We start from the raw sequence: 144,179 nt of genomic DNA, 5'->3' as shown, positions 1-144,179 counted from the left end.
CTTCAATGCATGAAAGTGAAAAGTGAAAGGGAAGTCGCCCAGTTGTGTCTGACTCTTAGCAACCCCATGGACTGCAGCCCACCAGGGTCCTCCATTCATGGGATTTTCCAGGCAAGAGTACTGGAGTGGGGTGCTATCGTCTTCTCTGAATATGCTGTCTAGGTTGGTCATAACTTTTCTTCCAAAGAGTAAGCGTCTTTTAATTTCATGGCTGCAGTCACCATCTGCAGTGATTTTGGAGCCCAGAAAAATAAAGTCTGACACTGTTTCCACTGTTTCCACATCTATTTGCCATGAAGTGATGGGACCAGATGCCATGATCTTAGTTTCCTGAATGTTGAGCTTTAAGCCAACATTTTCACTCTGCTCTTTCACTCTCATCAAGAGGCTCTTTAGTTCTTCTTCAATTTCTGCCATAAGAGTGGTGTTATCTGCATATCTGAGGTTATTGACATTTCTCCCAGCTATCTTGATTCCAGCTTGTGCTTCCTCCAGCCTAGCGTTTCTCATGATATACTCTGCATATAAGTTCAATTAGCAGGGTGACAATGTACAGCCTTAACATACTCCTTTTCCTATTTGAAACCAGTCTATTGTTCCATGTCCAATTCTAACTGTTGCTTCCTGACCTGCATACAGGTTTCTAAAGAGGCATGTCAGGTGGTCTGCTATTCCCATCTCTTTCAGAATTTTCCACAGTTTGTGGTGATCCACTCAAAGACTTTGGCATAGTCAATAAAGCAGAATTAGATGTATTTCTGGAACTCTCTTGCTTTTTTGATAATTCAATGGATGTTGGCAATTTGATCTCTGATTCTTCTGCCTTTTCTAAAACCAGCTTGAATACCTGGAAGTTCATGTTTCATGTACTGTTGAAGCCTGGCTTGGAGAATTTTGAGCATTACTTTACTAATGTGTGAGAGATGAGTGCAACTTTGTGGTAGTTTGAGCATTCTTTGGCATTGCTTTTCTTTGAGACTGGAATGAAAACTGACTTTTTCCAGTACTGTGGCCACTGATGAGTTTTCCAAATTTGCTAGCATATTGAGTGCAACACTTTCACAGCATCATCTTTTAGGATTTGAAATAGCTCAATTGGAATTCCATCACCTCCACTAGCTTTGCTCATAGTGATACTTCCTACACACACAATATTAGTGGGGGACTTTAACAACCTACTTTAATCAATGGACAGATCATCCAGACAATCAATAAGGAAACACAGGCCTTAAATGACACATTGGACCAGAAAGACTTAATTAACACTTATAGAGCATTCCATTCAAAAGCAGCAAAATACATTTTTTTTTAATAAAAGCACACATAAGATTCTCAAGAGTTTACCATATGCTTGACCACAAGGCAAATATCAGTAATTTAAGAAAATTAAAATCATATTATACATTTTTTCTGATCACAGTGTTATGAGATTAAAAATAAAAGAAAAAGAGTATAACATACATGAATGTGTGGAGACTAAGCACTATGCTGCTGAACAATCAATGGATCACCAAAGAAATCAAAGAGGAAATTTTAAAAAAATACCAAGGTAAAAATGAAAATGAAATCACAACAATCTGAAACCTATAGGATTCAACAAAAGCAGTTCTAAAAGGGAAGATTATAGTAATACAATCTTAACTCAGGAAACAACCTGACCCTAAAAGAAACAACCTAACCCCTGTAGTTGTTCAGTCACTCAGTCGAGTCTGGTCTTTGAAACCCCATGGACTGCAACACACCAGGCTTCCCTGTCCTTCACTATCTCCTGGAGCTTGTTCAAACTTGTGTCCATTGAGTCAGTGATTCCATCCAACTAACTCACCTTCAGTCATCCACTTCTCCTCCTGACTTCAGTCTTTCCCAGCTTCAGGGTCTTTTCTAATGAGTCAGCTCTTCACTTCACCTGGCCAAAGTTTTGGATCTTCAGCTTCAGCATCAGTCCTTCCAATGAATATTCAGGACTGATTTCATTTAGGATTGGCTGGTTTGATATCCTGGCAAGTCAAGGAACTCTCAAGAGCCTTCTCTAAAACCACAGCTCAAAAGCATCAGTTCTTTGGGGTTCAGAACTCTTTGTGCTCAAACTCTCACATCTATACATGACTACTGGAAAAAACATAGCTTTGACTATACAGACCTTTGGTGGCAAATTTATGTCTCTGCTTTTTAATACATTGTCTAGGTTTGTCATAGCTTTTCTTCCAAGGAGCAAGCATGTTTTAATTTCATGGCTGCAGTCACCATCTACAGTGATTTTGGACCCCAAGAAAATCAAGTCTGTCACTGTTTCCATTGTCTCCCAATCTATTTGACATGAAATGATGGGATCAGATGCCATGATCTTCATTTTTTGAATGTTGAGTTTTAAGCCAGCTTTTTCACTCTTCTCTTTCAATTTCATCAAGAGGCTCTTTAGTTCTTCTTCACTTTCTGCCATAAGGGTAGTGTCATCTGCATATCTTATGTTATTAATATTTGTCCCAGCAATTTTGATCCCAGCTTCTGCTTCATCCAGCAGGCATTTCGTATGATGTACTCTGCATTTAAGTTAAATACCAGGGTGACAATATATAGCCTTGTCATATTCCTTTCCCAATTTGGAACCAGTCTGTTGTTCCATGTTTGGTTCTAACTATTCCTTCTTGACCTGCACACAGGTTTCTCACAAGGCAGGTCAGGTGGTCTAGTATTCCCATTTCTTTAAGAATTTTCCACAGTTTGTTGTGATCCACATAGTCAAAGGCTTTAGCATAGTCAATGAAGGAGAAGTAGATTTTTTTTTTCTGGAACTCTCTTGTCTTTTCTATGATCCAACAGATGTTGGCAATTTGGTATCTAGTTCCTCTGCCTTTTCTAAATCCAGCTTGAACATCTGCAATATCTTGGTTCATGTACTATTGAAGCCTGGCTTGGAGAATTTTGAACAAAACTTTGCTAGCATGTGAAAAGAGTTCAATGTGCAGTACTTTGAGCATTCTTTGGCATTGCCTTTCTTTGGGATTGGAATGAAAACCGATCTTTTCCCGTTCTGTTGCCACTGCTGAGTTCTCCAAATTTGCTGGTATATTGAGTGCAGCACTTTAACAACATCATCCTTTAGGATTTGAAAAAACTCAGCTGGAATTCCATCACCTCCACTAGCTTTGTTTGTAGTGAAGGCCCATTGACTCACATTCCAGGTGTCTGGCTCTAGGTGAGTGATCACACCATCCTGGTTATCCAGGTTATTAAGATCTCCTTTATAGAGTCCTTCCATGTATTCTTGCCACCTCTTCTTAAATTCTTCTGCTTCCATTAGGTTCATACCATTTCTGTCCTTTATTGTGCCCATCTTTGCCTGAAATGTTCCCTTGGTATCTCGAATTTTCTTGAAAAGGTCTCTAGTGTTTCACATTCTATTATTTTCCTCTATTTCTTTGCATTGTTCACTTAGGAAGACTGTCTTATTTCTCCTTGGTATTCTTTGGAACTCTGCATTTAAATGAGTATATCTTTGCTTATCTCCTTTGCCTTTAGCTTCTCTTCTTTCCTCAGCTCTTTGTAAGGCCTCCTCAGACAACTATTTTGCCTTTTTGCATTTCGTTTTTTGGGGGATGGTTCTGATCACCACTTCCTGTACAGTATCATTAACCTCGTCTCTAGTTCTTCAGGCACTCTATCATATCTAATCCCTTGAATCTATTTGTCACTTCCACTGTATAATTGTAAAGGGTATGATTTAGGTCATACCTGAATGGTCTAGTGGTTTCCCCTACTTTCTTCAATTTAAGTCTGAATTTGGCAATAAGGAGTTCATGATCTAAGCTACAGTCAGCTCCTGGTCTTGTTTTTGTTGACTGTATAGAGCTGCTCCATCTTCGACCACAAATAATATAATCAGTCTTGTTTCAGTTTTGACCATCTGGTGATGTCCATGTGTAGAGTCTTCTTTTGTGTTGTTGGAAGAGAGTGATTGCTATGCTTAGTGCATTCTCTTGGCAAAACTCTGATAATCTTTGCCCAGCTTTATTTTGTCCTCTAAGACCAAATTTGCTTGTTACTCCAGGTATCTCTTGACTGTCTACTTTTACATTCTAGTCCTCTATGATAAAAAGGACATTTTTTTTTAATGTTAGTTCTAGAAGGTCATGTAGGTCTTCATATAACCATTCACGCCATCTCTTTGGCATTAGGGGTTGGGGCATAGATTTTGATTACTGTGATATTGAATGGTTTGCATTGGAAATGAACAGAAATCATTCTGTCATTTTTGAAGTTGCACCCAGGTACTGCATTTTTTACTCTTGTTGACTATGAGTCTATTCCATTTCTTCTAAGGGATTCTTGCATACAATAGCAGATATAATAGTCACATGTATTCAATTCACCCATTCCAGATCACTGGTTCCTTAAATGTGGATGCTCACTCTTGTCATCTCCTGTTTTAACACTTCCAATTTACCTTGACTTCACATTCAAGTTTGTGCTTAGTCCTCAGTCCTGTCTGAATCTTGCAACCCCATAGACTGTAGCCTGCAAGGCTCCTTTGTTCACGGGATTTTCCATGCAAAAATACTGGAACGGGTTGCCATTTCCTTCTCCAGGGGATCTTCCTGGACTAGAAATTGAACCCAGGTATCCTGCATTGCATTGCAGGCAGACTCTTTACCGACTGAGCTATGGGGGAAGCCCTAACTTCCAGATTCCTATGCAATATTGTTCATGATTCCTATGTAATATTATTTTTTATAGCATTGGACTTAACTTTCTCCATCAGACACATCCACTACTGGGAATTGTTTCCTCTTTGGCTTCTTCATTCCTTCAGGAGCTATTTTCCTGCTCTTTTCCAGTAACATATTGGACACCTACTTGACCTGGGGAGTTCATCTTTCAGTGTCATATCTTTTTGTCTTTTCATACTGTTCATGAGGTTCTCAAGGCTAGAATGCTGAAGTGGTTTGCCATTCCCTTCTCCAGTGGGCCACATTTTGTCAGAACTCTCCATGACCCATCTGTCTTGGGTGGCCCTAAGCAGCATGGCTCATAGTTTCACTGAGTTACACAAGATTGTGATCCATGTGATCAGTTTGGTTTGTTTTCTGTGATTGTGGTTTTCATTCTGTCTGCCCTATGATGGATGAGGATAAGAGACTTGTGGAAGCTTCCTGGTGAGAGGGACTGGCTATGGGTAAAACGGTCTTGCTCTGGTGGGCAGGGCCATGCTCGGTAAATTTTTAATCCAATTTTTTAAGGTTAGGTTTAACCTAACCTTACCCTAAACAAACCAGAGAAAGAATAAATAAAATCTAATGTTAGTAGTAGGAAGAAATAATAAAGATCAAAGAAGAAATAAATAAAATAGAAACAAAAAAACAATAGCAAAGATCAATAAAAATAATAGTGGTTCTTAAAACTTTAGCCAAACTTATAAATAAAAGAAGAGAGAAGAATCAAGTCAGTAAAGTTAAAAAAGAAATAAGAGAAGCTACCATGGACACCATAGAAATAGAAAAGATCATAAGAAGCTACTACAAGTAACTATGGGCTTCCCTGGTGGTTTAGATATTTTTTTGCTTTCTTTTTTAATTTTTATTTTTTATCGGACATGACTGAGTGACTGATCTGATCTGATCTGATAATTAATTTATTTTAATTGGAAGCTAATTATTTTACAATATTGTAGTGGTTTTTGCCATACATTGATATGAATCAGCCGTTGGTGTACATGTGTTCCCCATCCAGGATCCTAGGAAGACTTGCTTAGCAACTGGGACCCTGCTCACAGTCTGGTGAAGGATGCCATCTGTGGGGCCAAGATTGTCCCTTGCCTTCTGGCTCTGGTTGTCACAGGCCTGCCTCTCTGCCTCCAGTGGGAGGATGGGCTGGTCCACAGCTGGCTAGCTCACCTTTGGTATTCACTCAATCCTTTGTCCTGTGAGCAGACCAGGCTGTGCCTTAGTTAGAGCTTTTCATGGGAAAGTTCTCTCTCTCTCTCCTCTTTCTGGTTATCCCACAGTTTGTGTTTCTATCTCACATTAGCTCCTTCAGATTGTCCACAGGGCACTCAGGCTCAGTCCTTACTCTAAGCATGCAACCCGTGCCTCCCTTTCAGCCCCTACTCACTTGTGACAGACGCAAGTGTCTGGGCTACTTCTCTGCTGGGAGTTTTGGTTAGGTGTGTACTCTGTGGGTTTTTTTTTTTTTTTCCCCTTCCGGTTATGTTGCCCTCTGAGATTCCAAAGCTCCCACATACCTGCTGGTGAGAGGGTTTCCTGCTGTTTGGAAACTTCTCCTCCTTCACTACTCCCTCCCCAGGACAAGTCTCCATCCCTAACTCTTTTGTCTCTCTTTTTTTCTTTCATCTTTTGTCCTACTTCCTTTTGAAGAGAATGGGCTGCCTTTCTTGGTGCCTGGTATCCTCTGCCAGTGGTTCAGAAGTTGTTTTGTGGAAGTTGCTCAGCATTCAAAAAATGGAAACTGTAATCAGAAATCTTCCAACAAACAAAAGCCCAGGACCAGAAGGTTTCACAGATGAATTCTACCAAAAATTTAGAGAAGAGTTAACACCTATCCTACTCAAACTCTTCCCGAAAATTGCAGAAGAAGGTAAACTGCCAAACTCACTCTATGAGGCCAGCATCACCCTAATACCAAAACCAGACAAAGATGCCACAAAAAAATAAAACTACAGGTCGATATCACTGATGAACATAGATGCAAAAATCCTCAACAAGATTCTAGCAAACAGAATCCAACAACATATTAAAAGGATCATACATAATGACCAAGTGGGCTTTTTCCCAGGGATGCAAGGATTTTTCAATATTTTCAAATCAATGTGATACACCACATTAACAAATTGAAAGATAAAAACCATATGATTATCTCAATAGATACAGAGAAAGCCTTTAACAAAATTCAATATCCATTTATGATAAAAAAAAAAAACCCTCCAGAAAGCAGGAATAGAGGGAACATACCTCAACCTAATAAAAGTAATATATGATTAACCCACAGCAAACATTATCCTCGATGGTGAAAAATTGAAAGCATTTCCCCTAAAGTCAGGAACAAGACAAGATGCCCACTCTCACCACTACTATTCAACATAGTTCTGGAAGTTTTAGCCACAGCAATCTGAGAAGAAAAAGAAACAAAAGGAATCCAGACTGTAAAAGAAGAAGTAAAACTTTCACTGTTTGCAGATGACACGATCCTCTACATAGAAAACTCTAAAGAATCCACCAGAAAATTACTAGAGCTAATCAATGAATATAGTAAAATTGCAGGATATAAAGTTAACACACAGAAATCCTTTGCATTCCTATACACTAACAATGAGAAAAAAGAAAGAGAAATTAAGGGAACAATCCCATTCACCATTGCAATGAAAAGAGTAAAATATTTAGGACTCAGTTCAGTTCAGTTAAATTCAGTCGCTCAGTCATGTCCAACTCTTTGCAACCCCATGAATCGCAGCATGCCAGGCCTCCCTGTCCATCACCAACTCCCACAGTTTACTCAAACTCACGTCCATTAAGTCGGTGATGCCATCCAGCCATCTCATTCTCTGTCGTCCCCTTCTCCTCCTGCCCCCAATCCCTCCCAGCATCAGAGTCTTTTCCAATGAGTCAACTCTTCGCATGAGGTGGCCAAAGCACTGGAGTTTCAGCATCAGCATAATTCCTTCCAAAGAACACCCAGGACTGATCTCCTTCAGAATGGACTGGTTGGATCTCCTTGCAGTCCAAGGGACTCTCAAGAGTCTTCTCCAACACCACACTTCAAAAGCATCAATTCTTCTGCACTCAGCTTTCTTCACAGTCCAATTCTCACATCCATACATGACCACTGGAAAAACCATAGCCTTGACTAGATGGACCTTTGTTGGCAAAGTAATATCTCTGCTTTTGAATATGCTATCTCGGTTGATCATAACTTTCCTTCCAAGGAGTAAGCGTCTTTTAATTTCATGGCTGCAGTCACCATCTACAGTTATTTTGGAGCCCCCCAAAATAAAGTCTGACACAGTTTCCACTGTTTCCCCATCTATTTCCCATGAAGTGATGGGACCAGATGCCATGATCTTCGTTTTCTGAATGTTGAGCTTTATGCCAAACATTTCACTCTCCTCTTTCACTTTCATCAAGAGGTTTTTTAGTTCCTCTTCACTTTCTGCCATAAGGGTGGTGTCATCTGCATATCTGAGGTTATTGTTTCTCCTGGCAATCTTGATTCCAGCTTGTGCTTCTTCCAGCCCAGCGTTTCCCATGATGTACTCTGCATATACGTTAAATAAGCATGGTGACAGTATACAGCCTTGACATACTCTTTTTCCTATTTGGAACCAGTCTGTTGTTCCATGGCCAGTTCTAACTGTTGCTTCCTGACCTGCATATGGAGAAGGAAATGGCAACCCACTCCAGTTTTCTTACTTGGAGAATTCCAAGGACCGGGGAGCCTGATGGGCTGCCGTCTATGGGGTTGCACAGAGTCGGACACAACTAAAGTGATGCAGCAGCAGCAAAGAAACAAAAGACCTATGTATATAAAACTATAAAACACTGATGAAAGAAATCAAAGAGAACACAAAAAAATGGAGAAATAGACCATGTTCATGGATCGGAAGAATCAATATAGTGATAATGAGTATACTACACAAAGCAATCTATAGATTCAATGCAATCCCTATCAAGCTACCAATGGTATTTTTCACAGAACTAGAACAAATTATTTCAGAATTTGTATGGAAATACAAAAAACCTTGAATAGCCAAAGCAATCTTGAGAAAGAAGAATGGAACTGGAGGAATCAACCTGCCTAACTTCAGGCTCTACTACAAAGCAACAGTCATCAAGACAGTATGGTACTGGCACAAAGCCATAAACATAGATGAATGGAAGAAAATAGAAAGCCCAGAGATAAATCCATGCACCTATGGACACCTTATCTTTGACAAAGGTGGCAAGAATATACAATGGAGAAAAGAAAAGACAATCTCTTTAAGAAGTGGTGCTTGGAAAACTGGTCAAACACTTGTAAAAGAATGAAACTTGAACACTTTCTAACACCATACACAAAAATAAACTCCAAATGGATTAAAGATCTAAATGTAAGACCAGAAACTATAAAACTCCTAGAGGAAAACATAGGCAAAACACTCTCTAACATAAATCATAGCAGGATCCTCTATGACCCATCTCCCAGAGTAATAGAAATAAAAGCAAAAATAAAAAAATGGGACCTAATTGAACTTAAAAGTTTTTGCACAACAAAGGAAACTCTATGCAAGGTGAAAAGACAGCCTTCAGAATTGGAGAAACTAATAGCAAATGAAGCAACTGACAAAGAATTAATATCAAAAATATATAAGCAACTCCTGCAGCTCAATTCCAGAAAAATAAATGACCCAATCAAAATATGCGCCAAAGAACTAAACAGATATATATCCAAAGAAGACATACAGATGGTAATAAACACATAAAAAGATGTTCAACATCACTCATTATCAGAGAAATGCAAATCAAACCCACCATGAGGTGCCATGCCATGCTGGTCAGAATGGCTGCTATCAAAAAGTTTACAAACAATAAATGCTGGAGAGGGTACAGGAAAAAAAAAAAAAACCTCTTACACTGTTGGTTGGGAATGCAAAGTAGTACAGCCACATCCAGAACACTCAAAGAGATTCACAGAGTTATATAGAGAAAAGAAGAGGGAGGAAGGAGACATATGTGACCAGGAGGAGAAAAAGGAGAGTTAAACGGGGAGAGAGCAACCTCACCCATAATCAAATCCTTAAGTGCTCTTTTTATCTAGGCTCGCTTGTTCAGTTGTGCTGTGGGGAGGGAGGGACACTGCAAACAAATACCACTGGCATGTGTGGGGAATGTTCACTGTGGATGGACCACACTGGGTTTGCTGCAGCCCAAGGTGGTGTGCACTTTCCAGGTCCACACTGCTGAGGTTTCAGGGTGCTCTGCAAGAGCACCAGAGAACGTCAGAGAAAAAAATAACGTCAGAGAAAAAAATAACGTCAGAGAAAAATAATAGACAAGGGTTCATCCAAAATTCCTCATACCTACACTGAAACCAAGCTCCATGCAAGAGCCAACAAGATCGAGTGCAAGATACACCACGCTATTTCTCCAGCAAAAGAGGAACACAACTCTGAACATTAAAAGACGGGCTGCCCAAAGCCATGCCAAACCTATAGACACCCCAAAACTCACTACTGGACACTTCATTGCACTCCATAGAGAAGAGACTCAGCCTCACCCACCAAAACACAGATAGATGCAAGCTCCCACAACCAGGAAACCTTGACAAGCCACTGGTCCAACCCCATCCACAATTAAAAGGAACCATGAACTTCCAGCCTGCAAAAAGGGCACCCCAAACACAGCAATCTAAACAAAATGAAAGGAGAGACAAATATTCAGCAGGTGAAGGAACATGATAAAAACCCACTAATCGAAACAAAAGAGGAGGAGATAGGGAGTCTACCTGGAAAGGAATTCACAATAATGATAGTAAAGATGATTCAAAATTTTTAAAACAAAATGGAGTTACAGATAAATAGACTAGAGACAAGGATTGAGAAGATGCAAGAAATGTTTAACAAGGACCTATAAGAAATAAAGAAGAACAAATCAATAATGAATAATGTAATAGCTGAGATGAGAAGCACTCTGGAGGAAACCAACAATATAATAACTGAGGCAGAAGGGAGGATAAGTGAGGTGGAAGATAGAATAGTGGAAATAAATGAAGCAGAGAGGGAAAAAAAATAAGAAGGTTCAAAAAAAAAAATGAGGAAAACATCAGAGATCTCTGAGACAATGTTAAATGCCACAACATTCGAATCATAGGTGTCCCAGAGGAAGAAGACAAAAAGAAAGGGCATGAGAAAATACTTGAGGGGATAATAGTCCTAAACTTCCCTAAAATGAGGAAGGGAAATAGCTATCCAAGTCCAAGAATCCCAGAGAGTTGCAAACAGGATAAACTCAAGGTAAAACACCCCAAGTCACATGTTAATCAAAATAACAAAAATTAAATGCAAAGAGCAAATATTAAAAGTACCAAGGGAAAAGCAACAAATAACACACTAAGAGATCGGCATATGGATAACAGCTGATCTTTAGTAGAATCACTTCAGACAAGGAGGGAATGTCAGGACATTGTTAAAGTGATGAAAGAGAAAAAACTACAACCAAGAAAACTCTACTCAACAAGAATCTCATTCAGATATGAAGAAGAAATCAAAAATATTACAGAGAAGTAAAAACTGAGAGAATTCAGCACCACCAAACAAGCTCTTCAACAAATGCTTAAAGATCTTTTCTAGACAAGAAACACAGAAAAGGTTTATAAAAATTAACCCAAACCAACAAAGTAAATGGTAATGAGATCATACTTATTAATAATTACCTCAAATTTAAATGGGTAAAATGGTCCAACCAAAAGACAAAGACTGGCCAAATAGATGCAAAAATAAGACGCTTATATATGCTGTCTACAAGAGACCCACTTCAAACCTAGGGACACATACAGACTGAAAGTGAAGGCCAGGAAATAGATATTTCATGAAAATGAAGACCAAAAGAAAGAAGGAGTAGCAATACTCATGTCAGATAAAATAAACTTTGAAATAAAGACTTTGAAAAGAAACAAGGAAGGATACTACATAATGATCCAAGGATCAATCCAAGAAGAAGATATAACAATTTATATATATATATATATATATATATATATATATATATATATGACTGAAGTGACTTAGCAACTAGGCAACAACAATATGTAAGACAAAGGCAAATGTTTCTGCTGCTGCTAAGTCGCTTCAGTCATGTCCAACTCTGTGCGATCCCATAGATGGCAGCCTACCAGGCTCCCCCGTCCCTGGGATTCTCAAGGCAAGATCAGTGGAGTGAGTTGCCATTTCCTTCTCCAATGCATGAAAGTGAAAAGTGAAAGTGAAGTTGCCCAGTCGTGTCCGACTCTTAGCCACCCCATGGACTGCAACCTACCAGGCTCCTCCGTCCATGGGATGTTCCAGGCAAGAGTACTGGAGTGGGTTGCCATTGCCAAATGCTAACAAGTATGAAAGGGGAAGTAAGCAGTAACACAGTAACAGTGGGGGGACTTTAATACTCCACTCATACCTATGGAAAGATCAACCAAACAGAAAATAAGCAAGAAAACGCAAGCTTTAAGTGATACAGTGGACCAGTTAGTATTCACTGATATCTATAGGGTATTCAGTTCAGTTCAGTTCAGTCTCTCAGTGGTGTCCAACTCTTTTCGACCCCATGAATTGCAGCACGCCAGGCCTCCCTGTGCATCACCAACTCCCGGAGCTCACTCAAAACCACGTACATCGAGTCGGTAATGCCATCCAGCCATCTCATCCTCTGTTGTCCCCTTCTCCTCCTGCCCCCAATCCCACCCAGCATCAGAGTTTTTCCAATGAGTCAACTCTTCGCATGAGGTGGCCAAAGTACTGGAGTTTCAGCTTTAGCATCACTCCTTCCAAAGAACACCAAGGACTGATCTTTAGAATGGAGTGGTTGGGTCTCCTTGCAGCCCAAGGGACTCTCAAGAGTCTTCTCCAACACCACAGTTTAAAAGCATCAATTCTTCGGCACTCAGCTTTCTTCACAGTCCAACTCTCACATCCATACATGACCACTGGAGAAACCATAGCCTTGACTAGACGGACCTCTGCTGGCAAAGTAATATCTCTGCTTTTCAATATGCTATCTAGGTTGGTCATAACTTTCCTTCCAAGGAGTAAGCGTTTTTTAATTTCATGGCTGCAGTCACCATCCGTAGTGATTTTGGAGCCCCCCAAAAAATAAAGTCTGACACTGTTTCCACTGTTTCCCCATCTAGTTCCCATGAAGTGATGGGGCCAGATGCCATGATCTTAGTTTTCTGAATGTTGAGCTTTAAGCCAACTTTTTCACTCTCCTCTTTCACCTTCATCAAGAGGCTTTTTAGTTCCTCTTCACTTTCTGCCATAAGGGTACTGTCATCTGCATATCTGAGGATACTGATATTTCTCCTGGCAATCTTGATTCCAGCCTGTGCTTCTTCCAGCCCAGCGTTTCTCATGATGTACTCTGCATAGAAGTTAAATAAGCAGGGTGACAATATACAGCCTTGACGTACTCCTTTTCCTATTTGGAACCAGTCTGTTGTTCCATGTCCAGTTCTAACTGTTGCTTCCTGACCTGCATACAGGTTTCTCAAGAGGCAGGTCAGGTGGTCTAGTATTCCCATCTCTTTCAGAATTTCCCACAGGTTATTGTGATCCACACAGTCAAAGGCTTTGGCATAGTCAATAAAGCAGACATAGATGTTTTTCTGGAACTCTCTTGCTTTTTTGATGATCCAGCGGATGTTGGCAATTTGATCTCTGGTTCCTCTGCCTTCTCTAAAACCTTCTTGAACATCAGGAAGTTCATGGTTCATGTATTGCTGAAGCATGGCTTGGAGAATTTTGAGCAGTACTTTACTAGCGTGTGAGATGAGTGCAACTGTGCGGTAGTTTGTGCATTCTTTGGCACTGCCTTTCTTTGGGATTGGAATGAAAACTGACGTTTTCCAGTCCTGTGGCCACTGCTGAGTTTTCCAAATTTGCTGGCATATTGAGTGTAGCATTTCACAGCATCATCTTTCAGGATTTGAAATAGCTCAACTGGAATTCCATCACCTCCACTAGCTTTGTTCGTAGTGATGCTTTCTAATCCCCACTTGACTTCCCACTCCAGGATGTCTGGCTCTAGGTGAGTGATCACACCATCGTGATTATCTTAGTCATGAAGATCTTTCTTGTGCACTTCTTCTGTGTATTCTTGCCACTTCTTCTTAATATCTTCTACTTCTTTTAGGTCCATAGAATTTCTGTCCTTTTTTGAGCCCATCTTTGCATGAAATGTTCCCTTGGTATCTCTAATTTTCTTGAAGAGATCTCTAGTCTTTCCCATTCTGTTGTTTCCTATATTTCTTTGCATTGATTTCTGAGGAAGGCTTTCTTATCTCTTCTTGCTATTCTTTGGAACTCTGCATTCAGATGCTTATGTCTTTCCTTTTCTCCTTTGCTTTTCACTTCTCTTCTTTTCACAGCTGTTTGTAAGGCCTCCCCAAACAGCCATTTTGCTTTTTTGCATTTCTTTTCCATGGTGATGGTCTTGACCCCTGTCTCCTGTACAATTTCATGAACCTCCGTCCATAGTTCATCAGGCAGTCTATCTATAAGATTTTGTCCCTTAAATCTATTTCTCACTTCCACTGTATAATCATAAGGGATTTGATTTAGGTCATACCTGAATGGTCTAGTGGTTTTCCCTACTTTCTTCAATTTACGTCTGAATTTGGCAATACGAAATTCATGACCTGAGCCACAGTCAGCTCTCAGTCTTGGTTTTGCTGACTCTATAGAGCTTCTCCATCTTTGGCTGCAAAGAATATAATCAATCTGATTTTGGTGTTGAGCATCTGGTGATGTCCATGTGTAGAGTCTTCTCTTGTGTTGTTGGAAGAGGGTGTTTGCTATGACCAGTGTGTTCTCTTGGCAAAACTCTATTAGCCTTTGCCCTGCTTCATTTGATGTTCCAAGGCCAAATTTGCCTGTTACTCCAGGTGTTTCATGACTTCCTACGTTTGCATTCCAGTCCCCTACAATGAAAAGGACATCTTTTTTGGGTGTTAGTTCTAAAAGGTCTTGGAGGTCTTCATAGAACCATTCAACTTCATCTTCTTCAGTATTACTGGTTGGGGCATAGACTTGGATTACTGTGATATTGAATGGTTTGCCTTGGAAACGAACAGAGATCATCTGCCATTTCTGAGATTGCATCCAAGTACTGCATTTTCGACTTTTTTGTTGACCATGATGGCTACTCCATTTCTTCTAAGGGATTCCTGCCCACATTAGTAGATATAATGGTTATCTGAGTTAAATTCACCCATTACAGTCCATTTGAGTTCGCTGATTCCTAGAATGTCAATGTTCACCCTTGCCATCCCCTGTTTGATCACTTCCAATTTGCGCTCATTCATGGACCTAACATTCCAGGTTCCTATGCAATATTGCTCTTTACAGCATTGGACCTTGCTTCTCTCATCAGTCACATCCACAACTGGGTATTGTTTTTCCTTTGGCTCCATCCCCTCATTCTTTCTGGAGTTATTTCTCCATTGATCTCCAGTAGCATATTGGGCACCTACTGACCTGGGGAGTTCCTCTTTCAGTATACTATCATTTTGCCTTTTCATACTGTTCATGGGGTTCTCAAGGCAAAAATACTGAAGTGGTTTGCCATTCCCTTCTCCAGTGGACCATGTTCTGTCAGACCTCTCCACCATGACCCACCCGTCTTGAGTGGCATCACATGGCATGGCTTAGTTTCATTGAGTTAGATCAGACTGTGGTCTGTGTGATTAGATTGACTAGTTTTCTGTGATTATGGTTTCAGTGTGTCTGCCCTCTGATGCCCTCTCACAACACTTACCATCTTACTTGGGTTTCTCTTACCTTGGATATGGTGTTTTTCTTCATGGCTGCTCCAGCAAAGTGCAGCCACTGCTCCTTACCTTGGACAATGGGTATCTCCTCACTGCTGCCCCTCCTGACCTTGAACGTGGAGTGGCTCCTCTTGGCCCACCTGCGTCCCTGCAGCCACTGCTCCTTGGACGTGGGGTTGCTCCTCTGCACCACCGCCACTGACCTCAGGCGTTGGGTAGCTCCTCTCGGCTGCCGCCCCTGACCTCAGACGTAGGGTAGGTAGCTCCTCTTGGCCATGCTTCTGTGAGGTTCATCACAGCCGGCATTATTACACCCCCAAAAAATGGATTTCAGCTTTTTCTCAAGTGCACACAGAACATTCTTCAGGATAGATTACATCCTGAGCCATAAATCTAGCCCTGGTGAATTTTTAAAAATTGAAATCATTTCAGGCATCTTTTCTGATCACAATGCAGTAAGATTAGATGTCAACTAATTGACATTCAGGAAAAAAAATTTTTGTAAAACATATGGAGGTTAAACAGCACACTTCTGAATAGCCAATAGATCATGGAAGAAATCAAAAAGGAAACAAAAATATGCATAGAAACAAATGAAAATGAAAACACAATAACCCAAACCCTGTGTATGAGACAGCAAAAGAGACACTGATGTATAGAACAGTCTTATGGACTCTGTGGGAGAGGGAGAGGGTGGGAAGATTTGGGAGAATGGCATTGAAACATGTATAATATCATGTATGAAACGAGTTGCCAGTCCAGGTTCGATGCACGATACTGGATGCTTGGGGCTAGTGCACTGGGACGACCCAGAGGGATGGTATGGGGAGGGAAGAGGGAGGAGGGTTCAGGATGGGGAACACATGTATACCTGTGGTGGATTCATTTTGATATTTGGCAAAACTAATACAATTTGTAAAGTTTAAAAATAAAATAAAATTTAAAAAAAAGAAAAAAAAAAGCAGTGCTAAGAGGGAGGTTCATAGCAATTCAAGCCTACCTCAAGAAACAAGAGAAACATCAAATAAACAGCCTAACTTTACACCTAAAGCAACTAGATAAAGAAGAACAGAAGAACCCAATAGTTAGTAGAAGGAAGTAAATCATAAAAAATAGAGCCTAAATAAGTGAGAAAGAAATGAAGGAAACTATAGAAAGAATCATCAAAACTAAAAGCTGAATCTTTGAGAAGATAAATAAAGTAGACAAATCGGTAGCCAGCCTCAAGAAAAAAATGGGAGAAGAAACAAATCAATAAAATTAGAAATGAAAATGGAGAAATAACAACAGACAACACAGAAACACAAAAGATCATAAGAGACTACTATGAGCAATCATATGCCAATAAAATGAACAACTTGGAAGAAATAGACAAATTCTTAGAAAAGTATAACCATCCAAAACTGAACCAAGAAGAAAAGGAAAATCTTAACAGATCCCTAAGAAGCATAGAAATCGAAACTAATCAAAAATCTTCCAAAAAAAAAAAAAGCCCAGAACCAGATGTTTTCACAGGTGAATTCATTCAAAAATTTAGAGAAGGGCTAACACCCAGCTGCTGCTTCTGCTGCTGCTAAGTCGCTTCAATCGTGTCCGACTCTGTGTGACCCCATAGATGGCAGCCCACCAGGCTCCCCTGTCCCTGGGATTCTCCAGGCAAGAACACTGGAGTGGGTTGCCATTTCCTTCTCCAATGCATAAAACTGAAAAGTGAAAGGGAAGTCGCTCAGTCATGTCCGACTCTTAGTGACCCCATGGACTGCAGCCCACCAGGCTCCTCCATCCATGGAACACCCAGCTAATCTACTCAAAATCTTCCAGAAAATTGCAGAGGAAGTTAAACCCTCAAACTCATTCTATGAGGCCAACATTACCCTCATTCTAAAACCAGACAAAGATGCCACAAAAAAAGAAAACAACAGGCCAATATCACTGATGGACATAGATGCAAAAATCCTAGACAAAATTCTAGCAAACAGAATGCAACAACATATTTAAAAGGTCATACATCATGACCAAGTGGACTCAATCCCAGGGATGCAAGGATTATTCAATATTTGAAAATCAATTAATATTAACAAACTGAAAGATAAAAACCATATGATTATCTCAATAGATGCAGAGAAAGCCTTTAACAAAATTCAACATCCATTTATTATATAAACCCTACAGAAAGCAGGCATAGAAAGAACATACCTCAACATAATAAAAGCCATATATTACAAGTCCACAGCAAACATTATCCTCAATGGTGAAAAATTGAAAGCATTTCCTCTAAAATCAGGAATAAGACAAGTGTGCCCACTCTCACCACTACTATTCAACATAGTTTTGGAAGTTTTAGCCACAGCAATCAGAGAGAGAAAAAAAAAGAAAGAAATGAAAGGAATCCAGATTGGAAAAGACAAAATAAAGCTCACACCATTTGCAAATGACATGATCCTCTACGTAGAATACCAGAAAGATACCAGTAAAAAATTTCTAGAGCTAATCAAGGAATATAGTAAAATTTCAGGATATAAAATTAACACACAGAAATCCCTTGCATTCCTATACATTAACAATGAAAAAACAAAAAGAGAAATTAAGGAAACAATGCTATTCACCATTGCAAGATAAAGAATAAAATACTTAGGAATAAATTTGCCTAAATAAACAAAAGACTTATTAAAGAAAACTATAAAACACTGATGAAAGAAATTAAAGATGACTCAAATAGATGGAGAAATATATTATGTTCATGGATCGGAAGAATCAATATAGTGAAGATGAGTATACTACACAAAGCAATCTATAGATTCAATGCAATCCCTATTAAGCTACCAATGGTATTTTTCACAGAGCTAGAAAAAATAATTTCACAGTTTGTATGGAAATACAAAAAACCTCGAACAGCCAAAGCAATCTTGAGAGAGAAGAATGGAACTGGAGGAATCAACCTGCCTGACTTCAGACTATACTACAAAGCCACAGTCATCAAGATAGTATGGTACTGGCACAAAGACAGAAATATAGATAAATGGAACAAAACAGAAAGCCCAGAAATTAATCCACGCACCTATGGACACCTTATCTTTGACAAAGGAGGCAAGAATATGCCATGGAGAAAAGACAATCTCTTTAACAAGTGGTGCTGGGGAAACTGGTCAACCACTTGCAAAAGAATGAAACTTGAACACTTTCTAACACCATACACAAAAGTAAACTTAAAATAGATTAAATATCTAAATGTAAGACCAGAAACTACAAAACTCCTAGAGGAAAACATAGGCAGAACACTCTCTGACATAAATCACAGCAACATCCTCTATGACCCACCTCCCAGAGTAATGGAAATAAAAGCAAAAATAAACAAATGGGACCTAATTAAATGTAAAAGCTTTTGCACAACAAAGAAACCATAAGCAAAGAGAAAAGGCAGACTTCAGAATGGGAGAAAATAATTGCAAATGAACAACTGACAAAGAACTAATCTCCAAAATAAACAAGCAACACATTCAGCCCAATACCAGAAAAATGGGGCAAAGAACTAAACAGACATTTCTCCAGAGACCTACAGATGGCTAACAAACACATGAAGTGATGCTCAACATCCTTCATTATCAGAGAAATGCAAATCAAAACCACAGTGAGGTATCATTTCATGCCAGTCAGAATTGCTGCTGTCAAAAAGTCTACAAACAGTAAATGCTGGAGAGGGTGTGGAGAAAATGTAACCCTCTTACACTGTTGGTGGGAATGCAAAGTAGTACAGCCATTATGGATAGCAGTGTGGAGATTACTTAAAAAACTGGAAATAGGACTCCCATATGACCCAGCAATCCCACTTCTGGACATACACACCAAGGAAACCAGAATTGAAAAAGACACATGTACCCCAATGTTCATTGAAACACTGTTTACAGTGCTGGGTCATGAAAGCAACATAGATGTCCATCAGCAGATAAATGGTAAGAAAGTTGTGGTAATATATACATAGTGCATATATACATAGTACATAGTATATATACTCATCTATAAAAAATAATGCATTGAATAAGTTCTAATGAGGTGGATGAAACTGGAACCTAATATACAGAATGAAGTAACTCAGAAAGAGAAACATTAATACAGTATATTAACACATATATATGGAATTTAGAAAGATAGTAATGCTGACCCTATATGCAAGGCAGCAAAAGAGACACAGATGTAATTAACAGACTTTTGGACTCTGTGGGAGAAGGCGAGGCTGGGACGATTTGAGAGAATAACATTAAAGCATGTGTATTACCATATGAAAAATAGCTGACCAGTGCAAAGTTTGATGCATGAAGCATGGCACTCAAAGCTAGTACTCTGGGACAACCCAGAAGGATGGAGTGGAAAAGGAGGTGGGAGGGTGTTTCAGGATTAGGGGACACATTTGCACCCATGTCTGATTCATGTCAATGTATAGCAAAAACCACAATGATATTGTAAAGTTATTAGCTTCCAGTTAAAATAAATAAATTAATTTTAATGGGAAAAAAGGAATTGAAAAACATATACACAGAATATCAGTTGGCTTTGAAAAAACTGTCAACACCTAACATATAAATAACTGAAATTCTCAGAAAGTATGATAGGATAAATAGAAAATAGAAAGAGAATATAAAATACTATTTAAAGAAATAATGGCCACATTTTCCACAAATGTAGTAGTGTTAGATGCTCAGTTGTTTCTGACTCTTTGAAACCCCATGGACTGTGGCCCCCTAGCCACTTCAGTCCATGGAATTCTCCAGGCAAGGATACTAGAGTGGGTAACTGCTTCTTTCTCCACAGGATCTTCCCAACCCAGGGCATGAACCTGGGTTTCTCACATTGCAGGAAGATTCTTTGCCTTTTATGTCACCAGGGAAGCCTCAAATTTAATAAGAACTACATAAATCCACAGATTCAAAAATCCAATAAATCTCAAACACAAAAATCATGGATAAAATAACAATTAAAAGCTACATTATGATTCATTGGTCAAAAGCAGTGATAAAGAGAAAATATTAATAGCAGTCAAAGAGAGAAAAGAAATTGTTATGTACAGAGGACTAAAGGTAAACCTTACAGTGGATTTCTAGATAGAAACAATGCAAACCAGAAGACAATGGAGCAACATCTTTAAAGGATTCAAAAAAAAATTGTACACCTAGATTTCAATACTCCTCAAAAATATCTTCCAAATGAAATGTGAAGTAAAGACTTTCAGATATTCAAAAGTCAAAGAATCCCTCAACAATAGACTTCACTACAAGAAACATTAAGGAAGTTTTTCAGTCAGAAGATAAACAGTGCCAAAGGGAAATCCAGATCTCCTAAAAGGAATGAAGGGCCCAGAAATGGTCAATGCATGTATGCATTGTGTTTGTGCAGATTCAATAATGTTTGACTCTGGGACCACATGAACTGTGGCCCAGCAGGCTCCTCTGTCCATGGAATTTTTCAGGAAACAATACTGGAGTGAGTTGTCATTGCCCACTCCAGGGGTTCTTCCCAGCTCAGGGATTGAACCCGAATCTCCTGCACTGTAGGCCAATTCTTTACCACTAGTGCCACCTGGGAAGCCCAATACATGTATAAATACAAGTAATATGATTTCTATGTCAAAAAACAAACAACAAAGAGTCTTCTCCAACACTACAGTTCAAAAGCATCAATTCTTCAGTGCTCAGCTTTCTTTATGGGCCAACAATAAACCATAGTTTTGACTAGACAAACCTTTGTTGGTAAAGTAATGTCTCTGTTTTTTAATATACTGTCTAGGTTAGTCATAGGTTTTTTTTCCCAAGGAGCAAGTGTCTTTTAATTTCATGGCTGCAGTCACCATCTACAGTGATTTTGGAGCCCAAGAAAATAAAGTCCGTCACTGTTTCCCCATCTATTTGCCATGAAATGATGGAACAGGACGCTATGATCGTCACTTTCTGAATATTGAGCTTTAAGCCAATGTTTTCACTCTCCTCTTTCACTTTCATCAAGAGGCTTTGTAGTTCCTCTTCACTTTCTGGCATAAGGGTGGTGTCATCTGCATATCTGAGGTTATTGATATTTCTCCTGGCAATCTTGATTCCAGCTTGTGCTTCATCCATCCCAGCGTTTCTCATGAGGTACTCTGCATATAAGTGAAATAATCAAGCTGACAATATACAGCCTTGGCATACTCCTTTCCTAATTTGGAACCAGCCCATTGTTCCATGTCTGGTTCTAACTGTTGCTTCTTGAACTGCATACAGATTTCATAGGAGGCAGGTAAGGTGGTCTGGTATTCCCATCTCTTGAAGAATTTTCCACAGTTTGTTGTGATCCACACAGTCAAATGCTTAAGCATAGTTGATTAAGCAAAAGTAGATGTTTTTCTGGAATTCTCTTGCTTTTTACCCCTACCATAGTATGGCCTCAGGCCAAACTACAGGGAGGAAACAGCCCCACTCATCAGCAGAAAGTTGGATTAAAGATTTAATGAGCATGGCCACACCCATCAGAGCAAGACCCAGATTCCCCCACAGCAAGTTCCTCCCATCAGGAAGCTTCCACAGGCCTCTTATTCTTATCCATCAGAGGGCAAACAGAATGGAAACCATAATTATAGAAAACTAACCAAACTGACCACTTGAATCACAGCCTTGTCTAACTCAGTGAAACTATGAGCCATGCCATGTAGGGCCACCCAAAACAGAGGGTCATGATGGAGAGTTTTGACAAAATGTGTCCACTGGAGAAAGGAATGGCAAACCACTTCAACATTTTTGCCTCGAGCACCCCATGAACAGTATGTAATTTGTTACATTTACCTCATTGTTTTTTAATATTATTTCCTTAAATTTTGCCATTTTAAAGACAATATGTCTTGGTGTTAATCCTGTTTGGGAGCCTTTGTGTTTCTTAGATGATCTGGGTGTCTGTTTCCTTTCCCAAGTTAAGAAAGTTTTCAGCTATTATAGCTTCAAATATGTTCTCTGTACATTTCTCTCACTTTTCTCCTTCGGAGACACTTTTGAGATGAATGTTAATATGCCTTATGTTTTCCCAGTGGTCTATTGAACAGTTCTCATGTCTTTCCTTTTTTTTTTTTCTATTCAGCTTCAGTGATTTCCACTACTTTGTCTTCCAGTTTGGTTATCTGTTCCTCTGTATCATCTAATCTACATACCTTTTATTTCAACTATTCAGTTATATACCTTCAACTCTGGTTATTTTCTGACTCTTTACTAAAAAGTTCAATTTCTCACTCTTTATTAAATCTTCTCCAAAGGTCTTTGAACATCTTTACAACCATTACTTTGAACTGTTTTTTGGTTAGATTGCTTATCTCTACTTAAATTAATTCTCCTAGGGTTTTATCTTCTTCCTTTATTTTTAATATATTTCCCTATCATCTCATTTTTTCCCAATTTACTGGTTTTATTTTTATGTATTTTGTAGGTTGGTTATGTTTTCTTACCTTAGACAAGTTTTTTTTTTTTTAAATATAAGCCCAAACTTCTTATTATTAGATTCAACAGACAAAATGACATTTCAGTAAATAATAATAAACATAGCATAGGAAAAAGAAAAAAAGAAAAAAATTACAAAAATTACAGGGCTAATGACATGTTACTCATAAGGCATAATGTCTACCTAAAGTGTTTTAGGTTTTGATTTGGTAAAACTCATAGTAGAGAAACCATTCTTGCAGAGGCTATGTCAATAGGAAAGGAAGATTAGCTTTTTAAAGCAGTTTTCACAAGCTCAGGATATTTATTTAAACCTTTTATCCAAAGTGAAGCAAGTCATCCTATTATTTTCAAACTACTCTTCCATCTTTTATCAGTCACTGATTTCAACAATTCTCTAGTATATAATTTGCCTCTTGAAGAAAGAAATGATTTCTGAGTTTTATACACTGTTGGGTTACAGTTGATCACAAGCGTGAAAGTGTTAATATATTGTGATGTAGACCTAGTATATATTCCTGGCATGCAGCTTGTGCCACACATGACCCTGTCCATTAAGTTTGATGGTACCCTAACTAGTCTATGACTTGTCCAACGAGAAAAGTCCACTGACTACAAGCTTGGATGTCAGGGCAGTGTCAAGGTGCTAGAAAAGTTTCTAACTGCTTACTTCCATTTCTGTACATATCTCATAGGAAAGTAGCAAACCACTGGCCAATAGTCTTCAAGTATTATTCTTGAATAATATACGTTCTTCAAGTATTATTCTATCTCTCTGTTGTACGATTTATTTTTTCTCTTCTTCTGTGCCTATCCAAATCCTCCTTGGTAAACCAGTCTCTCAGAATCTCATTTTTGTGACTTCCTACTATGTTCATTTGTTCTATACATAGACAAGTGGTTTTTTGTAGGAGACTGCCTATGCATCCCAGTAGCATACCCCCCAGTCCCCCTGCCCTAGTCACCAGAACTATGTTCTTTAGGAGTGTCCCCTATTTGGTCTTCATGAGTCCTTCTGTTGTAGTGAGTAGACTACTGTGAGTAGTCTGGTGGGCATGGCTACTCTGGTTGGTTGCTAAGCCTCACCTTATATAAAGGCTGCTTATCACTTGTGTGGGGGGAAGGGTGTCACAAGGCCACTGGATGCAGAGCCCTAGAGGCTCTTGAAGCTAATGCTGGTCCACTGATGGTTGATCCAATTTCTGGACTGGGGCATTTGTGGGGATAGGGGTCCATGATCTAGTGCCAGCCTGTCACAACTGGCTGCAGGATGTGGGGTGTCCCAAAGCTGGTGTAAGTTCCCTGGTGGGGCTGGATCTCAGAGTGATTGGCTGAGGGCCCCATGGTATGCCAGAGTTTGTGTTGGCCTGCAATAAATAAGGACCAGGGCCCATGGATGGCTTGGGGGTGGTGCCCACCTAATGGTGAGTGGGCTGTGTCCTGAGGCTACCGCTGGCTCTATGGTGAATGGAGCCAGGTCATGAGGTTTCTGGAGTCCAGGAGGGACTTTGCAGGGTCCAGAAGTCCCAGAACTGATGTAAATTCATTGATGGGTGGAGCTGAATCCCAGGGGATCTTGAAGCTGGTGCCCACCCAGTGGTGCATGAGGCCAGATCCTAGGACTAATGCTAGCTCCTTGGTAGGCAGAGCTGGGTCCAAGGATCTCCAACTCTTGTGGCCTGAGTGTCCCAGGGCTACTGCTGGTGCACTGGTATGCACAGCTTTGTTCTGACCCTTATGGTGGATAAGGCTGTGGCCCAGGGATGTTGTGAATACAGATGGTACAAAGGCATCAGGCCTCTTAGTGGGTGGAACTGCATCTCCACTCAGTGCTTGGTCTGAGGCATACCGATACTGGTGAGGAAAGGCTGATGGGTGAAGTCAGGCCCTGGCACTAAGATAAATGGAGGATTCTAAAATACTGCCTGCCAGCACAAGAATACACATGTGGTAGAACAAGCTCTCAAAAATTACTGCCAGCAGTGTCTATGTTCCCAGCATGAGCTCCAGTTATATCCTGTTCCCAGGAGGCTCTCCAAGATCACTAAGTGGGTCTGACTGAGGCTTCTTTCAAGTCACTGCTTCTTCTCTGAGTCCTGGATTGTGTGACATTCTATATGCACTCTTTAAGAATGGAGTCTCTCTTTTCCACAGCCCTCTCACTATCCCCAAAGTAAGTTTCATTGACCTTCAAAACATATGAGAGATTCATCTTTTTAGTGCAAGACACCTGGACTAGAGAGCCCAATGAGGGACTCAGACCGCTCGTTCCCTAGGGAGAAACTGAGACTGTAATTATCCTCCTAATTGTGAGTTGCCAACTCTGAGGTATGTGTCTTGACTTTGTCACATCTCAGTCCCTCTTACCCATCTCATTATGATTCCTTCTTTATATTTTTAGTTGTAAAAGACCTTTCCTGCTCATCTTTATGTTTTTCTGGTCAATAGTTTCTCTGTAAACAATTGTAGTTTGGGGATAACCATGTGAGGAGGTGAGCTCAGGGTTTCCCTACTTCACAATCTTGGCCACTCTCCCCCCATTCTTCTTTAAAAAGTCATTTTATTGTGATAAATTGTGTATAGTATAAAATATAATATAAATTTTACCATTGTGACCATTGCTAAATATTCGAATCAAGTACATTCTCAATGTATATAACAATCACTACTGTCCATTACCCCAAACTGAAACCCTATAATTAGGCAATAACTCTTCATTCTCCTTTACCCTCAGCCTCTGGTAAACTCTATTCTACTTTTTTGTCTGTATTAATTTACCTGTTCTAAATATGTCATATAAGTGGAATCATATAATATGTTTCCCTTTCTGTTTGACTTTTATCACCACAATATTTTCAAGGTTCATTCATATTGTAGCACATATCAGAACTTCATTTGTTTTTATGACTGAATAATATTATATTCTATGTATACACCACATTTTGTTTATCCATTCATCTGTTGATAGATGCTTGGCCTGTTTTCACCTTTTAGCTATTGTAATCAATGTTGCTATGAACATTGGTGTGCGTGTCCTGTTCTTAAGCAAATCCCAGCCTGGACTGAAGGTGTTGGATCAATGACCTCAGATATTATTGGGACTGTTACTTAGCCTTAGCATGTTATTAAAGTGAATTATGAGCAAATTGGACATATCTGAATCACAGTTACCTTCCCCCCATTGGCCCACACTGGACTCCTGCCTCTATGTCCCTACTTGGAATGTCTTCAGATTTGGAGGATGGTTATTATATAATTAGAAATTGTAAAGGGCCAAGGCAGCAACCTATCAGGAAGCAAACTGATCATAGAACTGGAGCAAGGTTATGAAAACTCGCCTGTTAGTCCAGGTGTAAATCTTTTAGTTGCTGATTGTGGGAAAGTCTAAGAAGTCCTGAAAGAGAGACTAGAGTGGACAGGGAAATGTTAGGAAGAATAAAGACCATGACCATTTATTTACTGGCATTGAAGTGTTTCAATATTTAAACAGTTAATGTGGATTTACTAGTAAATTGTGCCTGTCAGTCTTGTACATCCTAGAGTCCTAGATTCCTAAACCTGGTGCCATTCACAAGCTCTTCCAAAAAACTAAGGAGGCCACAGTCCCCCAACTCATTCTATGAGGCCAGCCTTACAATGATAGCAAAATCAGACAAAAAAAATCACAAGGAAAGAAAGCTAGGGATAAATATCCTTTCTTACTATAGATAAAAAATTTCTCAACAAAATACTAGCAGACAGAACCATCAACATATAAAAAGAATTTACATACCACAAGTAAGTGAGATTTATCTCAGTAATACAAGGCTGACTCACCATATGAAAATCAATCAATGTAATGCACAGTATTAATAGAACAAAGAAACAAATCACATGATCCTCTTAATAGATTCAAATATAACATTTTTCAAAATTCCTTTCATTATAAAAAAAAAAAAAAAACATGCAACACACTAGGAATAGAAGTGGACTTCCTCAGGCATCTATAAAAAATAACAATAACAGCTAATATCATACTTCATCATGAAACTGAAAGCATTGACACTAAAATTAGTAACAAGACAAGGAAGTCAGCTCTTGTCACTTCAGTTTAGCATTTTGCTGGAGGTTCTATCCAGAGAAATTAGACCATTAAAATGAATAAAATTTATTCAGTTTAAATAGTAAGAAGTAAAACTATCTCTGCCTGCAAATGATTTGATCTCACATATGGAAAATTCTGAGGAATTCTCCTCAAAATGTAAACATGCCATATGATCCAGTAATTCCACTCCAAGAGAAATAAAAATATATGTACATACAAAATCTTGTACATGAATAGTGATATTAGCATTATTTATAATATCAAAAAGTATTTAAAAACTCAAATTTCCATTAATTAATCATTAGATAAATTTAATCATTTAGATAAATTTTTTAGATAAATTTAAATTTTATGAATAGTCCATTCATTCAAAGAGTAAAAATGGACTATTCATTCATCCAAAGAGTAAAATAGGATTCATGTAAAAATTTGTATGAACCTTGAAAAGATTGTCCTAAATGAATGAAGCCAGATACAAAACATCATATATGATTTCATTTATGTAAACTATCTAGAATAGGCAAATCTATAAAGACAGAAAACAGGTTAGCGGTTTCAGGGATTTGTGGCAGCATAAGGAGAGAAGTGGAGAGAGACTGCTAATAGGTCTGAGGTTTCCTTTGGGGATTATGAAAATGTTCTGGAATTAGATAGTGGTAATGCTTGCATTACCTTGTGAATATAATAAAATCCACTGAATTATGCATCTTAAAAGGATGACATTTCTGGTAAGTGAATTTTATTACAGTAAGAAAAATTACAATAAAAATGAAGTAAAAAAATAATGACAATGTCTCATGAAAATCAGAACATCAATAAAATGAAATGAAAAATGAAAATTCTAAGGTTAAAATAACAGTAACTTACAGGTTCTGTGAAAAACAATATAGTTATTCCTCAAAAAAGTAAACATACAGTACCATACAATATATCAGATTCATCTCTGAGTATATAACCAAAATAATTGAAAGCAGAGATTTGAACAGATATTTATGTGCTCATCTTCACAACATTATTCAAAAAAGCCAAAAGGTGGAAACAATACAAATGTTATTCAATATATAAATGTTTAAACAAAATGTGGTATATGCATGCAATGAAATCTTATTTAGCCTTAAAAGAAATGAAATTCTGATACATGGTACAACATGGTTGAATCTTGAAGACATGATAAGAGAAATAAGCCAACACAAAAATACAAATATTGCATGATTCCACTCATATGAAGTACCTAGAAAAGTCAAACTCACAAAAATATAGGGTAGAACAGGGGTTACCAGGGTTAAGAGGAGAGGATACTGGGGAGCTATTGCTTAATGGTTATGGGGTTTCAGTTTGAGACAATGAACATTTTCTAGAGATATATAGTGGTGATGGATTTACCACACTGTACATGTACTTGATACAACTGAACTGTGTGTTAAAAACTGTTATAATAGTTAAGTTTTATGTTATGTACATTTTCCCAAAATTAAATATAGATGCATATAATAGATATGAACTGGCAATGAAGAGTAAGTAAACTTGAAAATAAACTGATAGATGTTATGCAATCCAAAGAACAGAGAAAAATAAAGAATGAAAAAAAAACAGTCTCAGAAAAATGTTGGACACCATTAAACCACCAAACTATAATAATGAAAGTACCAAATGAAAGGAGAGAAAAGAGAAAGAAAAATATTTGAAGAAATAATTATTGAAATTTGTCAAATTTTATAATAAAGCATTAACCTATCCATCCAACAATTTCAATCAACTAGATCCACCCATGTTGCTGCAGATGGCATTATTTCATTCCTTTTACTGGTTGAGTAATATTCTATTGTATATATGTACCACACCTCCTTTATCCATTCCTCTGTTGATAGACATTTCGGTTGCTTCCATGTCCTGGCTATTGTAGTGCTGCAATGAACATTGGAGTGCATGTATCTTTTCAAATTATGGTTTTCTCCAGAAATACGTCCAGCAGTGATATTTCTGGATCAGATGGTAACTCTATTTTTATTTTTTAAGAAACCTCCATACTGTTGTCAATAATGGCTATACCAATTACATTCCCACCAACACTGTAAAAGGGTTCCCTTTTCCTCACACTCTGTTCAGCATGTGTTGTTTATAGATTTTTGAGGATAGTTAGTCTGACCAGTGTGAGATGATACCTCATTGTAGTTTTGATTTGCATTTCTCTAATAATGCATGATGATTATCTTTTCACGTGCTTATTGACCATCTGTATGTCATCTTTGGTGAAATGTCTATTTAGAACTTCTGTGCATTTTTTGATTGGGTTGTTTATTTTTTATATTGGGCTGCATAAGCTGTTTGTATATTTTGGAAATTAATCAATTGTAAGTTGCTTTCTTTCCAAACATTTTCTCCCATTCTGAAGCTTGTCTTTTCATTTTTTTTTATGATTTCCTTTGCTATGCAAAAGATTTTAATTAAGTCCCATTTATTTATTTTATTACTCTATAGGGTGGATCAAAAACGATCTTGCTTCAATTTATGTCAGCCAACATTCTCCCTATGTTTTCCTCCAAGAGTTTTATAGTATCCAGACTTATATTTAGTACCTCATCTTGAATTTATTTTTGTGCATGGTGTTAGAGTGTGTTCTAATTTCATTCTTTTACATGTAACTGTCCAGTTTTCCCAGCACCACTTATTGAAGAGACAGTCCACTGTTTATTCCTGCCTCCTTTGTTGTATATTAGGTGTGTGGGCCTGTCCCTGGATTTTCTATCCTGTTCCATTGATCTATATTTCTGTTTTTGTTCCAGTACCATACTGTCTTGATGACTGCAGCTTTGTAGTATAGCCTGAAGTCAGGAAGCCTGATTTATTCAGCTCTACTTTTCTTTCTCAACCTTGCTCTATTTGTGGTCTTTTCTGTTTCCATACAAACTGTAAAATTTTTGAAGAGAAGGTTCAAAATGGCTAGGTAAAAGGACGTGGACTCATTTCCTGCAAGATCACAAAAATCACAACAAGCTGCTGAAAAACCATCAATAGGAGGATGCTAGAACCCACCAAAAAAAAAAAAAAAGACACACCACATACAAGGACAAAGGAAAAGCCACAGTGAGATTGTAGGAGGGGAATAGTCATGATAAAATCAAATCCCATACCAACCGAGTGGGATACTCAAAAACTGGAGAATAATGCCAAAGAAGTTCTTGCACTATTGTAAAGTTTCTAGGCCCCACAACAGGCTTCCTAGGCTGGGAATCTGAAAAAGGGATTGGGAATCTCCAAGGAATCTGACTTTGAAGGCCAGTGGGATTTGATTAGGACCTCGACAGGATTAGAGGAAAAAGAGACTTCACACTTGGAGGGCACAGACAAAACCTTGTGTACACCAGGACCCAAAAGAAAGGAGCAGCAACCCCACAGGATACAGAATCAGGCCTTCTTGTGAGTGTTTGAGGGTCTCCTGCAGAGGCGTGGGGTAGCAGAGGCCTGCCTCGGGGACAGGAGCCCTGGCAGCAGTAGTCCTGGGAAGCACACGCTGGCATAAGTCATTTTGGAGGACATTAGCCCTACCTGGGTTTCCCTGGTGGCTCAGTTGGTAAAGAATTCTTCAATGCAAGAAACCTGGGTTCCACCCCTGGGTTGGGAAGATACCCTGGAGGAGGGCATGGCAATCCACTCCAGTATTCTTGCCTGGAGAATCCCCATGGACAGAGGAGCCTGACAGGCTACAGTCTAGTCCGTCAGTCAGTTCAGTCGCTCAGTTGTGTCCGACTCTTTGTGACTCCATGAATTGCAGCACGCCAGGCCCTCTGTTCATCACCAACTCCCGGAGTTCACAGAAACTTATCTCCATCGAGTCGGTGATGCCATCCAGCCATCTCATCCTCTGTCGTCCCCTTCTCCTCCTGCCCCCAATCTCTCCCAGCATCACAGTCTTTTCCAATGAGTCAACTCTTTGCATGAGGTGGCCAAAGTACTGGAGTTTCAGCTTTAGCATCACTCCTTCCAAAGAACACCAAGGACTGATCTCCTTTAGAATGGACTGGTTGGATCTCCTTGCAGCCCAAGGGACTCTCAAGAGTCTTCTCCAACACCACAGTTCAAAAGCATAAACTCTTTGGTGCTCAGCTTTCTTCACAGTCCAACTCTCACATCCATACATGACCACTGGAAAAACCATAGCCTTGACTAGACGGACCTTTGTTGGCGAAGTAATGTCTTTGCTTTTGAATATGCTATCTAGGTGGGTCATAACTTTCCTTCCAAGGAGTAAGCGTCTTTTAATTTCATGGCTGCAGTCACCATCTGCAGTGATTTTGGAGCCCCCCAAAATAAAGTCTGACACAGTTTCCACTGTTTCCCCATCTATTTCCCATGAAGTGATGGGACCAGATGCCATGATCTTCGTTTTCTAAATGTTGAGCTTTAAGACAACTTTTTCACTCTCCTCTTTCACTTTCATCAAGAGGCTTTTTTGTTCCTCTTCACTTTCTGCCATAAGGGTGGTGTCATCTGCATATCTGAGGTTATTGATATTTCTCCCGGCAATCTTGATTCCAGCTTGTGCTTCTTCCAGCCCAGCGTTTCTCATGATGTACTCTGCATGTAAGTTAAATAAGCAGGGTGACAATGTACAGCCTTGACGTACTCGTTTTCCTATTTGGAACCAGTCTGTTGTTCGATGGCCAGTTCTAACTGTTGCTTCCTGACCTGGATATAGGTTTCTCAAGAGGCAGGTCAGGTGGTATGGTATTCCCATCCCTTTCAGAATTTTCCACAGGTTATTGTGATCCACACAGTCAAAGGCTTTGGCATAGTCAATAAAGAAGACATAGATGTTTTTCCGGAACTCTTGCTTTTTCAATGATCCAGCGGATGTTGGCAATTTGATCTCTGGTTCCTCTGACTTTCCTAAAACAAGCTTGAACATCTGGAAGTTCACGGTTCACGTATTGCTGAAGCCTGGCTTGGAGAATTTTGAGCATTACTTTACTAGTGTGTGAGATGAGTGCAATTGTGTGGTAGTTTGAGCATTCTTTGGCATTGCCTTTCTTTGGGATTGGAATGAAAACTGACCTTTTCCAATCCTGTGGCCACCGCTGAGTTTTCCAAATTTGCTGGCATATTGAGTGCAGCACTTTCACAGCATCGTCTTTCAGGATTTGAAAGAGCTCAACTGGAATTCCATCACGTCCACTAGCTTTGCTCATAGTGATGCTTTCTAAGGCCCACTTGACTTCACATTCCAGGATGTCTGGCTCTAGGTCAGTGATCACACCACTGAAACTATCTTGGTCGTGAAGATCTTTTTTATAGTTCTTCTGTGTATTCTTGCCATCTCTTCTTAATATATTCTGCTTTTGCTGGGTCCATACCATTTCTGTCCTTTACTGAGCCCATCTTTGCATGATATCTTCCCTTGGTATCTCTAATTTTCTTGAAGAGATCTTAGTCTTTCCCATTCTGGTGTTTTCCACTATTGCTTTGCATTGATCACTGAGGAAGGCTTTCTTATCTCTTCTTGCTATTCTTTGGGACTCTGCATTCAGATGCTTATATCTTTCCTTTTCTCCTTTGCTTTTCGCTTCTCTTCTTTTCACAGCTATTTGTAAGGCCTCCCCAAACAGCCATTTTGCTTTTTTTCATTTCTTTTCCATGGGGATGGTCTTCATTCCTGTCTCCTGTACAATGTCACAAACCTCCACCCATAGTTCATCAGGCACTCTATCTATCAAGTCTAGGCCCTTAAATCTATTTCTCACTTCCACTGTATAATCATAGGGGATTTGCTTTAGGTCATACCTGAATTGTCTGGTGGTTTTCCCTACTTTCTTCAATTTACGTCTGAGTTTGGCAATAAGGAGTTCATGATCTGAGCCACAGTCAGCTCCCGGTCTTGTTTTTGCTGACTGTATAGAGCTTCTCCATCTTTGGCTGCAAAGAATATAATCAATCTGATTTTGGTGTTGAGCATCTGGTGATGTCCATGTGTAGAGTCTTCTCTTGTGTTGTTGGAAGAGGGTTTTTGCTATGACCAGTGCATTCTCTTGGCAAAACTCTATTAGCCTTTGCCCTGCTTCTTTCTGTATTCCCAGGCCAAATTTGCCTGTTACCACATGTCCAAGGAGCGGTGGCTGCATGGGCGCAGTATGGCCAAGAGGAGCTACTCCAATGTTCAAGGTCAGGAGGGGTGGTGGTGAAGAGATACCCCTCGTCCAAAGTAAGGAGCAGCGGCTGCGTTTTGCTGGAGCAGCTGTGCAGAGATACCCCACGTCCAAGGTAAGAGAAACCCAAGTAAGATGGTAGGTGTTGTGACAGAGCATCAGAGGGCAGACGCACTGAAACCATAATCACAGAAAACTAGTCAATCTAATCACACAGACCACAGCATTGTCTAACTCAATGAAACTAAACCATGCCCTGTGGGGCCACTCTAGACGGGCGGGTCATGGTGGAGAGGTCTGACAGAATGTGGTCCATTGGAAAAGCGAATGGCAAACCACTTCAGTATTTTTGCCTTGAGAACCCCATGAATAGTATGAAAAGGCAAAATGATAGGATACTGAAAGAGGAACTCCCCAGGTCGGTAGGTGCCCAATATGCTACTGGAGATCAGTGGAGAAATAACTCCAGAAAGAATGAAGGGATGGAGCCAAAGCAAAAACAATACCCAGCTGTGGATGTGACTAATGAGAGAAGCAAGGTCCAATGCTGTAAAGAGCAATATTGCACCAGTTCAGTTCAGGTCAGTCACTCAGTCGTGTCCGACTCTTTGCGTCCCCATGAATCACAGCACACCAGGCCTCCCTGTCCATCACCAACTCCCGGAGTTCACTCAGGCTCACGTCCGTCGAGTCAGTGATGCCATCCAGCCATCTCATCCTCTGTCGTCCCTTCTCCTCCTGCCCCCAATCCCTCCCAGCATCACAGTCTTTTCCAATGAGTCAACTCTTTGCATGAGGTGGCCAAAGTACTGGAGTTTCAGCTTTAGCATCATTCCTTCCAAAGAAATCCCAGGGCTGATCTCCTTCAGAATGGACTGATTGGATCTCCTTGCAGTCCAAGGGACTCTCAAGAGTCTTCCCCAACACCACAGTTCAAAAGCATCAATTCTTCAGCGCTCAGCTTTCTTCACAGTCCAACTCTGACATTCATACATGACCACTGGAAAAACCATAGCCTTGACTAGACGGACCTTTGTTGGCAAAGTAATGTCTCTGCTTTTCAATATACTATCCAGGCTGGTCATAACTTTCCTTCCAAGGAGTAAGTGTCTTTTAATTTCATGGCTGCAGTCACAATCTGCAGTGATTTTGGAGCCCCCCCAAAATAAAGTCTGACACTGTTTCCACTGTTTCCCCATCTATTTGCCATGAAGTGATGGGACCAGATGCCATGATCTTCGTTTTCTGAATGTTGAGTTTTAAGCCAAGTTTTTCACTCTCATCTTTCACCTTTATCAAGAGGCTTTTTAGTTCCTCTTCACGTTCTGCCATAAATGTGGTGTCATCTGCATATCTGAGGTTATTGATATTTTTCCTGGCAATCTTCACTCCAGCTTGTGCTTCTTCTAGCCCAGAGTTTCTCATGATGTACTCTGCATATAAATTAAATAAGCAGGGTGACAATATACAGCCTTGATGTACTCCTTTTCCTATTTGGAACCAGTCTGTTGTTCCATGTCCAGTTCTAACTGTTGCTTCCTGACCTGCATACAAATTTCTCAAGAGGGAGGTCAGGAACTTGGAATGTTAGGTCCATGAATGAAGCTAAATTGGAAGTGGTCAAACAGGAGATGGCAAGAGTGAAGGTCGACATTCTAGGAATCAGTGAACTAAAATGGACTGGAATGGGTGAATTTAACTCAGATGACCATTACATCCACTACTGTGAGCAGGAACCCTTTAAAAGAAATGGAGTAGCCATCATGGTCAACAAAAGAGTCCAAAACACAGTACTTGGATGCAATCTCAAAAATGACAGAATGATCTCTGTTCATTTCCAAGGCAAACCATTCAATATCACAGTAATCCAAGCCTATGCCCCAACCAGTAATGCTGAAGAAGCTGAATTTGAACGGTTCTATGAAGACCTACAAGACCTTTTAGAACTAACACCCAAAAAAGATGTCCTTTTCCTTATTGGGGACTGGAATGCAAAAGTAGGAAGTCAAGAAACACCTGGAGTAACAGGGAAATTTGGCTACAGTCTATGAGGTTTCAAAGAGTGACTAAGAACATACATTATGCTTCACGACTAGGTTCCCTCAGGTGAAACAACTAGCAGGGAGGGAGCACAGCCCCACCCATCAGCAGAAAATTGGATTAAAGATTTTCTGAGTATGGCTGAGAGTCCCTTGGACAGCAAGGAAATCAAACCAGTCACTGGTCAAGGAAACCTTTCCTGAATATTCACTGAAGGACTCATGCTGAAGCTGAAGCTCCCCTACTTTGGCCACCTGATACGAAGAACTGACTCATTGGAAAAGACCCTGATGCTGGGAAAGATTGAAGGCAAGAGGATAAGGGGGTGACAGGGTGAGATGGTTGGATGGCGTCTCTAACTTGATGGACATGAGTTTGAGCAAGCTCCAGGAGTTGGTGATGGACAGGGAAGCCTGGTGTGCCGCAGTCCATGGGGCCACAAAAAGTTGGACACAACTGAGCGACTGAACTGAGCATGGCCCTGCCCACCAGAGCAAGACTCAGTTTTCCCCACAGCCAATCCTCCCATCAGGAAGCTTACACAACCTTTTATCCTCATCCACCAGAGGGCAGACAAGCTGTAAACTTTTTCTTCTAATTCTGGGGGAAATGCCATTCTTAATTTGATAGGGATTGCATTTAATCTGTAGACTGCTTTGGATAGTATAATCATTTTGTTAATATTGATTCTTCCCATTAAAGAACATGTTATATCTCTCCATCTGTTTGTGTCATCTTTTATTTCTTTCATCAATATCTTATAGTTTTTGGAGTACAGGACTTTGATCTCCATAGGTAGGTTTATTCCTTGGTATTTTATTCTTTTTTGATGTGATGATAATAGGATTGTTTCCTTAATTTGTCTTTCTGATCTGTCATCGCTAGTGTATAGGAATGCAAGAAATTTCTGTCTTTTAATTTTGTGTGCTATTGCTTTACTAAGGTCATTAATGAGCTCTAGTAGTTTTCAGGTGGCATGTCTGGATTTTCTAAATATAGTATCATGTCATCTGCCAACAGCAACAATTTCGCTTCTTTTTCAGTTTGGATTCCTTTTATTTCTTTTCTTCTCTGATTCCCATGGCTAGAACTTCAAAAACTATGTTGAACAAAAGTGGCAAGAGTGGACATGCTTATCTTATTCCTGATCTTACAGGAAATGCTTTCGGTTTTTTTATCATAGAGAATAATGTTACCTGTGGGTTTATCCTGTGTATGTATATCCTCACTTGAATCTAAATCTTTGCAACGCTATGAACTGTAGCATGCCAGGCTCCTCTGTCCATGGAATTTTCCAGGCAAGAATACTGGAGTGGGTCATTTCCTTCTCCAATGGATCTTCCCAACCCAGGGATCAAACCCGAGTATCTTGCATCTCCTGCAGTGACAGGCAGATTCTTTACCACTGCACCACCTGGGAAGACCATAGATTTGTCATATATAGCCTTTATAATGTTGAGGTAGATTCCTTCTATGTGCCTACTTTCTGGAGAGTTTTATCATAAATCGATGTTGAATTTTCTCAAAAGTCTTTTTCTACACCTATTGAGAAAATCACATGGTTTTTAAATTTGATAAGGTAGTGCATCACATTGATTTGAGTATATTGAAGAATCCTTGCATCCCTGGGATGATTCTCACTTGATCATGGAGTGTGACCCTTTAATATCTTATTGGACTAGGATTACCAGTATTTTGCTGAGGATGGTCGCACCCATTCATCAGTGATATTAGCCTGTAATTTTTTTAATATCTGGGTCTGGTTTTCATATCCGGGTGAGGTAGCCTCATAGAATGAGCTTGGGGGGTGTTCCTTTTTCTGCAATTATTTGGAAGAGTTTCAGAAGGGTTGGAGTTAACCCTTCTCTAAGTGATTGATAGAATTCACTTGTGAAGCCATCTGCTCCTGGACTTTTGCTGGTTGGAAGTTTTTTTCTCACACTTTCAATTTCAGTGCTTGTAAACGGTCTGTTTTATATATTCAATTTTTTTCTGGTTCAGTCTTGGAAGTTTGTACCTTTCTAAGAATTTCTCCATTTCTTCTAGGTTGTTTGGCCTTGTAGTAGTCTCTTGTGATCCTTTGGTTTCTGTGGTGTCAGCTGTAACTTTTTCATTTTAATTTTACTCATTTGAGTTTTCTCCCTTTTTTTCTTGATGAGTCTGGCTAAAGCTTTATCAATTTTGTTTAACTTCTCAAAGAATCAGCTTTTAGTTTCATGTATCTTAGCTTTTGTTTTCTTTGTCTCTGCTTTCTTTGTTTCTGCTCTGATATGTGTGTTTTCTTTTCTTCTAACTTTGGGTTTGTTTGTTTCTCTATATCCAGTTGCTTTAGGTATAAAGTTAGCTTTTTTTATTTGAAATTTTTATTTTTTCCTGAGGTAAGATTGTATTTCTATAAACTTCTTAGAATTGCTTTTGCTGTTTCCCATATGTTTTGGATCATAATGTTTTGGTTGTCATATGTCTCTAGGTATTTTTAAATTTCCTCTTTGATTTCTTCAGTGATCCATTGGTTGTTCAATAACCTATTGTTTGGTCTCCTTGAACTTTTGTTTTTTACCTCTTTTTTTCCCCTGTAATTGATTACTAATCCCTGAGGACACTAGTCAGAAAAGATGCTTGATATGATTCCAATTTCCTTACATTTACCAGTGTTTCAACTTCCCTGTTGGTCCAGTGGTTAAGAATCCACCTGCCAGTGCAGGGGATACAGGTTTGTTCCCTGGTCCATGAAGATCCCACATGCCATGGAGCAACTAAACTCATGCACCACCAAAACTACTAAGCCTGCTTGCCTAGAACTTGTGCTCTGCAACAAGAGAAGCCACTGCAACGAGAAGCCCACACACTGAAACTAGAGGACCTGCTGCTTGCCACAACTAGAACAAACCCATGCACAGCAAAGAAGCCCTAGCACAGCCAAAAGTAAATTAATTAATTAATTAACTTACCAAGGCATGATATGTTACCCAAGATGAGACCTATCCTGGAGAATGTTCCACATGCACTTTCATGAAGAAAGTGTATTCTGCTGCTTTCAGATGGAATGTCCTATAAATATCAATTGTCTCTCTGGTCTAATGTGTCATACAAGGTTGTCTTTTCTTATTAATTTTCTTTCTGGATGATCTGTTCATTGGTGTCAGTGGAGTGTTAAAATGTCCCATTATTGTTGTATTACTGCCAATTTCCCCTATTATGGCTGCTAGGATTTGCCTTATATATTGAGGAGCTCTTGTGTTGGATACATATTTATTTATAATTCTTATGCCCTCTTCTTTCATTGATATCTTGATCACTACGTACGTACTTTCCTTGTCTCTTGTAACAACAGTCTTTATCTTAAAGTTTATTTTGTCTGATATGAATATTGCTACTCCAGCTTTCTTTTGATTTCTATTTGCATGGGATATCTTTTTGCATTCTCTTACTTTCAGAGTGTATGTGTTCCTAGATCTGAAGTGGGTGTCTTATACAGGTCTTGTTTTTTATATATATTCTGTCAGTCTGAATCTTTTTTGAAGCATGAAATTCATTTAAATTTAGCATAAATATCAATATTTAAGTTCACTTCAAATCAACATCTATTTTCATTTCAGTAAATGTTTAGGGTTTGTTTTTGTAGGTCATTTTTTCTTCTCTTCCTGTTTTGTTCTCTTTTGGCTCATCTTTGGTGTTGTATTTGTGTTACTTTTTCTTTCATGTGTGTATATCTATTGTAGTCTTTGGGGGGGGGGTTCCATTTCCTATGAAGTTTTGATATAGCAGTTATATATATATATGCTTCCCTGGTGGCTCAGACGGTAAAGTGTCTGTCCACAATGTGAGAGACCTGGGTTCAATCCCTGGATTGGGAAGATTCCCTGGAGAAGGAAATGACAATCCACTCCAGTACTCTTGCCTTGAAAATCCCATGAACAGAGGAGCTTGGTGCAGGCTACTATCCATGGGGTCGCAAAGAGTTGGGCATGACTGAGTGACTTCACTTTCACACACACACACACACACACACACACACACACATATATATATATATATATATCCCTGGTGGCTCAGACAGTAAAGCAATGCAGGAGACCTGGGTTTGATCCCTGTGTCGGGAAGATCCCCTGGAGAAGGAAATTGCAACCCACTCCAGTATTCTTGCCTGGAAAATCCCATGGACAGAGGAGCCTGGTTGGCTACTATCCATGGGGTCGCAAAGAGTTGGACACGACTGAGTGACTTCACTATCTATCTACCTATCTATCTATATAGTTGCTTTAAGTTGCTGGTCTCTTCATTTCAAATTCAGTTCCCATTTCCTGCATTTGTACTCTCCTCCTCACATGGTTCCTGGTTTTGGTATCATATTCATGTATGGATGATTTCCATTTTTTACTGTTTGTTTTAATTGGGTTTCATTGAGCTTAAGAGTTAGCAGGACTGTGTTCCTTCTGGAGGTTCTGGGGGGAGAATCTGCTTCCTTGCCTTTCCCAGTTTTTAGAGGCCACCTGTATTCCTTGGCTTGTGTCCTCTTCATCTGCAAAGCCATCAACACTGCATCTTCAATTGTTTCTCTGACCCTCTTTGATCTTTTAAAGACCCTTGTAATTACATTGGGCCCACCTGGATAATCTAGAATCATCTCCCAAACTTAAACTCCTTAACTTAATCACACCACCATCGCCAAGTCCCTTTTTGCCACATAAGGTAATATATTCATCTTTGCGGGGGGCCATTATCTTGCCTGCCACATGTATCTTCCTGGAAACGTAAGACCACTTGTCTCCCATATTTGCACATATATAGCCCAACATACACACAGAAACAGGCACCCTCTGGTTGAAGCTGGAGGGAACCTCAGTTCAGTTCAGATCAGTCGTGTTTGACTCTCTGCAACCCCATGAATCGCAGCACGCCAGGCCTCCCTGTCTATCACAAACTCCCGGAGTTTACCCAAACTCATGTCCATCAAGTCGGTGATGCCATCCAGCCATCTCATCCTCTGTTGTCTCCTTCTCCTCCCGCCCCAAATCTCTCCCAGCATCAGAGTCTTTTCGAATGAGTCAACTCTTTGCATGAGGTGGCCAAAGTACTGGAGTTTCAGCTTCAGCATCAGTCCTTCCAATGAACACCAAGGACTGATCTCCTTTAGGATGGACTGGTTGGATCCTTGCAGTCCAAGGGGCTCTCAAGAGTCTTCTCCAACACCACAGTTCAAAAGCATCAATTCTTTGGCACTCAGCTTTCTTCACAGTCCAACTCTCACATCCATACATGACCACAGGAAAAACCATAGCCTTGACTAGATGGACCTTTGTTGGCAAAGTAATGTCTCTGCTTTTGAATATGCTATCTAGGTGGGTCATAACTTTCCTTCCAAGGAGTAAGCATCTTTTAATTTCATGGCTGCAGTCACCATCTGCAGTGATTTTGGAGCCCAAAAAAATAAAGTCTGACACAGTTTCCCCATCTATTTCCCATGAAGTGATGGGACCAGATGCCATGATCTTCGTTTTCTAAATGTTGAGCTTTAAGACAACTTTTTCACTCTCCTCTTTCACTTTCATTAAGAGGCTTTTTTGTTCCTCTTCACTTTCTGCCATAAGGGTGGTGTCATCTGCATATCTGAGGTTATTGATATTTCTCCCGGCAATCTTGATTCCAGCTTGTGCTTCTTCCAGCCCAGCGTTTCTCATGATGTACTCTGCATGTAAGTTAAATAAGCAGGGTGACAATGTACAGCCTTGACGTACTCGTTTTCCTATTTGGAACCAGTCTGTTGTTCGATGGCCAGTTCTAACTGTTGCTTCCTGACCTGGATATAGGTTTCTCAAGAGGCAGGTCAGGTGGTATGGTATTCCGATCTCTTTCTGATCCACACAGTCAAAGGCTTTGGCATAGTCAATAAAGCAGAAATAGATGTTTTTCTGGAACTCTTGCTTTTTCAATGATCCAGCGGATGTTGGCAATTTGATCTCTGGTTCCTCTGTCTTTTCTATTTGATGCCTTAGAACTGAAGGTGTGCAAATACAGTCATCCCTCAGTATCCATAGGGGATTGGTAACAGGTACCTTGCAGATATCAAAAGCAGTGCATGCTCAAGTCCCTTTTATAAAATGGTGCAGTATTTGCATATAATCTATGCACATCCTCCTGTATAGTTTAAATCATCTCTAGATTATTTATAATGCTTAAAACAATGTAAATGCTATGTAAATAGTTGCCAAGATGCAGCAAACTCAAGGTTAGCTTTTTGGAACTTTCCAGAATTGTTTCAAATATTTTTGATCCACAGTTGATTGAATCAGAGGATGTAGATTCCAAAGATACAAAGAATCAAATGTATTTCCTTTTTCCAGTGCATGTCTATCCTTCCTCAGGCCCTTGGTGGAAAGAGCAGGGAAGAAATATAGTGTAGTGATTAAGAGCACAGGCTCATGAACTAGATTGCCTAATGAACAATTGCCTAGATTGTTCATATCCTGGCTCTATTACTTCTATCTGCAACCTTGGAGAAATTAACTCATCTTATTGGTCCTCCATTTCTTTATCTGTAAAATAGGATAAAACAGTATATTCTCAGAGCATTTCCCACTACTAGAGATTATAATTTGATCTGAGGAAGTGGTCTAGGCTTTTAAATCTTTAAGATTCTAATATGTAGACAAGTTTGAGAGACACTGCCTCAAAGGGTTGTTGTAAGGATTTAAAGCTCACAGAATACATAACTTGCTTTTCCTTGCACACGATGGCTCACCAAGAAGGGAGCTGGTAAGTGAGAGTACGCCAGGTCCAAGACAACCTAGAAGGCTTATCTGAGTCTGTTTCCTCATCTGTAAAACTAGGACAACCATAACAAGGCTACAAAATGACATGTTTTATAAACCATAAAGTACTGCCCAACAGTTTTTGTACATACATATATTCTCCATTCTCACTTCATACTCCCACTATTTTCTGCAATAGGGTTCAACTCAAGGTAATTTCTCTGACCTTCACTGACACTACAAGAAGTGAGGGTAGTAGGAGGTGGGCAAGCTTGGAGGTATTCCTGACAAGGAGGCAGGAAAGGGCCTGACCATCCCAGTAGGAGTCCAGAGATATAAACCACTCCTTACAAGCAGACCCAGAGCCAAACAAACCCAGGAGCATCACATGGTCAATGCAGGGCCCATCTACCTTGGAAAAATTGGTCTAGGACTATGGAAAGGGCACAGGCTACTAATTCATACAGTCCTGTGTCCTTGGGCAGTTATTCTACTCTTCTATTTTTTCAAGTTCATTCCTTCCTCTATAAAACGAGGATGGATAGTCATATACACTCCCAATAGGACTGAAGTGAGAATGAAAAGAGACCAGGGATAGAAAAGTGGTTCACAGAGTGGAAATTACATTAAAGTATTTTACAGTCATCCACTGATGCCATAAAGAAAGATTAAGTCATAATGAAGTCTTCCTAAATTTTATTGGCACTGAAATAGAACATGGGTTAAGCATAAACCCCTCCAAAAACAAATTAAAAAAAAAAAAAAAACCCAAAAGATGCACAAAAAAACCCTGAATATAAAATCTAATCTTTCTCCCCAGCTTCCCCTGGCGGGGAGGGGGGTGGTGGTGGGGTGGTATACTATCTTTAAGGCAGCTGGATTGCCCCATAATTCCAGGTTTGAATTTAGCAAATATAGGGCACATCACCAAGAAAGTGTCAATATAATACACAGCGATGCACATAAGATTTCCCAAGGTCAAGCAGAAGACAAGGGGATGGAGGGATCAAAGCCATGGGCTCTGGGCTAGGGGCACTGCATGGAAGTACAGTAGGGCCCCTTTGGGGAATGAACTTTGAGAAGAAGGCAGGAAAAAAAGGGAACAATAAAACCAAATACCAAGTACTTTAAAAAAGGATTGTATGACCTACAGTGACAGATGATATCACTAATACTGAAAGCTTCTTACATTAATTTTTCTGGCAAAATATGCTTCTTAGGTGTAGGGGTGGTAAAGGAATGAGGCCAAAATGATCCTGTCCCAAGACTAGTATCTTCTAAAGGTGCATTAGCAAGAAATGCAGAAATCAATGTTGAGTTAGATGCTGCTAAAATATATAACACTGGTAGAAAGAAAAAGAGCACACATGAGACAGAGAGGAAGAGGATGCTGCTCCAGGGTTGAGAGAAAGAGGTGGCGGCGTGAAAGGGACCAGACCAGAACCCCTAACAGCTCTCTGATTTATAAGTCCAAGGGATAGCACAGCTGGTGGGAAGATCTGGGTTAAAGGTTTATTAAACAGAGGCAGGACCCAATCATCACCTCAGAGAGGGGTGATAGGAAGGGGCTGTTAGGCACCTGGTAGGGCTCAAGTAACCTGTAGGATCTGAGTCACGAGCTTCTCACACCACACTTGGCTTCTTCCACACATTCACCAATTGAGCCAACTGACATCAAGATCCAGGACTCACAAAACCAAGGCCTTAATGACCCTGAAGCAGAAGTTGTGGCCCAACTAGCCCTGAAGGGAGAAGTGGTTTGGGACTGCCTGGAGGTGAAAATACTGAAGCCACATGTGAATATTTCATCCCCTTGGCAAGAGTTCTAGATGTGGCTGGCTGGGTTTGAGAGTAATCATCCCTATTGTTCTACCTGAGGGGATTTGTGGATTAGAGTGGGGAAGGGCAGGTCCCAAGAACGGAAGAGGAACACAGAATAATAAGGGATATCTCTGCCCATAGAGCTCACCTGAAATAAGCCTAGGCTCCCATAAAACATAGAGGCATATTCTCTACCCAATCAGGTCTGAACAGAAGGGCTAACCGCCTTCCAGGAGGTTGGGGAAGCCTCTTGAAGGCATATTCTCCCCCATACTACCCTGAAGAGAAAAATCAGTGTCTGAACTCAGGCACAAGGCTTATTGGGACTGAATTTGTAACAGGCCCAATCTGGGAGGTAGAGAGAAGAATGACTGAACATCTTTTTGCCTCCAATGATTACAAAGCATAAGTAACTCTAGAAAGAATGGACATTGGGAGGCCTAATCCTAGGGCAGTTGACATTCTAGAGCATGTAGCCAGGGCCCTGCCTTCTTTTCTAAACCTGTGATGCTTCAATTCTGCAAATCACAAGACCATGAACATGAAGGCTGTGGTAGGGCAGGGGTGAGGGCCAGTTTTCAACCTACTCCACACTTGACTCCTGCAGAACAGCATTAAATATGAGGGTATTTCCCAAACCAAGTGGGAAGTGCCTCTGAGCTGAGAAAGTGTTCTCTTCTAGCAAGCCAGATCACCCAGGACAGAGGAAAAAGAGGATCTCATTGGCACCACAGTGGCCATCTCTCTGCCTAGGGAAGTGAATAAGGATTGAGGGGCTAGGTTTGGTCCCATGGCTGCACTGAATGCTTGGCGTGACTCCAGGACTGCTCTAGTTAATGGCTCCAGCACAGTGTGAGTTAGGCAAGAGTATAAGAGTGTGAGAGCAAGGAAGAAGGGAGGAGGGGTCCCTAGGGGCTAGGTGCCCTTTACATAGACTCAAACTCATCAATGCGCTGCTTAGTATTGCCCTGCCGGATCTGGCGCAGGGTCTTGTATTTGTCTCGACCCAGTCGCATGTTCTCAGCATGAATCATGTCATTAGCAGTCTTCTTGGACTCATCACGGGCATTGGCCAGCTCTGAAGTGAGGGCCTGTGAAGGTGCAAGGGGATAAAGGGTTAATGGCTTCCTCTAATTTTACCTCCCCTTCTTAACCAAATGTATTTCCTGATTTATCCTGTCCCACCTTCTCCCTCACCTTTCTCTCTCCCCTCCCACTCCACTCCCACTGCCCCCACCCTTTATACACACAAACACACACACACACACACACACACACACATATTTTTTGAGAGCCATTTCCAGCCCTGTTAGAATTTCAGGGGGGCAAGAATAAAACAAAAGATACCAACTGAGTGGATCAATTGATGACAGGTATTCTCTGTGAGTGGAGCAATACATCAAAGATTCAGGTAGGAATTGTGTCAACTAAATATTTTCTGAATATAAGAGGTAAATGGAATATGGATGGAGGACAGAGTGAAAAAAAAAGGAGGGGGAACAGGTAGTTCAGAGTCTGATTTATAAGTGAGAGATCCCTCCATTAGAGCCCTCATTGAGAAATGCTCAAGCTCCCACACAGCACTGAGACAGGTTCTTCTTCTCCCCTACCCCAATGATCTAGGGAAGGCCATAGCTACTAAGTCAATACACACGGTCTCCATGACTCTTTGGGTCTGCCTGGATACCTTCAGGTGCTTCTGCACACGCTCATTCTTTTCCGCCTCAGTGGTACGTTCCTCCTCACTGCGATCCTTGGCCATGGCATCAGCTCGCAGTTCAGCGCTGGCCTCTGCCCCATTCTCATCCTGCTCATCCTGCTCATTTTCAGCAGGCTCTGCCACATGAGGCGTGCTCATGGCAGTCTTCAGCTCTGCACGGGTCTTCTCCAAGTCTTCTTGTACCATCTGAGCCTGTTCAGTAACAGAGGAAGAGAAGGGCTGGCAGCTAAACCAGGTTAACTTGTAGCATCCCTACATGTGCCTAGAATGGCCCAGAAGAAAGCAGGCACCAGGTAGTTCAAGCCACTTTGCCTGACTGATCCTGAGTTTCTTCAGCTGTATAACAGGAGTAATTGTACCAAATTCCCTGGGGATACTGGAGAATTCTGGGAAATATTTGAGAGAGCCTTGAGCTCCTCCCATGATACACACTGTCAAGGAAGGATGGAAAAGTGACGAAACCCAAACCTGAGGAATCCAAGAACTTATGCATGATATCCCATCCCACACTGCTTAGTCCTGGGCACTATGTCTTACCTTCTGCTGCCATTCCACAGCCTCACTCTCCTTCTTTTGTCGGGCCATCTCCAGCTGGGAGATCCGAGCTGTCAGCTCTGCCATTTCCAAGGCCTATGGATCAGTTGGAAACTTATGAGAAGTGGGCCTTCTGGTCCCTAGGGCCCAAGTTTCTTCAACCCCAGATCCTCTGAGAACTAACAGGGAACTTCCTGTTTCACTTGCATGCTTCTCTGGAGACTCTTTTTACCACACCTCCTCCAGGAAGCCCAGAGGGAACACTCTCATTATCCAATCTACTACAGCACCCTATTAACTCCCTGCCTAGACTAGACTAGACTTGAAAGCAAACAACGTGTCACCTCTGGTTCTTTATGTCACTCTCTCCCCTCTCTTCTCTCTCTCACTGCAGAGTTCGGGCCTCAGTAAAGCTTTGGAGATCACTGTATCACTGCCTGAAGTGGCAGACCCTTTCCTGTTATCCTACAATGCTCAGGCCTCCACTAAGATCTTCTCAGGACAAGTATAGGAATGACACTCAAGTGTCACAGAGTGATATGACCAAGGAAATAAAGCTTATGCATACCCTCACATCTTGGACAAATCTCCCAGAGGACATTTTCCCCTGAAAATTAGGTTTTAGTTTCCTGTACTCCCACTCTAAACAGTACAGGGTAAAAGCATATGTTAAGGAATTTAGGCCACAGGTCCTTAAATTCTGAGTTACAGAACCCTTGGAAATTGTGATGAAAATACAGATGCTCACCCTCCTCCCCTATAAATAATGTATAGACATACAACTTTACACATGATTTTAGGGAGTAAACCCTTACAAGAGAAGCAGAAATGACTTCTCATTCTTAGTCACAATTGTGTGACCTATGCAAGTCTCTTCAACCACTCTAAGCCCTAATTTCATTACCTGGGCATATTATCCCACATGGGTTAATCCCATAGGATTATTAGGAAGAGGAAATAAGAAAGTAAGGAAAAGTGAAAAATTGATCGTATAGTTTGTAACACACATAGCTAGTCAATCAGGTGTGAATCCCTTCTTTCCTTCCTCTCTTTGTCAGGTCATCAGCTCAAGTCCCCACTTGCTAAGAAAAAGAATAAAAGTAAGGGTTAGGGAAGTAACTTCTCAGCTTGCTTCTGAAAGATCTATCTGCTGGAAGCCTGCAGAGAGGTACTCTGCTAAAAAGAGCCAGATGTGCAAACAGAGGTAGCTGTGAATAGGTAGATAGACAGAAGAGAAAATTCAGATCCCATAATCCCATCCCATTTTGTAGCTTTACCAGTTGTTCCTGGGTCTTCTTCTGGTCCTGGGAGGCCTGCAACAGGGCCTCCTTGGCCTCTTCAGCTTCTTGACGCTCTTTGGCCAGTTTTTCAGCCTCACTCTGGGCACGCTTTCGCTCCTGTTCAAGTTCCAGAGCCCTGCGGGTCTGTTCTTCCAGTTCTGGGAAGAGAAGGAAGGGGAAAGGTGGTAAAGAGTGCAGAGATTAAGAAGGGATGCCTAACTTCCTTCCTGGAAATGCTTCACTCCAGGCACAGATGGCAAAAAGCTCTAGGCACTCTTCCTTTTGCCTCATCATTCCTCTATTCTTTTAGCCACATCTTGAATATATGCCCCGAGTCTGCAGCTCAGACAGAAGGGTTTCCAGCTCACAGAGTCAGACTGTGGGAAAATCCAGTCTCCAAGATGACTCCAAGCCTCACCTTGTTGAGCCTTCTTAGTCTGTTCCTCGATTTGCTTCAGCCTCTCCATCAGTTCCTCCTTTTCCCGTTCAATCTTCTCCTTCTCCTTTTCTGCCATCTCACGTTTCTTCTTTTCATTTTCCAGCAGAGCACTAGGAAAGGAGAAAGAAGGAATGGAACAGGATAGCAAGGCCACATGGAAGCCTTGGGATCCCCAAGACCTTCTGGCCCTGATCCCTCAGTCCCCACCCATCTAGCACACTCGGGGCTTGTGAGGCAAGATCACTCTCCCTTCTCCCTATATTCTTGTCCTCATATCACAGCCCCACATGGGCTGGTATGCTCAGAGCCCTGCCAGTTTGTCCCAGTATCAGGAGATCCAACCTGGACTCCCAGCTCATCCACTACCCAGTGAGTAACCAGTGGGTGACCTTAGCTGCATCATTTCTTTGGTCTTGTTCTTAGTAATCCTATGTGTAAGATGGCCAAATAACTCTTACCCTGTCTACCTTATGGAGTTACAGAGAGAAAAGTTTTGACTCTTTGCTGATACACTGTGCTTCAAGTCTGGTGATCTCTATGGCTAGGGCATTAGTCCTCTGCCTTGTGAAGTTCAGTTTTAGGCTCCTTTCTCTCAAAATTTGTTGTAAATCTAAAATAAGTACTGGCTTTTTCTTGCCCCAGCACCTCTTCTAGTAGTCCTTCTTTTCTCCCTTGGTTAGATGTCTTTTCTCTCAAAATAGTTGGCCCTATCCTTCTCCATAGCCCTCCACCCTGTTATTTTTCTCCAAAGTACTTATCATGTCACAGACTGTATAATATGCTTATTTGATCTGCCTGTCTCGTCCCACTAGAACGACAGCTTCATGGGAGCAGAGCAGAGATTTTTGTCTTTTGTTCACTGCTCAATAAATATATATTGAGTGAATGAATGACACAGCATTGTGCCCTGAATAGTTATGCATATACTGTTTTTCCCCTTTCTTCTACTAGACTGTGAGGTCCTATAGGGCAGGTTCCTGCCAGAACCAGTTCTGTAAACTGCCCCTCATATCATTTTTTTTTTCAGAATAAATGTAAATCTTGGTGTCTAACCTCTCATACATGGAGTCATTTTCCAGCCTACTAGATTAGAAGCTTCCTGAGATTCCAAACTCTTTATGATAGAGTATCTATTAGAGCAGTGCTATCAAACCTTAACGTGTACAGGAATCACCTGGGGTCTTATTTTTTTAATAAATTACTTAGTGATAATCATATTAATAATATAAAGTTAATCATTTAAAGCAAATAATTAAGTGGCATTTAATACATGCACAATATTTCATCATGCCAAAGTAAAACCTCATACCTGGTGTTAAGAAGTTTCTCCACATCTCCCTTCCCTCCAGCCCTTGACAATCATCAATCTGTCATCTGTCTCAGTAGGTTTATCTATTCTGTATATTTCATATAAATGGAATAATACAATATAGGCCTTTTGTGTCTGGTTTCTTTCACTTAGCATAATGTTTTAGATATTCATCCACATAATAGTATGTATCAGTATTTTGTTCTTTTTAATGACTGAATAGTATTTCATTGGATAGCTGAATAATTTGCTTATCCATTCATTCAGTGATGGACATTTGGGCTGTTTTCATCTTTTGGCTACTGTGAATTTCACAGCTACAAACATGTGTGTGCATATACATGTTTGACCATCTGTTTTCAAATTTTTTTTTCAGTGTATACCTAGGAGGGGAACTGTAGAGTTATACGATAATTCTACATTTAACTTTTTGAGGAACTATCAATTATTTTCTACAGCAGTTGAACCATTTTACATTCCCAACAGTGAAGAACATGAGTTTCAGTCTCTCCACACCCTTGCCAACAGCTGTTATTATCTGTTTTCATTTATTATATCCATATTAGTGAGTATGAAATAGTTCCTCACTGAGGTTTCAATTTGCATTTCCCTAATAACTAAGGGTATTTTCATGTGCCTGCTGGCCATTTACACATCTTCTTTGAAGAAATGGTTAACTAGGTTCTTAAAATGCAGATTTTGAATCAGCACATTTGGGGTAGGTCTCAGATACTGCCTTCCTAAATAGTTTCAAAGTTGATGCTGATGCTGCTAAGCCTTGATGCACTTTGAGTAGCAAAGGGGCCATAGTGCAAAAGGGCTGGAAAAATCTGGTAGCTCTGTCTAATTCTACTCAAAAGATCCTATAGAGTCCAGGTTTAAATGTGCATAGAGCCTTTTGCTACCACCACTATACTGGTCAGATAGCCCAGAGCAACCCAGAGTCCACCTAGAAGAGCAATAGCATGAGGGTCATAAATAACGGGGAACTATGAAATGCCCCTCTCTCCTATGAATCTCTGAAATCCTAGGGTTCTAAATGCCTGATTCCTGGGGATGAGGATATCTGAGACTTAAAGGAAGAGGTGTCATCCCTGTACAGCTCCCTTTCCCCTAGTACCAGGATGACTTCATGTCCTGCCTTTAGCAGGCTTGGCACCTTTGAAAAGCTTCTTTGCCATAGCCCAAGCCCCCACTTCAGTTCCACACCACCTACCGCTCCATCTGCTTCTGGTGCTTCTCCTCCCGGGCCTGTGCCTTCATCTGCTGTACTTCAATGGTGTCGGGCTTGCGACGGCGCATGTATAGCTCATGGTTCCCCATGCACAGAGCCAAGATCCGTTTGTTAATCCGCAGCCGAGGAGCATAGAAAACAAAGTCCTGGTAGAAAACCAGCAGTTAGAAAGAGTGTAGAGGGAAAGATGAAGGTGGGCTTCTGCCTTCTGAAAAGCTAAGTTAAAAAGCACTGAAACAATCATATTACAGATGGGAAGACCAATTATCAGAGTAGTGAAGTGACTTGCTCAGGGTCAGATGGCAAGTTAGTGGCAGACCCAGGTCTAGAACCCAGGCTTCTTGACTCCGAAACTAGTGCTCTTCCTTACCAAGCCACAATTTCTTTCAACATTTGCTTATGAAAATCATCTTAAAATACCCTCAATCCAGTTGAAAGATAGAAACTGACTTCATCTGCTAATTAAATATCCTGCTGGGTCTCAGGAACCTCTCTTAGAGGTACAATAATCTTTAGATAATACCCTGGTGAGTGTAGTATGAGTGGGCTGGACTGGTTCTGTATCTTCTAAAAGCATATCTTAGAGCTAGTCCCTTCAATCCTATTTGGAATAAGGCAGTGTATTTGTAAATACATACATGAATATATAAGTCTCCTGAACATCAATTATCCTGGTCGTTGTGTTTTAAATAAGCCCTTGGTCTCAGCTGGCTTTGTTACTTACCTTTCTGATGAAAGTTAAGCAAAACAGCAGTTAAAACACACACACACAAGAAAATCCAGTGAGCTGGAGTTTGTTGCTACAAATACCACTGGACCAAGTTCACCAGCTGATGTGCTAACCACCAGCTCTTCTGCCACTGAACCCAAACTTCTACCATCTCATATAGCTTGGGGTGCAGTAGAAGGAGCACAAGCTCTAGAGGTCAAACAACCTAGGTATAAATCCCAGCTCTACCATTTTAGCTGTATGATCTTGGGCAAATCACTCCATCCCTCTGAAACTCAATTTCATCACTTATAAAATAGGAATGCCATTACCTACCTGACAATATCATTGAGGGTTGAAGGAGACAATATATATAAAGTTCTTAGCAGGGAAAGTTCAGAGACCTCAAAGCTAGAAGAAGGTTGAGACCCCATGAGAAGTGTCTAGTTCAGCATGGCCACTTGCCCTTGGCACATGAGAAGAGGAGACTCTCATCACAGTTTTCTATCTTATTCCCAATCCCCAGTTTTTCAGTCTTGTCAGCCACAGGCAACTACAGGTGACAGGTGTGGCAACCATGTTAGAGGAATTACTGGACTCAAAGCATTATTTTGTATTTGGATTGCTCTGGAGAGAAGTCTTAAGAGGACAGCAGTAAAGTTATAACAAAAAGAACAACATTTGGATCTGGACTTCTCCTGGCTCTCTCCCTTCTCCACAATTAGAGATAAATCAAGTACATGAACGATTTCTACTTTTCAAGCCTAGAGGCTTTAAAAGATAAGATGTACTACCCCAGAGCCTTGGGGCAGTAACAAACAGTGGCTAACAGGCAGAACTTAGACTGCCTGTGTTTCTCCCTAATCCATGCTTCTCCTGAGACACAGTTAGCAGGGTAGCACCAGTTACAGGATGCCTCCTGACCATTTATTGGCATCAACATCCTTTTTCATTGCCAATCACTTTTTGTACCTCCTATTCCCATCCACATACACAAAAATCCAGAGAAAGGAGAGAAATATGCAATGACATGATTGCTTCTAGCATTATGTAGGCCTTGGCCAATATGACCATTACCTAGGCCTTGGCCAGTAGGAGGAGCCACTTACCGGGGCTTTTTTGTCAATGGGCTTGATGACAAATTTCTTGTCATTGAAAGAGATGTTCCTGATTTCACTCCAGGGGAAGCCTATCTTAGGAGTCAGCCTGTAAAAATGGATACCAAGAGCATTAGGACAAACACAAGGCAAGAAGGACATAGAGGGTTGGTGCCTTGCCCTCACCACCACCAACTTCTCCATTAAGGAGACAGATTCATTGCCAGCTCAGCCAGTATCATCACATGCCACCAGGTCAGCTGCCAGCACTGAGAGTTCACAAAGGACTTTCTAATACTACAATCAACATATCCCTTGTCTCAACAACTAAGGTTTGCTTTATTTTTTGTTGAGGCATGGACCTTGTAACAATCTCTCAAAGAATCACCAGCCTTACTTCACTGGATCTCTTCTACTCAAAGTTGTAAAATCTGAGAGGACAGTAAATAATGAGTTCCAAGACTCAAGTTACACAAAACAATAATATATTGATCTTTATATTCATCAAGAGAAAACCAAGGGAAAAAAAATAAGCTAGTGAGATAAGGCTGTAGCAAGAGAGATTATAGGTCAAAAAATACTGAATCATCATATGAAGTGAGATTAATTACAAATCCTGACAAGGTGGGTTTTAAACCAGTGCTATCCAACAGAAATATAAATTATCACACATGCAATTTAAAATTTTCTAGTAACCACATGTAAGTAAAAAGAAACAGAGTGGAATTAACTATAACAACAGTTCACTTAACCCAGTATATGCAAAATACTATCATGTATTTTGAACATGTAAATGTTCCTGAAGATGTAAATGAATATTTAAAATACATTAAATGAGACATTTTATATTGTTTTTCACACTAAGTCTTCAATGTAGTTTATACATATAGCACATCTCAATTCAGACCAGCCACATTTCAAGTATTCAACAGCTACATGTGGGCCAGAAGCCACCACAGTGGACAGTGAAAGTCTAGTCAATGCAAGATTTAGAGGCCTGAGGGAGGTTGTGTGATCATCTGGGCTGGTCTAATCTAGGTAGAAAAAGAATGATACAGGTGGGACCCAGGAAGTATAATCATACTTTGTCAAGTCCTAGGTGTCAAAGTAGCCCAAAAAAGTAAACAAGCTGAGCAATATCATATGATATCTTTTATATGTGGAATCTAAAAAGAAATGATACAAATGAACTTACTTACAAAACAGAAACAGATTCACAGACTTAGAAAAGGAACTTACGGTTCTTAGAGGGGAAGGACAAGGGGGAGGGATAGTTAGGGAGTTTGACATGGACATACACACGCTGTTATGTTTGAAATGGATAACAAACAAGGACCTACTGTATAGAACATGGAGCTGTGCTCAATGTTATGTGGCATCCTGGATAGGAAAGGAGTTTGGGGGAGAATAAATACATGTATATATATGGCTGAGCCCCTTCACTGCTCACTTGAAAGTATCACAACATTGTTTGTTAATTGGTTATACCCTAATACAAAATAAAAAGTTAAAAAGCGAGCTCTGAACTATACCTGTCATTCTGCTCATAGATGTTGAGACCCAGGGCATCCACCCCCAGCCATAGCTCTGAGCCTTTCTTGTTCTTGATGCTAAAGTAGTTCACACCATACATCTCCAGATCCTGGGCAATCTTCAGATACTCCAGGACAGCATCCTCCCTAAACAACAGAGCAGAAGTCAGTGGCGGTGGGGTGGGGGTGGGGGTGGGCGCGGAAGGGGCAAGTAATAAAGGGGAGGGAGCCTATGACTCAGACACAGGGAGACAGAAAGCCTACTTGCTCTCCACTTCTGACAAGAATCTTGCCGAAAGCAGTTGAAAAGAGGATGGAAGGTGAGCAGATGATGGTTAACACAGCAAAATGTGACTTTTGCCAAAACATGCTCATAGAAGCCTAAGGTCTGAGATTCCCAAGGGGAATAAAGGCAGGCTGACTCTTGCTGACCTCTGGCATATTAGCTATCACAGAAGCCTCTTACACAGGCACATTATTAGCAGAGCCCAAATGAGATGGTGATGACAAAATGAAAAGATTTGTTCTTCAATTAGACATCTCCCAAATGGTATGCCATGTTCATAAAGATCCTTCCTCATTTCATTCTTGGAGAGGGGACCCTTGTGGCTCAGAAACTCCCTAGGGGAGGGAATCTCAGGATCCCCTCATTTGGGCTATCAGCTCCCATCATCCACAAAAACCACAGTTTTATAATGGTGCTGATTTGCCTTCCATTTCTAATTTCCTCTTGTAAACGGCATTTCTGTCTCCAACATCCTCCAGTGTTCCTAGCCTCTGCCTCTTCTTCCCCACTGAACCAACTCTTATTCTCCTTGCAAGGGCATAGCATAGAGTCCACAGTTCCTAGGGTAGGCTTACCTGAGCATGCCCCGGTGCTCCTCATGCCACACCTGGATCCTTTCCTCCCACTGGTCCTTGTTAAGCTTGTGCTGCTCCAGGACCCTGGAAAGATGATGTGGGGTCAGTTACACCAGAAGCAGACTGAAATTACAGCAGGAGATATTAACTAGACACAGGGAACTGCCTGAGGGGTATGAGACATACAGAATGGGTGACCAAGAAAGACAATGGGAACACCTTCCTTTGTACCTTTAACCAGAAAATCCAATAATGTGCTGTGGTCACCAAGCAAAGCAGTAACATATTAACAGTCTGTGCTGATTTGTGAGACTGAGAGGAGGAATTGGCCTCATGGAGGCATGCATACTCTCTCCTAGATCTCTGTGGGGCCAATAGTTTGCATTTGTGAGACTACTGCTCAGGGATAAGATATAGCCTGTTGCTATGGAACATAAAACTGAGTCCAAATGGTTTAGGAAAAAAACTAACAGGTTCAACTGTTATTATCTGTAAAATGGGCCCAATTGTAATTATATTATAACAATAACTCCCAGATCTACTAGATCATAAACAAGGCTTGCTTTAAATATGCTATTTCAGACATTATAGCAGTGACTGACTCATGTAGAGTCCCAGGGCACAACCACTATCCCTAATACCTTCAGGTGAGTTGTACATTTGCCATAGCTCCACTGGGACTGAGGTTACTGGAATGAAGCATAATTTTCCTTCCAATTTAAAAGCCTATATAAAATAGTGACTGGATGCAGTAGGGTTAAAAAAAATCAAGACTAGGGTTCCAGGTTGCCACAAATGAGCTGTGGGAGATTCAGCAGGTCAGAGTGAGTACCTCTACATCTTTATTTCCTTAGCTAGGAAATAAGGATTATGCCTGCCTTATTCATTCTGTGTGTTGTTGCAATGCTAAAATAAAAATAATTAGAGTTTGAGAATGTTCAGTTTTGAAGTTTACAAAAGGAGAAATCTCTGTATACTGGGTATCAATATTAAAAGACTGTTTTGAGCTCCCTATGTCCCTAGTTTAAGTATTTCTCACTCCAATGAACCTCTGATATAAGAAGTCTAAATCAGTGGAAAGGATCAAGAAAATGGAACTGGGGCAAGGAGAAGTAATCCATCTCTGGTTCTCAATATAAGCACCTGTTTCCACAGTAATGAAGTTCTGTAATAGGCAAACAGAGGAGGGAAAAAAGTGTTTTATTTTGAGAACCAGAGAAATAAGAACAGAGTATGGTGCCATATGCAAGTATGTCTGTCTGAGCATCATAACATGGTCTTCAGACAGACCCTAGTGGAGAGGGACAGATCTGGCAACCCCTGTATAACAGGAATCAATCAACTTTGGGCCACAGCTCACTCTGACCAGGGCAGATCACCAGGATACCACCTCACCTCTGTGGCAGCAACCTGTCCCCAGCCAAGTAGCCAGACTTGTGGACTTCCTTATTGAAGTCACCATACTTGGACTGGACAGCATAGGAGGCCAGCAACACAGCAGTCTCAGGTGGGCAGTAAATATCATCATTGAGAATGTCCTCCTTCACTTGCAGGAAGAATAGTCGCTGTGTGATGTCCTGGATCAACTCTTCAGATACATCCTCAGGGTAGAACTTGGCCCGGAACTTGAAAAGCAGAGGGCTTTCCTTCCGCACATCCTGGGCGGTCACCTAGGAGCACCAAGGGGCTATGCACTCTCAAAAAAATAGATTTTAGGGGTAAGGGAGTGGCTGTAGGGTGGGGAGAAGACACTGGAAAGTCATCAATTTGAATAATCCCAAAGAGTTGGGTAACAATTCTGGTAATTCAGAAAAGAGACATATTACTTTCATCAGGGACCCAAGCCCACATCCATAATTGCCTCCTATTGGGAATTTCTCCTTAAAATAACCTAACACCTATTGATAGTCATAAGCTCTTAAGCCATGATCAGACAATATATCCAACTGCTCCTACATTCTGAGGGTAGTTTTAAGAAACTCCTCTTTTAAGACTCTCCTCCAACTCCATAAATCAACAAAGTAAAGACTAAGATGTATGACTGAGGTCTGGGAATTGACTAGAAAAGAGGACAAATTAGATTGTCTTTTGAAGCCTGAAATTGGCTACTAATGGTTCCACATTTTCCCAGCAAAAGTCTCCACTCTTTGGGAAAAGAAGACTCTGCCAGCAAAAGGTGGAGCACTCACCCGCTAGACACAATCGGGAAAATAAGCCACAGGACTGTATGGAGACCTCCAAGGACAAAGTCAGACAGTTTGAGGATGATGAGATGGAGAACTGCTATGTACCTGCAGAGATTCTGCTGGGATGTGGAGAGTTTGAATGGACCTATACTTAAACCCTGGTGGCTCAGATGGTAAAGCGTCTGCCTATAATGCGGGAGACCCGGGTTCAATCCCTGGATCGGGAAGATCTCCTGGAGAAGGAAATGGCAACCCACTCTAGTATTCTTGCCTGGAAAATCCCATGGACAGAGGAGCCTGGTGGACTACAGTCCATGGGGTCGCAGAGTCGGACACAAATGAGCGACTTCACTTTCACTATACTTAAACCATCTCACTTGGAGTTCAACTGAGAAAATTAAGAAAGAAGGACACATCTTTATGGGGTGCAGGCATAAGTTAATAGGCAAGAAAATAGACAAGATTATGAGACTTTCAAGATTCTTTCCAGTTCGATAGTCTGTGACTCTCTGTTTAACAAATTTCCTAAAGCCCTTGAGTTTGGAAAGGAAAAAAGGATACCAATCTCCTCTAGAAGAACTACTGATAGCTATGATCCATAAGTAGATCCCATCCTCCTTGGACACTGGCCATTCTTGCTGTTACAAATCCAAATAGAGACAGAGCAAGAGCTCTACCCTTATTCTGATCTAGCGGTTGAGAGACCACCCAGTGAAAAATGGAGCCCTACATGCCCTAAATTTGCCAGCTGGCACATTTTACACTCCTGAACAAAGTCTAGTAGAAGAGTGAATTCCAAATGTGGCAGTGGAGTAAGCAATTACCTTCTTATTGAGTTTCAGCCAAGTAAAGAAACCCTTAGTGTCCTGGTACTGCAGACCAAAAAACCAAATTTCCCTCAGGCCAATAGTTTTCACCACCTGAAAGGCAAAACAGAAAACAACCATTGATTTGAGTGCCTACCCTGTGCCAGGCACAGAGGAGACAAATGTGGAGCCCATGTGGTCCCTGACCTTAAAGGATATAAGGCACCCAGGTCTGAAAATAAAATACACTTGGGCAGTAGCTAAGAAATAATGTCAACATCTCTCTGCACCAAATACTTCTGCTGAGGTATGGACTAGATAAATTATAAGCACTACCAGACACCAATAACTTGATATCCATTATCTCCTTGAATTTTCACAATAGTCCTATGATATAATTACAACTGGGCCCATTTTACAGATAAATAAAAGTAAGGTTCAGTTAGTGAGTAGCAGAGTCAGGACTGTTTGACTCCAAACCCATTCAAATTCAGTGCTTTTTGCCATCACCATCCCACTCAGTTATGCCATGCAGCTTCATACTCCCAGGATAAGGTAAAGGCTGAAGGTAGAAACTGTTGGTTTAACTCCTGAATCTTGTTCTCCTGGACTCCTTCTTTATGTTTAGCAATTAGGAATAATGCCCATACCCTTCAGGCTAAGTCCTACTTACAATGCCCAAAGAAAAAATGTACTTTGGTATCTATAAACCCCAAACCTGTGCTGTGCTTAGAGGCTAAGATGCTTATTTTCAGCCCTGATTAGAGCTCAGTCATGATTCTCCTTTACTACTCACACAGGTTGACAGTAGGAATGAGTATAGTAGCTGAAGGGCCCCATGGTGTTCAGCTACTGGGCATTTTGGCTGAGCAGTGGGCAGGAAAGGAAAGACAACCAGGAAAAGATAGACAGGGTCTGTTTTCCAGTCCATGACATTAGCATGTAAATAGTTCTGGCTGGTGGCTCAACCCTAGCATGCCCACCACTGGGGATAGAGGTAATAAAGCCATTTCCTAATGAGGTGTCAGGGAGTCTTCTTTATATTTTCTTCTACTGGGGTGGGAGGGGGAATTTGAGGTGAAGAAATTTACCTGGAGTTAGAAACAAGTAGCAGGGACCCAGCGTTGCTACACACTGCACTGTATCCACAAAGTTTCTACTATGCATCCAAGGCCAGGCCAGACCCATTGTCACTCCCAGAGCTTACAATCTAGAGCTTCAGAGGCCTCAAGGAAAAAGTAGATCATGTTTATTAAGTACCTATTATGTGCCAGGTACCAAACACTGAACAATCATGAGATAGTTATTATTTCCATTTTATAAATGAGGAAAATAAGGCTTAGAGAGCAATCTGTCTAAAACCATAGAGTCTAGACTAAAATCCTAATTATATGACTCTAAAACCTATACCCTTTTTCTCTTGTTTGCTATCTCCTAAGGCCAAGGGTTCAAAAGAGCTTAGAAGCTCTGGGGTTCCCAAGTGACTAACTGCCTTGTCTCTCTTTTGATCCAGATATACCAGCCAGAAAATGAACTTCGACTACCTCTGCATCTACATATAGCTCCTGGCTTTTCCACTAGGTTCAGTCAACAATCACTTTGGAGAGAAGCCATACTGCCAAGACATTAACCTTCATTGCTCACCAGGGTGTTCATGATGATTACCCTCCCCTTTCATAGCTTGAATCAGGTATCAAGAAACCTGAGTGGAAGTCTCACTTCTGTCTTCCACTTGCTGTGTGATGTTAAGGCAATACATTTCCTTCTCTGGGCCTCAGTTTCCTCATCTATCCAGCTTCGCCATCTACTATGAGTGGTGTGGCTTAAATGACTTCTTTATGCTCTCAAGTTCTACCAATCTACTAATTAAGTTATTTGTAAATGACCAAGAAATACAGCCCCATTTCCCACATACCTCTTGACAACTTGGGTAACTAGGAACATGCTTAGAAAAAAATAAATGAGGGAAGGTGTACTATATGAGGAAAGATCAAGACTTCCAGGATTTGATGGAAAGGTGAGTCTCTGAGTCTAAGTCAATAGGCATTACCATCAGGTTTTAGATGGAGAATACAAAGTAGTCATGTTGAAATGTGACAGTGACTTTTTTTTTTTTGCAGAGGATAAAGGGAGAGGATGTGGATAGGAAAGATTTTTTTAAGCACCTCTTACATCCTATATCTAAGATAGGGTCTAATTAATGGTTTTCCACAAGGCTGCAGAACATAGTGTGTACAGGTGCAATTGGTGTAAAGAAATAAGTTCCAAGAAACAATGCAGCCCCAGGATAGAAAAAGACCCACTGAAGATGTTGAAAATGGACCATTAGGACAGGATGCTAGGTCATGGCAGGGCATACTGGGAACAGAACTAGTAGGGTAGCAACTGGCTTTTGCCTGTACCAATGGCCCAGGTGTAGAAACTCAAGAGACACCAGAATTGAAAGAAAGTGAGGCAGGCACAGACCACACAATCAGTTCCACAGGTCCCAGGAGTGAGTTCCTTAGCCTCTACACCATGTTGTCTGCTTCACTAGCGGGATGGTTAGGGGTATGATGAGAGGAGTATCATAGGAGCTAAAATAATTCCAGGATTTAGAGTATCTCTGAGGATAAAGTAATAGTTAAAGTGATATCAAAAGAAAAGATATCAGGATCAGCAGGGCATTTTAATCTCTCTGAGCACTGCCTCTTCCCTATGAACACAAAGAAATCAGATGCATATAAATGCTCTACTTCCTTAGACTGTAGGCTTGGAGAGAGAGCGATGTCTCAGCCTCCATTGAAGTCCCAAAGTAAGGAAGTGAGTGTGTTGGGTGAAGGAAATATGGTCTGAAGTCAGAACTGAGACTGAAAAAGAACAAAGGATAAAACTGATGACTCGTGGACCCCAGGCTGTAAGGAAATCTCCAATTAAGGTCCACAGGGTGCTGGGAATCATTTGATCAGGCAACTCTTGGCCCCATTTTCAAATTCTAAAATATGGAATGAGGCCAAGCTTAGCTTGCTTCAAGCTTTGCCTCCTGCTGAGAACTTACTTCAGAGGAAAGAGAAACCTCATTTTCTAGTGGGAAAGAGTGTCTAGGTACTGGTTCTGGGAAAACATCTGTGGCTCCAATGAGCAGGTTCTTTACCATTCCACTCTGAGAAGTGGCTGCATCTCTAAGAAAAAAATTCTTTGCTCCCTTTGATTTCAGACAGCAATCTCATCTGGCCTGAGCTAGTATTTCTCAAAGCTGCCATGGAAGACATTTTTAAGCCACAGAAGATAATGAATGCATATACCCAGGGGATGGGGGTGGGGGGGTGGGGTGGGGTTGGAAGTGTCAGAATACTAGGAGATGGCTGGCTGTAAGTCATAATTTCTTTGAAGCCTGATTGTTTAATCTTAATAATTTGTGCAAAATTTACTGTTTACTCCTTAAATATCTATATTTTAATAATAAAATAGATATCTACAAGTACAACTGATGCTCCAAGATAGTAAATCACATTCAGCCTACAGGTCTGTGAACCTCTTGGAACCTGGCACATTCACCTTGAGGGGGGCTAGGACTTTAGTTTGCAAAACACTGGCTGTGGATTCTATTCAGCCACATAATACTAACCCCCAAAACAGACTGGAGCATTACAGGATCCAAGCAGCATAAACTAGAAAACTGGGGTCCCATGAGGGAAATAGACTTGCCTCTCAGAAAATTGTCACTAATTACCAGGAGCATCATAAGTAAGAAAGAACTCCTGTTTGCCTCTTTTTGCATGTGAAGGCTACTTATATCTGAGATCTGGGGAGGGCAGAGAATATTAGGCCAATTCCAGAACCCAAAGCCCCCTCCCCATATCCTCTATGCATCTATCTGAATAAATAAACTAGTGACATAATCAATCACTTCAGAAGCCAATAGCAGGATTGGGAAGCAAGGCTTGAGGCTTAAGTGCGTGAGAAATTATGTGCAAAACCACTGCTGCTGCTAAGTCGCTTCAGTAGTGTCTGACTCTGTGCAACCCCATAGACGGCAGCCCACCAGGCTCCCCCGTCCCTGGGATTCTCTAGGCAAGAACACTGGACTGGGTTGCCATTTCCTTCTCCAATGCATGAAAGTGAAAAGTGAAAGTGAAGTCGCTCAGTCATGTCCGACCCTCAGCGACCCCATAAACTGCAGCCTTCCAGGCTCCTCCGCCCATGGGATTTTCCAGGCAAGAGTACTGGAGTGGGTTGCCATTGCCTTCTCCAGTGCAAAACTGCACCAATGCCCAAATACCCGAGGCCATTACAGGCTTGGCAGCAGCTCCATCAATCACCTACCTGAAAGCAAATCAGTGCACAACTGGAAAGTTCCAGGAGGGGCTGTCACCATCTCTGCTTCTGTTACCCTACACTGACTGTGCCCAAGTGGCCATCTACTCTATAACACAGAGCACGTTCATCTAGGGTTCTAAATATAGGGACCAAACTTTGCTTTTAGAATGGAAACAGGCAAAGAAAGGGGAAGTCACAGAGGACACAGCTGACAAAAGGTACTGGGAAAATTGCAAATGCTATGTGCCTTGATTCAAACCATTATACTATGTCCTAGCTATCTGACCTTAAACAGGTCTTTTCCTCTTTCCAAGCCTCAGTTCCTCATCTATAAGATGGAGATACAACTATTACAATAACAGATATTAGGTATTTTATAAAATAAAAATGGAAAAAGGAGGATTGCTGTCTTCAATACAGAGTCTACAAATCCTAAGAACTTCACTGAGCCAGAAAAGCCTCTTGATTGCATGGCTCCATTATCTGAACTCCCAGGGGAAATTCTACCCACTTATTTAGCTCTTAATAAGAACAAGCAACATTAGAATGCCTGCTATGCACCAGGCACTTTACTTATTCGAGGATTAAATAAGACTACAAAATCTCTAAAATTGTGTGATTACTATTTTACTGAGAAAAGTGAAGTCCTAAGAGGCTACACGAGCCATCCAAGGTCACATGGCTAAACAGCAGGATAGAATTTGAACCCAAGGCTGACTCTAAATCCCATGCTCTATATACCATCTCTACGTACAACTTGAGTCTCAAGGATGTTTTTTCATTCAACGTGAGAGGAGAGTTGCATGTATTTTTCTGTTTCCAAAGGTGAGTAATTCCAAGTTCCTTAAGGACAGAGATGGTATCTGATAGGCTAGAGATCCTTCTCAAGACACAGTAGACCTTCAGTCAATATTGAATCAGTCAATGAATAGGATGGATGCTCTGAGATTTCACCTCTTTTCCACAGCTCAAAACCTTAAGTGGAGGGGACAGGTAGAGCTAGACTAGAGCTAGAGCTTAGAGACCATGGCTGAGGAGGAGACAAGTAGAGGGTTCTTAAAGTGGAACTTATGCCACCTAAGTAATCATGAGCCCTTGGAAGAAGCTCAGGTTTTAGAAATGGGGCTAAGTGACAAAAATTGCTATAGAAAAATGTTCTCTCTCTCATCCCTAGATGTTCTCACTCCTCCGCACTGACAAGAGACAAAGGCAAGTGAGAAGAACTATGGGCCCCATTTCCCTTTCCCACCATGCCTTGGGCCTCTTCAAGCTATGGAGTCCCATTGTTGCCTGTTATTTATCACCAGTGCCAAGGAGAGTGCTTCGTCTCCAGTCAGCTTCCTCTCTGGTCATCAGCCAGACAACTGCTGGATTCCAGGATGGCCCCAAAGCTTTTGTCAGTCCCTCTCAAGGAGTCCAGCTCCTTTCTCCTAGGCCCCTAATCTCCCAGAAAGAAGGTCAAACATAATAGACTTCCTCCCTTATGCCTCATCAAGTTGGAGAGAGGGAAAAGATCAAACCCCCCCAGTGGCCTGTGAACATGCACCGGTCTGAGGATTCCCACCCAGACTTGCCTTGGCCCTGAGAGTGCCAGATGCTCAATTCTGTGTCAGAGTTCAAATCTTTTTGTCCTGTACTTTTCACCTATGGGGTCCCAGCTCTGTTCCTTCTGACATCACAGAACATGATTGCCCCTTCCTTCCAATGATAGCACCTCAGTGACCTCAAGACAGAGAATACATATCTTCTTGAGTCTTCTCTGAGCCAAACAGGCTCATTCACCCCAGAGTAGCACAGTAGGGAAAAGTATTGTTTTATTTACAGTCAGAGCTATAATTTAAACTCCATATTACAATTTACTAACTATATAACCTAGAGTGTGTTCTTTTACTTCTTATAAGCAGGGTCACTGCAAGGTTTAAAACACTGAGCCAAAGTTAGTCCATAGTAGGTACTCACTAAATGATTTTTCTCAAAACACTGATCTTCCTGGTTGGGAAATCATGAACTTCGCGGTTTCCTCCCTTTCCTGTCTCTAACCATATGAAAGATTCAAGTTTCGCAAGGGCTTTTCTGGGGAAGTAGTAGCTTTCAGAACTAGCACACCAATCCAGCCAAGAATCCCTACCATATGGGCTTCCCTCAGAACCACATCCATAGTACGCAAACCAAACAAACACTAACAAAGAATAACCTGGCCTTGTGGCTTTTTGAAGTTAATAAACTTCTTTGTTCAAAGATTTTTCTGCCCTAGTCTCTAAATTATACCTTCCTCACCCTCCACAGTTACCCCATCCAATGCAAATGGACAAAGACCCCAGTGTTGAAGGCAGGGGATGGTGTCATTTACTTGAGAGAGATTAGGCATAGAACTCTGGAAATGAGTCTGGGCAGAGGTTGAGGGAACCTCTGGTTCCTATCTGGACTATAAAATTCACATTGGCTCATACTCTCCTCTCTACAGCTGCTGCCCAGAATGATATTCCCGTCTGAAGCAAAGGGCCCAACAGCCTACCTATGGTATGGATACCTTCTCCTTTTTGTCCCAGGGACAGTAAGAAGCCTATACAGGAAGAGTTGTCCTTGCTGTCAGGCAGCTTTGCCCTCCCCACTCCCTGGTATATGCCAACTGCAAATCATACTCAAGTGAAGCATTTCCTTCCTTTTTACAGAAAGGGGTCATCTGAAATCCAAATAGTGGGGTTAGAAATGGGAAAGAACAAATATGGATTACAGAAATAAGTGCCATAAATTTCTGAGAGATAACCAGATTTGAGGTATCAGTTAGATACTGTACAGATGGGAAAACTGAAGCACAAAGAGGGGAAAGGTTTGTGTAAGGTATCAGGAGAGTTAGTGGTAGAGCCAGCCATAAGGCCCAAAATTTCTAACTTTCTATTTAGTGCCCTTTCTAGTTCACTAGGCTATCCCTTTATAAGCTTTCCAACATAAAACCTGCATGCAAAAGAAGGCAAAACTTTAATATAATCAAAATGCAATGTCATATTCAAGATTAGCATTGTAATCACTTGTGAACTATATGAATGCCAGTACATTAATTGTAGTAAATGTGTGTTTAAATGTTCCTCTAATTTTTACTTTCTCAAATTAAATATCAATGACTACCTTACAACATTTGATACAAAACAAACTCCAGAGAAGAAGCAAGTTCCAGCTAAATCCAGTTACATATGCTGAGGATCTTCAAGCCGATCTCTCAACTCTATCTGATTAATCAGACAAGAAGTGTCACGGTGTTTGACAGCTATCATTTATTACATCTCTATTATACGTCAGATGCTTCACATAACACTCTTCTCTATATGCACTTTCTTATAGTCTTTCTCACCTATTTTAATTTATCCTTTTGAATTTTATATATCCTTACAAGCCACTGGGTAGCAAGTGAGATACAAATAATAGACTCTTTCATAATCTCACAAAAAGTCTGTGAGGTAGACATTAGATGCACTTTGGTTGGGGTGGGGGACGTGGTGGGGGAATGAGACTACTAACCCAAAAAGGTTCAATAAATTTTCCCAGGGCCTAGCTAAGAATATGAAGATTTTTGTTTCCTCATCTGTAAAATGGGGCTAGTACTAATCCCTGCACTCACAGGGCTTTGTGATAGTCAAGTGATATGGTTTACAAAATGCCTGGCATAGTACCTGACATACAGGAAGCCCTTGACAAAATGTTAACTTTCATCTGTATTAGCCATAGACAGCAATTTTCGTACTCTACCATATGACATCAGGGACTCAGGAGACATGCCCAAACTGTCTCACATTTCTAGCCATACTTTCCTTCTTTTTACACAGAGATCTGAATGGAAAACAGCCCTGTACCATGCCCATCTCCATCCTCTCCTCTCACCAGTCAGATGTATTCATAGTAATAGAATGATCTTATTTGAATATAATCTCTTTCCTCCTTTCCCTTCCCAAGTATGGGTAAGCTCCGACAGCAGAAGTACACAGAGAGCAAAGGAGAAAGGGAAGCAGGAGGGCATGGAAAATCCATTAAGGGGACATGTGGTCCCAACATCCAGGACAATGTCAGACTCTCACCTCGCCAGAGGCTGGTGTGGAAGTAGGATAATGGCCTGTCTGGAGGGATTCCAGTCTCTGGAAATGAGAGCCCCATTTTTACTCCTGGAAGTCTGGTCACAAAAGGCACATTCCTTTGGATTCTATGGCCCCCACCTGGCTGTTATATAGCACATCCTTTCTGACAATGGTGATTCACAATGAAGGGACATTCTTTGGATTGTAGATGGGGATGACTACTTCAGTATTATCTCCATGTCAAGTTTATAGGAGCTGAGGTATCCTCTTATTGCATTTCTCACCCACTGTGGTATCTTAAGTCCCAATATTCCTTGAGGGAAATGTACATAGAGCACACTACTACAGGGAGAATATGTTGGTTTCCTTCTAGTGGGAAGAAAAACCAAGTGACAGAAGCCATGTTGTACAGTGACAAGAATGTGGGGTTCAAATCCCAGGCAGATACCAACTGAGTGCAATAAAATTATTTAATTTCTGAGCCTCATTGTTAAATCAGAGAAGAATCACATATCTTTCAGAGTTGAGAGAAGGGCTCTGCCTGCTGACATTTTTAAAGTATCTAGCACAGTCATACCCTACTTGCTTCTCTTTTCTCCCATGTTTAGCCCCAAGGATAGGACTGATTGGGGCCATCCAAGATATAGGCTTCCAGAGTTAAAATTTGCCTACTTCATTAAGGCTGAGGTCAGCCTTTGTTTTGACCTCTGCTGGAGGAGTGAGTAGGAGAAGAGATTCCTCAAAAGTGGGCATTTTGGGGAAAGTGGAAGCTATTGGGAGAAGTAGGAGGCTAAGAAGCAATAAGTCCTCCCTTACCTGGTCAAACAGCTGCTTCCCGGTGGTGTTGGGCTGGATGGCAAACTCCAGCTCAGCGTCCATGGTGGTCACACGCACATTGATCTAGGATTAGATCAAAGGAGATAAGTCAGTTGTTTGGCTTGATGCTCAACAGAGCCTGGGATAAGTCTCTGTCCAACCACAGGAGAAGAAACTAAGGTGCAGGAACCTATGGAATTTAGATACTGGTGTGAAGGAAGGGAGACCATTAAAACAAACAGTAACCTAGCCCTCTGCTCCCAACCAGTTTACTGAAGACAAACCCCCCACTGCTACAAGGCAGTGCTTATCAAGAGGAAAATAAATGAATGCAAATAAACCTATTATCAAAAGGAAACAAATGTTGGCTATACTTCTTCCAGGAAGCCTTCTCCACCTACATCAGCCAGCTCCAAGCCCACAGCATTCTCTCCCCACCTCCGATCTATAGCCTGGATTATCTACAGCACTGGTCTTCATAGAGGCAAGTTAAGGGCAGGATAAAGAACACTGGATTCCAAGCCTAGCACCATAACTGACTTACTCTACAACCTTGAATAAATCTTATCCCATTCCTGAGCCTTAGTTCCCTTCACCTGTGCAAGGGCAGGAGTGCAGGAGATGGAGTTTGTCAATTATACTAGGCAATCTCCAATAGCCATTTCAGTGCTGATGTCTATGGTTCTATATACTGTCTTGCATTGTTAACACTTCCTGTATATATGTCTCACTGGTTTCCCTAGGCACAAGAGAGGAAAGGGCCCTCAACAGAGATAGGTTTGAGCAGGACAGAGGTGCTACCAAAGCCAAGTAAGCAGAGGGAAAAGGGACAGGGACAGGCCCAGATGGAAACACAAAGTATTTCATACGTACTAGAAAAAGCACCCTCTACTCTTAGGAATAGATCATCTAGCCAAAGTCAATGATAGCTGATATTTCATCAGTAGAGATAGGATTCTTTGGCTGAAAACTTGGTAGCAGTGGTAATAGTATTAACAGTAACAATAAGCAGCGGCTTTCATGTATGAAGACTCACTACTCACTAGGCACTTTATATGTACTATCCCAATAATCATAATCATCCTGTGAAACAGGATATCTCCACATTGGGCATGAAGACTTAGATATTTGTCTAAAGTTACTTTGCTAGTAAGTGGGGAAGACAGGGTTTGAATTCAGATCTAAGTCCAAGTCTCACAATTTAAGCCAACATGTCAAATCTCTCTTACATCGAAGTGTAAAATGCCTCTATTAAAAGAAACCAAAGATTAAGGTTTTTTCATTTATTTTTTAACTGAAGGATAATTGGTTTACAGAATTTTGTTGTTTTCTGTCAAACCTCAACATGAATCAGCCATAGGTATATATATATCTCCTCCCTTTAGTTATATATATATATATCTCCTCCCTTTAGAACCTCCAAAGATTAAGTTTTTTAGTTGTTGGACATTTTGCTTAGGTAATCTATATGATATAGCCATATGATGGCTTGTCACGTGGTCAAATAAAATATGCATAATGATTATTTCATGCCCACATAAAACACCTCAGTAATATTAAGAAAGAGTAAGCAACAAGATTTCATGAGCTCAATTTTATAAAAAAGTATTCAAAGAGAGGTTATTGGAATCATACCCAAGTACTTGTCAGTCTTGGTTTTTGGGTAGTGATCTTATGAATGCATCCTCCCTTCTTTAAATTAAAAAGAAAACTAATCTACATTTCTAGGATGCTCACATATTACTTATTCTGTTGGAGGGGAATAAAAGTAGAATTGCCAAAGATACAAATCCCCATGGAGTAGCTAAAACATTAAGCCTTATGAGTCTTTAATACCTATGGGCTTTTCCTGAGCACAGGGGTCAGCTAGTGGGAAAGAGGGGGCCAGACAGCAATTTTGCCAGCTAAACAATTCTGATGAGGACCAGGCCTGGGGAACAATTTTGTAAATAAATCTCACCAGGGAGCCAAGGAGGAAATCTATTTCAGGATTGACAATGGGACAGGAAAGGCCATGAAGGCAGGAACAAGTAAGGCAAGTACCCCAGTGAGAGACAGCAGGCAAGATTAGTCACTTTGACTCAGTGTTACCTAGGCTCCCTGCCAATCCAGTGACCTCCATATAATGGACCCTCATAAGGTAGGGAGAATGAGGCCCAATGGACTAGAATTTGGCTTCAATTCAGTTCAGTTCAGTCGCTCAGTCGTGTCCGACTCTTTGCAACCCCATGAACTGCAGCACGCCAGGCGTCCTTGTCCATCACAAACTCCTGGAATCTACCCAAACTCTTGCCCACTGAGTTGGTGATGCCATCCAACCATCTCACCCTCTGTCGTCCCCTTCTCCTCCTGCCCTCAATCTTACCCAACATCAGGGTCTTTTCAAATGAGTCAGCTCTTCACATAAGGTGGCCAAAATATTGGAGTTTCAGCTTCAACATCAGTCCTTCCAACGAACACCTAGGACTGATTTCCTTCAGGCTGGATTGGTTGGATCTCCTTGCAGTCCAAGGGACTCTCAAGAGTCTTCTTCAACACCACAGTTCAAAAGCATCAATTCTTCTGTGCTCAGCTTTCTTTATAGTCCAACTCTCACATCCATACATCCATACTCTCACATCCATATTGGCTTCAATATCTAGCCTTAAATCACACTTGAGCTGAGTTAGGGGAGCCCTCAAAACACCAATGACTTGGCAGATAAAAAGTAGAAAAGGGACAACAGCCCTTTTAGTATACTGAGAAATTTAATCCTCATTTTGAGGCTTCTATCTTAATTAGAGCTACCTCTCTAGTATCTAGGGACTTCCCTGGTGGCTCAGATGGTAAAGTGTCTGTCTACAATGTGAGAGACCTGGGTTTGATCCCTGGGTTGGGAAGATTCCCTAGAGAAGGAAATGACAACCCACTCCAGTACTCTTGCCTTGAAAATCCCATGGACAGAGGAGCTTGGTGCAGGCTACTATCCATGGGGTCGCAAAGAGTTGGGCATTACTGAGCGACTTCACTTTCACTTTCTCTAGTACCTAAGACTCAGTGGGTACTCACAAGATATTGGCTAAATGAACAGTACTAAGCAAGGAGATACAAGAGATAGATATAGCACAGTATACAGACTCAGAGATGGGAACATTTTACATCTTGACTTTTTTGTGCCACGGACCTTTCTGAGCAGTATGGTGAAGTCTATGGATTGCCTTCTCAGAAATTTGTAAATGCATGAAATAAAGTAGATACAAAGAGACCAATTACATTGAAATAGTTACCAAAATTTAATATGTACTTCTTCATTATTATATTATATAATTACCTAACACTGGTTCTTATTAGTTATTACTACTGTAATTTCAATCTTGTCTTCAGCATAAATGATATTCTGAAAAATCTATAGTAACTAAACTGTAATATCAAAGTATCTTAGATTTCCTCTGGTGACAAAGTCACAGGTACTGCCTTTTTTTGGCCTAAATTCATAACTGAAAGAAGGGTTAAATTTTAGTGAGAAGTCAGTGAAAACAAATATGTAAATTTTCCTCCATCCATCTTCATAGATCCTTCCCACTTCAAATTATACCCATAGATTTCATGGAGGCCCAAGGACTCCAGGTTAAGGAGCTCTCTATAAATTTATTTCAGTTTACCCAATATTAATGGAATACTATGTTTAGGGAACTATGGTTGCAGTAGAGCTATAGAATCAGTCTCTGACCCTAAGGACTTACTGAATAACAGGGAAATTATTACATACAAGGGAAACCCTGAGAAGTACCATACCAGAACAGAAGAAACTTTTTTGTAGAAATACAGAACCACAGTTCAAAGTGGTATTTGCAGGGTATCTAAAGATAAGAATTTTGAAAAAGGGAGAATGTGAGAGTTGGGGGGAAGAGCACCCAAATGTCCCAGGTAAAGAAAGAGACACAATGCAATGGCCCCAAAGGAGACAGAGATGCAAGGATTCAGAGCTCCTCCAGGGTAAATGAGGCCTGCAAGGTGAAGAGTGGGCACAGAGGCCAGGAAGGTAGATGGAAAGGAGTCATACCAATCTACCATCTTCAGGGGCTGGCCCATAACTCCAAATATTTAACTGAAATATTTGTTTATAAATGTTTCTTAAATAAATCAACTGGTAGAAAAGAACTCAGTCTGGGTTAGGGATAAATATGTCAGAGAGGCTAGAACTGTTCATGCTTCCTGTATCATATATAGAGCATTGCCCCAGAACAAGAAAGAGCTCTCCTTCAATCTGATGCTGTCCAGTTGAAACTAAACTGGAACCTATGTCTCCAGAATCCCTGCTCAGAGTTTCTGTCATTCCACTGTGGCTGTATCTCAAGGGAAAGCAGCCTGTGGTTCCCTGAACTTCACTGTGGAGATAAAAAATCTTAGGTTTAAAAAATTAGGAAGAAAAGCAAACACAACACAAAGGGACTTCTATTCTTGCCACCACTCAACTCAGAATAAAATGTGAGTCTTGAAGACAGGATCATGGGTCTGTGTTCTCCTGATTTTCAGTGTGTTGGCAGTAGGGGTAGCAAGGGTAATAGCATGACCAGGGCTGAAGGTGATAGGTATAGGGCAGGAGTGGTGATCAAAGAAAATCTCTCATTTTCCTTAACAGTAATCTGGGACCCAAATGTGTACAAGGAGCTGCAGGCCCAGATCCACTGCCACACAGGATGCTCACACAAGTGGGCACCCACTGCCTTCCTTTTGGGCCTGGCCTCTTCAGTATCAATGAAGAGAGGAGGGTAGTCTAGCTTGAAAGGCAAGAACCTGAAAATAAAGCCTCCAAAGTCAGCAGAAAGTTCCCAGGCAGCCCCACAGCTCAGCGGGAATGGATGAGCTGGCCTGGGTGAGAGAGTATTTCAAGATGTGGTCCCCAGTAAAGAACTAAGGCCCTGTCTAAGCCTGTCCTTGAAAACTGTGTTTCATGAAATCATTTAGGGTTTACGGAACAGAAAGAGTCTGGATGTGGTGGGGGGGGGTGTCACTCATATACACTAGCCCACCCACCCCTAGCCCAAGAACAATAAATCCACTGTTACTTATTGAAAAATGGAATACAGACAATTCCCAAGCAAGCCCTTCATTGGTCTATAGCCCATCTCAGTAGTCTATCATCCAAAGCCCTCAACAAACTGGATCTCTCCTGTGTCCCCAGTTGGCTGGCCTAGAAAAGAAAATAACTACCTACCTCTGCCTTGACAGCAACAGCTGGGGAACTTTGCCCTCTAGACCTGGCCAACTTCAAATAAGGAACTCTCTCATTTCCTAGGGCCAAGAGTACCCACATGAGCAGTAGCTGGGCCACAGAGAGGAGATCGGGGCAAAGTCTCCTCTCATTTGCTCCATGTTACTGAACTACAATATGGCTCTTTACCAGAGAGGAATTTGGAGGATGGCTTCCCAGGTGGTGCAGTGGTAAAGAATCCGCCTCCCAATGCAGGAGATGCAACAGATGTGGATTCAATTCCTGGGTCGGGAAGATCCCCTGAAGGAAGAAATGGCAACCCACTCCAATATTCTTGCCTGGAAAATTCCATGCACAATGGAGCCTGGTGGGCTACAGTCCATGGGGTCACAACAAGTCAAGACACAACTGAGCATGCACACACGCAGAGGACAAAGCAGAGACAGTCAAATAAACTGACTTGTCTGGACAATGGACCTGTATGCTAGAAGGAACTGGCATTACCAACCCCACATCATGAATAAGGAAACTGATGAACAAAGAGGCAGGTAACATAAAGATGGAAACGAACAAACTATGTTAACAACAATGCGCCAAGCCCCTTCACTCACAGTCTAACTTAACATCACTGAAACCACATTTACTCAGCCAACAAGTGGTAAAGACAGGCCTTCTGGACATTCCAGAGCACCATCCTTGACTCCACCTACCTCTCTGGTCATGCTGATTTCACTGCTGACTTCAGACAATGCCTTGGCAACTGTTTTGGCTAAGGCCCAAACACTCTGGTACAAGGGAACCTGGGCACATCTGTGAAGCATTACTTGGGAAGGCCCCCTTGCCAGGGCAGAGCTTGTGAGTCAGCCCAATTGAGTCTGAGCTCAATGACCTCACCTCTCACCTGCCACCTCCCCATTCTTCAAAGGCCCAAGTCCTCTGGGCTTTCAGTGGCATTGCCGTTATAGAGAAGGCAAAGGTAAGTGCAAAAGTGTGGCCAGAGGTAGGATGAGCCCTACTAGGGCAACCCCAGAACTTCAGTCTCTTCCATGGACAGAGGGCAGTCACTACATTGTGACTCAAATTTGCCTTTCACCATTATTTAGGCTCTAGCATCCACCATTTCCTGCTGCCAGAACTAGAGCCAGAGCAGGGCAGGGCCTGGTCTGTCTTGGCTCTTGAGATGACAGCACTGACTCAAGCATCTGTTTTCCATAAGGGGTAAAACAAGGGTTGCTTTTAATCTCTAGCCTAGGAGGCATTCTCCCCCTCTCCCTTCCCCTCCTTCTTCTCCACTGACTCACTCACTTCCCAGCAACTCAGCCTCTTCCCGTGGACTTGGAAGTGGGATGTGGTACAGTTATCTGTTCTGACCTCTTCTTGCCCATTTCCAGACCCTTACTTAACACAGAGAGCAAAACCTGCCTAGGGTTAACTCTTCCTATGCCATGCTTTTCCCCAGTAGGTTCTAGAAAGGAGACCACCTGGACCCCATGCACACCCATACCTTTAATGCTGCTGCTGCTGCTGCTGCTGCTGCTAAGTCACTTCAGTCATGTCCAACTCTGTGCGACCCCACAGACGGCAGCCCACCAGGCTCCCCTGTACCTGGGATTCTCCAGGCAAGAACACTGGAGTGGGTTGCCATTTCCTTCTCCAATGCATTAAAGTGAAAACTGAAAGTGAAGTCGCTCAGTCGTGTCCAACTCTTCGTAACCCCATGGACTGCAGCCTACCAGGCTCCTCCGTCCATGGGGTTTTCCAGGTAAGAGTATTGGAGTGGGTTGCCATTGCCTTCTCCGATTAGTTACTCCAACTGCTGCAAAGGGCATGGGAGACAATGGTTCCCTTTAACTTGCTTTGACCCAGTCACCTTCCCTAAGAATCACTTCAACTGGGAGACAAGGGCATATTGGACCCTGGGTGTTACTTGCCCAGTTATATTTGGGGGAGCAACCTCAAACAAAACTAACCTTTGTTAACAATGAGAACATAATTACATTGTTGCTATGTGAGGAGAGCTCAGGACAGAGACCAAAGCTAAAAAGGAGATAAACAATCAGAAACTTTAGCAAGCTACAGCTTTCTTATTAATCCAGCCTTAATTGCACAGCCTTTTGCTTAACCTGAGACCGAGGTAGAGTTCCCCTCTGCCTCTCAACACATTAAGGTCCGGAAGGAAACTAGCTCCTCACCATTTATACCTAACTCCAGGACTTATTTTCAAAATCAGCTCAGCCAAACCATACCCCTACCCCCTACCCTAACTCATCTCTTCTCCTAGGCACAGGGTTCTGTCCCATACGCTCCTTAGCATGACCATTCCTCTTTAAATTTCCTCAAGATTTCAATCTACTCATCCTAGAACCTCATCTGGCTCCTTCAGAATAAACCCTTCTGAATTTCTCATCCCTATTCTCCAAGAGAATAAATAATCCAGAATCCCCAACTATCAGACCTGAAAGGAACCTCAGAGATCACTTGATTCAAATTCTACAATATGCAGCTGAGGAAACTGAGGTCCAAAGAAGGGGAAGCATTGGCCTAGGGTCACACAGCCGCTGGACAGTGTGAGAGCAAGGATTAAAAGCCTTGCTCTTGATCCACTGACCATAATAAGCAATAGAAACACCCTAGCACTTAGAAAACAGTAGACAAATCAGGATGTTGAGCTGAAAAGACTATGTGGAGAAGGCAGAACCAGCTTGCTTCCATTAAAAACTCTAAGTGGACACTGAATGGAAGTCTAGTTTATGACCGAGGGAAAGCCTAACTTTTAGGCTCTGATACATTCACCATCACTCATTCTAGAGAGACTAAACCTTTTATAACCACAAGGAAGGAAACTAAAAGGTCTCCTGTTTTAGGACAGCTTCTTTTTAAAACAAATAGCAATTAATTGGGAAGGTCTCTGGCAGCAGGTACAGCCAAGACCCAAGCTGGAGGTTGGGGACAGAGCAGGGAGGTACAGAGGGTGAAGATGACACAGCAGGGAAAGAGGCAAGGAATTGGAGGAATGGGTTTATATCCAGGTAGCCAAGAACAACAGATTCTTCAATTCTCATAAAACTTTGAAGCCACTGAATTTAAAGGAAAGAGGGCCTAACATTAATAAGTCTCTCACATGGATTAAGCCTCTCTCTGGGGCCACACCCAGCAGGGCTTCAGTCAATAGCATCAGTTTCCTGCTTAACCCAGCTTCCTGCCTACAAGTTTCACAAGAAGTATTTATAGACTTAAACACAGACCATTTGCAGCTGCCTGGAGACACTAGTTATGCAGAACACCAGAAGAGGGCTCTATTCTCTCTGCTCAGAAACACACCACAGCAACCCCCAGCATCCCAGCTCTGAAGGGCACTGGAGCTGACCTAAGAATCAGCTTGGATTCCATCCATTACTCATGGGCTTTCTGCCCTGTCCTGTGTTAAAAACTGCTGAAGACAGGATCAGTCAACTATGTAGGGGCAAGAGGAGGCTTCCAGCTAAATAAAAAAGCTCTATTTTCCAAATGTATGGTTATTAGGAAGGGGTAGAGATAAATTGAGAGATTGGAATTAACATATATACATTACTTATATGGGCTTTCCAGGTGGCGCAGTGGTAAAGAATCCACCAGCCAATGCAGGAGATGCAGGAAATTTGGGTTCAGTCCCTCGGTTGGGAAGATCCCATGGAGGAGGGCATGGCAACCCAATCCAGTATTCTTCCCTGAAGAATCCTATGGACAGAAGAACCTGGCGAGCTACAGTTGTGTCACAAAGAGACACAACTGAGTGCATGCGTACACACACACACACACACACACACACACACACACACACTACTATATAGCACTCAATACTCTGTAAAGAATTATATGGGAAAATAATCTAAAAGAGTGGATATAAGTGATTCACTTTGCTGTACACCTGAAACTAGCACACTGTTGTCTATTTTATATATAGTAGTCAACTATACTCCAATATTAAAAAAAAAAAAAGCTCTGTTTTCCGTCCCAGAGCTAAGCTATGATTGGCTTCCTGCCAAACTTGCTGGTATGCCAACAGTCAAACCTGGCATCTAGGGGACTCACAAAACTGGAGTCCTCATCCTAGAAATAATGGTCTTAGTTCTTTGAGAAATAAATCTTGGTACAGCTGAAAGATGCTTTAGAGTCTCTCTTACCTTCCTGTTTCTAGAACTCAGTTTTCTAATATATAAAAATGAACCTAATAATATCAACCTCACAACAGGGTTATTGGGAGATTTAAGTTAAAAATAACAGACAAGAAAGTACTTGGCATATCATAAGTAGAATGTGATGATTACTAGCGCCTCCATTTTTAGCCATGTTATTACAAATATTCAATCGCTCCAGAATAATTTGAACTAAAAGCCGGTTTGACTACACAAAAGGGCTATGGGTTGCCAAGAAAACCTGCAGAGGGCCCTTCTAGCCTAAGGGCCCTTTGATTTTGGGGGAAACTCTAAAATATGATTAGATTTCTAGTTGGTTAGACAATTGAAGCCATGCATATCAGGCAGAAACACACACATCCTTGTATTATTTTAAATGTTTTCTCTCTTGGGAGGGATAGGGATATCCCCTCAAGAATCAGAGCCCTGAAGTGAGGCAGAACACAACAGAGCACCTAGGCTACCTTGTCCTTTTAAAGGATACCTGCTCTTCTTTCCTCATCCTAGGCTCTGCCTTGCCATTTTCTCTAATTATGTCCCATTAATATACACAGGTTTCCAGCCCTCCAACACAACCCACCAAAACGTCCAAACTCCTTCAGCTGGTATCCAGAAAAATCACAAACTGGGTCTGTAGATAGGCTAATCAGCATCACTTTGGAAAAATTTTAAAGACAGATTTCCTGGCCCTACCCACAGAGATCATGGTTTATTATTATATAAGAAGCAGGGCCCTGGCATCAGAATTTAAGAGCTTCAGATAATTCTAAGGCCCAGCCAAATTTGGGAACCTCTGGCATGGAATACAGCCTCTCAAGGACTAGTGTCAACAGTCAATATGGGCAGAGGGATCCTCGATTGAAGGGAAACAAAGCCAAGTAGATAGCAGTAACTACAGAGACATCTAGGCCAGTGGCCCTAGTGAAAATGGTTCTCCAGAGTTAAATGCAGCTTACCTCTACAAAAGATCAGGGGCTAAAGTAATTTCTCTATATACTAAAGCAATTTCTCTACATACTAAAGTAATTCCTCTCTTGTAGAAGGAACATAGCTATGTACTCTAAAAACCTGAGGGCAGGATCGAGCTTTGCCAAAAACAAGCCATGATCTCTCAATCTTCCTACCTGCAAAATGGACAAAATGACACCCACGTGGCAGAGGATTGTGCAGTGGCAATGTGGTATTTCCCAAACTTAACTGCTGGGAATCATTTGGGGCACTAATTTAAAAACCTAGATTCCTGGACCCCACTCCAAGCTTACTGAAAAAGATACTTCAGAGGAAGAGCTAGGAAAGCAGTAGTTTTGTCCCAGGTGATTCTTATCCTCTGGGAAGTTTAAAGAAACATCACCTAGCATAGATTCTCTTGAGATGAGATGAGAGGTCAGACCAGATCTCCAGTCCTCCAAAATACTTTCTAGCCCAGAGATCCTCATAGCTGGGACCTTCAGGTTAGAACCCAGAGGAGCAGGCTCTACAGGCAGGAGAGGGAGGATAGGCTTTGGGATTTCAAACAGAAAGCTGAGTGCTTTCTGGAATGACCAAACCCTCAGGCCATTGTCCAGAGCCTTCCACTATCTTCCCATCTAGTTAAGAATTAGACAGAGGAAGGAAACAACTGGTACAAATACCTCAGCAGCCCAACAACATTGATCAAAAATACTCTAATTAGAGCCTCAATCAAAATCTTAGGCAAGGAGCAGACCTTAAATGATACTCTCCTTTTCCTAGATGCTGTGGGAACTTAGGGAGCAAGCCTTGTATCTGCATACAGATGTGAACAGGTTGAAGTTGGGGACAGGCTAGGGACTCTCAGATAGGTGCAATCAATAACAGTGCACTGGAACCAACTTACACTAGAGCTGATCTCTGTATAAGTCCTCCTTCAAGGACCCTGTGTTGGTAGTTTGAAATTGGCCACGGTGAGAGTTGGACACAACTGAGTGACTGAACAACAAGTGGTGAGAGTATTTATACCATTGGGGTTGGTAAACCGTACAAATCATGGCTTCACCAGAGAGTCTGTTGTGAAAAATTTATCAGTACATATAAAGGAAGCATCTGTAGGCCCATTTTAAAAATGAGAAAACTGAGTCTCAATGAAGGGAAGCAACTACCATCTTTTAGTTGCATGACCTTGGACAAGAGCCAGTTCTAACTAGCAACACATCCTAGACCTTCCTACCAGCTCTCCAGGGGAGTAAGAAGTCCCTCTTATCAACAAAAAAGGTTGCTGACCCAAAGGGCTCCTCCATCAACTAATGGCCAAACAAGGGCACCTAAGTGCACTTGGTGTATGTACCACCAAGGAAAGCAAGGAGTACAGAGCCCAGGGTTGTGACATGAAGCCAACAAGAGAGGAGAGACACTGGAGTAGATCAGGGAATGGGTTGGAAAGTTACAAAGGAAACCACAGCACTTTCTTAAGATGTTTTTACAAATATATGACGGACAGTGTGGGCTCTAGAGGGAGGAGCAAGCCTTGTATCTGCATACAGATGTGAACAGGTTGAAGTTGGGGACAGGCTAGGGACTCTCAAGATGCCCAAGATGGCAGCCACCATGAAGAAGGTGGTTGCAGATGTCAGTCTTACAATACACAAATTAGCACAGAATACAAGTAGAATCATAGAACTAAAGGAATAAACAGAAGTAAAAAAGAAATAACTCCAAAATTTAGAAGATGTTTGTGAGGATATCATGCTTACAGATGACTGCTTAGTGATACCTTATCAGACTGGTAATGTTTTCATTAGCCATTCTAAACACAAGAAATGTTAGCAGAAGTAAATAAAAATTTGCAAGAAGAAACTGACACCTTACAATATTGTATTGGTTCCCAATTAAAATAAATAAATTTAAATTAAAAAAAAAAGAAACTGACACCTTAGAATCCATAGTGGAATCAATTCAGCAGGTATTAGCAGATTTGAAAAGTTCAGTTACATGCAAAATTTGGGAGTAACATAAACCTTGAAGGTGATGAAAGGTAAACATTTTATAAAACTTAAAAAAATCTGTTTAATAAACTTGAATATTGTTTAAAATGATAATTTCCCTTCTTCAAATGATATGGAAAGCAAAACTTTTAAAACTTTTTTCATTCACTTAATGGAAATTTGCCTACTTTCATGTCTTGTTTATTTTATATTTTTAAAAGAAGACAGTATTCATCTATGTATTTTACATAACAATTGTATCAAGTGTAAGAGTTTTATGTCATGTTATTAAAATCAGTTAAGCAATAAAAAAAAGACACTTGTCCACATGCATTCTCTTGCTGAACTCAAGTCTGTACAAAAGGCAGAGTACATATCAGCACTATTTTATAGACAGGAGAAATGGAGGTTCAGTGAGGCAAATGGCACTTTGTCCAAGTGTAAAGGAGACTGGACTAGAACCCAGGTCCCCCGAACTTGGAACTTTGCCCTCCCAATTTTCTCTTATTTAAGGTTGCAAGAAGGTCCTTCCAAAGGCTTACTTGCTATCATTTATTTCATCCAATAAATTTAATGGCCTCTAGCTCTTGTCTTGGAGAAGGCAGTGGCAACCCATTCCAGTACTCTTGCCTGGAAAATCCCATGGACGGAGGAGCCTGGTAGGCTGCAGTCCACGGGGTCGCTAAGAGTCAGACAGGACTGAGCGACTTCACTTTCACTTTTCACTTTCCTGCATTGGAGAAGGAAATGGCAACCCACTCCAGTGTTTTTGCCTGGAGAATCCCAGGGATGGGGGAGCCTGGTGGGCTGCCGTCTATGGGGTCGCACAGAGTCGGACACAACTGAGGCGACTTAGCAGTAGCAGCAGCACCTCTTGTCTCAGGGTGCTTCAAGAGGGGGTCTCCTTGGGATGGGAGAAGATCAAGGCAACACAGGATGGGAACAATCTTTCCTATAGTCGAGGGAGCCACACTATTAGCTGGAAGCAATCAGCCAGGAACAGTGGACCAGTGATCTTGAGACAGTCCCTTCCTCTTAGGTCAGAGTGTGACCAATTGTACTGGGTAGGTCTTGATCAGTCGTTTTCAACTTTATTTGTTTTTTCAGCAGCTTCCTGCCTCTTCACTTTCCCAAACAGAAAATCACATGAAATTTCAAGATATAATGTACATAAAAGTAGAATTGTTCTGGTCAAAGGAAGGCTACCCCAAGCAGCTTGGCCAAATACAGTTTGCCAACCACTGGACCAGCAGCTTGGGAAAGGGAAGGAGCTTCAGTTCTAACCTTGTAAAATTCTACACAACTCTGCCACCAATTCTTTAGAGGACTTAAAGACTCCCTGGGGCTCAGTTTCCCTATCTGTGGTATGAGATGGTTGGACCAGTTGGTGCCTAAAAGTACTTTTTTGCCTTGTGGTTCTAGAAAAAGGGAGCCCAGCAATCCCTGTTGGTGGAGAACTGTAAAGAGAGACCAAGAAGAACAAAGCCTCATCCCTATGCCCCAGAGAGCCCCTATGCCTCTGATGACTCTGAACTTAACTCTACAGTCGGTTCCTCAAGCACTGGCAGCTGGGAGGGTGGGCAGACAGGCAGGAAGGCGGGCGCCCCACCCTCCCTTGCACAGGAAGCTAGCTACATCCTCTTTTCCCCACCCCAGGCAGCACATCTCCAAAGGTCCCCAGCAGAAGTAGTGGGGGCAGGGAAAAGAAGAGGACGGGGCCAAAAGCAAACTGAACATTAAAATCGCCTCAGTGTGCTAGAGACCCATCTGTAGGGAGGAGACTGACAAGGTCCTGGGAAGAAGCAACAAAGCAACCACATTCTCTACTGGAGCCCAGCTCCCTAGACAAAACCTTGCCAAAATGGCCTATGGCTACAGAGTCACAAGGCATGGGCTGCTACAGCAGGCTGCCTGAGCCCACCCACTCCTTGCCACTGAGTTTCTCCAGCCTGAAGAGCTGGTCCTCACTCATAGGTGTTTACAGTTCTTTCTTAGAGTAAGAACACGGACATGTCATGAGTAGGTGGGTGGGTGGGTGGGTGTACACATGAATTAACACTTGAGAACAGAAGGGCTCTTCATGCCTCTCAAAGCCAAGGAGGCAGGCATCAACCCACATGGCCACACTACCAGCCCACTTTCCCGCGCCCACCCCCATACCCTGTGACTGGGGCCCAGCCCTCCCCACATCCTGTTCTCAGAGAACATGTGGCTGCCTGGGGAAAGATAATGTCATTACCACACTTCCCCTCCCTGGAGGAGGCTTTGGTTGACTAGGGAGGGAGCTGGAGTAATCTGCTTGATCAAGCTGAAAAATCTGCAGTAACCTCCTACTTTCACAGAAAAGGACAGGAAGGGTGACCAGCTAACCACGGGGGCATCTTCCACACTGGAGGATCCATGTCTACAGAAAGATGGTGATGGTCCAAAGTACTTCTGGAAAAATGAATTTTCTGAGGAAACACAAATTGGCAACTTCTATGTTTGGAAACAAAGAAAACATGCCAATGCTCTTCCTTGATCAATGAACCAGGAAATGCAAAACTACAGTAAATTTTTTAAAAGGATCCCAAATATCACTGAAGTTTCACTACACATGGATTTTAGATGCCAGTATCAACATTTCTGCTAAAGCAACGTGATTTGCACAGGGTCTTAATGGGCCTAGAGTGCTTTGGCCACTGGGTAAAAGAAAATGACTTCAGGCCAGTAGAAACAGTTCTTCCAACAAGATCAGAGGAAGAAATGGAGAGAGGATACCAGTCTGAGCCCACTCATTGTTCAATTTCCCTTCACTCCTCTCTAACCAGCTGACATCCTGACTCCTCCTTGTCTTCCTTTCCCGGACTATAAGTAGCAAAGAATGTGGCTGAACACTCCATCTGAATGTTCAGGGAGGGTCTCCTCATTCATACAGGGTGAGAAATCAGAAGGCAGATGCCATTCCACAGCGCTGCCTCACTAAGTGCAGACTTTCAGTGAGTATAATCCCAGGCTAGGTTTATATGGGAGAACTTGGTCAATTACCCCTAAACAAATCATCCCCAGTCCCAACCAGCCTGCTGCTTTCTTACACCTAATCTGCAGCCCAATCTAACGCTAGCACTCATCAAGGAACAAGATTTATCCTTATGGAAACACCAACTCTTAGCACCCATTTCCAGTGGATGTGTTAAAGGCTGAAAAGTGGCATGTGGTATCATACCTGCCCTAGGGTACCTCTGTTTGTAGCCACAGTCTTCACTTTTGTTATAGTCACCTTCCTAAAAGCAGAGTTATAGAGAGCCCAAGTAATGCCCTTGAGTTCTGTGCATCTATGACTCTTTTAGAAAAGTTTTAGGGAACAGTGAGGGGAGCAGTCAGTAAGAGAACAGAGACATGACATCCAGCTTATTAGTTATGGTTCCTACACAGTTAACATAACTTCTCTAAAAGGTGGCTTTGTATTTTTTGAGTTGATAAAGCCACATCTTGCCCTCCAAACCACAAGCTCAGCTACTCATTTATTAAGACCAGTAGAAACTGTTTAACTTTACCCAACCAACAATACCAGGGTTTTTAGCACCCCTACCACCAGAAACTTACAAATTTTGTACCCCTTAATGCTAAGGTAAGCATGCATGAAACCACTTACTCCAAATACATACATACATCAGAGTTCTTCAGGTAGAGTAAGAAGCACCCCTACCCTAACTTTGGTTTACTTTCTTTAGATAGCAGCAGGGAAAAGGCCCACTACAATCTCTACAGAAATTACCCAGCAGCCTCCCAGGCAATAGATAATGTTCCATAATCCAAACTGAGCCCAAAACTTTACCTATAATACTAATAAGGCCTAGAAAAATAAATAGGGCCAACTCTTACCTACGTCAGGTGTTTCAGAAATGACCTCCACTCCTGACAGTCACATATATACACATGCTTGTTCCACACACCACTAAGTTATAAGACACCCAGCATGGACCAGGCCATGAGACGATGATTCTAAAGTTTGCACATGTACATATGTGAAAGTAAATGAGTAAGCGTGTGAGAGTATTTCTTGTAGGGGAGGGGTTGTAAGTAAATGAGGAATTGCCATGTTGCACAGGGCTTCTCAGGTGGCTCAGTGGTAAAGAATCCACCTGCCAATGCAGGAGACACAGTAGACGTGGGTTCGATGCCAAGGTTGGGAAGATGGGCTAGAGGAGGAAATGGCAACCCACTCTAGTATTCTTGCCTGGAAAGTCCCATGGACAGAGAAGCTTGGCGGGCTACACTCCATGGCGTCACAAAGAGTCAGACATGACAGTGACTGAGTATGAGTATGTACCACATACTCTTGTACAACAAAAGCAGTGATAGAGGTAATCAGAGGGAACTGTGGAAACATAAAGGGGACCCAGGCTATAATGGAGAAGGCAGAAGAGCAGGTTTCCAGAGAAAGAGCAGACCTGTCCTGAATGATAAAAATATTTTCACAGGGAAAATATTTTAAAAGGAAAGTGAAGCTCAAGGTATTCCAGGTAGACAAATAGCCTGTACAAGGACACAGAGGAAAGAAACACGATGTAGGCCCTTCAAATGCCACAGGAAAATTTCCAATTCGTGAAATCCCTCCCAAAAGTACAAAGTTAAGGGTCAAGGCCTCTTTGCCCAGCTCCCTGACCTTCTTGCCAGAAACTATCAGAAGAGAATACACTAGAGACCTTTCCACAGTATTGAACAGCAGTTCATCAGATGTGGGGAGGGGTGTGCCACAAGCAGAGACAGAAATCCCTGAAGACAAAGCCAGACAAGGTGGCCTAATATACAAGATACATGTTGGAAGCTGGCTTTTTTTCCCGCACAGTCCCACTAAGGTACCAGCTTAGCTTAATGAGGACTCCCTATCCTAACTTCCACAAACCTCAGGGGAACCACTCTCCAGATCTTGAGAGATCCCATTACAACCCACTTTCAGTCTATATAGAAAGCCTGTCTACTCACAGGCATATCTGAAAGGGTGACCAGATTAAGACCTCCCCCTGTACCTTACCACACACACACAGGAAGTGAAAGCTACCAGCACAGCAAGGGCTGGGGTGGGCCTCAGCTATGGCTGCCTGGCTTCTGCAAAGGGGCAGGGACCCACAAACTGTTTTGCCTTCTTGAGTAAGGGTTCCTCTAACCATTTTCCCCTCTGCACATTCTCTCTTTTACCCATCCCACAACCATCCTATCTAACCTGGGTCTCATAATACCTCTTCTCCTTTACCCTACTCCCTCATATTGGGACTTTCAAGGCTCCCCAGAGCTGAGGTTCTTTGCAGAGCAAAAGATATACCCACAAAAATTCTTATACTGTTTCCCCTCAACAGGCTGCAGTGAAAGATACTACAGTACAGGGAGCACATTTACAAATTAGAGGAAAAGCCTAAACTAGGGTCCTAAAATTATTTTATCTCAAATACTTAAAGAGAGCAAAATACAATTAAATAAATTAAGAGAAATAGGGCTTTTATCAAGCACCTTCAATATGCCAGACATCCTGCATGAGCTCTTTTCTCTCTCCTGAATTCCAAGTAAGTGGGTATCATTTTTATCTCCATTTTAAAGATGAAAGACTTCCTTGGTGGTACAGTGGCTAAAAATGCAAGGGACATGGGTTTGATCCCAGGTCCGGGAAGATTTCACTTGCCACAGAGCAACTAAGCCCGTGGGCCACAACTACTGAGCCTGGGTTCTAGAGCCCACGTCCTACAACTACTGAAGCCTGTACACCTAGAACTTGTGCTCCACAACAACAGAAGTCACTGCAATGAGAAACCCGTGCATCATATTTGTCCCAACAAGAGAAAACCCCTGAACAGCAATGAAGACCCATCACAACCAAAAATAAATAAATAAAATTATTTTAAAAATAAAGATGGAAAACTAAAATTCAGAAGGCTAAATACCTTACTCAGGGTCATGCAGCTATAAATAATGGTTGAAAATATTTCTATACAATTGGTGCACTTAATTTATCTTATGGCTACCATCCTCCTTTTTCAAGTCACCTTGAACAATACTGACCAGACACCTTCCCAAAGAAGTCATGAGAAAAACATGAGGCAACTCTACTTGGAATGCTCACCATTAACTGTCACCTTAAAACCATTTAAGTTAACCTCATTAACTGACGATTCACAAATATGCTTTAGTCCCTAAGAGTCAGAACATCTTTACCCATTCCACAAGTCTTCTATATTGCTGGGTAGAGGTGTAGGGTTTTGGGGACAGGAGGGAAGGAGAGAGGAGGAGCAGCCCTGGTTACCCCTCAGGAAGCTCAATGGTTGAGCTGTCCAGGTCTAAAGGAGCATAGACAGGGGAACTACAATCCTAGGTGTGTTTGGAGAAGGGTAGGGGCAGCAAAAGAGAGAAGAGAAAACATTCTAAAGCAGATCTGGTGCAACACCTTATAATCTTGACTTTTCCAAGAGAATGACTCAGCCTTGGCACCATACTCTCTCCATTCCCAGGCACTTGGCAAGAATTGGCATGGGTGCCCAAATAGGCATGTACCCACATAAACACACAACAGTTAACAAAATGCAAATCTCCAGAACACTGGATATAAGGGCTCCAGATGGAGCTTAGAATGCCTTCCTGTCTGGATAAGAGCTACACTCTGATATCACCCCTACAACAGATAGTCTCAGTATCTTACTCTAAAAGTACCCAGGATTCCTTCTGTTCAGGCATAGTCTGGAAAGAACACAAAGGAGGCACCTTCTCAAAAAGTTATGTTTGATTTTAGGAGGCAAAATAGCCAAGGATGAAGTGTGAGGGGGAGGAGCAGGAAGAGTTAGCCCCAGCTCCAGAATCCCCTGTCGTATTCAATTTTGGACTTTTGTGATTTTTGTTTTCAAATCTCTGTAATTACCATCAACAGGAGCTGCTTACTTATAAGATTTGGGGCCATCTGAGATGAAAGGCTAAGTCTTTCACAGGAAGAGAAAGGTTGAGGAGAGCATCATTTTTCAAGTTCTTTCTCCTCCAAGAAGAATACAATCCTAATTCTAACCCCTAGTGACTAAGACACCAAGTATACAACAGAAGGAGATACAGTGGATTTGTTAGTTAGCATCCAACACAGAAGAGGCTAGCTACAAACATCTCAGTCATAAATCAAAAGAGCCAAAGGCCTACCGTGTGCTTGGCTCAAGAAAGAGAAACTATGAGTTTATGAGAAATTGGTGTATAATAAATTGGTAGTATAAAGTATCACGGGTTGGCAAACTGTTTCTATGGACCACATATGGTCTCTGTTGCATAGTCCTCTTTTATTCTCTTTAACAATGCTTTTAAAATGTGAAGCCTTTTCTTAAAAAATCAGGCCTCACAGACAAGTTTGCTAATTGCTAGACTAGACTAGTAACTCCATTCACTATCTGCAAGACCTCAAACCTGAACCAATAGCTCCTTCACATTCTACTTTCCATAGAAGATGGGCAGCAAGAGTCTTATCTGAAAATTAATCAAAAACTGGACCAGATCATCATACACAGTAGCCTATTCCCTTCCTAAGTAAGGGTATTGGTGGGGAGGGGAAATAATAAGCTTAGACTACTAACCATCTATTTCTGAAAGGCTCATTCACATACCAGAAGGGACCTGTGCCAAGCCGAACCCCCTCAATAACATGCCCCAGACCAGGGGCTGAGTCAGTGATAGCTTGATCCCTAGGCCTCTGGCTCAAACATCTGGTCTTGAAGAGCAAGAGGCATGTATGAAGAAGAAAGAAGAAGGAGACCTTCCCAGCCAGCCTATTAAGGGCTCAAGAAACAAAGGTACATATGTGGCTTGCTTCCCTCCCTATCCCCTTAGAAAACATTTGGAGAATAAAAGGAAATCAAGTTGGAGCTGCCAAACTCAGTGGGAGGGAAAGCTAAGAATGAAACTAATGCCAACCACAAAACTCCAAGGATAAAGACCCCCATTAGTGCCCAACATTGCAAACAAGCCTTTCTCCTCTGGACGTCTAGGTACTTCAGGGTCCAGTTAGTACTTCTCTCACAAGGAAGTGGTAAAAAGAAACAACCATTCAGGAATGTCCACCTTCTAACCTCCCAGTCCATGCCCTGACTCCTCATATTTGCCCTCCCATAGGAAAACAAACAAAGGAACATATATTTGAAAGTATGTGTACCCTAAAAGTCAACTAATACTAAGAACTGTGGGCTTCTGGATCCAAGGGATGCCACTGACAGCCAATGCTCAGATACAGCCCTTTCCTCTTCACTAGCTTTCAGACTCTTCCCCCAGGAAATAGAAGGTTTCTAGAGAAACTAGCCTGACTCAAGGGAGGGAACAGGAGAAGAAATGCCTTCAAATCAATTCAGCAGCTACTGAGCACCTGCCAAGTATGGGGCAGGACACTACAGAATATGGAGATTTAGAGAATACAGAGATTCTGACAATCTCTGAGAATACACAGAATACAGAGTTTATAACAAGCCCCTATTTCAAAGGGTTCCTCATCTAGTATTGAAAAAATGTAATGAGTAGATCCACAGAATGCAGTGTGTGCTATATTTACCCAAAAGCTCCCAGTCACCATTCTCTTCAAATCCAAAGTTTCTTTGGAGGCTGGGGCAGGGAGAAAAGAAATCAAGATATTCTTCAAGTGCTGCCTTGTTCTCCACTAAGTACCTTCATGTGCTCCTGGAGAGACTAGGAACAAAGTCGTATTTCCTATCATCAGTTCAGTTCAGTTCAGTCACTCAGTTGTGTCCGATTCTTTGTGACCCCATGAATCATAGCACGCCAGGCCTCCCTGTCCATCACCAACTCCCAGAGTTCACTCAGATTCACGTCCATCGAGTCAGTGATGCCATCCAGCCATCTTATCCTCTGTCGTCCCCTTCTCCTCTCACCCCCAATCCCTCCCAGCATCAGGGTCTTTTCCAATGAGTCAACTCGTCGCATGAGGTGGCCAAAGTACTGGAGTTTCAGCTTTAGCATCATTCCTTCCAAAGAAATCTCAGGGCTGATCTCCTTCAGAATGGACTGGTTGGATCTCCTTGCAGTCCAAGGGACTCTCAAGAGTCTTCTCCAACACCACACTTCAAAAGCATCAATTCTTCAGCGCTCAGCTTTCTTCACAGTCCAACTCTCACATCCATACATGACCACTGGAAAAACCATAGCTTTGACTAGATGGACCTTTGTTGGCAAAGTAATGTCTCTGCTTTTCAATATGCTATCTAGGTTGGTCATAACTTTTCTTTCAAGGAGTAAGCGTCTTTTAATTTCATGGCTGCACTCACCATCTGCAGTGATTCTGGAGCCCAAAACAATAAAGTCTGACACTATTTCCACTGTTTCCCCATCTATTTGCCATGAAGTGATGGGACCAGATGCCATGATCTTCATTTTCTAAATGTTGAGTTTTAAGCCAACTTTTTCACTCTCCTCTTTCACCTTCATCAAGAGGCTTTTTAGTTCTTCTTCACTTTCTTCCATAAGGGTGGTGTCATCTGCATATCTGAGGTTATTGATATTTCTCCCAGCAATCTTGATTCCAGTTTGTGCTTCTTCCAGCCCAGCATTTCTCATGATGTACTCTGCATGTAAGTTAAATAAGCAGGGTGACAATATACAGCCTTGATGTACTCCTTTTCCTATTTGGAACCAGTCTGTTGCTCCATGCCCAGTTTTAACTGTTGCTTCCTGACCCACATACAGGTTTCTCAAGAGGCAGATCAGGTGGTCTAGTATTCCCATCTCTTGAAGAATTTCCCACAGTTTATTGTGATCCACACAGTCAAAGGCTTTGGCATAGTCAATAAAGCAGAAATAGATGTTTTTCTGGAACTCTCTTGCTTTTTCGATGATCCAGCTGATGTTGGCAATTTGATCTCTGGTTCCTCTGCCTTTTCTAAAACCAGCTTGAACATCTGGAAGTTCACGGTTCACGTAAAAGGAATTTATTCTTTAATTGAGGTACCACATACAAAACAATGGAAAATAATAAAAGACCAGACTGTGATATGGTGCCAGGGCTTATGACAGAGCTTGGTATACTCTGAAAGTATAGGAGCAGCAGGGACTGGGACCTAGTCAGATGTAAAAGCTATCCAGCTTAAGCAGGAAGTAGAGAATCAGCAGTCTTCAGTTCCAAAGCACCTTACCTTGGACACAGGGCAGGGTCTCAGCCCAGCACTTCTATTTGTAACTGAGGAATGAGGTCACCATGTCCTTGGGCTCTTACTCACCAACTCTCTGTAATGTTCCCACTAACTGAATGCCTTGGTGCCCACAGCATTACTCACTTTCCATCCTGTCCTATCCTTTCTCCCACACCACCACCAGTATGCACATGCCCAGACACTGAATTTGAGCTCTAAAGAGAGCTGCTTACCTCCCTGGGGTCCAGTTAGTTCTTTGAACCTCACCCCTTCCTCTAGTACTTGGAGCAGGTGGCATGGTGCATAACTCCCATCTCATTCAGGCCCCAAAACCAAGTTTAGAGGATGCCTGAATGAGCTGTCTGGGTCACCTTTACTTCCAGCTACAAATGGAGTGGAAAGAGCCCTAGACAATCTCAGCTCAGCTCAGCTATATTCATGCTGTGTGGGCACCGGTATGGACCTCCATTTCTCAGGCTCAGTTTTCTCAGATGTAACATGGAGAGGCTTCAGAATTAGAATATCCTAGGGGAGCTCTTAAAAAAATACTGATGCCCAAAGCCCTAAGCCAAGACCTGAGTTTACAACATGCTTCCACAAGCTGGCCAAGACCAACTAACTGTATAGGCAAGCTGGACTTTCCCACTGGATCAGGAGGCTGGTTCCATGAAGAACTCAACACTCTACCATAAGGAAGGCAGCCCTAAAAGTTAAACTCCACCTTCATTCTAGCTCTTAGGGCCACTAGGGTAATGAGCTCAAATTTCCCACTTTTCCTAACCTTGCTTCAAATCCACAAGGAAAAAAAAAAAAACTAAAATGTATCAACACTAGTAAATTCAACCTCACAAGCTTTGACATTAAGCAAGCATTATGAATTTTCCTTCTTTTGAAGGATCAGCCCTATCTGCCGTTACAAAACAGGTTTTCCCATTTGCCGCCAAGAACCTCACACTACACAATGGGGATGGTGACAAAGGAAGGCTGTTTCCACAGCCTTTGACTGCTCTAGTGACATATTTCCTAGTGACAGTGTCACATTCCTGAGGGCTTACCAACTACTTGGGACCAGGAACTACACTAAACTGTCTACCTCATGATATCATCCTACTGCCTGTTTCTGGTGGGCTCCCCGAGAACTACCTTTCCAGAGCACCTCTTCCCTTCTTACCCAGATCAGGCCATGTCTGATTCCTGCCACCCTTGCCTGCCTAACCCTCCACCCAATTATATTCCATAGCATTTCCAAAGCCTTTCTATGAAGGGGGTCTCCTCTAAAGCCAGGTGTAGCTGATTACTCTCAACCTCTCAGAGCTAGTAGAATTGCCATTTGGACCAGTATAACACAGATTGAGAGCATATCTGATATGTGTGCCACAAACCCCCTACCCAAGGTGGGGCAGACCAGGAGCAATTACTGAGGGAATGTAACATCTCTGAATATATTATAGCCTTTCAGAGCAGGAACGGCCCTCAGACATTAGCCAAACCAATTCTTTGTAGAATACACCATGGTCCCCAAAGGACAAAGACCTGGCCAAGACTGCTCTGGGAAGCTAGAAGCAGAGCTCAGACTAAACTCCATTTCTTCAACTCCAGAAGAGTGCTCTTTTCACAATTTCTCAGTACCTCTTCCACTCAACAAGTTAGACCAATGCTCATGTTCCCACCAAAGTCCAAACAAGACCCTATGTTAGCTAGGCCTAAGCAATCCTCAAACAATTCTCACTTCCTAACAAGCAACATCTATGCGTCCAAGAGCAAAGTGAAGTCATGTAAATTATTGGCCCAATCAGCTGGAAAGCTCGACCAGCCCTGAAGACAGTAGTCTGAGATCAGCAAGAAGGGTGACAGAAAGCCAGCTGCAAAACAAGTGTCAGGCCAGGCCCCAAGCAGGCAGAACATGAACAATATGACAGGTGGACATCCACTTAGAGACCCCAACTACTGTAATTCTCTCTAAATTTTATTCTTCACTCATGATATTTTGTTGTTTTTTAAACACTAAGTCATGCCTGACTCTTTTGCAACCCCAAGGACTGTAGCCCGCCAGGCTCTTCTGTCCATGGGATTCTCCAGACAAGAATACTGGAGTGGATTGCCATTTCCTCCTTCAGGGGATCTTCCTGACCCAGGAATTGAACCCACATCTCTTGCGTCTCCTGCATTAGTGGGCAGATTCTTTACCACTGAGCCAACAAGGAAGCCCCATGATATTTTAGGAGAGACTAAAGGGAGGTTTAGCAACTATTAGAACAGGGAAAGGGCCTAATTTAAAGTTGCAACTTCTTTTCTAACCTTAGAACTCTGACTTAATCATGACTAAGGCTTAAGTCCAGGCCTTTATGAAACAACACTCATTTCCCCGTTCTACACCCTCCACACCATGTAGTCTAAAGTCAAAGTCTTCTGTCTCCCACTCAAGTCCTGTTTCCCTTATTCATCATCTGAGTGCTTTCTGCAGTCACTTAACCTCTCTGAGCCTCAGTTTCCCCATACAAAAAGCAGGGTTAATCATTCCTAACTTGCTAACTGCAGAGAGTTAATGAGTATCAAATGACATAATAATTATAGTGGTAAAAAGGGTTTTGGCAACAACAATGCATATTACAAATGTAAAGAATTATCAGTATTTTGGTTAGGAGCTTTCATTCTTTTGGTCCATACATGGACTTAGTATAGCTAGGAACATTGAAAAGTAATTTCAGAACAATGCCAGACAACCTATAAAGGAATTCCTTCAATTCATATCTGAAAAGGCTCTTTTAAACAGGGAACTACTTGGAAAGCAGACAGCTACTCCCTAAACTCAGCAGTAGCGATCTAACCACTTTACTTTAAGAATTTTTTTGGAAATACTTACATAACTATGTCTTGTTTGGACTATTACAAAAGCCAAGGGAGTTTGCATTCTCTGGGCTCATATGGTTTAGGTCAGGCAGTCCACACATAGCTAGGACAAGAATGTTTTTGTTATGGATAGTTGAGAGCTGATTATATGGCAATACATTATTGGTCCCAAATGGTCTATAAATGATCTGTTCTACAGAAGTGAAGTTTTCCTGATAACTGAGGCTTACTCTTTTAAGGATCAGAACCATTCTTAATGGTGAAGTGAAAGTCTTTTATCCATTGATCACATTTTACTGCCTTTGTCAACAGAGGGTGTAAAAATACGATTTATGCTTCTCTGAGCACCTGAATCCTATATGCTTGCTTTTCTACAGAACTAACATTCATGGGCTTTTTAATGTTATCCAAGTTTTCCATCAACACTGAGGATTATCATCTCTACTTTATCAATGAAGAATGGTAGGTTCAAAGAGGTTAAGGGGCTTCCAAAAGATCACATAACCAATAAATGTTGAAAACACAGATCTTCTTACAAGCCTGGAGTACAATAAATGCCTAAAGATACTTTGGATCCAAGCCTTCTCAAGTAGCCCAAGAAATTCTTTAAAATGTCATTCCCTTTCCCTTTTTAGAATATGACCTCAGACCCTTGCTCTCCCTGCCCCACGAGGATTCGGAAAGCTCCAATCACTCAATTTGCAGGCAGCTTCCTGTTTGTCTAAAGGGGAAGACAATAATGCCTTCAGTGGCCTACAGTACACCTGGTCTAGTCAAGGTCAACCTCTGACGGCAGAGCCTCCAGGATTGAAAGCTGGGCAAGCATAAGCTCTGCTCCACCCACTGTGAAAGTCTGGGAACTAAGACAAGAGAAGGGTGGGGCATGTTATGAGTGGGCACAAAAGAGCCTGTATTTCTGGTAATCCTGCTTCTCCTTGCCTGGCCTGGCTTCTTCAAGAATGATCAATACCCTCAAACTAGCAAGCTTCTAAGAACAGGAATGGTCACTTGTCCAGACTTTGTTTTTTAGTAAACTGTGTACAGATCACTCACCTAGAGCCAGACATTCAGGAATGTGAAGTCAAGTGGGACTTAGGAAGCATCACTACAAATAAAGCTATTGGAGGTGATGCAATTCCAGTTGAGCTGTTTCAAATCCTCAAAGATGATGCCGTGAAAGTGCTGCACTCAATATGCTAGAAAATTTGGAAAATTCAGCAGTGGCCACAGGACTGGAAAAGGTCAGTTTTCATTCCAATCCCAAAGAAAGGCAATGCCAAAGAATATTGAAACTATGGCACAATTGCACTCTTCTCACATGCTTGTGACTTCCCTGGTGGCTCAGATGGTAAAGCATCTGCCTACAGTGCGGGAGACCCGGGTTCAATCCCTGGGTTGGGGAAATCTCCTGGAGAAGGGAATGGCAACTCACTCCAGTATTCTTGCCTGGAAAATCCCATGGACGGAGGAGACTGGTAGGCTATAGTCCATGGGGTCGCAAAGAGTCGGACATGACTGAGCGGCTTCACTTTCACATGCTAGTAAAGTAATGCTTAAAATTCTCCAAGCCAGGCTTCAGCAACACGTGAACCATGAACTTCCAGATGTTCAAGCTGGTTTTAGAAAAGGCAGAGGAACCAGAGATCAAATTGCCAACATCCGCTGGATCATGGAAAAAGCAAGAGAGTTCCAGAAAAACATCTATTTCTGCTTTATTGACTATGCTAAAGCCTTTGACTGTGGATCACAATAAACTGTGGAAAATTCTTCAAGAGATGGGAATACCAGACCACCTGACCTGCCTCTTGAGAAACCTGTATGGAGGTCAGGAAGCAACAGTTAGAACTGGGCATGGAGCAACAGACTGGTTCCAAATAGGAAAAGGAGTACATCAAGGCTGTATATTGTCACCCTGCTTATTTAACTTATATGCAGAGTACATCATGAGAAATGCTGGGCTGGAGGAACCAAAAGCTGGAATCAAGATTGCTGGGAGAAATATCAATAACCTCAGATATGCAGATGACATCACCCTTATGGCAGAAAGTGAAGAAAAACTAAAGAGCCTCTTGATGAAAGTGAAAGTGGAAAGTGAAAAAGTTGGCTGAAAGCTCAACATTCAGAAAACGAAGATCATGGCATCCGGTCCCATCACTTCATGGCAAATAGATGGGGAAACAGTAGAAACAGTGGCTGACTTTATTTTTCTGGGCTCCAAAATCACTGCAGATGGTGATTGCAACCATGAAAGTAAAAGACACTTACTCCTTGGAAGGAAAGTTATGACCAACCTAGACAACATATTAAAAAGCAGAGACACTACTTTGTCAACAAAGGTCTGTCTAGTCAAAGCTATGGTTTTTCCAGCGGTCATGTATGGATGTGAGAGTTGGACTATAAAGAAAGCTGAGCGCTGAAGAATTGATGCTTTTGAAGTGTGGTGTTGGAGAAGACTCTTGTGAGTCCCTTGGACTGCAAGGAGATCCACCAGTCCATCCTAAAAGAGATCAGTCCTGGTGTTTATTGAAAGGACTGATGTTGAAGCTGAAACTCCAATACTTTGGCCACCTGATGCGAGGAGCTGCCTCATTTGAAAAAACCCTGATGCTAGGGAAGATTGAGGGCAGGAGAAAGGGACAGCAGATAAGATGGTTGGATGGCATCACCGACTCAATGGCCATGGGTTTGGGTGGACTCTGGGAGTTGGGATGGACAAGGAGGCCTGGCGTGCTGCAGTTCATGGGGTCGCAAAGAGTCAGATATGACTGAGCAACTGAACTGAATTGAACTTAACAGTTGACCCTGAACAACATGGCTTTGAACTGTGCCGGTCCACTTAATAAGAATATTTTTTTTCAATAAATACATACTACAGTACCACACAATCTGTGGTTGGCTAAACCTGTGGTTGGTTGGTTGAATATGTGGGTGTAGAACCAAGGATATTGAGGGCCAACTGTAGAGTTAAAGGAGAATTTCAACTGGCAGTACATGGGTGGGGCAGGGGGTTGCCCTGACCTCCCCATTGTTCGAAGGTCAACTGTATTTATTTGCATTTCAAAAATCACTCTTTCTCAACTCTTCAATTAGATGCTTCAGCTATAACAGAACACTCTGCAAAATTCTAATTTGCTGCCACCTGGACAAGATCCCTGGTAAGTATGGGATGAGCAGATTCTAATCCAACTTCACTATTCTTCTCTGGGGAAGACTGGAAAGGCATGTGCACACCAACAAAGTGTATGTACACGCATGCACGCACACATACACACACACTCACACACAGCTTCTTTCCTCAACCTCAGATAGCTACAGCAGCCCAGAATTGGTCTGAGGAACAGGGTTCTCAGTCATGTACTGTTTGGAATCAAATTACTCCAAATTGGCAAAACCACAGAAAAGGGAGAGGGGATGCTTTAAGCACAGGGAAGTCCCAGGCAAATCTGAGGTTCCTGATATCATATCACAGAAAGAATTCAGTGACAAAGTTATAGATAAGAAGTGGATTTATTTAAAAACACACTCCACAGACAAAGAATGAGCCATCTCAGAAAGCAAGAGAGCCCTGAAATATGGCAGTTAGTTTTTATGCATTGGGTTATTTCTTAGGCTACTGAGTAGGAGGATTATCCCAGTTATTTTGGGGAAGGAGTGGGGATTTCCAGGAACTGGGCCACAGCTGACTTTTTGGCCTTTTATACTGAGCCTCAGAACTGTCAGACTTTATTTTCTTGGGCCCCAAAAAATCACTGCAGATAGTGACTGCAGCCATGAAATTAAAAGATACTTGCTCTTTGGAAGAAAAGCTATGACAAACATAGATAGCATATTAAAAAGCAGAAACATTACTTTGCCATCAAAGGTCCATATAGTCAAAGCTATGATTTTTCAGTAGTCACGTATGGATATGAGAGTTGGACCATAAAGAATACTGAATGCTGAAGAATTGATGCTTTTGAGCTGTAGTGTTGGAGAAGACTCTTGGACTACAAGATCAAACCAGTCAATCCTAAAGGAAATAATCCCTGAATATTCATTAGAAAGACTGATGCTGAAGCTCCAATACTTTGGCCACCTGATGGGAAGAGCAAACTCATTAGAAAAGACCCTGATCCTGGGAAAAATTGAAGGGAGGAGGAGAAGGGGACAACAGAGGACAAGATGGCTGGATGGCATCATTAACTCAATGGACATGAGTTTGAGCAAGCTCAGGGAGATGGTGAAGGGCAGAGAAACCCGGCATGCTGCTCTTCATGGGGCCACAAGAGTTGGACACAACTGAGACTGAACAACAACAACAGAACTGTCATGTTGTTGGATGTGTCATTTAGCATGTTAATGTATTATAATGAGTAATGATGACACTCAAGTTCCACTGGAAAGCAAATTTTCCACCATCCTGGACCTAGTTGGTTCTGACCAGTTTTTGTCATGTCCTAGGATGAGATGGCTGGATGGCATCACCGACTCAATGGACGTGAGTTTCAGTAAACTCTGGGAGTTGGTGAAGGACAGGGATGCCTGGCATGCTGCAGTTCACGGGGTCGCAAAGAGTAGGACACAACTGAGCGACTGAACTGAACTGAACTGATGGCTATATCATTCTTTTATAGATTGTGCCCTTCCACCTTCCCTCTTGTTTCACTACCACCAATCACTCCACTAAGATAACTTAAGCATGGGTGAAATCACAGCAATCTCTAAAAGTGGGGCCTACAGAGCTTGAAAAGGGGAACAGCTATCATCATTTTATTCTTTATCCCAACAAAAGCATCCACAACTCCTACCTTCTCCAGAAATCCTTCTCTCTCAGGTTTCAGGTAGGAAAACCCTTGCAGTGTTCTCTTTATTTTCCATTCAATGAAGAATATAAGCCCTTTTCATTTGTGAAAAACTTTTAAATGCTTTTAAGTGTTCTACTCACTTGATAAATCGATTATTAATGAGCCCACACAGATGTTAAAATCTGATTTGATATGAAAAGTTGCACACCACGTGGTAAGTTTAAAAAACAAGTAGTTGAATAGTATGGATTTATATTATGTATGTATTTAAAGTTCTATGTGTATAAATGCATTTAAAAAGGAGTCTAAATTCACATTAACTAACTAGTTCACACAAATGTTGGTTGTTTCTAGAGAATAATCAGGGCAGAAGACAGGAGATTTTAAATTTTTCAGTGCTATTTTATTTCCACAGCAAATACGTATCAGTTTCATAATGAAAAAACAAATCAAAAATTGTAAAATAAAGTCCGATTTTATTTGTCTGCCCTACCAAAAAGCACAGATTGTATCTGTTAATATTCTTCATACAGTGTCCAGCTCAGCACTATAAGAACAGATGGAAAAAGTCCTTTAAAGACCAGATGATCCTCAAAGGCTCTTGCTATTTTAGGCCACCCAATCCTATCTAGTAGGTCTACTCCTATATCTCTCAAATGCTGGCCATACTTCTCTTTCAGGGAATGTGTGGGAGAAAAAGTATCTCCTATTGCTCCTCAAATTAGCCTACCTTTACTAAAACAGAAAAGCCTACCTTTATCAAATCTGAAAAGATGGGCAGTCTAGGACCTAAGGCAGCCTGGATGATGGTAGCAGTAGTGGTGATAACAGGAACAACAGCAGAATACAGCTGCTGGGTACCCCAACATGATGATCTATAGGATTTCCCTGCTGTCCTCCCAGCACTATGTCTGGCCCTATCCATCTCTTAGCAGAAAAACCAACTCAATCCTTAAACCTCAGGATCACAAACTTCTCATGATAAGATTACCCAATGCAGTCCTGCCTGCTGGCCATGCCACAATGAGCAGTTGTTGTTGTTCAGTTGCTCAGTCGTGTCCAACTCTTTGCGAGCCCATGGACTACAGCACACCAGGTTTCCCTGTCCTTCATCATCTCCCAGAGCTGACATCAAACTCATGTCCATCGAGTCAGTGATGCCATCCAATCATCTTGCCCTCTGTCGTCCACTTCTCCTGCTTTCAATCTTTCCCAGAATCAGGGTCTTTTCTAATGAGTCAGCTCTTTCCTGAGTGAGAGTGGCCACCACTTTCATCAGGTGGCCAAAGTACTAGAGCTTCAGCTTCAGCATCAGTCCTTCAGAAGAATATTCAGGATTGATTTCCTTTAGGATTGACTGGTTTGATCTCCTTGTAGTCCAAGGGACACTCAAGAGTCTTCTCCAACACCACAGTTCAAAAGCATCAATTCTTTGGCACTCAGCCTTCTTTATGGTCCAACTCTCACATCCATACATGACTACTGGAAAAACCATAGCTTTGACCATATGGACCATTGCTGGCAAAGTAATGTTTTAATATGCTATCTATGTTTGTCATAGCTTTTCTTCCAAGAAGCAAGCATCTTTTAATTTCATGGCTGCAGTTACCATCTGCAGTGATTTTGGATGCCAAGAAAATAAAGTCTGTCACTGTTTCCATTGTTTCCCTATCTATTTGAAATGAAGTGATGGGACCAGATGCCACGATCTTAGTTTTTTGAATGTTGAGTTTTAATCCAGCTTTTTCACTCTCCTCTTTCACTTTCATCAAGAAGCTCTTTAGTTCCTCTTGGACTTCTGCCATAAGGGTGTTGTCATGAGCAGTACACATACAAAAAAGTAAAAAAATTTTAAAAAGCTGGGTAATTCCTGATACTCCAGGGCCAAATTCTGGGTTGCTTCACAAAGACATATAAAAATGCTTACATAGCTACCTGTTAGACTCCACTAAAAACTTTGATTTAAATATTCTGCCTTGGTGTGAACACTACTGTATTGTGTGAAGACATGGCAAAAGGGAATGGAAATTAGTTATGAACAAACTAGCCACTCACAGGTAAACAGGTTCTTCAAGGTACACAAAAGGGAAAAATTCCTCCCCATTTCTTGGCATTATTTACCTCCATTCTGCCAGGGCCCAGCTAGGTTCACATTGGGTAATTTCCAGTGGGCCCCTGAAACTGTTGTTTGGCTTTGTAGTAGACATAAACAAAGGAGTCTGTGCAAGACAATTCCAATTTGACAATAGTAGCTATTAATGTATTTATTGAACAAATTATTAGTGAGCTAAGCTGATAGAAGGGGGAGGCAGAGGATGAGGTGGTTGAATGGCATCACCGACTCAACGGACATGAATTTAAGCAAACTGCAGGAGATAGTGAAGGACAGGGAAACTGGGCATGCTGCAATTCGTGGGGTCACAAAGAGTCAGATTCAACTTAACAACTTAACAACAACAAGCTGATAGAATGAAAAGAATACACTCCTGAGAGTCTTGGCTTAAAGACTGGCTTCTGCCCCTGACTCACTGCATGATCTTGAGCAAGTCTCTTCCCCTTGTTGTGTTTTATAGTTGACCAGCAGATCTTCCATAGGTTCAGGTAATTTGCTTCCTTTATAAGGCATACAATTCTGTGGTGGATTCAGGGTTTTCAGATGGCCAGGACAGCAGGAAGGAGTCATGGGTAGTATGTGGAAAAAACAAAAACCACACTAGGTGGAGGAGAATCTCTATCCAAAGACCTTAAAGCTCTCCATGAACTGTTTGCACAAGACAGGTGGGATGGGAAGGCCTCTGAGTAGCATATAAAGACATGAGTTCTGTCCTTCTAACAGTACTTGGCTGATTTGAGGCCAGAAGTCCTGAAAGATGACCAGTTTTACTATAGCTTCTATAAATACTTACACCTCCAGCTGAAGAGATGTTAGAAAACCCTCTACTCTAGTACCACTCATTTGTTGCTGAAGAGAAGATGGTACCTCCCTCCCCGGCCACTTGTGGCCATTTTTGAGTAGGGTTGTGCTGGGGCCAATTGGAGCCATGTTGCCCAGGTAAGTGGGGAGATGGGACTTCCCTACATATATCCCACTAAAAGCATCAGGTTGTGGGGCACCTACGGGAATGCTTGCTCAGGGAAATTATAGCACCTGACATTATGGGCTCAGAATCTTGTGAATAACTACACAGAGAGAACTTACACAGAGGCCAACTGGAACAAAAATTATGGGGTGCCCTAGCTCTACTCTTCCTCCCCTATGCCCCATACTTCACAGAGCACCTCCAGATGCATTAGTGCCTGAATATTCACCCATAACCCTAAGGAGTAGAGTGCTATTACTCTTTCCATTTTACAGATGGGAAACTGAGAATTGGAGTGGTTTGAGAAGTTTGCACTGGTGGATCAAGGTCAGACAGACTCTCTCTCAGGCCTCTCTTCCCTAAAGGTGCTAATGTACCCTATCCTTCTCCAAGGTGTATTTTCTCTATTACTGGTGCCTACAGTATGTCCTACCAGGTGCTCATCCAACATTGGATCCCTTGTATATATTATTGCTGCATATATTACCCTTCTCCATGTCTGTCACTGACCATGTGCTCTCCAAAGGCCTGCCCATCCCTAACCATCTCTACCTGAACAACAGCCCCTTCTTGAGGCAAGAAGAGTTAGAAACTTTCAAATCTACCGTTTTGCTAAAGGAGAAAGAATGGGAGCCCAGATGGCTGCAATACCACATGGTAAGTATCATAACAGAAATTCTTACAAAGTACAGTGGGCACACAGAAGACACTGCAACTAATACTACAGGGAGTATTAAAGCATCCAGTGGAGGTGTCAGAGTAGGTGGAGGTGAGGAAGATACACCTGACATTTCAAGTTGAAAGAAAAAACATATGCTAAAGGTGAAAGATATAAGAGGTATGGCTTACTTGGGGAAATGATCCCACAAAGCTACAGCATAGTTAGTGTACATGTGGGGACAAGTGGGACTTGAGTCTAGAGACAGAGCTATGATGTAGCCAGGTATCAAAGGGCTCTCCATATATACCACACTAAGGGTTTTAGATTTTCTCTTATTCACGTTCACTGCAGTGATATAAATACTGGCAAATGCTGGGAGTAATTTTAAAGCCCACCAAAAGGGGAACGGTTAGTACACTGTGATATAGTCATTGGATGAAATTTTGTAAAGGTATTAAAAATGCTCATTTTTAAAAACTAAAGTGCATTTACCTAAGCTTTCAGTGATTTTTTTTATGTACAATATGATTATACCATGGAAAACTAAGGTACATATGTGAGATGTGATGAGACACACACATAAATAATAATTGCTATGTTAAAATGGTGGATTTATGGAAGATGTCTCCCTCTATTTGCTAAACTCTGTCATATGCCATGTTGGGTTTTATAAAAACAGGAAGTATAAAAATAAACACTCTTCTTCTATCTGGTTCCTCTTTCCTTCTCCCCATCTCTCTCCTATATCAGCTTTCTTTCTCTCCCTCACCAACAGTGTTTCTAATATACCACCTGCAACTGGAATCCTTAACACATGGAAGGCTCCTAAGAAGGAAAGGCTGTGAGCAAGGTGGCTGCTCCAAGCAGCAACCTCCTGCATGGGCCAGAGGCCATTCCAGCTTAATGCTGGGGAAGAATCTTCCACCCAAAAGTATTGTCCAGTTTCACCCAACTAAGCCTTCTCTGCCCTAGGAACTTGTTCCCAGAGGAAAGAAGACAGACACAAAGAAGACTTCTATCTTGCCCTCACTTCAGAAGGTTCAGAGCAGCTGAAGAGTATGTTCATGGCCAACTCCTAGGTGGCTGAGATACAGCCAGGGATCCCTGATTTACAAGCAAGTACTGTAGAAAATAGGGCTTCCCCGGTGGCTCAGTGGTAAAGAATCTGCCTGCAATTCAGGAGATGAAGGGGGCATGGGTTCGATCCCTGGGTCAGGAAGATTCCCTGAAGAAGGGAACAGCAACCTACTCCAGTATTCTTGTCTAGAGAATTCCACAGACAAAGGAGCCTGATGGGCAACAGTCCCTGGGTCACAAACAGTCGGACATAACTGAAGCGACTGAGCATGCATGTACACACTGTACAAAATGTCACTAAGGAGGAAGAAGGGTAAAAACAGATCCAGCCAAGGGTATACCATCTCCAGTGAACCTCTTATGCTTCATAAGCCCATCACTCCCTCACAGGAAATTCAGAGATCCCTCCCCTTTCATCTGCAGATCTAAGACCACTGGAAGCCATATTCACAAAATGCAGGATAAGTTGAAGGCTGAACACTAGGCTTGTGGCAATCTCCCTCACTAGAAATTTCTCCCCTTCACTCCAACCAAGACTACATCACCTAGCTCTCCTGATCCAAGGAAAACAAAGGCATCAATGATTCAGACAGAAGAAGGGGAAGGGGAGCTTAGCAATTTTAGATGTAGCCAAAGCAATTTCATAATCCTAAGGAGAGGGATGTTGTAGGGGAAGAGAGTACAAGAAGTCAAATTTCATTTGCATTTCAGTTTTGGTTTGTTTCTTGGTCTTCCCCTTCCCTACTGGAAGGACCAATTCAAGGGTCTTCCATTCTTCTTGGAGTCACCAAGGACCCAAAATAGCCAGTTACTGTACTTTGGAGAAGGAAATGGCAACCCACTCCAGTATTCTTGCCTGGAGAATCCCCGGGACGGCGGAGCCTGGTGGGCTGCCATCTATGGGGTAGCACAGAGTCAGACACGACTGAAGCAACTTAGCAGCAGCAGTACTTTGCAGGCTGAACTCCAAGGCCCCACACCCATGGCTCTCAGTTAACAGTTGTCTCTCCAAGTCAGGATATCCAAGGCAAGCTCTGTCATAGGTTGATCCAATACATTTAAGCAGAGCTCACTGAAATAGACAGGGCTACTTACACAATGATAGCTGGGAACAGGGTCAGGGAGAATGACATTCCCAATACCATTCTAAAGAAGAAAAAGCAGCTTCACCAAATAGTCTTTGTTCTATTAAACGCTTTCCATGAACTTCTTATCATCTTCTTAAAGACTAGGCACAAGTAACCAGAATGTCAGAAAAAGCCAATGTTCTCATTTTACAGATAGGAAAACTAAGGCCCATAAAAGTGACTTGCCCAAGGTCACACACATTGAGACTAAAAACCATAAATTCTGATTCAGTCTGTTAGTCTTTTCAATGTACCATTTCTACTCAAAAGCCTTAAAAAAAAAAAAAAAAAAAGACAAGTGCTTGAAGCTGTGTCAAAAGCTCAGCTCTTCTAAGCTGGGGTGAGACAGCTCAGGACTGGAGATAAGACTAAGAAGGATGTTGGACCGAGCCTACTCAGAAAAGCCAAGTGAGAAGCCTAGGCATACAAAAGGCACATATAAAGAATTTAGCAACTGGATGGTGTGATCACTCACCTAGAGCCAGACATTCTGGAATGTGAAGTCAAGTGGCCCTTAGGAAGCACCACTACGAACAAAGCTAGTGGAGGTGATGGAATTCCAGTTGAGCTATTTCAAATCCTAAAAGATGATGCTGTGAAAGCGCTGCACTCAATATGTCAGCAAATTTGGAAAACTCAGCAGTGGCCACAGGACTGGAAAAGGTCAGTTTTCATTCAAATCCCACAGAAAGACAATGGCAAAGAATGTTCAAACTACCACACAATTGCACTCATCTCACATGCTAGTAAAGTAATGCTCAAAATTCTCCAAGCCAGATTTCAATAGTACATGAAATTCCAGATGTTCAGGCTGGATTTAGAATAGGCAGGGAAGCCAGAGATCAAATTGCCAGCATCCGTTGGATCAATGAACAAGTGATAAAGTTCCAGAAAAACATCTATTTCTGCTTTATTGACTATGCCAAACCCTTTGACTGTGTGGATCACAACAAACTGTGGAAAATTCTTAAAGAGATGGGAATACCAGACCACCTGACTTGCATCTTGAGAAATCTATATGCAGGTCAAATAGCAACAGCTAGAACTGGACATGGAACAACAGACTGGTTCCAAATCGGGAAAGGAGTACATCAAGGCTGTATATTGTCACCCTGCTTATTTAACTTATATGCAGAGTACATCATGAGAAAAGCTGGGCTGGATGAAGCACAAGCTGGAATCAAGATTGCCAGGAGAAATATCAACAACTTCAGATATTCAGGTGATACCACACTTATGGCAGAAAGCGAAGAAGAACTAAAGAGCCTCTTGATTAAAATGAAAGAGGAGAGTGAAAAATTTGCCTTAAAACTCAACATTCAGAAAACTAAGATCATGACACCCAGTCCCATCACTTAATAGCAAATAGATGGGGAAACAGTGGAAACAGTGGCAGACTTTGTTTTTTGGGGGCTCCAAAATCACTGCAGATGGTGACTGCAGCCATGAAATTAAAAGATGCTTGCTCCTTGGAAGAAAAGTTATGACCAACCTAGACAGCTTATTAAAAAGCAGAGACATTACTTTGCCAACAAAGGTCCATCTAGTCAAAGCTATGGTTTTTCCAGTAGTCATGTATGGATGTGAGAGTTAAATTATAAAGAAAGCTGAGCAAAATTGATGCTTTTCAACTATGGTGTTGGAAGACTCTTGAGAGTCTCCTGGACTCCAAGGAGATCCACCTGGTCCATCCTAAAGCAAATCAGTCCTATATATTCATTGGAAGGACTGATGCTGAAGCTGAAACTCCAGTACTTTGGCCACCTGATGTGAAGAACTGACTCATCTGAAAAGACTCTGACACTGGGAAAGATCGAAGGTGAGAGGAAAAGGGGACGACAAAGGATGAGATGGTTGGATGGCATCACCGACTCAATGGACATGAGTTTGAGTAAACTCCGGGAGTTGGTGAGGAACAGACAGGCCTGGTGTGCTGCAGTCCATGGGGTCACAAAGAGTCAGACTGGGGTCACAAAGAGTCAGACACAGCTAAGCAAGTGAACGGAACTTAACTGAAGGCTTTAGCTACTGCAAAGAAGTAGTTTCAGATGCTGAGAGCCCAACCTGGCCCCCCCCTACCCCCACACCCTGAGCCTTTTCAGGCCATGCAAGACTACTCTTAAACTATCAGAGATCTAGGTAAGAAGCTAGAGAGTGGTGATCAGGCAGGGGTGAGGAGGACAAGAAAAGATAAGAAAGCAAGGTGGAGAAATCAGTCATTCCAGAGCTCTCCCATCTTCCTCTCTCCTTTCTCACTGGTCCCCACCCTGGCCCCAACAAAGGGGCCACCTCCTGTTCTAACAAGCTCTAAACAAGAAGAAAAGTTTGTAGGTGGCATTATACAAACATGAGGAAGTTATTCCCTGTACCGAAAAAGAACAAGACACTAGTTGAGGTGGCAAAGGCATTTCAGGGGGGAAAATATAGCCAAATAAGGCATACTTGACTTGTAGGGAATCATCAGGAAAGATTCCAGAAGCTGACGTCGCAGGGAGGAAGCCTTTAGTCATTGGTTTCCTCTGGCAACTGGCCTAAGGCCAGGCAGCAAACTCCCAACCTTAGGAAAATGCCCGGGTTATGGCAGAGAGAAAGGCAACTAAATCTAAATTTTCCCTAGGCCCTCTTCAGGTCCTGCTGGAGCACCTCTCCAAGTAACAGCAAAGAGGTATAGTGTAACTCTGAAGCAAAGCGGCAAATGTTCTCACCAATTATATGCTAGATCCACCATGGCCCCAGTGCCAAGAAGAGTAAGGAACCTGAAGAAAAGGGCTCTATTTCAGTTATATATTTCTGTTATCATTGACACTTTCAATATAAAGAAAAATTAAAAGGTAAAAATGACTTCTGGTCTCAACAAGGGAACTTCTGTGGATTAGTCAACCTCCCAGGAATATCCGTGAGTATATTTGGAGAGAAGATTAGCTCACTTAAAACTTTTGAAAATACCAAAGGTTTGTATAGCTTAACTAATGACACCCAAATGGACTATTACTTTGACCCCCAACCCCCAACTCCATACCACAGATTAATCAACCCCAGTCAGAGATTACAACAGGTTAAAACATCTTTGTATACTTATCTAACCTTCAGGCTGAGATTTCTGAAAAAGAACAGGGAGGTGGGAGGGGTAAGAGGCAGATTACACCAACACAGTAAGATTAGGAACCTTATCTATACATACTTCACTGGAGGAAAATGAGCCTTAAACTTTCCCAGGTATTTAAGGGAGGCCAAGACTAAAGATAGGAAAGAAATGCTGACCAGGCCTGATAGGTATGCCTTATTCCCCCTCCTATCTGCCAAATAAATATACAGGAAAAGATTTCTCATGATTATACTTTGTTATTGTTACATACGATCAAATGTCCACACCTCAATTTTTCACTCATTAGACTCTGATTGATATCCTGGCCATACAAAGTATCTATCAAATTCCTACAAAGTAGAAGGGTCACCAAGCACAGAAAGAAACTTCAACTTTTGAAGTCACCAATCATAGTAGCTACCTGGCAAAACAATACTACTAAGCTAACACAGTGGTAGGTCACCATACCACTGGCCTAGGAACTATGTCAACACTAACCTTATATCACAAAAAGCCCACTGATAGGAGCATCCAATATGCTTCTATCATCAGGCACAGACAAAGAGCTATTTTTTGAAAGTCACCCAAAAGATCCTTTCTCCAAGTTTAAAGGCCCAGATAGTACAGCTGAGTCCTCACCAGAAAATGACATATCTATCAGGCATACCTATCAGGCTTGGTCACTTTTCAATCTACCACAATCGCAACACAAGGGAATCCTCCCCTCACTTCAGCACATCAAGCCTTCCTTCGTTTCAGGCAAACTCATTTTTAAGAGAACAGTGTGGCCTAGGGCCACTTGGTTTACACCCACATATGGAAACTGTCACTGTCCCCCTCAGAACAGCCATTGCCCTCGAGGGTATACACCCTTCAAGGCCCTGTTTATGTCCCAATAAACTCCCTTCTCAAAATCTATAGAAAATGCCATGTATACATTTTTTCAAACTGTGTTTTAGTGAGTTCGCCCTAAATCTCCAGGTAAATAGATCTAAAGTGAAAGTCGCTCAGTCGTGTCCGACTCTTTGTGACCCCGTGGACTGTAGCCTACCAGGCCCCTCCCTCCATGGGATTCTCCAGGCAAGAGTACTGGAGTGGGTTGCCATTTCCTTCTCCAGGGGATCTTCCCAACCCAGGGATCGAACCCAGGTCTCCCGCATTCCAGGCAGATGCTTTAACCTCTGAGCCATGAGGGAAGCCCAGCAGAGGGTTAGTTCCATAAATAATAATAACATTTGCATAGCACTGATTAGATACTGGCCACAGTATAGAAGCCCTTTATAGAAACTTACCCCATTTAATCCTTAAACAACCCTATCAGATAGGTATCTTCAACTTTACAGTTGAGGAAAATGAAGCACAGAAGTTAAGCAACTTGCCCAAGGCTACAAAACTATTAACAGTTGGTCACAGAGCTGGGATCTGAATCCAAGCAATTTGGTTCCAGAGTTTATGTTTTTCACCAATACTCTATATTCCCCTTTCTGTAAAGGCCTGAAAAGTCCTTTTTTGGCTAGCTACCTTCACTGGGGGGCTTCCTAGTGGTGCAGCAGTAAAGAATTTGCCTGCCAATTTAGGAGATGCAAGAGACAGGGGTTTGATCCCTAGGTCAGGAAGATCTCCTGGAGTAGGAAATGGAAACTCATTTTAGTATTCTTGCCTGGAAAATACCATGGACAGAGGAGCTTGGCAGGCTACAGTCCACAGGGTCGCAAAGAGTTGGACATGACTGAGCACGCCTGCACCTTCATTGGGTCTGGCCTACAAAACCTAGAGATAAGTAGTGAGAGTTGAGGTCAGGAGACTCCAGTTTGTATTCAAATATTGTCACCAAAGTGAAAGAAAGTACCATAATATTCTCCTAACTCAAGGAACATGTCAAGCTGGACCACTGAGAATACAAAGAGGTCAGAGATCAAAATTTTAAATGGCAAAGAGAAAGCGGGGAATTTGGGTGAGGGGCAGGCAGGAAGAGGAAAAAGTCATTCTGAGGCCCCAGAAGAACTGAGTCACCCACTGACTGAAACCTGCTGCAGCAGAAGCTATTTAGGGGAACTCCATTGTGGCATTGTGGTCATACTGTTAATGTAATCACCACAGAGCCAATTCTCTGGATGTTGGTGTCCCATGAGTAAAAAGAGTCATCATCCTTTCAAGTCAGGCAAGTCCAGTGAGACACCACTAACTTGGGAATCAGGAAAGTCAAGTTCTCCTTTCAATACTGTTACAAACTTCATGTGACCCTGAACAAAAGGCAATGGCACCTCATTCCAGTACTCTTGCCTGGAAAATCCCATGGATGGAGGAGCCTGGTAGGCTGCAGTCCATGGGGTAGCTAAGAGTCGGACACGACTGAGCGACTTCACTTTCACTTTTCACTTTCACGCATTGGAGAAGGAAATGGCAAGCCACTCCAGTGTTCTTGCCTGGAGAATCCCAGGGATGGGGGAGCCTGGTGGGCTGCCATCTATGGGGTTGCACAGAATCGGACACGACTAAAACGACTTAGCAGCAGCAGCAGCAATAAAGACTCTTACGACAGTGAAGCCTAGTTGCAAGCAGGAAAACATAGCTAGTCTTCTCTCCTTACCTCCTTTCTGTGCACATATCTACTTTCTACCATGCTTCACAGTCAAAGCAAAACACTTACCTTCCTGGGAAGTGCTACAAAGAATCCCAAAAGCAAGGTCAGAGCCTGAACCATCCAGATTATCTCCAAAGTAACCTTTGAGATAAGCACTACATACACAGAAGGACTTGCTCTCAGGACCATTTTAACACTACAGTCCAGTCTCTGGTCACCCATAGCACAAAAGAAGAAAATGCTGAATATCTTGCAGTGAGTTCCATTTAAAAGGCAGACATTTAATATTTCCCACCTATCTGGAGTCAGACAAGTTGAATTTTAGTCCACAGCTCTATTATCAATTCATTCAAATCACTTCTCTTTCCTGGGCTTTGGTGAACACATGTATACCTGTGGCGGATTCATGTTGATATATGGCAAAACCAATACAATATTGTAAAGTTAAAAAATTAAATTAAAAAAAGAAAAAATAAATAAAATAAAAATAAAAATGAAACATTGTCTAAATTAAAAAAAATAAAATAAAATATAAACTAAACTTAAACTAAAAAGTTTCAAGGCCAGCTCATTTACTCTGTGATTCAAAACACTTCTGTGAGAAACCCAGACCACTCAGAACAATCAGCTAAAAGGGAAACAACTTAAGGCTAAGGAAGCTCTGGGTCATCCTAAGTACAGATGCATTTGAAATGCTGTACCCCACAATAGCCAGCCCTCAGTGCACTGGTGGTAGATACCTTAAGAGGTTGGTTTATGCCCACTACCTCCTCACTGTCTACCAGAATATCTAACCACCACACTTGAGGTTAAAGTAAACTTGAAACATAACTCAGTAGCTTCCTAGCCTCTCAGCAGAACTGGGGGTGTGGGCGCAGGGCAGGAGACAGGCAGGGAGGAGCTATGCTTCAGGCAGGCAGTGAGAAGAAAAGAGGGGAAATCCATCAAGTTTTCGGTGTTTGAGGCTCCTAGGTCAACCCCAATCTTTACAATATACTCTCAGTTGGTTTCTTTCTTGTTCCCTACATAGATATAGCCCTTTCCCCTCCATAGAATCAAGAAGAAATGGCCCAGAACACTCATGCCAGTGTTCATGTCAGAGCTACTAATGAGACAAACCAACTCCAATGCTAGAAGCTCTCTATTCTGAACCCAGTACCCAGGAAGAAACAACACTCCAGAGGTGTAAGGGGACAAGAAAATACCTTTTAGCAACTGCTCTTCAACTGTATTCTCAGCATAGCCTAGCACACTTCCTGGTACAAAGAAGGCACTCAAAATTTAAGGAAACAATGTCTGAAGGAAGAAGACACAAAAATGGGAGGCCTGAGGGCTGTACCATCAAGGCTTTCAAGAGCATCAGTAGGGGCTTCCTTGGTGGTTCAGGTGGTAAAGAATCTGTCTGCAATGTAGGAGACCTGGGTTCAATTCCTGGATCAGAAAGATCCCCGGGAGAAGGGAATGGCTACCCACTCCAGTGTTCTTGCCTGGAGAATTCCATGGACAGATGTACTTACAAAAAGAAAATAAGATCAAACTGAGGGAGTTACTTAATTTATGATAAATATTTCTCTATAATAAATGACAATATCCAAAAAAATTTCTCAACTTATAAAAGAGCATCAATACTAGAAGGGTCCCTCAGTTCAGTTCAGTTCAGTTGCTCAGTCGTGTCCAACTCTTTGCGACCCCATGAATTGCGGCACGCCAGGCCTCCCTGTCCATCACCAACTCCCGGAGTTCACTCAAACTCATGTCCATCGAGTCGGTAATGCCATCCAGCCATCTCATCCTCTGTCGTCCCCTTCTCCTCCTGCCCCCAATCCCTCCCAGCATCAGGGTCTTTTCCAGTGAGTCAACTCTTCCCATGAGGTGGCCAAATATTGGAGTTTCAGCTTTAGCATCCCTAGAGTGTATCTATTACTAGTACAGTTCTCTTATGACAAGTTGGAGACTGAGGGCCTGAAGAAAGAACCTGCATAAAGGCCCACTTCATTTGGATCACTTAACTAAGGTCAGGGAATATGTCCTTCTTACATGGAAGAAGAAGGAAAACTATCAAGTCAGTGTTACCTGCCATTTCCCAACACTCACCTTCCAAATTAATGCAATCCTAAGCTAACCCTCCAAGTGACTGCTCCTATAACACAAATCAGAACCTGGAACTGAAAACTTTTTCAGCTCTATCAAGTATGAAATAGGAGGAAGGATGAACAGCAAAACCAGTCAATCATAATAAGACTACCTCTTTTACTTGACCAACAGACTGCACCCAAAAGAAACTACCTTTATACCGTTTTTTCTTTGGGGGCAGAAGAATAGAGTGAGGTAGCAGGGAGAAAATATCCTGAGTTGGGAAAGATACACATGATAAACTCAGTTCTATCTTTGAAATATCAGAAACAGACTGCTCCCAATCTGTAATGATGCCAATTGTCACCAGCTTAAACAGGAAAGACCCAATCCGAGTAGTGTGGGTAGCCAGATATTCTCCCTTCTAAGGACCTTAAGTCTTGTAATTCCAGTGAGGGGGACTCCCAGAAGACACAAAGGGACCTAGATATACTGTTGCCAAGTAACACTGTTAGAATAATTTCAGAGTAAATCTAGCTGTCAACTGAGCCTATCCAGAGAGAATTGGAATTGGAGTCAGAGAAATAGAACAAATGACCTCTAAATGTCCCTTCCAGCTCTATCATTCAGTACAGCAATCTCCTGAGAGGAGAAAGAGAAAAGTGAGAACACCCTTAAAACAAACTACTGTTATAGTCAGCTAGATAATAATGAAGAGTTAGTAGACCTATGATCCATACCATCTGTCACCTACTCACAGAGCAGCCTTCCCTTCCCCAAGCCTAAGATGATAGGATATAGATTAGCTGGTACCTTTGAGGGTCCCACAAGGGCTCTCCTGCCCCACTAGCCCATCTCTGCCCAGAGAGCTATTGAAGAAAAATCCTAAAGGAAATCTCCAAGATGGTTTCTGCTCTACCATCTAAACTTTCACAGAGGGCTAAGTGAACTGGAGAACCAAAGAAGTGGAAAGATAGATGCAGGATCCAAAGAGTCAATCTCTCACACAACCTCCATTCCTGATCCCTTGTCCACCCCTGAAGTCTACGGGCAGGGCTGATTCAAGGGTTAAAAGACTGATATTCTGCCTTCTATTCACCAAGTACCACTTTAGTGCCACTCGAGTGGCTCAAGCAATGCCAGGAATGGCAGAATAAACAGTCCACATGCCCCTGTTAAAATTTAGCTGAATGCAGACCCTGAAGCCCTCAAATACTTTAAGGAACTGGGTTCTTTACATTTGCTCATATGGATGGTCCCATCAATGACCATTTGATCACCTTTCCCTTGAGTTAGAGCTAAAAACTCAACAAACTGAAGAGGTTTTACCAAAAAATGATCCTGTAACTAAGTCACAGATTTAAATCTTATCCTCTCTACTGACTTACTGCATCATTCTAGGTCATTATGGGTCTCACTTTTGCCATGAGAACAATAAACCAAAAACTCAGGAACACCCTGAAAATTCAAAACAGTCACTTTTTAGGGAATACAGAGTCCCAAAGACTTTGTGATCTAAAAAAAAAGTTAAAGAGGGTAGAGGGGAGAAAACTTTTTTTTTTTTTAACAACTGTCTTATCATCATCAAAGTATAGATGGCAGTTAATAAGCTTCTGTATTCTGGTTACTTAAAGTAGACTCAGGAAACTGGCAAGTAGAGGCACAGAATACAAGAGTTGGTTGGGGGCAGGGATGCAGAAAGGCATGTTTTAACAGATTTAAAGGGAGATAGGTGACTAAGGGAGAAAATGGGCTGTAAAAGTGAAACCAAGCCTGGACAGACTGTAGACATGGTTCATATGAATGAATGAATTGATTTTTCCACTATCTTCCTTATCTGTCATGCTCCAGAAGTAGCCTAAAGCACACTAGTGAAATAGGCTTCCCAGATGGCTCAGTGGTAAAGGAATCTTCCTGCCAATGAGGGAGACGGAGGAGATGTGGGTTTGATCTCTGGGTTGGAAATATCCCCTAGAGGAGGAAATGGCAACCTACTCCAGTATTCTTGCCTGAAAAATTCCATGGACAGAGGAGTCTGGCAGGCTACAGTCCATGGGGTTGCAAAGAGTCGGACATGACTTAGTGACCGAGTGTGCACAAACACACGCTAGTGAAGAAGGAATGGGAAATAAGGAATTTTCTCCCTTCATTAAAGTTACTAGCTGGTATGCAGTGAACTAGAAGTGTGCCCCTGGATACCTCAACAGCGGGATAAGGAATGGGAAAAGTAACAGGAGGCACCTGGTGACACCTGGAACTCTCACCAGGAGACCACACAAATACCAACATTAGTTACTCTGCCCAAATCATCCACTTCCTTTTATCTAAGGACCAGAAAGACCTGAAAATAAAGGTCAATTTGCTTTGAGCAAAAGAAGGGGCTCAACTTCAATAATACTTCAGTGAGTGAGAATAGAAGGTCAATGGGATGAGCATCAAGAAGCATGGACCCCAATCTTGATTCTGTCATCATGTGCCCTTAGGTGGTAGGTCCTTTCCTGTTAGGCCTAAATATCCTCATTAGTTAAAAGAGAGAGAGAGAGAGAGAGAGAGAGAGGGAGAGAGATCTACTAGATAGTGTGTGAGATCCCTTTTCAGGTTAAGATTCCATGGTCTTAACAGGCATAATACAGTTGTTTCTCCTAAGTTAACCTTTCTTTGAAGCAAAAAGCATGGGAAATTCTCTAAAGCTTCCAGTCTATCAAAATGTAGCCCTCTCCTTCCAGCATGATTCAAGTTTCAGTCAGTCTGCATAAAAATACTTTCACTACCCTAGGCCTGACGTCCAACAGCTCATACTCCAATCTCTCTCCACAACAGGAAGATCACCATGCTGTCTTCCTTGTCACTTTTCACTGAGATATGGTGGTTTAGATAACTTTGAAATCATTTCCAGGCACATTAAAGTTGTATTTAAATAAGAAGATATTTCAGAACTGAGGATGAGAGATGCCACATGTGTTGCAGGGCACAGTCAATTCCCAGAGATCCACATGCCTATTTAGGCAAAGACACATCTGAAGAAGAGCCAAGGAGTCAACCACAGAGATAAAACCAAAGAGAGGGTCCTGGAAGGATTTTTATAATCCTCTGTAAAGCAGAGACTTTTCCCCCACTCCCTCTTTTTTCAAAACCATTCTCTCTCACTTTGTGTGTATGTGGTATGGGGGTGGGGAGTGTGTGGAAAAGCCCCATGTCATAAAACCATGAGCAATGAAAAGATGAAGATGGTGGGAGTATACACTTGTTGAAAACTTGCTGTTTCTGAAGGACAGGGTTCTGGAAAGGAAAGAATCACTTGGCAGTAAGGCTGGAACACAGCAACGTGGCAACCAAAGCTCAGCACACACCCAAAGTACTGTCCCCCACCCCTTTCTTTTAGGGACCCTCAGTCCTTCCCACCACTGCTAGTCACTATCTCAGTTCTACAAGGCTCAGGCTGTCCTCAGAAGAAGGGTCCGGCAGAACTGCGTAGCCTAAGCCAGTGCAACAAGCTGCTTGGCCTAAGGGACTCAAGCCAGGGTGGTCACCCAGCCTTCCAGAGCAAGGGAAGGGCCTCAGCAGCCATTTGGCATGACTTGCACAAAAGCAAGCAGGGCTCATTATTCAGGCACATCCCTCCCCCCTCCCTCCTGGGCATCCGGCCCCCCTAGGCCCCACTCCCAGGAGGCGTCTTCTCTTCTCAAAACAGTGGGGTGGAGACCAGATCCTAGAAGCTACCACCACTCTAGAAAGGTGTGGCCCCACAGAAGAGTCCACACCTCACAGAACAGTCTGGAGTAGACAGGAGGAAATAGCCCGTGAGTAATGGGAAAGGCAGGGATTTGGCAAGTGAAGAGAAGGAAAAAACCAGTCTTCTTCTCAAAGTCTTCTTCCCTCCCTTCAGACTGGTGTCTAGTGAATTGTTAGCGCTCCTGGGCAAGAGTAAGTGGCCTCGTTGAGTCCATCCACAACTCTCCTCTTCTAGTGGGAAACAGCTGAAGCTGTCTGGGGAGGCTGTGGGAAAGGTGAGTAGGGGGTGCGGGATCCGCCCTGAGCAGCTCCCACCCTCCTACTTGCTTCTCGGTTCCCATGGCCCATCCTGGTCTGAGGCAGCCTGGCCCCATAAAAGCGCCAATTCCTGGACTGAGGTAACTGTTTTCCTCTGGATCAGAATTCTCTCCCCTGCGCCCAGGGCCCATCGTGGGTAAAAAGAGACCTTGGGCCCTTAAGGAAACCTTCCCTACTGTGGCATTCCAGACACAAGGAACTAGAATCTGAGAAAGAGGCCGGCCCCGCCCGGCCCACACTTCTACCCCGGGACCCCTCTACACTCGAGGACGCGCCAGAGCCGGACTCCGCCCCTAGCCTTCCCTGCTCCAGGCCTCCGCCGAGGGCGCGGCGGCGCGACCCGACGCGTGGCTGGCCAAGCCCCCGGCCATCCGCGAAGCGCTACGAGGGTCAGCAAGAGCCCCCAAGGCCGGCAGCGCCCACCCCAGACACTCACCGTCTTGGGCATGGTGGCGACAAAGGCAGCAGAGTTGGCGAAGTTTGGCCGGGAGCTGTCGGACGGCGCTGAGCACGCAGTACACACGGCTGACTCCGGGGACTGGGGGCTCGGATTGGGTCTCTCTCTAGCGTCGGGACGACTGCTCGGCTTCCTGCTAACGGGCCACGACTTCACAAACCCCACCCAGGAAAGAGCCGCCCCCGTCGTACCGCCCGCTCCTTTATGTGGCCGGGCTTCCGCGCCGCTCCCCGCCCTCGCGCCCGCCTTCTAGCCGACCGCCAGCCTCGCCCCGCCCAGACCAGCCCTGCCCGGCCACACCAGCTACTTGGGGGCCTGGCTGGGCCTGGGCGCCTCAGTAGGGGATCCCAGCCCTCACCCGGGCCTGCCTGCCTCCTCTCTCACTCCCTTCACAGACCTTGGTCCTTCGCATCCGGGCCATCCGGCCCCACCTCCCAAGTAGGGCTGGGCCCTAGGCCGCACCCTGGAAAGAGGCTTACAGCCCTGACTGCAACTTTAAACTAATTGGAGTTCAAGACCTGTCAAAATGGCTCTGACTCTCCAAAAGTTCTTCCTGCATGTATCTGAACTCTTCTGTGGTTCCGCCTATGGATCTCAACTGAGGCCACACAAATCTACCACTCTCCCAAACAACTCCTCAGAGATCTGAAGATCCCCTGTACATCTGAAACTTCTCTTCTCTTGGCTAACCTGCCTCAGCTTCTCCAACGCTTCATCAGTTCTCTTCTGCGGAATTCTGTATGACTTTTCCCATCATAGTTTGTCCCCATCCTTGCTCAATCCTCATTTTTTATCAAAAATGGGCTCCTTTTTCCTATATCTGTCCTCTATTCAGTTTCCTTCCTTCAAATCCCAGTCTCCAACTTTCTGAAATCCTGATCCTGTAGCCCCACTGCAACATATTTACTGATATGTGATTCACTTTCTGATAATTCCACCAGGTTAGATACACCCTAGTGCATTCCTTTGAGATACATCTGCCAGAACCCTTCCTGCTTCTTTTCAAGTTCACAGAATCCCAACATAGAGGTGTTCTAGACTGTAACAGTCATCTAGTTAAGTCTGAGCTTTAGTTTGAAAGTGATGGGCCATAGTTATCCTTTCTCATATCCACTGGTAACTGTGTGGAGGCATGGTCTGAGTATTTTTTGTGAGGTAGGGCAATGTATACCTCAGGAATGATGAACCAGCTTGAGGCAGTGAAAAAGATATTTGGGAGGGATGGTCACAACACCTGGATTTTAGTCATAGCTTTGCCATTAACTCCCTCTCTGACCACTGTGTAGCCTTGGGTAAGCCCCGTCCCCTCTTTGGGCTTGAGGTTCCCCTTCTGTAACAAGAAAGGGCTGAACTCTTGGGCTTCCAAGGTCCTTTCCCAGTCTGACGTTATAAAAGGATAAGAAAGGAAGTAAACTTCCTAGGACAATAGATGAGTCTAGCAGTGTTGCATAAGGACTGGCTTTGCATTTTCTCTCAGGAATCAGCAGTCTTATTCTCTACTCCTCTGCTTTCCCAGCTCAACAGGGTCCATGTGTCAATGTGCCTCAGCTTCTCCCACTGCTGTCAAGATTCATTGATAAGTGTTAGGGTAAGCAAAGTTCCCTGCCCAAACCATTTTCTGGAGCTGAGCAGTTGACCCAAGGAAGGGCAGCACACCCCAGAAAGCCTCAGCAGCATGGGTAGCAATGACATCAATCACATTCCTTGACACTGCAGTGGCCCTTTTCCTCCAGTAGTTCAAGGAACTCACTGATTTCTTCATTCATATTCTAGAGCCTACAGGGGCCTAGAACTAGGCTAAGTGCTTAAAAGGGGAGGGGAAGTTGATTGGAAACTCCAACTTTCATTATCCATCCTGGAAAGTGGAAAGTCCCTGTGTGTCATTCCCCACATGCCATGCCCCAAACACACACACACACAAGAGAGAGAGACCTGGTTAGGGAATGTCAAGCATCTGAACACAGTATTAAAGGGAAAAGAGACTCAGGAGTTCAAGTGAGGGGAAGGAAGTCAAAGGGTTAGGACGTTAAGGAGGTTGATGGAAAGAGAGGCTGAGAGAGGAGGAGGTGGTTGGCCCCCTGGGGAGAAGAAGGGTGGGGAATGGGAGGAAAACATAGGCTATCAGTGAGTGTTTAGTCTAGACCCCATTCAGGTCAAGGGAACTGAGGATCCAAAAGAGGAAAGAACTTATTCAAGATCTGGCAACCAGTGTGGAGAATGGATTCAGAAGTGATAGAGAAGACGAAGAACCCAGTTAAGCTGTTTCCATAATACAAGCAAGACTTTTTGAAGACTAGAACCAGAAGAGTAGTGCCGCCCCTACTTTATCAGACAGAATCTTGGTATGGTGATTACAGTCAAGCAACTGAACATTGTTTGAAGTTTAGACTTGAAACCTCCTGGCTAGGAGGGACCTATATTTGATATCTCCATGTCTCCAAAGCAGAGCAGAGGAAGCTGAGGTGCTCTCTTGTTCTTCAGGATGGCCATCGAAACACACCTTTGTTTTTACCTCTTTGTAAAATATGTCATACCTGTATGGTCAGAACTTCTGAACCCTCCCATCCACCCTGCACCCTACCATGATCCCATGTGAATCGAGTTAGCTCAATCTTATTGGGGCCAAAGTAATCTCAAGAATTAGATTCAGATATGATGAGGTTTATGCCAGTGTTTGTAGAGAGAAGACGTGAAAATAAGGGCTAAACATCCCCTCATATGTTGGCTGGGTAAGGGAAATAAGAAGTGTGAAGACACCTGGGTTTTTAGAAGAGTTAAATTCAAAGTTCAAGGAGGAACAGGCAATTTTTTTTAAGCAGTAAAACTAGATGAGAGGCAGTATAGGGACATTCTGAAAGTGGAATCCAATGAAGCTAGGGTGGAGGTGTCTGAATCAGGAGTAGGAGATACAAAAGGAGAAATTTGACCTGAGCTCTAGGTCCATACATGAAGTCTAGTGGAAAGGCTCAGGATTCCTAGGGGGCTGGGGCTGTTCCAGAGCTGCAGCAAGTCTGGATGTGAGAGTTAAGAAATGGCAAGCAGGAACTGCATAAGGCTGATTTATGTGAAAGCCTATGTCAAGCTCAAGAGAGAAATGAGATTGAACTTGTAATCACCTCCCACTCCAGATATAAGCTCACTGCAGTAAACAAGCTTCTGTATTCTAAATTGCATTCCTTTTTCAGAGGACACAATAGTGCAGGAGAGGCAATATCAGAGAGTAAGTAGGTAGGGAGCAGTCCTGAATGCCAGGAGTACTTTGAATAAAAAAGCCCTCCCCCTCCTCCACCCAGTCCATTGGATGGTAAACAGTTGAAAGTTTCCCATCACTCAGAGGGCTGCTTTTCATTTTCATCACTGTTAGAAAGTCCTTCTTTACATCTAAATTTGATTTCTTCAGCTTAACTCTGCGTAATTGCTCTTGGCTGATGCTTGGTTTAGGAATTAACTGAGCCTCTGAGTTGCTCTTCTCCTTCATTCATAGAAGAGATATGTATCAGAGAGATGAGGACAAACATAAGCTTGAGGCTACACACTCCAAGTCCTTCTCTCTCTCTTAATTCCCTTGGATCAGCAGCCCAAGCATTAGGCTATCTCTGCCCTTTACACAAACAAGAAAATAACAGAAAAATATACTCTTGTCTCCCCAAAGGGAAGAAGTCTTCTTGCTATAATATGGCTGAGAGTAAAACCTGAGCAGTAGAGAAATCTTGCTTTTAACCATCTTCTACCTATTTCTTGGAAAGAAAAAACTAGAGTTTGGGTTGAATATTTATTAATAATCATACTAATGGACCATAATGAGAGGGAAAAAATTTTCTCTCTGGCTCTGCTTCTTAGTAGTAAGGCTGGAAACTTTTTGAGAGCTTTTTCCCCCCAGCCAACCAATATCAATTCAATTTGAGCCAGTGTCATCTTAGAATATGAAATTAGCCCTGCAGAGAGGGTCTCCCAGTCTCCCAGTGGAGTCACTAGCTCTCAGCCCTGTCCCCAGCAGCCAGTGACCAGCAACCATACCTATGTGGCTGGTCTGCCTATGGGCCCCAGAGAGAAAACAGCCCACTGAGCACATGGCCCTTCCTTCCATGAACAACCTACAATTCACACTCGATACACTTAGAAGGAAACTATTCATCTGTGCATCCTTCCCATGCCTCCAGCAATGATCAGGTGTCTGCTAGGTGCCTGGTTCTCTGTGAGGCTCTGCAAGGGATACTCACCCTCTTCCTCCCCAGGAGCTCTCCTTCCCAGTGGCTCTGTATCTGTTGGTGGTTTTTCTGTTAGCACTGTCCTTTGTGTGCATAATGTCATCATCTTTAACTTTCCTCTGCCTGCCCCCTACCATCTGGTCACCAAGCCCTGCTGTGTGTCTGTCTGTTCTTCACAGCTTCTCTCTCCCCATCTCCACTGCCAGTGCCCTGTGTGAGTCCTCACTGACTCCCTGGTCTCCCTGACTTCAGGCTGCAGTACTAGGCCATCCTGCACATGGTCACCCTGGTGATCTTCAGAAAGGCAGCCTTCACCTATGCTCAGAAACATCCGATGACCCTCTCCACCCAACATACACACACCCTAACCTTTGCAGGCTTCTCTTGCTCCCACAGCTCCTCAGTAAAGCTCTACTCCTCAAGCTAGGCTAGTCTCACTGCATACACACAGCCCTGTGTGCTTGCTCTTGTCTCTGCACAAAGCCCTCCCTTGATCTTTCCTGCCCACCTTGTGCTCTCTGCCTCCCCCTAGCTCTTGTAGTGCCTGAGTCTGCAGTGCTTATCTGGCCTCCATCCCACACCCTGCTTTGTCTTGTCAGCTGCTGCTTTTTCTCTTTTTTCCTCCATTCCAGGCTTGGCTGTAGTTGTTCCCAGAAAGGGATCACACTTTGTGTTCCATGAGGAAGTAGCACAGCATACTTCCAGGACATCTTTGAAGCTCAGGATAGATTGCTCAGCTAAAGAGAGAGATCTGCTGTTCTATTTCCAGCCGTACAAGCCTATCAACTGCTATTATGTTCAGATTCTCTAAAGACCTAAGTTTCCCCTTATGTTGCCTCAAGTTCTCCTGTTAAGAGATAAGACCAATGAACAGAGCCTCCTATTCCTATCTTGTTACTCCTTCTCCACTCATTCACAGCTCTGTGTGTGTGGAGGAGGTGTGCATGCTTTACTACCACTCTATCTTAGGGAAACACTATTGTTCACAAAGAGGAATCTATAAGGACATTTACTGTAATACTATAATAATCCATTACTATGAGACTGATTATATACATGGTACATCTGTACAACAAGATGTTATTCAGCATTTAAAAGCAGGAACTACTCTGAAAAGAGGTTTTATTATTATTATTTACTCTGAAATCACAGAAAGATATAAATAGTATGATACTATTTATGAATTTAAATACCTGTATGTTTCTAGATATGTCACCCTGCTTATTTAACTTATGTGCAGAGTACATCATGCAAAATGCCCCACTGAATGAAGCACAAGCTGGAATCAAGATTGCTGGGAGAAATATCAATAACCTCAGATAGGCAGATGTTACCACCCTTATGGCAGAAAGTGAAGAGGAACTAAAGAGCCTCTTAACGAAAGTGAAAGAGGAGAGTAAAAAAGCTGACTTAAAACTCAACATTCAAAAACACTAAGATCATGGCACCTGGTCCTATCACTTCATTTCAAATAGATGGGAAAACAATGGACAGTGACAGACTGTTTCTTGGAATCCAAAATCACTGCAGATGAGGACTGCAGTCATGAAATTAAAGACACCTGCTCCTTGGAAGAAAAGCTATGACAAATCTAGATAGTATATTAAAAAGCAGAGACATTACTTTAGCAACAAAGGTCCATATAGTCAAAGCTATGGTTTTTCCAATAGTCATATATGGATGTGAGAGCTGGATCTTAAGGAAGGCTGAGCACTGAAAAATTGATGCTTTTGAACTGTGGTATTGGAGAAGACTCTTGAGAGTCCCTTGGACAGCAAGGAGATCCAACCATCCATCCTAAAGGAAACCAGTCCTGAATATTCATTGGAAGGACTGATGCTGAAGCTGCAATACTTTGGCTACCTGATACAAAGAGCCGACTCATTGGAAAAGACCCTGATGCTGGGAAAGATTGAAGGCAGGAGGAGAAGGGGATGACAGAATGAGATGGTTGGATGACATCACCAACTCAATGGACATGAGTTTGATCAAGCTCCGGGAGATGGTCAAGGACAGGGAAGCCTGGTGTGCTGTAGTCCATGGGGTCACAAAGAGTCTGACACAACTGAGCAACTGAACAACAACAACAACAAATATGTTTATATTTGTAAGTTCCCAGAAAAGGGGAAAGATGTATAGCAAATTTATACTGGTTGCTACCTCTGGAACAGGGACTGGGATTAGAGTGGAGAGTAAATGGAGAATTTTTACTTCTTAATGTATATATTTCTATATTAGGAATTCCCTTGTAGCTCAGCTGGTAAAGAATCTGCCTGCAATGCAGGAGACCCCAGTTCAATTCCTGGGGCAGGAAGATCCCCTGGAGAAGGGATGGGATATCCACTACAGTATTCTTGGGCTTTCTTGGTGGCTCAGATGGTAAAGAATCTGCCTGCAATGGGGGAAACCTGAAGAGCCTGGCAGGCTACAGTCCATGGGGTCGCAAAGAGTTGGACATGACTGAGTGACTTTCATTTTTTCTATATTATTCGACTTTCTGAATGAGCCTGAATTAAATGGCAGAAAAGAAAGAAAGATGAGTAGGAGAAGGAAGAGGAGAAGGAACAGAAAAATCTGGGAGAAAGTGTGGATAGGTTGGTTAATCAGGATGCAAAAAGTTTATGACAAGTTTGACTGATGGTAAAGATTAAAAGGATAACAGATATAAAGGTTGTGTGTGTGTGTTAGTCGCTCAGTCTTGTCCAACTCTATGCAACCCCATTGACTTCAGCCCGCCAGGCTTCTCTGTTCATGGGATTTTTCCGGCAAGAATACTGGAGTAGGTAGCCATTCCCTTCTCCAGGGGATGTTAAGGACCCAGGGATTGAACCTGGGTCCCCTGCATTGCAGGCAGATTCTTTTACCATCTGAGCCACCAGGGAAGCCCTGTAAAAGTTGCCAGTTCAGTCCTTCAGTCATGTACGACTCTTTGCGACCCCATGGACTGCAGCACACTAGGCCTCCCTGTACATCACCAACTCCCAGAGTTTACACAAACTCATGTCCATTGAGTCAGTCATGCCATCCAACCATCTCATCCTCTGTCATCCCCTTCTCCTCCCGCCTTCAATCTTTCCCCGCATCAGTGTCTTTTCAGAGGAGTCAATTCTTCACAACAGGTAGCCAAAGTATTGGAGTTTCAGCTTCAGCTTCAGTCCTTCCAATGAATATTCAGGACTGATTTCCTTTAAGATGGACTGGTTGGATCTCCTTGCTGTCCAAGGGACTGTTAAGAGTCTTCTCCAACACCACAGTTCAGAAGCATCACTTCTTCGGCACTCAGCTTTCTTTATAGTCCAACTCTCACAACCATACATGACTATTGGAAAAACCAAAGCTTTGACTAGACAGACCTTTGTTGGCAAAGTAATTTCTCTGCTTTTTAATAAGCTGTCTAGGTTGGTCATAAATTTTCTTCCAAGGAGCAAGCATCTTTTAATTTCATGGCTGCAGTCACCATCTGCAGTGATTTTGGAGTCCCCAAAAATAAAGTCTTACACTGTTTTCACTGTTTCCCCATCCATTTGCCATGAAGTGATGGGACCAGAGGCCATGATTTTAGTTTTCTGAATGTTGAGTTTTAAGCCAACTTTTTTACTCTCCTCTTTCACTTTAATCAAGAGGCTCTTTAGTTCTTCTTCACTTTCTGCCATAAGGGTCGTGTCATCTGCATGTCTGAGGTTATTGATATTTCTCCTGGCAATCTTGATTCCAGCTTGTGCTTCATCCAGCCCAGTGTTTCTCATGATGTACTCTGCATATAAGTTAAATAAGCAGGGTGACAATATACAGCATTGATGTACTCCTTTCCTGATTTGGAGCCAGTCTGTTCTTCCATGTCCAGTTCTAACTGTTGCTATTTGACCTGCATATAGATTTCTCAGGAGGCAGGTCAGGTGGTCTGGTATTCCCATCTCTTTAAGAATTTTCCACAGTTTGTTGTGCTTGGGTCCAAATAATCAACCTCATGAGGAAAAGATGGTAAAGATGTGACTTAGCAGCAGTGAGGCTAAAAAGACCTCTGAGGTTTTACTTTTAATAAACTACATGAATGTTAGCTGTGAGCAGTAGTTACCAGGAGACTTAATTCAGACTCATAAGGCTAATGTTTAGGGGGAAATGGACAGTCCTGCCTTTTGCTTCCCTGCCCAGAACCCATCTAAGGAGAGTATCCTTCCATGCATCCCTGTTTAAGGCGGAGATACACACACACAGGGTTATGTATATCCATTTGAGCTAGCTGGGGAGGGAGCTGGGACCAGGACACATGAAGAATAGTTGGAAGATGTGAGGTTGATGGACCTTGGGAAAATTCAGGAGGATGTTATCTATGTCTTTGGACAGCTAAATGCCCACCTTAAGAAATAAGGAACAGATGGGCCCCTTATGGCCCCGAAGGGCATAACTTAGAGAAAGCTATGATGTGACACAATGAAGAAGGTTCTTATGGTTATGTCTAGCTAAAACTGTTGAGGGCCACTCAGTGAGTACTGAAGTCATATTTGGGAATGTGTGAGCAAAGTTGGATGACCTCACACTATGCAAGGTAAAAGAGGAGATTCATATACTCTGAAAGTCTATGAAACCAGTGTGTTAAGGTGGCTCAGATGGTAAAGAATCCACCTGTGATGCGGGAGACCTGGGTTCAATCCCTGGGTTGGGAAGATCCCCTGGAGGAGAACATGACAACCCATTCCAGTGTTCTAGCCTAGAGAATCCCCATGGACAGAGGACTCTGGTGGGCTACAGTCAATGGGGTTGTAAAAAGAGTCAAACACGACTCAGCAACTAAGCACAGCACAGAACACACACACACACACACAAATCTTAAGGGAAAATGGGGTTGTTTTCAAATCATTATTTTATTCATGCTTAAGAAAAACTTAGGTAGACTTAGGTAGACAAAGTAGATATCAATCATTATTTGACAGATAAGGTAACTGAAATTCAAAGAAGTTACAGCACTTGACCATGATCACATTGCAGATAAGGACTTGAAATTAAGTCATTTGATTTTATTATTCATCTAATCCATTTTTAAAAATTCATTCATTAAACGTGTATGTGTGTGTGCATTCACTTACTATACACAAGGCACTGTACTAGGCCCCAGGGATATAGCCATGAAAAGATGGAAGAAGTCCTCACTCTCACAAAGCTCATTGCCTGGTGGGAGAGACAGAGAAGAAATCTATTATAGAAATAATGTGTTCTTTCCACTAGTCCCCACATCCTAAGTGTTGAGGTATGGGAATCAAAGTTTTCATCTCCCCAGGCCAATTGAAATCACTGGCCCATCATGGAAAGCTTCTTTGTTCTGAAAAAGGAGCCCATAGGTAAATGAAAAAGAAACAGAGGGAAGGATGGCTCAGGGATTTGAACAGACCCTTCCCCTCATTACTGACTGAGGCCTCCATAACAGTGCTGCTCAACACCTTCTGCTGGTGGCTTTATGCATTTATATATGCATTAAGCCATTTCACATTATTATTCATCCATTCATTTTATTCATTCAGAAAATGTGAATGCATATCTGCAGCATATAGAGATATGCACATGTACAGCAACATAGCAGCATGATTTTTTGGTATGCATATAGAAGAGAGAAAGAAAGTGCCACTTGGAATGCAGCATGAGATAGTATAAAAAAGCACTGAATCTGAAGTTAGAAGACCTGGTTTTAGCCTGTTTTGCCATTTACTAGTTTGATAAATTTAGGCAAATTAATTGGTTAACCCCAAGCCTCAGTTTCCTCATCTGTAAAAACTTAGATAATAGCAACTGATACCTTCCAGGATTGTTGTCAATAAGATATATAATGTTGAATATGAGAAATGTTTTTGCAAACCATAAGGTGCTTGCATGTGGAAAAAGTATTATCATAGCTATGTGTATTTGGGGTAGAGATGTAGGTTCCAGGGTTTTCCTGGGCCCAGATGTGCCTCTGTTTGGTCATATATGTATTGTCTATATGTTCCCATACTTGCCTGTTTATATGTCTATTTGCATGTATGTGTGTGTATTTCCTGAGGTGTATTTCCAAGTCAGTGACATGTAGATTCACTTTTTCTTATTCCTTAATCCATAGTCTCAGACCAGAAAACATTCTAACCTTCTTTTATCTGAGAAATGCAAGTCTCAAACATCCCTAAATATATTTCGAGAGTGCTTCCCCTTCTTTCCACTCCTCCCCACAAGGCACTTTGCTTATGTTCAACCCACCCATGTGTATACATACAGATGAGAGCCCTTATGCAGATATTTCTCTGTGAAAAAAATGCAGGGCCTGCCTTCCACTGGGTTGGACATGCCTCTCAGAACCAGACATGTCATATGCTCCTGGACACCCCACCCCCCACTCAAGTGGCACCAGAGGATGTGCTGCTGGTGGGTGTAATGCCTCAGGGGAAAAGGAGGAGCTATTCTCCACTTCCCCTCACACACAAACCACTCACAAAACCTTTCAGCCTCTCCTCTCCAAGGTTTTGGGATTAGTGGCTTGAAAGGTCCAGCTCTACTTTCCTCAGATCTGCAAAGCCTCAAATGTGCTTCCAGATGTCCCAAGACCTCTAGTCAATCATTCTGAGTTTCAGAGTGTTTGGGAGAAGTGAGAGAGCTCTGTGTTTAGCTCACAGAAACACTGAATCTTAGAACTGGCTTGGTCCTTCATCACTGCCTAGTGCCACCTCTCTCACATCCTTGTGAAAGGATGAAATCAAATCAGAATCCTGAAATATCACACCTTTAACATCATCTAGGCTACATGTCCACACTTTATATGTGAGAACATAAAGGCCAAGAGAAGAGAATGAACTTGCTCAGGGAAAATTCTAGCTCTCCTGACTCCCAGGCTAGTGTTCTTTCTGCTAGATCTCCAAACTCAAGAGCAATAAGGATCAAACAAGTCAGTATAAAAGAGGAAAGATCCTACAGTTCTGTTGCTTCGGGGACATCCCCTGGAAATATAAGCTGAGTGGTTCTTGGGGAGGGGAATAAAGGTACAGAAGCAGGCTTATGAGTCTCTCTGAAGAGAGTAAACCTGGACAAAGTACCTACTATGGCTCAGGGCAGTATTTGAAACCCAGGAAAAAAGTGGGCTGTCTTGTCTAGCAGCTGATCTGGAAACTGAGTAGGTCTTATTCCTCCCAGGATATGAATTCCAGATCTCCAGCCAAAACTCCTGAAGTCAAAGATTCTGATGTGGATTCTCTCTTGATCTCCCAGAAACTTGCCCAGCTCTAGTCCTTCTGATTGATAATGCTTGCCGTAGAGATGAGATCATCCTGGCTTCCCGGGCAAAGGCCTTTGTCTGGATCCATCCTTGAGCTGCAAGTATATTGGCCCTTGGGTGCTCCACATTCTCATTGTCCCCACCTTCAAGGGAGTTGAATCAGCAGGGCTCATGGGGTGGCCTACTGGACTAAGGGGTCTGCTTCTCATCCCTGTGACTCTTACCTCATAGACCACATGCAGAATGGAGATGGAGGTAATGAAACCCCTTCACCTCATTGCTTTTATTTGATTTACTTCTATGAGGTTCTCTGCTCCTACTTGAGCTCTCCCACTCTCTAGAAAAGGCCGGACTTGGGCTACTTCCACTTACCATTCAGTGTCATACTTTTTCCACGTTGGGGTCTTTGCACGCGCTGTTCCTTCTGTCTGGTAAACTCTTCCTGGAACATTTGTCCTCTAGCTCATAGCTGGCTCCTTCCCTTACTTTAGGTCTCAGCTTAAATACAATTTCTTTCTTTTGTCCATTATTTCTGAAATAGAATGACCTCTGCCCTCATCTGCCCCAAAACCCTTTATTCTCAATCTAAGAGATTTGTTTCCTCAGCACTTATTATAGTCTTCAATAATATATTTTATTTATATACTTATTTGTTAAATGTCTACCTCTCTCTGCAGTAGGAAGAATAATAGAATAATGCCCCCCCCCCCCGAAAGATGTCCATATCCTAATCACCTGTGAATATTTTATGTTTGTGCTAAGTTGCTTCAGTCGTGTCTGACTCTTTGCTACCCAATGGACCATATCCCACCAGGCTCCTCTGTTCATGGGATTCTCCAGACAAGACTATTGGAGTGGGTTGCCGTGCTCACCTCCAGGAGATCTTCCCAACTTAGGGATTGAACCTGTGTCTCTTACATCTCCTGCATTGGCAGGTGGGTTCTTTATCACTAGCACCACCTGGGAAACCCGTGAATATGTTATATTTTATGAGAAAGAGAAATTAAGGTTGCAGATAGAATTAAAGTTGCTAATCAGCTGACACTGAAATGAGGAGATTACTCTGGATTATTCAAGTGAGCCCAATGTCATCACAAAGGTCCTTGTAAATAGAAGAGTGGAAGAGGAAGGCATGAGAGGACGTTGTGAATGATTTGGTAAGGATTCAACCTGCCATTACTGGCTTTGGAGACAGAGGAAGGGATCACAACTCAAGGAATGCAGGCAATCTCAAGAAATTGGAAAAGACAAGGAAATGGATTATCCTCCAGAGTCTCAAGAGGAATGTAGTCTTGCTGACCCATTTTAGATTTCTGACCTCCAGAACTGCAAGAGAATAAACTAGTGTTGTTTTAAGTAATTAGTTTTGTACTAATTTATTATAGTAGCCATAGAAAACTCTTACACTCCCCATTAGACCATAATTTTTATAAGGACATAAACTAGGTTCTGTTTACTATCATAGCCCCAGCATGCTGTATAGTGCTTGGCACAGAGTAGGGTCTCAATTAATATTGGTTGGTTTAGATAAATGAATGGAGCCTGATGCTCTACACACCCTCCCTCTCTAATGGCCCTCAGTGTGGGGTGGCATTCCATCCAAGGGGCTGAACCTAAAAGAGGCCAATAACTTCCCAGCCAGTGTTTGGTAGGAGAAAGAAGCTAGAAGCCTGGGAACACTTACATCTTTTAGTTCTCAGAAAAGGAGTCCTGTATATCAGCCACCCATCTATCCACACATGAATATACAGATGTTCTTTTTCATAGTTTCATATATACAGATATTGATTTTCTTTCAAGAACCTCCTCCGGAGCACCTGCTATGAGCCATGTTCAGTGTTAGCAATGTTGCTCATTGCTATTTGTGGATAGTGGTGGTGATGGTCTGTTTTCCCACATGCCAATCTTATTATCTCATTTACTCCTTGTTTTGACAAGAGATTCTCAGCCCTACTGTGAAAAGGCTCAGAAGATATGAGCCCTGCCCAAAACCACACAACTAGTGAGTATGAGCTGAAACTAGAATCCAGCTCAACAGATAGTATACACAGTAATAACTTTAATTTTTTTAAACTACTGCCTACTTTCACCACTCCTTTATATGCTGCTGCACCTAAATGCTATATTCTGCACATATATCCTATATGCTGCACCTGTCTTATTTCTTCCCTTAGACCACATCCGGAACATTCCACCATCTCCCTGCTGAAATGTATACCCTGACTTTTAGCAACCACTTTTTTTCCCCCATTTTCCTTCTAGTGAAAGAAAGCATTAGATTGAGTAGAAAGGTCATAGAATTTGGGATCCTGGCCTAGGTGTGAGTACTCACTTGGCAGCTTATGAAGAGTGTGATTACTGGCACCTTCTCCCTGTCCATAGCGAGGCCCTGTACCTTTCATTTCCAAGCTCATCTCTTCCTTTAAATGCAGCTGTATTTCTATATCAGGCTGGTATTTTCTTCGCCCATGCCATGCCCACCCCAACCCCCCACCACACACACACAGACACCCAACAACAATAAATATGATCAATCTTCATTGCTTTTTATTTATCAGATGCCTTGCTATGTGCTAGATATGTATTAATCTCATTTAATCATCACAACAACCATAAATCATGTTTTATTATCTTTGAGTTATAGACAAGGAAACTGAAGAGATTTAAGTAACTTGCCCAATGTCATTGACACCTGAAGATGACAAGATACAAACCCTGATGCTCTGACATAGGACACACAATTTTAACTACTGCACTCACTTGGCTATTCTATATTCACACACATATGCACACACAGCCTGCACATTCACACCTTAGAGACATTCTTCTAGCCACTCCTCCCTCCTGGAAAGTGGGGGTGAGGATGAGGAAGTAATCAAAGTGGTGCATCAGACAGAAGGAACATGATCCATAAAGTCAAGAAAGCAAGAGAGATCACAAAAATTTAGAGATCTGCAAGCAGATTGATAAGGCTGGAGCACTGGGTCATGTGGCAGAGACTCCAGCTCACAGGTTCCTCTAATGCAACATTTCTAAAAGGTGGATCCCTTCTGATCTTCCCTCTCAAATCTGTCCTCCTCCAGAAACCTGAGTAATTTTTAACATCTTTCTTCTTTACCCCTACCATTTCAGCCCATTACCAACTTCTATCAATGGGCCTCATAAATAGATCTCAAATCTGCTCACTTCTCCCCGTCTCCATTGTTACTACCCTGGTCCCACTTGAGTCAAAAGGACAACTGCAGCAGGTTCTTGACTGATCACCCCTCATCCTTTCTGGCTCTCCTCCAATCTATTCTCCACAAAGCAGTCAGGGGAATCTTTTCAGTATGCAAATCTGATCCTATCTTCTGTAGTTTAAAAACCTTCAGTGGCTTCTTACCTTAGTTCTTATGATGAAGAACAGAATCTTTGTCATGGCTTTTAAAAGCCCTTGTGGTCTGGCTCATGTCTACCACTATAACCTCTCAAACAACTCTTTCTGTTGCTATTTACACTCCAGTTACATTAGCCTTCTTTCTGTTTCTAAAATGTGTCACACTTCCTCCAATCCATCCCCTACAAAGATCTTTGCATACTATTTATTCTGCAGGGGCTACATACTCCCCTCCAAACACACACATACAATTCACCTAGTTAACACCAACATATTTCTTCTTTTATATCAAATACTACTTCTTGTGAAGGTTTCTAAAATTTAGAACCCCTGCCATATATCCTCAGAGAACTAGCCACCTTCTTCCAGAGAATTAACCACAGTTTGTAAGCATACATTCATTTGAGTCTTGAGATGGTTGATGTCTGTCTCCCCAAATAGATTGTAAGTTCTATGAGGACAGGAACAGTACATTTTTTTATTATTTTTAATTGGAGGATAATTGCTTTACAATGTTGTTGTGGTTTCTGCCATACAACAACATGAATCAGCCAGAAGTATACATATGTTCCCTTCCTTTTGAAACTCCCTCCCACCCCCAACTCCATCCCACTCCTTTAGGTTGTCACAGGCATTGGAATTGAGCTGTGTTGTTCAGAAACTTCCCACTAGCAATCTGTTTTACATCTGGTGATGTATATGCTTCAATCCTACTGTCTCAATTCGTCCCACCCTCTCCTTCCCCCACTGTGTCCACAAGTCTATTCTCTATGTTTGTGTCTCTTTTCCTACTCTGAAAATAGGTTCATCAGTACCATCTGTTTAGATTCCATCAGTTCAGTTCAGTTCAGTCGCTCAGTCATGTCCGACTCTTTGCGACCCCATGAATTGCAGCACGCCAGGCTTCCCTGTCCATCACCAACTCCCGGAGTTCACCCAGACTCACGTCCATCGAGTCAGTGATGCCATCCAGCCATCTCATCCTCTGTCGTCCCCTTCTCCTCCTGCCCCCAATCCCTCCCAGCATCAGAGTCTTTTCCAATGAGTCAACTCTTCGCATGAGGTGGCCAAAGTACTGGAGTTTCAACTTTAGCATCATTCCTTCCAAAGAAATCCCAGGGCTGATCTCCTTCAGAATGGATTGGTTGGATCTCCTTGCAGTCCAAGGGACTCTCATATATATATGTGTTAATATACACTTTTTTTCTGACTTACTTTGCTTTGTATAATAAGCTCTAGGTTCATCCACCTCACTAGAGCTGACTCAAATTCATTCCTTTTTATGGCTGAGTAATATTCCATTGTATACATGTACCACAACTTTATCCATTCATCTGTTGATGGACATCTAGGTTGCTTCTATGTCTTGGTTATTATATATAGTACTGCAATGAACATTGGAATACATGTGTCTTTTATTTTATTTTTTTTAGTGACAAGGAATAGACTTTATTTTTAAAAATTTTTTTATTTTTTAATATAAATTTATTTATTTTAATTGGAGGTTAATTACTTTACAATATTGTATTGGTTTTGCCATACATCAACATTAATCCGCCACAGGTATACACATGTTCCCCATCCTGTGGGAATTGTGGTTTTCTCAGGGTATATGCCCAGTAGTGGAATTGCTCGGTCATATGGTAGTTTTGGGCTTGCCCGGTGGCTCAGACAGTAAAGAATCTGCCTGCAATGTGGGAGACCAGTATTTGATCCCTTAGTTTGGAAGATCCCCTGGAGAAAGGAATGGCTACCCACTCCAGTATTCTTGCCTGGAGAATTCCATGGACAGAGGAGTCTGGTGTGCTACAGTCCAGGGGGTCGCAAAGAGTTGGATATGACTGAGTGACTAACACACACACACACACACACACACACACACATATGGTAGTTTTAGTCCTAGTTTTTTTTAGAAGAAATCTCCATACTGCTCTTGATAGTGGCTGTATCAATTTACATTCTTATCAGCTGTGTAAGACAGTTCTCTTTTCTCACATCCTTTCCAGCATTTATTGTTTGTAGATTTTTTGAAGATGGCCATTCTGACTGGTGTGAGTTGATACCTCACTGTAGTTTTGATTTGTATTTCTCTAATAATGAGCAATGTTGAGCATTTTTTCCCATGTGTTTATTGGATATATTCTTTGGAGAAATGTCTTGTTAGGTCTTCTGCCCATTTTTTGACTGGGTTGTTTGTTTTTCTGGTATTGAGCTACATGAGCTACTTGTATATTTTGGGGATCGATCCTCTGTCAGTTGCATCATTTGCAATTATTGTCTCTCATTTCAAGGGTTGTCTTTAATCTTGTTTATGGTTTTCTTTGCTGTGAAAAGCTTTTAGGTTTAATTAGGTCCCATTTGTTTATTTTTGTTTTTATTTCCATTACTCTAGGAGGTGGGTCATAGAGAATCACTGCAAATTTATATCACAGTGTTCTGCCTATCTTTTCCACTGAGTCTTGTAGTTTTTGGTCTTACATTTTGAGTTTATATATAGCATTAGGAAATGTTCTAATTTCATTATTTTACACGTAGCTGTCCAGGTTTCCCAGCACCACTTATTTGAGAGAGTGTCTTTTCTCCATTGTATATTCTTGCCTCCTTTGTCAAAGATAAGGTGCCCATAGGTGCATGGGTTTATCTCTGGACTTTCTATCTTGTTCCATTTGTCTGTATTTCTGTTTTTGTGCCAGTACCATATGGAACAGTACATTATTTGTGATCACTATTGAATGCCAATGCCCAGCACAGTATTTAGCACATAGTATTACTGGTATTCAATAAGCACAATAAATGAGAGGTGGCAAGTTTGCAAAGTGGTTTGCAATTCACATTAAGGGTTTTTAATGTTATCCTCAGGGAAATGAGGAACTGCTGTTGATTTTAAAGCAAGCTGACATCTTGATCAGGATTTGTTTCTAGAAAGAATAATGTTGCAGGACAGAAGAAGACAAACTGGAGGGGATCAGATAGAGGTGTAAGATATAGAACTCAGTTTGGAAGCCATTGTAATAGTGCAGGTGAAAATAATGAGGATCTGGCATATTTTATCTCCTGTGGGCCAATCATCTGTCAATTCTTCCAGCTCTCAATATTCCATAAATGATCTGAGGTAACTTGCCACAGAAAAAAATGATAAATAAATAAATGCAATTTTTAAATCATGATGATAGACATTAGAATCAGAAAGACAAAATTAAGAAATTAACTAACTGTAGATGGTTAGAGAAGGATACATTAGTAAGAAGAGAGGACAGGTATGGAAGCCACTAGGGCTGACACTGTTGAGCTGAGAATTTGGCTCTGAGCATCTGAGCCAGTATCCAAGTAGCATGACTACTATGTTATACTAGTCCAGGAAGATCCCTTGGAGAAGGAAATGACAAACCTGCTCCAGTATTCTTCCCTGGAAAATTTCCCATGGACAGGGAGCCTGGGGGGCTACAGTCCATGCAGTGGCAAAGAATTAGCAACTCAACAACTACAAGAATCTTGTGGTCCATATTAAAAGAAAGACATGATCAGTCACATAATTCTCTTTCTAGAAAGGGAAAAGTTATATTAATTCTTCAGTACTGAACTAGGTCTGCTTTTGGTATGCTTTGCCCACTGCCTAAAATGCCCTTTCCTTGCTGATTTCCCTCACTCCCTACACCCTTATTTACCTGAAGAGCTGTTACTTTCCTCCTAGCCTCAGCTCATCTTAGCTGAGAGGGTTCCCCTGTCTTGAACTCTCATAGTTCCTTGAACTTCCTTTTCTCTTTGCACTCAGCATTTGTGGTGGTATTAGAAACAGAGAGAAGAGGATAAGTTACAGAGAGATTGAAGAGGTAGAATTGCTAGGACTCATTGATTAGAAATTTTAGAAGAGGACCAGTTTATGGGGCAAAAGATGAAGATTTTGGACACAGTGAGTTTGAGGTACTCATGAACCATCGGGTGGAAAGGTCTAGGAGGAAGCTGAGCAATCTTATCTCAACATTTCCTCCTGCATTCTCTGCTCTCTCCAGCACCATCATGCATTTCCTCTATGCTGGAACCACACCTAATCATCCCCAGGTAAGTTCAAAGCTCTATTCCTTTAAGCCTATTGCTCCCTCAGTTTTATAATCCTTTTCTCCCTGACCAACCCCTATCAAATTTTACATCTCAAGCCAAATGTCATTTTTCCCTGGAAAGCTGCCTCCCCCACCACAGAAATTCCCTTCCTTCCCTGTGTTACAACTATGCTTTGGACACTTAACTCTCCCACTGCTCTATAATTATTTTTGTCTGCCTTCCTCATTAGACTGTCAGTGAATGAACATGCTTCAAGGAAACTCCATGGGAAAGAAAGAAAGAACCTTGTGCTATAGTGAACTGAATTGAAGAGGTCATTACATGAAGCCCAGAATATTGATAGGGAACACTCCACCAATGCAGACTGAAACAATAAGAGCAGAGATCTTGGGTGATGTATTTATTTCCAGGGGGCAGAACTGCTAGGGGTAAAGGGTCCCAAGGCCCCTAGTCCCCTTGTCCCAGAGCAACCTGGAAAGCATACTCTTTGAGGGACAGCCTGAAGACCAGCCAGCCTGGGCCCAGAGTCTACCTGGCTTAGCCTAAACTCAGCCCAGACAGGGGAGGGTGGGACTGAGGGGCTGAACCTCCACACAGGAGCTGGGCCTCCTCCCAGCCCGGTATTCCAGGGGTGAGTAAGGGTTAGGTGTCATTCCATTACTCAGCAACTTGGGCCAGGAAAGTGAGTGTTTTGTTCTGAGATTGAGGATAATGCTAAGTCTCACATTGTTTTTATTAATCCCTCTCTATTCATCCTAGTGTTACAATTGGTTAAAGAGAGTTAAATACCTGACCCAAGTTTAAAACTGAAGAGTGGTGTTCTGACATCTATAGCTAAAGTTAAAACCCCTTACCAGGGTATATATGACCAGTCTCATCTGTCTAGCTACTGATTACCATGCTTTCTAGCCATACCAACCACTGGACAATTTTGATTCCTCTGGGCCATTGGGTCTGCTTTTCCCACTGCCTAGAATGCCCTTTCCCTACTGGCTTCCCTCACCCCCTACCCCCCTGTTTGCCTGAAGAGCTATTACTTTTCTTCTAGTCTCAGCTCATCTTATCTGAGAGGGTTCCCCTGTCTTGAACTCCCATAGTCCCTTGAGCTTCCTTTTCTCTTTGTACTCAGTGCTTGTGGGAAAAATTAAACACAGTGCCCTCAAAAAGAACATATGGACTTAGGGGGGTCTGGGAAGTTGTTGGGCAATGTCACATAACTCTGGAATAAAGGGGCTGGGCATCATGGTGTTCTGAGTTTGAATCCCAGCTCTGGCATTGGATGATGATCTTGGATCAGTCATTTTACCTCCTAGGTCTCTCTCTCTACAGCTGTTTAATGGTGGGATAGGACTGAAAGGTGTCTGAAATACTTTCCACCTCTGATATCCTAGACAACGTTTTTTAAACATTGAAGGAAGAGGTAAAGAAACACATGAGGGAGAAGAAAAGGATAAATGAGAACCAGCCCATCACCACATTGTACACAACAGATTTAACTGGCAAGAATCTTATGACCTTTACAACCTGGCAGGTAGTGCTTGTTATTTATAACATTCCATCCAGTAGTGTGTGGAGTGCTTTACAGATCACTGGGCCCTTTTACTAACGCTATTTCATTTTACAACAGGCAGTGAGAGAGTCAGTATAAGCATTCAAAGGCTAGCCCTGTTTCATAGAAAAGAAAACTGAGGGACAGAAAGTAATGGTTGTCCCAGTCTGTGCTCAAATAAGTGACTTAAGGTTTAAATACTTTCATTCAGCCTGTGTAGGGTGACCAACTTTTCCAATTTGCTGGGGATGTGGGACTTTCAGTTTTAAAACCAAAAAAGTCCCAGGAAAACCAGAAAGTTTGGTCACCTATGCAAGTAACTAGCCCACCTGCCTCTAATCACCCTTGAGGCAAGGGGTATAGCTGGGGAGCAGAGAGCTAGTACTTGCCCTTCCCCATGGTTTTGTACTACTGAGAACCAGGAGGCAGATCTAACCCTGTTTGTTCTCTCCCACACTAGATTATATCTGACAGGGCTCTTCTTAACTTGGTTCACAGTCCTGGCTGCTTATTAGAATCACTTGGGAAGATTTGCAAAAATAAATATGCTTGCACCCCACCCTAGACCAATTAAGTCAGAATCTTCTGTGCTTGAGTGAAATCTGGGCATCAGTATTTTTAAAAGTTCTCTGGGTGAGGCCTAGGAGCTACTGAGTCTAGCTCTTCTAAGTTTTAACCACACAGTAGATTGGGCCCGTGGATAGAAAAATTTCTCTTCAAAGTCGTCTTCCCCTCTTCTGCTTTGCTTAGCTTCCCAGTGTACAAAACTTCTCAAGACACTCAGAAGAGGCTCTCTGCAGAATGCAGAAGCTCTTCCCCCTCTTTGCCTTTTCCTGGCAGCTTAAGGTGATCCCCTTCGTGGAATTACTGGCATTTTTGCAAAGGAACTTTGGAAAGCATTCAAGATTCAAAGGACGAAACACTAAGGGTGAAAACTCAGATATTGGGGAGGTCTCTTAAAACAAGAGGATCTGCCTAGTGCCCTTGGGTTCACACCACCTAGGTAATAGCCTACCTATTCAGCCTAACAATGGAGCCAATTAAACTCTCTGACCCCAAGATCTCGATGGACATGAGTGTGAGTAAGCTTCAGGAGTTAGTGATGGACAGGGAAGCTTGGTGTACTGCAGTCCATGGAGTCGCAAAGAGTCAGACACGACTGAGAGACTGAACTGAACTGAATTGACACCAAGGAGGGAAGAGCTGTAGGAGTTCCAGTCTCCTTGTTGGAAGCCCTGCAATTCCCACTGGTCAGATGCTGTAGAAAAAAAGAGGGGCTGGTGGGGAGGAGAGGCTTGGAGAGGTAAGGGGAGATCTCTCTAAGGGTCAGGGAGTGGGAAGCCAGGCTGATCATGGTCTTTGCTCTAACTCACTGCAAATCCCATTAGGCTTAATTCTCAGGGACTCCCACCCTTGCCTTTCCCATCAGTCTCAGGCAGGTAGTGCAGGTCCACAATATTTGTCAGGTCTGAGATTCTCAAAAACTCTAAGAGAACTGACTTGGAAGCCATCTGACTCCCTAACCCTCTTCTTACATACCTCCAGTGGTGAAAAGCTCACTTCCCATCCCTAGCTAGACATCCTGCTCAATCATAAGAGAACTAGGGCATTTGAAGAGTTTCTTTTATTCAAACCAGAATCAGTTTCCCTGGAATTTTTATCCTCTCTGTTTCCAGCACCTTCACCTAATTTCCCTGAGTTGTGTCCCTTCTAACCTACTTATGTCCTTCTGGATAGACTCTAATTTATCATTTGTCTGTGTGCCTGTTAACATACCATGCCTGAAGCTGGACCCTAGAGGACTTTGCCCAATGTACAGATGAATTTCTTCTAAAAATAATATTTCTCTTAATATAGTCCAGTATGTATGTATATATATATATATGTGTATATATATATATATATAAATTTGTAGTGCCTTGTACAATGATCAGAAAGCTCATGTGTCTGTGACGAAGGAAATAGACCAAAGTCCGTTTAGTCAAAGCTATGGTTTATCCAGTAGTCATGTATGGATGTGAGAGTTGGACCATAAAGAAGGCTTAGTACTGAAGAATTGATGCTTTTGAACTGTGGTGTTAGAGAAGACTTTTGAGAGTCCCTTGGACTGCAAGGAGATCAAATCAGTCAATCTTAAAGGAAATCAACCCTGAATATGCATTGGAAGGACTGATGCTGAAGCTGAAACTCCAATACTTCGGCCACCTGATGGGAAGAGCTGACTCATTAGAAAAGGCCCTGATGCTGGGAAAGATTGAAGGCAGGAGGAGAAGGTGACAATAGAGGACAAGATGGTTGGATGGCATCACTAACTCAATGGACATGAATTTGAGCAAACTCTGGGGTATGGTGAAGGACAGAAGCCTGGCGTGATGCAGACCATGGGGTCGCAAAGAGTTGGACATGACTGAACAATAACAACCACAAAGCTGGAGAGAGAGAGGTGTACACACACCAACCATAATTTACACTCTTTACATGCTAATTTATAATTTGATTTTTATTCACTCAAAAGTATTTCATGGGCATCTTTTTATATCAACTAATATAAATCTATTTCATCATTTTTAAGTGGTTGCATAGTGTTTCATTGCATGATGTACCATAGTTTGCGCATTCTGCTATCAAAGGGCACTTGGGTTGTTTTTCATTTTGTATTATCAAACAACATTGTAATGAATAACTTTATGCATATACCTCTGCAGTCTAGTCCACATTTATTCCTCAGTGAGTAAAAAGGTAAGCAACTTTAAAATTTTGATACATGTCACCAAATAATCTTCAAAGATTGTTCTAGCTTTCATTTCATGAGCAGTGCATGCGAGTACTTTTATCCTCACATGCTTACCAAGACTGGGTATCAGTCAATTTAATCTTTGCCAATATGCTACACAAAACAGTCCCTTCATCTTTATTTACATTTATATAATTACTAGTGAGGTTGAGCATCTTTTAATGTTAAGTTAGTCATTTATGTTTCTTCTTTTATAAATTGATTCATTTCCTTTGTTCAGTTTTCCCTGAGGTGTTCTCTTTTTATTATTGATTTAAAAAATTCCTTTATAGTTTAAGGGTATCACTCCCTTATATGTCAAATATCTTACAAATATGTCATCAGTTTTTCCTTTGTCTTTTGACTTTAATTTTTCACAATGCAAATTTTTTCTATTGTCAACCTTATCAATATTTGTTTTATTATTTCTGTTTTATCCTGTCAAGTTCATAAAAATTTTAATCTATATTTGTTTCTAATACATTTAAGCCCTTATTCTGACTACCACACCTTTCTTCTGCCTTCCATCAGAATTCAGCATCTGGCATCCACTTTCCTCTGTTTCCTGCTAGGTGACTGCTACATTGAAGCTCATAAACTGAGAAGTTCTATGTGTTCTCAGGCTTCTAGGTATGCTGCCTTGACATGTTAATAGGGGATTCTTGGAAGCAAATGCTACTGCACAAGAGTACTTTTCTAATGGAGTAATGATTTTGAGAGCTAAGATAGGTAGGTGAAGGAAATGATTTGCAGGCAGCAGGATCAGGTAGGTAGGTAGTAGAAATAGTGGAAATAGTACCAAAGTTAAAGTTAGCATTTGGGATCAAATTTGCATTTGGGATCTCAGCACTAGCTGTGTGTCATGGCCAAATCATATTCTCTCTCTGAGACCCAGTTTCCTCATCCATAAAATGAGAGGACTACCATGTGTTCTTTATGTTTATTAACTATTTGCCACCTGTGTCCTCCCGCTCTGGTCTCATTCACTGTACACTCCCAACACCCAGCACAGTGCCTGACAGAAAGTAGGTATTCAATAAGCTATTTTAATTTCTACCTGTAGAAATGTGTTAACTTTTTTGGAGGAAGAGGTGGATGTTGGGAGAGGTGAAAGAGAGAATGTCAGGTTAGGAGAATATGGAAAGTGGCAGGGAGTTTGAACATTTCAAAGGGAAGTATAACAAGTAAGAGAATAATTTAGAAAGGTCAGTGGGGGCTAACAAACAGGGTTAGGCTTATATATCTAGCTAAGGAATTTTGGATTTTATCCAGTAGGTACTGGGGAGCTGGTGAAGGCTTTAAGCAGGTGTGACACACTCCTGCAATCCCACCTCAACCCCAAATTATGATACGCTTGTCTGGAAAATAAGGAGGCTAGATTGCCCAGAGAGAGTCTAGAAGCAGAAAAACTATGCTATTGCAACAATCTATGACAAAGATAATAAGCTAAGGCAGAGGTGACAGAAATGGATCTAAGAGATTTCTTTTTTCTCCCTTCTTTTAAGAGAAATATTAATAGTGCCCCTTCCAGTTTTCCCCATGTATACATATTGAGGGAGCAAGACCAGCTGATCTCTAGATGGGATACTTTGGCATCTTGGGGTTTGAGGTGCTGTATCACCTCCATCGTGCTCCCTGGCTATCTCATCATGAATTGCCACTATTCCCCTCTCTCTCCATGACACCCCACTCTGGGGCAGTGATATTATTGTTTTCTCAGGGCTAGTTAGAGCTCAGGAAAGACAGAAGGCAGGCATGTCTCAGTTCTTCTATCATCAATGAATCCTCTGACAGCCCAGGCTGATTGGAAAGGGTAGGAGTCTTCTGGGAGATTTTGAAAGCTTCCAAAAATAGCCTCAAGGATTCAGTCAGAGAGCACAGGGCCAGGACACTGACTGAACATTGGAACTCACAGTCTTTGCCAAGTTCCCACCCCAGCCTCCATTCTATTACTGAATAAGCCACTTTTCCCTCCTGCTTTAGTTATCTCCTTGTAGGGCCCAATCCACATTTGAGAAGTTCAAACTTAGCCCTAAGTCTTCATCCCTAACTCCTCTAGAGAGAAAGCCCAAAATATAGCAACTTATCCTCTTTAAAACTCCCTGTGGGCTCTGGGCAGAGACGGCAATGGCACCCCACTCCAGTACTCTTGCCTGGAAAATCCCATGGATGGAGGAGCCTGGTAGGCTGCAGTCCATGCTAAGGGTTGGACACGACTGAGTGACTTCACTTTCACTTTTCACTTTCCTCCATTGGAGAAGGAAATGGCAACCCACTCCAGTGTTCTTGCCTGGAGAATCCCAGGGACGGGGGAGCCTGGTGGGCTGCTGTCTATGGGGTCGCACAGAGTCAGACACGACTGAAGTGACTTAGCAGCAGCAGCAGTGGGCTCTGGAATGGGAAAGAAAACAAGACAAAGGTGGAGATGATGAGACCAAGACACACATACACAGAGATCAAAAAGCAAAGGAAGGAAGATTGGTATATGAGGAAAATAGAGGAAGACAGAATGACAAGGAAGGAGACAGAAAGGATAAAAGAAAAGGATAAAGAGTCTGAGAGACTAGGGCAAAGAAGGATAAAGACTCAGAGATATGAATAAATAGGGAGGACAATAAAAAAGCAAAGAGAAAGAGGGAAAGGGATATATACAGTCAGAAACAGGCAGAGAAAAACAGAGTGGGAGCCAGGGAAAAGAGTGAACCTCAGTCCCTGGAGCTGTCCTAAACTCCTGCATCAAGCCAACCATTTGTGTCTAGAAGCCTGAACTGAGTCCAGGAGACAGTCCCTACAAAATCCAGTTCTTCAGGGTGGGAACTGACAGGGCCTCCCAGAGGCCGTGACAGACAGAAGGACCAAGGCAAGCTTGGCAGTCAGCCCAAACAGGCCTCATATTTGCACACTATTGTCATCAGGAACTCATACCTACCATGTAGTGCAGATGGGCCAATAAATAGTCACCCTCAAAGCCAGTGTACAAAAAAATGACCTCTAAAATGAGAACACTTTCCTATTTGATATTAAAAACACTCCAAATATTAATTAACTTCTGTACAGTGATTTCAACACCTTATTGTTTTTATTTTGAATTACATATTGGCAAGGGGAACAGAATCTGTTCAACATTTGAGGCCTTTAAAGGTTTTCCCCTGATGTGCCACCATGGATCTAGGGGCTAGTGTACAGTGATGAAATGATATGCTTTCCTTCTGGACCTGTTTTGATGTCTCTCTGAGTGCCTATTTTCAATCATTTTGTCAGAGTCCTTGGACAAGAAGTAGAAACTTTCAAGCCAAAGCCTGTCCTTTGGGGGTTGCAAGGACCAGTAGGGAGAGAACAAAGAGATTTGGCCAAGAAAGTGAAGAAGGGGTGTCTAATCTACTAGTAAGGCATTGGATCACATAGGCTTAAGGCCCAACTTTGCCCTAAAACAGTGTGAGCTTCAGTATGTGACTTTATCCTTTTGAAATTCAGCATCCTTTTTAATAAAATAGAGCTAATATCCATCTTGCCAGAGTACTCATGATGTTGACAAGAGAATAAACCATTAGAAACTACAAGTGTTTCTAATACCCAGGTGGTTCAGTGGTCAAGACTGTTGTTGTTGCTCAGTTGCTAAGTTGTGTCTGACTCTTTGTGACTCCATAGACTTCAGTACACCAGGCTGCTCTGTCCTCCACTGTCTCCTGGAGTTTGTTAAAATTCATGTCCATTGAGTTGGTGATGCTACCTAAACTTATCTCATCTTCTGTCACCCCCCTTCTCCTTTTGCCTTCAATCTTTCCCAGCACCATGGTCTTTTTCATTGAGTTGGCTCTTCACATCTGGTGGCCAAAGTATTGAAGCTTCAGCTTCAGCAACAGTGGTTAAGCATCTGCCTGCCAAAACCTGGATTTGATCCCTGGTCTTAGAAGATCTCACATGCTGTGAAGCAGCTAAGCTCATCTACCACAACTACTGAAGCCTGCGTGCCCTAGAGCCCATACTCTACAACATACTCTACAGTGAAGCCACCACAAGGAGAAGCCTTGAGAGCAGCCCCTGCTCACCGCAACTAGTAAAAGCCTGTGTTCAGCAACGAAGACCCAGAACAGTCAATAAATTAAAAAAATAAATTAAAAGAAAATAAAGAATCTACAAGTGTGAGAAGAGTTCCAATTATTACAAATAGTTTTTGGGAATGTCAGACCATTAAAGCAAACACACTTCCTGGTACAGATGAGGCAACACAGATTTTCTGAATTTTGCTAGGGCAGAAACAGGAGGAGAAAGCAAGAAAACCTGAAAGAAGCCTGGGGAAAAATGGGAAACTGGAGCAGGGGGTTAAAAATGGAAACCTACATTTATTGTCTTAATAAGAACTGAGATGTGATTAATGATGTGTTTATGGCCATGTTTGGGCTTTGTTTGGTGATGGGTTGGGGAGGAATTATAAATATGTCTAACATGTAGGGAGCTTTTTGTAAGAAACCATTGAAAAGGGAGCATGGCCAGCCCATCAGAGACCCAGAAATTAGCCAGTTCCTTGACAACAAGAATCTGAGCAAGAAGCCTTAGGAGATGAAGGGCACCATAAAAGTCTCCAATCTGGCCAAATGTCACTCCTGGGGATTTCGTGGCTCCCTAGTACCTATGAGATTAATTCTAAGCTCCATTTTGTAGTAAGTCCCTGCTTGATCCCTCACTGCTTTCCCCCAGCCTCATCTATGACTTTTCTTCACTGCAATCTCATATATCATAGCCACCATACTCCCCATATGTACTATCTATTGGAAATGCATCCATGCCACCCCTCCCTTTGCTTAGCTAAACTAACTTGTTCTTCAGAATTTAGCTAAAAATCACCTTTCCTAGGAAATCTTCCTTAACTATCTTTTATCCCCAGTCTGGAATCTTATAATTTCTGATTAATGCCGCCTCCATCTAATGTCATCTGGATTGATATTGTTTGACATTATGTGTTCCCATGTCTTTTTCTCCCATAAGATAATGACTATTTTGAGGATGGGGACGATATCATTGACATTTTTGTGATAACTATAGGTGGCATTACCTAACTATGCTATACACTTTACACACATGAACTCTCATATGAACTCCGTTGAGGTGGACACTATGAAAAAGCTCAGGTTATATAATGAGATATCACTGTTGCTACTGCTGTTAAGTTGCTTCAGTCGTGTCCGACTCTGTGCAACCCATAGATGGCAGCCCACCAGGCTCCCCTGTCCTTGGGATTCTCCAGGCAAGAATATTGGAGTGGTTTGCCATTTCTTTCTCCAATGCATGAAAGTGAAAAGTGAAAGGGAAGTCGCTCAGTTGTGTCCGACTCCTAGCGACCTCATGGACTGCAGCCTACCAGGCTCCTCTGTTCATGGGATTTTCCAGGCAAGAGTACTGGAGTGGGATGCCATTGCCTTAAACCCACAAAAATGTCTAAAGTAAAAAAGTGACAGCACCAAATGCTGATAATGATGAAGAAACTGAATCACTCATACATTGCTGGTATGAATTCAAAATGGCATAACTCTGAAAGTTTGGCAGTTTCTTATACAATTAAAAACGCAACTACCATGTGACCCAGCAATTACACTTGGTCATTTATCTCAGATAAGTGAAAATTTCTGTTCACACAAAAACCTGTGCATGAAAGTTCATAATGGCTTTGTTCATAGTAGCCCCAAATTGGAAACCAACCAAATGTCCTTCAGTGGGTGAATGGTTGAACACACTATGGTGTATCCATAATATGGAATACAAATCAGCAATAAAAAGGGAATGGACTATTAAGACACACAACAATAATGTATGAACCTCAACAACAGAAGAATTATGCTGTGTGAAAAAAGTCAGTCTCCAAAGCTACAATTGTAAAATTATATTCACTTAACATTCCTGAAATGACAAAATTATATATATGGAAAACAGGTAAAAGGCTACAAGAGATTAAGAATAGGGTGGAATTAGGAGAGTGGTGAGTGTGGCTATAATATAACAGGACAACATGAGGGGTCCTTG

At 42.1% G+C, this 144,179-nt stretch overlaps 1 protein-coding gene across 1 annotated transcript; it reads right to left on the bottom strand.

Annotated features, from left to right (window-relative positions):
* Positions 1-42,665: 42,665 nt before the first annotated feature.
* Positions 42,666-115,143, bottom strand: MSN (moesin). The gene is made up of 13 exons (XM_086390124.1): positions 114,945-115,143; positions 66,697-66,780; positions 57,533-57,628; positions 55,918-56,192; positions 54,523-54,606; positions 53,662-53,808; positions 52,142-52,238; positions 50,306-50,469; positions 47,760-47,890; positions 47,339-47,499; positions 46,065-46,157; positions 45,495-45,719; positions 42,666-44,898 (listed from the first exon to the last, which is right to left on the bottom strand). The coding sequence occupies exons 1-13, from the start codon at positions 114,954-114,956 to the stop codon at positions 44,734-44,736; spliced, it is 1,734 nt and encodes a 577-aa protein (XP_086246250.1). The 5' UTR covers positions 114,957-115,143; the 3' UTR covers positions 42,666-44,733.
* Between the last annotated feature and the right edge of the window lie 29,036 nt (positions 115,144-144,179).

This window comes from Bos grunniens, chromosome X, assembly GCF_055505025.1.
Source record: "Bos grunniens cultivar Pamir isolate PY7600 chromosome X, Bosgru_T2T1.0, whole genome shotgun sequence".
In the NCBI taxonomy this organism is placed as follows: Eukaryota; Metazoa; Chordata; class Mammalia; order Artiodactyla; family Bovidae; genus Bos; species Bos grunniens.
The sequence above is the reverse complement of the archived record's forward strand: the minus strand, read 5'-3'. Positions and strand labels throughout refer to the sequence as shown.

Bases quoted from the DNA above. Each gene is read 5' to 3' on its own strand.
- MSN (XM_086390124.1), bottom strand. The intron at 53,809-54,522 runs GTAAGCCTACCC...TCTGTTGTTTAG, and splicing joins GAGCACCGGGGCATGCTCAG to GGAGGATGCTGTCCTGGAGT. The intron at 50,470-52,141 runs GTAAGTGGCTCC...GTTTTCTACCAG, and splicing joins CCATTGACAAAAAAGCCCCG to GACTTTGTTTTCTATGCTCC.